This window comes from Euprymna scolopes, chromosome 34, assembly GCF_053919585.1.
Source record: "Euprymna scolopes isolate OS-2025 chromosome 34, ASM5391958v1, whole genome shotgun sequence".
Classification (NCBI taxonomy): Eukaryota; Metazoa; Mollusca; class Cephalopoda; order Sepiida; family Sepiolidae; genus Euprymna; species Euprymna scolopes.
This window is the reverse complement of record NC_136515.1, coordinates 25,273,021-25,417,199: the sequence shown is the minus strand read 5'-3', so window position 1 is coordinate 25,417,199 and position 144,179 is coordinate 25,273,021. Positions and strand designations below refer to the sequence as shown.

At 32.8% G+C, this 144,179-nt stretch overlaps 1 protein-coding gene across 3 annotated transcripts; it reads right to left on the bottom strand.

Moving 5' to 3' along the window:
* Positions 1 to 26,798: 26,798 nt before the first annotated feature.
* Positions 26,799 to 106,528, bottom strand: LOC145259142 (neuronal membrane glycoprotein M6-a-like). Of its 3 annotated transcripts, XM_080116842.1 has the most exons (9): positions 106,365 to 106,507; positions 81,630 to 81,786; positions 77,100 to 77,259; positions 66,157 to 66,319; positions 61,280 to 61,371; positions 53,804 to 53,869; positions 47,798 to 47,934; positions 32,729 to 32,786; positions 26,799 to 26,916 (listed from the first exon to the last, which is right to left on the bottom strand). In XM_080116842.1, exons 1-8 carry the CDS (start codon positions 106,366 to 106,368, stop codon positions 32,756 to 32,758), a joined length of 810 nt encoding a protein of 269 aa, XP_079972968.1. In that variant the 5' UTR covers positions 106,369 to 106,507; the 3' UTR covers positions 26,799 to 26,916; positions 32,729 to 32,755. The 3 variants fall into 3 exon arrangements, with proteins under 3 accessions (XP_079972968.1, XP_079972967.1, XP_079972966.1); XM_080116841.1 differs by lacking the exon at positions 26,799 to 26,916 and having other exon boundaries at positions 32,494 to 32,786; positions 106,365 to 106,517; XM_080116840.1 differs by lacking the exons at positions 26,799 to 26,916; positions 32,729 to 32,786 and adding an exon at positions 37,961 to 38,096 and having other exon boundaries at positions 106,365 to 106,528.
* Positions 106,529 to 144,179: the final 37,651 nt, after the last annotated feature.

The following is a 144,179-nucleotide window of genomic DNA, read 5'->3' as shown; positions in this document are numbered from 1 at the left end:
AAACATAAAATAAACTCATTCATGTAATTAAAAAAAAAGTAGCATTTATTGCCTTTGGTAACAATTTTTTTTACACCCCTAACACGAAACTGCGAATAAAATATAAAAAAAACTCGTAATTTCTCTTTTAAAAGTGGGTTGTTTATTTTCTTATTATACTTCCAAAATAAACTATTAAAGTTGTATAAAAGTAATAGGAATATTATTTTTTATAAAACAGTGATGAAATTAATTGAATTTTACGAGCTCAGTATTTTCTATTTTTAAACTTTAAAAATTTATTAAAATTTTTCTATCGATTCAATTTTTACGATATTTTTAGGGTCAATGTGAAATTTTATGCTCTTTCCACTAAACCGAATATAACATTTTAGACAAACGTTTTTTTTTTAATTCAAGCCCCCAAACTTTCAAATGTCTATTAAAAAGTAAATAATTAATTTATTCACCAAAGTTTATAAAATATATTATAAAATATATCACAAATTGAAGAGAAAAGATCAATAAATAATATATTCAAATTTAAAACAAAAAAAGTAGTGTTTTTTAGAAATTTACATGTAAAGTCCGAAGTTTAAAACCTTTTTTTTTAAACACGTTGTTTGTATGTTTTTTGTTTTGTTTTGTTTTGTTTTGTTTTGCTTTTTTAATGAAACCTTGGTCCTTGCTCCTTTAATTGAAAAAAAAATAGGGTTTGAATTATATTTTTCGAGTAGTTATAATCTTGGAAAGACAGGGGGCCGAATTAATTCACGCCTCCCATTTTGAAATGTCTATTAAAAAGGAAATAATAAATAGGTTTCATTAAAAAAAGAAAAAACAAACAACGTGGTTTTAAAAAAAATACAGATAAATTTCTAAAAAACACTACTCATCAGTGCTAAAAATATACATAAAAACCAAACAACTAAAACGTCACATGAAGCTGGAGATACTCTTTCTTTCAGGTATGCATTAATTATTTCGATATTTTTTCTCTTTGGATTTTTTGTTTATATTTGCTTGTTTTTTATAGTCTTTTACGGTTTCGCATCCGGTATATATATATATATATATATATATATATATATATATATATATATATATATATATATATATATATATATATATATATATATATACGTGTGTGTGTGTGTGTGTGTGTGTGTGTGTGTGTGTGTGTGTGTGTAAACAAATATATACACATTGATATTTATTACAAAGTGGAGGATATGATACTCTTTTGTCACCGTCTTTTTTCATTGATGTCCGCTGCATGTTCCAATTAACCTCACCTCCATCCCGAAAAATGCCCTATAAATTGGAAACTGGAAACTCCGAAGTTCATTTTTAAAATCATGGCAGATGTTCATCTGCGATTCCGTTGCAAAAAAATCCTTTGAACTTTTTTGCATGAGTGCATCATATTTACAAGCCAATTGCAGTCGACGCCATTTCTAGGTTTTGTTTTTTTGTTTTTTGCTTGTTTATTTGTTAATGGCTTTTTATCGGCTTTGCAAAAAAAATTATCGCTTTGAACTAATGAAAAACAACGCATGCACACAATTAGAGCATCTTCCATAAACAAGTCATATCTCTATCTCTCTCTATATATATAAAGTGAAGTGTTACATTTGTGTGTCTATACATGCTCTCACCCATGTACACACACACACACACACACACACACACACACACACACATATATATATATATATATATATATATATATATATATATATATATATATAGGCTCCTTATGGTTGACTATTTTAAAAAAACTGATTACATATAATGATAGATGTATCGAGGATCAGAACGATGGTTCATAAAAATTGTGGGGTCTGCGTTCGCGCCTGGTCCACAAAGTATGGAAATAAAAAATGAAAAAAAAACCGTTTAAAAGGGTTTTTGATATAGATGTACATAAGAATACTTTGATAAGTATGGTTCAACTTAAATAGGGATGGTATAATAACATTGTGGGGTCTGCGTTCGTGCCTGTACTCCATAGAATGGAAATAGGCACAAACTTTAATAAAGACTTTTCAGATCTATTTGCGTAAGAATACTTTGATAATTATGTTTCAGTTTGAGAAATATGGTATAATAAAATTATGGGGTGTTCGTTCGCGCTTGACCTTCATAGAATGTAAATATGTCACAAAGTTTAACAAGGTTTTTTAAAAGGGGGTGAGGGCCCACAATAACACCTTGACTTTAATCTTAATTCATGTTAGCTTTTATTTATTTTTTTTAGTTAAATCATATTGTGTCGAATAAATTCACCTCATAAATTCACGTTCTTATTAAAGTGAAAGCCAAAAAAAGTCGGAACTTTAGACAATTCTCGACACAAATTTTGCATAACTCTGTTTTTTCTTTCTCCACTTGCACGTGGCACTCTTTCGAAAATAGATAAATAGATAAATAATAAAAAAATAAGAACGTTATTTGTTATCGTGTCAAAAGAAGGAAAAATAATCCTGCTCACGTGATTACGTGTCTTTTTAAAAACATTTACATAACCTTTTTATTTTTATTTATATATCTATTTAAGCTTTTTTTGTCAGTGTACTAGAAGGAATTCAGTTGATTACAACCCTTTCTGCGTGTTTTTTACATTACAATAGTACGACCCTGAATCCGACGGTGCAATACTACACCGTTCAATACTGTAAAACTGAAACGAAGCTGTTCTGCTTGAAAAGGGCGCCATTTTCTTCTTATTCATATTTATATCGATTCTTTGCTTTAAAAAACTAAAGTAATTAAGTGTTTACTTTTTTAATATCCCATTTTGCTGTTTCAGGTTATTTTACTAAAGTAAGAAAAGCTTCATTATTTTTCAAAACGGTTTTTGTTTCTTTGTTTTTCGATATTTCGTCGATATTATAAGAGGGTTTAGCAGAAAAGCCAACAAACGACTACCCGAAAAAATAAATATACAAGAAATAAATGTTACCATAGTCAATAAAAGTTCAGTTCATGTTTTTTGTTTGTTTGTTTTGAAATAGTTTTTAATGCTCTTTACTTGAAATAATTTCAGCGAACCGAAATTAAAACGAAATTTGAGGCGATAACTACTTAAATGAATTTTTATATAAACTACACATGCCATAATCGAATATTCCTCAAGCACAAAATAACGAAAAACATAAAAATATGTTTATAAATATTCCTTACGTTGACGGAACTCTCTTAGATTGTTAACATAGAATGCTCAGGTGGCTCTCCTTCAAATTGAAAACGGGGCTCTCTATTTCAAAGTCGCTGCCATTTTGATTTTTTTTAAACCGGTTCGTGAATTAAAAAAAAATTTTTTTTTTTTGCAAACTACTTAAAAATACAAACCAATGAACTTTTCTACCATAAAAGTAACTTTTATTGACTATGGTAACATTTATTTCTTGTATATTTATATTATTATATATATAACATTTTCTCTTTGTAAGGAAACATCATTTTGTTGGTCACTCTTGGCTATGAATGAAAACAAAGTTGATATAAAAAATATATTTTCGCGAAAATTATCTTTACTTTCATCATATTTTGCTTAGGGTAAAATTTTTTAGTATCAAAACCTATCTCTTTACAACCCCCTCCTTTTCATATCCTATCATACTTTCATCAATCACAGTCCATTTTCTGTAGGCTGTTTTTGAATCAAGTCAACGACGGGTACTTCTGCTAGTATATGATATAAAGCTGAACGTCTTTGTGTGTGTCTGGTCACGAATAGGCTCCTATATGGTTGACTATTATAGAAAACTGGTCACATATAATGATAGAAGATGTATCGAGACACAGGAATGGGTATGTTTGATCTGGCATAATGATGATTCATTAAAATTTTGGGGTCTGCGTACGCGCCTGGTCCACAAAGTATGGAAATAAAAAATTTTAAATTTAAAAAACGTTTACAAGTGTTTTGATGTACATAATAATACTTTGATAAGTATGTTTTAACTTAAATATGGATGGTATAATAACATTGTGGGGTCTGCATTCGCGCCTGGCCTCCATAGAATGGAAATAGGCACAAACTTTAATAAAGACTTTTCAGATCTATCTGCGTAAGTATACTTTGATAATTATGTTTCAGTTTGAAGAAATATGGTATAATAAAATTATGGGGTGTTCGTTCGCGCCTGACCTCCATAGAATGGAAATATGTCACAAAGTTTAACAAGGTTTTTTATATAGATCCAGCGAATATTGTGATAAGTGTTTCAATGTGAACAGCTATGGTATAATAAATTATGGGGTTTATCTATTTTATTTTTACTTTCATTATATTTTGCTTTGGTTTTGATATCCCTAAATTCGAAGCTATCTCTTTACGACCTTTCCTTTTCATAACCTATCATACTTTCATAAATCAGAGTCCATTTTATGTAGGCTGTTTTTGAACCCAGTCAACGATGGGTACTTTTGCTAGTATATATATATATATATATATATATATATATATATATATATATATATATATATATATATATATATATATATATATACGCATGAGACAGCGGTGGTTTGAAATCAAAGTAACTTTCTCCTAGATAGTCTGTTTTGCCAGACTAACGAGCACCATCTGCACAGAGCTACTGGTTTTATGGCACCAGTCACTCGTCTGATGCACCCCCCTCCCTGTCAGTAGAACAGGTCTGCCAGGCTTAGTGACAAGCCACACGAGAAAGCCAGGTGTAGGAGTAGATTGTCAGAGGCTATAGATTTGAGCATGCATTAGGAGTATTTTATAGGAGAGAAGGAGCTCGTCTCCATTTCCACCCCCAGACATGTGACAACTAAGTTGGATGTTGTGGACACATTTTTATACTTAGGTAGCACAATCTCCGGGTGTAGAGATACGTCTTCACACCCAGAGGGCCACCACGGCATTTGGAACACTAGAAAAGCAGCTGTGGTGTGATCGTGACATCTCTGTCAAAACCAAGATCAGTGTTTACTCGACCTGTGTACATTCTGTTTTGCTTTATTCATCTGAAGGTTGGATAACACAACGTCGGCCCTTGAAGCGACTCGAGAGATTCCATCAGAAATGCCTCAGGCGAATTCAAAATGTAAAATGGCAGTCACTTACACCTGACATGGATATTCTCCGGAAGGCTGAGTGTTTGAGCATCGAAGCAATGGTGATGAGGAACTGGTCGCACTGGGTACGTCATGTTGTTCGCATGGAGGATGTAAGGCTACCTAAGCAGTTGTTTTATGCTTAAAACTGGGAAACGTCCTCAACAGCTCAAGTGCTTCAAGGATTGTATAAAGACGATATTAAAGCTTTCAAGATTTCTGTTCAGAACTGGGAGACCCTGACAAAATGCCGGCCAAAATAGAAGAGGCTAGTTAGAGGATGATCTGAAATTTTTGCAAGGGAAATCATCGATCATGCTGAACTCAAACGCAATGTGTGAACGGAAACGCAATGTGTCAGTTTTGCCCATTGAATTGAATAGTTGTAAATATAAGGTTTGTAATTGCGTGCTCCTCTCAAAAGCGGTTTACATTAACCACAAACAAAAACACATGCAGTAAAGGGAGCAAAAAACGGAGGCAGAAGTGAAACAAGTTTCAACACATAACTTTGTCTGCCATATATATGGCAGACTGTGCAAGTCAAATGCTGGCCTGAAAAGTCATCTTCATGCCCACTGATGTGGTTTAGATGTTGCTGACGATTAATAATTATGATGGGAGCATTGGGATGGATAACGTCTGTAAAGACGAAGCAATTGTCGTGTGTGTGTGTGCGTGCGTGCGTGCATGCATGTGTGTGCGTGCGTGTGTGTGTATGTGTGTGTGTGCGTGTGTGTGTGTGTGTGTGTGTGTGTATACGCCCTGGTGCCCACAAACCAGCCCCCAGCTCTGAGTTTACTAGCAAGGGTCGCTGGAACTCATCAGCCTTGGTCGGCCTTTTATCTAGAAGGAAAACTCTAACTTCAAGCCCATCAAAAATCTGCAGCTGAAATAACTACCAGTCATCTTGCTTCTGCTTGTCACTGAATCATTGTTTTTAAAGCCCAGAGAGTGGTGTAAGTTTGGTACAAGCTTACATCACTTAAATTCAATGATGTACAGAAGTCTCAACTCTGCAGCTGTTGGGGCTGTCCTTTCAAAGTCCTACAACGTTGGAAGAGTGGCGATGTGCACAGACTTAACAGGTTGAAAGTGCTTAGTTACAAATGTGGGTGGCAGGGGGCGTGGCAGGGGTCTTATCTTAACATCGCTATCTTGTCTTCATTGATAGGGACAAATTTCAGTGGAGACTTCTGTGGTTGAACAGCCCTGTTCAGGGGGAGCACTGCTCACCTATCTCTTGTAGTAAGATGTTTGAAAAGGTGCATTAAACATTGCTTGTCAACTTAAGCTGATCAGCACATGCAACTGACGGCACCTTAAGGTTCTAGTGTCTGAGAAGAATTTTGAATATCAAGTGGCAAATGCACATACAGAGATACGAGAAAAAGTATGGTGTCCGAGCCTTGAAATCATAGTTACTACTGCGCAGTTGTGCTGGGCAGGTCACATTGCACGTGTGGGTGATGATCATCTCCCAACATGACTCTTCTATGGAGAACTTGCGAGTGGTAAGCGTCCACAACATAAGCCCAAAAATCGCTACAAGGATGGCCTCAAAAGCATTCTGAGAGATACAGATATTGACATCGACACCTGCGAAGAAACTGCGGTTGATTGTGGCGCTTGGCAGAAATTGGTAAAATATGGATGTGGTTCTCTTCAGGTTCAGAAGATGGAGCATGAAAGATGAAACGGGCACTTCAGAGGAGAGATCTGGAATTTTTGCCAGGTAACTATGCAAATTGGATCTGTGAAACGTGTGGTCACATTCTCCTTTCAAAAGCAGGGTATGTGAGCCACCTGAAGTCTCACAATAATAGGCCATCATTATTCAATGTTCCACAGCGACCTCATAGCACAGTGTGCGTGTAATATGCAGTGTGTGTAATATGCGGTGTGTGTAATATACAGTGTGTGTAATATGCAGCGTGTGTAATATGCAGTGTGTGTAATATGCAGTGTGTATACATATATATATATATCAGGTTGACAAGAAAGTGTTTGTGGTTTTTAACTTTTAAATTTAGATATCTTGGCTCAAACAAAAAATTATTGATCGAAATAAGCACCATCAGAATCAACGCGTGTCATGGAGAAGAATTTCTATTGACTAAGATTGGGTATTGTTGCCAAAGTTTCTTGTGCATTTCATCCATTTGTTGACAGTACTTCGCCGCCATAATGGTTTCGTCTGTATTCAAAAACTGTAATGGATGAGACCGGTCGCTGACCACTAAGCAGTCAGCATGACCTTCTTTTGGTGAAACTCTGGCTTTGGAAGTGTCGTGGAGCATTGTCGGCCTCTAACCACTTAGCTGAGTGCCATTAGTTGTTAAAGAACCCACTTTTCATTGCAAGTCACAATCCGGTCGAGGAACAGGTCGTTCTTGCATAAAAGAAGTGAAGATGTCACTTCACAATGGCGTTTTTTTTGGTTGTCGTTCAATTCGTGAGGCACCCATTTATCAAGTTTTTTGTCGTTCTAATCTCTCTCAGGTAGTTGTAAATCGTTGTATACATTACGTCTAATTCAGAAGCAACTTTTCAAACAGTTGTGCATGGATTGGCTTCGACTAAGGCTTTAATTGATCATTGTCATCATCCAATGGCCGACCACTGCCCTCATAACTTTCAAGACTCTCGTCGCCGCCATGTAATTTTTCAAACCATCATTGTGCTTTGCGTTTAGTAGTGGTTCCTGTGCCAAACGCTTTGTTGATATCACGAGCTGTTTCAGCAGCTTATCGGCCTAGCTTGAATTGAAATAAAAAAATTGTGCAAATTTGCTTTTTTTTTTTTCATCTTGTATTCAACGTTCTGAAAAGAAGACATCATTGTTTTAAAACGATTGTAATTTAAACGATTAGATAGAGCGAAAAATGCTCTTAAAAATGATATATAAAGTAAAGGTATTATAACGAAAACTTTTTTTTAAATACATCATTTGAAATCAAAATTAAAAATTCTGCAAGGACTTTCTTCTCAACCTAATAAAAATACTGAGATGACCAGAAAATGCTTCTTTTTTTTCATCTTGTATTCAACGTTCTGAAAAGAAGACATCATTGTTTTAAAACGATTGTAATTTAAACGATTAGATAGAGCGAAAAATGCTCTTTAAAATGATATATAAAGTAAAGGTATTATAACGAAAACTTTTTTGAAAATATATCATTTGAAATCAAAATTTTAATTACGCAAGTACTATCTTCTCAACCTAATAAAAAAAAATATAAACACGAGTAATAAGACTATATATATATATATATATATATATATATATATATATATAATTTTATTTATTTATCTTTGTTCTCTTATTGCAGTCTTACTAAAAATTGAAACACCTTAACATTATTTATCATGTCTTATTACTCGTGTTTTAAACTTTTTTTGTTAAATACGCCTGGTATTACCTTAAACCCTCCTATAACAGACAACACGCTATGCAACATACAAATATCTGTGCGTGAGGCCAAGCTAATCAAGAACCTTGACTCCAGTAAAGCAACTGGTCCTGACGGTATTCCAATTATAGTGTTAAAAAAATTACAACCAGAACTTGCCCCCATACTTACAAAACTGTTTAAGCGTTGCCTGAAGGAGAAGTGCTTTCCAACACCCTGGAAACCTCATCAGTATGCCCTGTATTTAAGAATTCAGGTGATAAGTCATCTCCCTCTCAGTACAGACCAATAAGTCTCCTGTGGTCATGAGTAAGTTGCTGGAATCCACAATAAATAGAGAAGTAGTCAACCACCTCAGCAGAAATAACCTTCTTAACAACACGCAATATGGTTTCCGTTCTGCAAGATCTACAGCAGATGTGCTAACGGTTATATCTCACGGGATTAGCGAATCTCTCGACAAAGGCTTCATTTCTAGGGCAATTGCTCTCGAGATATCAAAGGCCTTCAATAAGGTTTGGCATAAATGCCTACTACACAAGATTTCCAGCTATGGTATAACTGGAAATGCTTTCTTAATCATTAAATTATTTCTCTCTGATAGGCTCATAAGAGTAGTGGTTGATGGGCAGAAATCAGAGGCCCACAGTATTAATGCTGATATCCCTCAGGGGTCCATCCTGGGCCCAACTCTCTTCCTGATCTACATCAATGATCTCCCAAAACACATACTTAAATCATTCATTGACATCTATGCTGATGACACGACCATCTATGGCAACACATCAAAGGCCGTAAATGATGATGTTCTCTCTGATTCTCTCTCCTCTAATCTGGAGCGCGTAGTACAGTGGGGAAAGAGGTGGCTGGTTACCTTTAATGCATCTAAAACCAAGCTCCTATCTCTACATCATAAACGCTCTGATCCCCAGCTGGCATCAATTGAAATGGATGGCTCTCGTCTAGGGGAGGCCCCATGTTTTGATAAGCTTCTGGGTTTGACCTTTACTCCTGATCTTAAATGGAACATATACATCAAGTCTGTTGCCAAGGTCGCTGGGAAAATGGTGGGATCCTTTTACCGCTTCAGAAGATATCTCACTATTGATGCAATTCTCTATCTATATAAGAGCCAAGTACGTCCAAAGATGGAGTACTGCTGCCACATCTGGGCAGGAGCTGCTAAAAAGATCCTATCCTGCCTTGACAGAGTACAAAATAGACTTCGTGGCTTGGTGGGGGATGCCCTTTTCTCTTCCCTGCAACCTCTTTCCCACAGAAGAGACGTAGCGAGCCTGTCTTTGTTCTATCGTTATTTCCATGGCAAGTGCTCGTCTGAGCTCCATTCTCTGGTCCCCCCCCCTCGCCAATCTTTTTCAAAAAACACCCGACTAGCTGAAACCACCGTCAATAATTTTCCCTACTCCTTATCTGTGCCTAAATCAAAACGTAGATTCCACGAACAAAGCTTCTTTCTTAGAACTGCACACCTGTGGAACTGTGTTCCGCTTGCCTAGTTGTAAGAAAATAGTGACAGTATAGTTGTAATAAAGAATAGTTGCAAAACACCCCCACTCTTCACATGTTAAATAATAATTTTGAAATAATAACGTTAATATTTCAGTGCGCAGGTCAAAATCTGCAAAAGAAGCGATTTGTGTTTATTTGTTTACGTTGTTATGGGTTAATGTTTATGCGCGCATACGCAACCGGATGTCATAAACCGGAAAGTGGGTTATATCACACGTTACAAGGTCATTTGAGTTTTACAATTATATATTTCTAAACACAGCTATCCGTTATATTAAAATCAAAATAACAATTAAAGTACAAAAACGATAATATATATATATATATATATATATATATATATATATATATATATATATATATATATATATATATTATTGGTGGGATAATTCTAATCTTATTCCTGATTCCAACATCAATTCTCTTCTAAATCCCTGACTGTCAAACCAATGCCTATAATGCATTTATGTTGTGGTAGATCGAGATGTGAATTGAACGAATACTAAAACGCAAATGATTGTAATTACCTACCCTCTTTCTTTCTCCAGTTCGTTTTGATATGCTCACTTCAATACTTCCTAAAGCTAACAAGCTGTAACAGCTTTTTAAAGCTTGGAAATATTTCCATTGGTTGAAAATTTAATTATTTAACACCTTTATGTTAAAACTTGTTAGGTTTAGGAAGTGACAAAGAAAGCGTATTGAAACAGACCAGAGAAAGAAAGAGAGTAAACAATGAGAACCATTTGTGATTTAGTATTCGTTTAAATCACATCTCGATGTTTAATCTACTACAGATTTAATCGCTTCTTGGTGCACATGCATTTGATTGGTTACATTGTGCATGCATACTTCATGCGTACTTTCCACCGTCTAGGAGCGACTAACTCAGCTCTCTTGATATATTGTTTAGAAAATAAGCTAATACCAACATCACAAGATTTGTATGCGTTCATCCAGATCTTCTCAAAAGCGATTAGTCACTAATGACTTCCTTGAAGATTTCGATGAAAGTCTGATTAATCAAAAGACTTCATTAAAACAACCAATTTTTCTTGTCTCATAAACAAATCCACTAATCTGGATTAAATTCATATTTTGACTTCACGATTTTAAGATTAACGGTTATTTATTTATTTATTTATTTATTTATTTATTTATTTATTTTTGATTCTTTGTTCATTTTGTTTGTGGCGTTGATTTTTTTCTCCATTTTTCATTTTGTTTCTTCTTTCTTTCTTGATTACTCACACTTATGAAGGTCAAAAATCACTTGAAGGTTAAACAAGTTTGACTGATTATCACATGAATGGTGAAAAATTATAAGAAATCATTTATTGTTTGTTAGAATTTTGAGATGAGGATTGCTAATTTCTATTATTCAGACTACTATTCTCATCTTGGTTGTTACTTTCTGTTGTGGTGTCCACCTTACGGATAACAATGAACTCTTCTGTTTATTATAAACCCGATAGAATATGCCTTCCGGTATATATATATATTATTCCTTAATTGGAATTTATTTTGAGATGAGCATTATATGTTAATTTTATTTATTTTTTTTATTTCGGACTATTAGTCTCATCTTTATTAGTTGTTGTTTTTTTAATCTTTTTTATTGGTTCACAACGTTTCGGCTAACTTCCTCTGGCCTTCGTCAGGTGGTAACCGCGACGGATAGGAACTTCGAATCTCCTATCCGTCGCGGTTACCACCTGACGAAGGCCAGAGGAAGTTGGCCGAAACGTTGTGAACCAATAAAAAGATTAAAAAAACAACAACTAATAAAGATGAGACTAATAGTCCGAAATAAAAAAATAAATAAATAAAAAATAAAATTAAATTAACATGCCTTTCGGTGTTAAGCACTTTTTTTTTATTGCATTGTATTTGTATTTCTTTTGGTTTCCACTAAACACCGAGTTGTGTCTTTCCTTCGAACCTTTACTGGTCCATTACACTTTCACAATGTTTCAGCCAATGGAATCTCCGAGTTTCTTCGGCGCATCTTTCCAAACGTGGAAAACTAATATTATTTGAATTGTTAAAACTACTGTTCTCATATTGGATGTTATTCTCACGTTTTGGCTGGTATAACCTCTGACCTTCTTTAGGTACATCTTGTCAAACTTTGAAATATTTAGACCGAACTCGAAAATCTATACCGAATCTCAAACTGAACCCTCCATTTTAATCCATGAGAGTGGATTGTTCTCGTTTCATCAGCCTTAATAAGATTTCAAATAAATACATTTTGGGTAAAAATACATCCCTACATGTCATGTCGAAATTAATAACAATTCCAAAAATTAGGAAAACTAATCGTATAGAATATCTGCTAGAACTATATTTTTACAAAAACAAAATAGTTATTAGTGATCTGCATTTTCTGTTTTTAAATGGCAGATTTTAATTGAAATCAAGAAAAACAAGGGAGGTAAGTCAGTTTGGACCTCCCCTGGATTTTATGAACTCTTTAACAGTAATAAATTTTATTTTTACTTGTAGTTTTCTATTCGATCGATCATTTTTCAGAATTTTTTACTAATTTCGACACGACACGTAAGTATGTGTTTTTACCTAATTTATTTGATATCCCATCATTCTGCACAGGCACCCAAGTTACTAGTCTTCTTATACTCTATTGTTCTTCCATGACAGGTAATCGACTGAGCTTCAATCTATGATTCCTCTGAACAAAACATTCACAGCAAGAACTCGTTTTACTAACAAAATTACAAAGAACTTTCCTTTTTCCTATTGTGCCATACATCAAACTGAATTATCATGCACAGTTTTTTTCCAGGAAATTTCCAACTGTGGAACACATTATCACGGGAATGCTTTCCTGCAAGCTACAACATAGTCTTCTTCAAATCCAATGTCAACAAAAGAGCTGTTTTGCTTAAACGGCTGAGCACAGCTGCCAAGACCAGCATCTCTGGTCGATCTTTGTAATACATTTACAGCAAGAACTCATTTTATTACCACAACTGAAATGAATGTGCTTTTCTTTCTCCATGAGCTTAACATTAGACAAAATTTTCATAAATGGAATTTCTTTTCACAAAGATCCAAAATTACCACAAACTTCTCTCCTGCATCACTTCAAATCCAACATCAACAAATATTTGTCCTCATAAAGTAATCAAATTTTGAGATCAATTTTACTGCAGCAGAAACATCATTATCATGAGAAATTTGAAAATCCGTTAAGAAACCTGAGAATACAATGCAGAATTTTTATTTATTTTTTATTTGCGGACTATAATCCTCATAGTTGATATTGTTTCACCATGTTTCGACCAGCTCATCCTCTGGCCTTCTTCAGGTGATTAACAACAACAATTATGAAGATGAGGATAACAGCCTGCAAACAAATAAATAAATAAACAAATTACTCATCTCAAAGGTTCTAATAAAATAAAATAATATATAATACCATTTGGTATGGACCCGATAATGGAAGACCAGATAAGAATGAAAACTTGGATTTATAAGACCAAAAATCCAACCTTCGGGGTTCATGGCGTTGAATATCTGCAGTTTCTAGGTAAGCATTGTCTGAAGATAGCGGTTTCAATCCTACCCAAAGCAAGGCAGAGGTTTAGTTGGCCAAAATGTGGTGAGACAACAATTATGGAGGCAGTAATTACTAGGGATACAGTCACGAGACAAAGTATTTCTATTCCATCATGGTTAATCACCGAAAGAAGGCCAAAGGATGAGTTGGCCAAAACATGGTGAAACAACAACTATGAAGATGAGGATAGCAGTTTACACACATTAATAAATAAATACACAAATTAATAAATAAATACACAAATTAATAAATAAATACGCAAATTAATAAATAAATACACAAATTAATAAATAAATACACAAATTAATAAATAAATACACAAATTAATAAATAAATACACAAATTAATAAATAAATACACAAATTAATAAATAAATGCACAAATTAATAAATAAATACACAAATTAATAAATAAATACACCAATTAATAAATAAATACGCAAATTAATAAATAAATACGCAAATTAATAAATAAATACACAAATTAATAAATAAATACACAAATTAATAAATAAATACACAAATTGATAAATAAATACACAAATTGATAAATAAATACACAAATTAATAAATAAATACACAAATTGATAAATAAATACACAAATTAATAAATAAATACACAAATTAATAAATAAATACACAAATTAATAAATAAATACGCAAATTAATAAATAAATACGCAAATTAATAAATAAATACACAAATTAATAAATAAATACACAAATTAATAAATAAATACACAAATTAATAAATAAATACACAAATTAATAAATAAATACACAAATTGATAAATAAATACACAAATTAATAAATAAATACACAAATTAATAAATAAATACACAAATTAATAAATAAATACACAAATTAATAAATAAATACACAAATTGATAAATAAATACACAAATTAATAAATAAATACACAAATTGATAAATAAATACACCAATTGATAAATAAATACACAAATTAATAAATAAATACACAAATTAATAAATAAATACACAAATTGATAAATAAATACACAAATTAATAAATAAATACACAAATTGATAAATAAATACACAAATAAATAAATAAATACACAAATTAATAAATAAATACACAAATTAATAAATAAATACACAAATTAATAAATAAATACGCAAATTAATAAATAAATACGCAAATTAATAAATAAATACACAAATAAATAAATAAATACACAAATTAATAAATAAATACACAAATTAATAAATAAATACACAAATTAATAAATAAATACGCAAATTAATAAATAAATACACAAATTAATAAATAAATACACAAATTGATAAATAGATACACAAATTAATAAATAAATACACAAATTAATAAATAAATACACAAATTAATAAATAAATACACAAATTAATAAATAAATACACAAATTAATAAATAAATACACAAATTGATAAATAAATACACAAATTAATAAATAAATACACAAATTAATAAATAAATACACAAATTAATAAATAAATACACAAATTAATAAATAAATACGCAAATTAATAAATAAATACGCAAATTAATAAATAAATACGCAAATTAATAAATAAATACACAAATTAATAAATAAATACACAAATTAATAAATAAATACACAAATTGATAAATAAATACACAAATTAATAAATAAATACACAAATTAATAAATAAATACACAAATTAATAAATAAATACACAAATTAATAAATAAATACACAAATTAATAAATAAATACACAAATTGATAAATAAATACGCAAATTAATAAATAAATACACAAATTAATAAATAAATACACAAATTAATAAATAAATACACAAATTAATAAATAAATACACAAATTAATAAATAAATACACAAATTAATAAATAAATACACAAATTAATAAATAAATACACAAATTAATAAATAAATACACAAATTGATAAATAAATACACAAATTAATAAATAAATACACAAATTAATAAATAAATACACAAATTAATAAATAAATACGCAAATTAATAAATAAATACGCAAATTAATAAATAAATACGCAAATTAATAAATAAATACACAAATTAATAAATAAATACACAAATTAATAAATAAATACACGAATTACTCATCTCAAAGGGTTCCAATAAAAAAAAATTATAATATAAAATTTTTTTGTTTTATTTTTCAAATAAATGAATTTTTTTTTTTTTTGCCTTAATTCAAATTTCTCATTGATGCTTCTGTTGAAGTAAAATAGATCTCAATATTTTGTACACGCATACAAGCACATCTCACTATGACTATCTGAAATTAATTACACCTTCTTCAAAAAAATCAAAAGAAATTGATGATCTTCGTCTATGCTGTAAGATCTCAACAACAACAAAATATTTTTGTATCACCCTGAGAAAAGTTCATAGAGTCGAAATTTTGGATTAAACCATAAATAAATAATTCATTTATTTGAAAAAAAATATCCTGCATTGTGTCATCTGTTTTTTTGTTTTTTTAACGGATTTTCAAATTGATCAAATTTTGTTCTTTTCTTCCACCCATTCATCATTTTCAATCCTCTCACAATATTCTTCATCGTTTAACTAAAACTGTAGGGTCTGCCAAACAATTGTGAAAAATGGACCGCATGTTTCCGTGACGTCAGATTTGTGTTAACTATGGAACTATGGAAAAAGCAGAAGCGACTTAATGATTTTTTAAAACCTTTGTTTATCTTCTTCAACCTGCAATTAATAATTAATCTTTGTTATAATTTTGTTAGGTTTTAAGATTTACACAGTTTAACGATTAATAATATTATAAACATTTATATATTAAATATGAAATACGGTTTTACTGTCTGTTCATTTGATTATCTATGAGGTTCTGTAGTGAACTACTACTATGATGCTGCTATGGTATGCTTCCCTTATTTCTCTCTTTCTCCCTACTCTTCTACTTTTCCCTCCAGAAGATGGTAATGGTCGCACATAGAATAGGGGCAAACGACGAGATAGTGCGCCATATATTCATACACTCAATTCCAAAGCAAATCGCCCTAGTAATAGCAGCCCACACTGAAATGCTGTTAACGGAGTTGGGTCGACTGTCCGACAACTTGATGCCGTTAATAGAAAATACATCAGTATTTCAGGCGGTTGAGAGTCGAGCTTGGACAAACGACCATATTACCACCAGACAGTCTAGTGAAACCATTCCAGCCGGTCTATGTCCATATAGAAGGAAACAACGGCCGAAGATATGTAGAGCCCATATATATTTCACAGAGGAGGCTTGTACATGTAAGCCATGGTGTAAGTGGCCAAAGAAAAAAGTAACTTACAAATTCTGCCTAACTCGTGCCCTTCCTCTCCCGTCCCTAGTGATTCGGAAAACTAGAAAGGCGGACTGCGTTTCCTCCAGTAGTGCTGCCGTTATTAGAAGTTTCTGCTAAAATAGGAGCATCTAAAGTCTCTTTTATCATAGATACAGGAACCAGTGTTTCCATTTTACCACATTTTTACCACCATAAATGGAATTACTCTGGAGCCAACTCCTGTTCATATCTCTACCGCTAACGGTGAAAGCATAAAATGCTATGGTCAGACAAACCTCGAAGTTAAGATACCCCGTTTGAGAAGATCTTTTCAATGGAGTTTCGTGTTAGGATTTGACTTCTTAAACAAATTTAACATTATAGTGGATTGTAAAAATAGATCCATCCATGATAACGTAACGGAGCGTGAAATTACAGTCAATGCAGTAACGAGAACCGATGCAGTAGTGATTAACAAAATAGACCTAGCAGATTATGTTGTCGAAGTAATAGGTAAATATAATAATGTGCTTTCACCACATAGCGACACAAACAAAGACTATGGTGGAGTGTATCACAGGATTGATACAGGCAGCCACATACCAGTCTTTGCTAAAGCCAGACAACTTTCCGGTCCTAAGTTAGACGCAGCACAGGTAGAATTTAAAGTTACTAAATACTGGAGTTATCCAGCCTTCCAGTAGCAAGTGGGCAACCCCCTTGCACTTGGTGAAGGAGCCAGATGGGTCATATCGAGCGTGCGGTGATTTCTGTGCGTTAAATAGCATTACCAAAACAGACTGCGACTCGATACCAAATATAAATTCATTCTGCACACAGTTAGCTAATAAACAATATTTTTCCAAAATAGATTTAACTGCAGCATATCATCAGATTAAGGTACACTCTGAAGATGTGCCTAAGACAGCAGTAGTGACACCTTTGGTTTGTTTGAGTTTAATTACATGCCATTTGGTTCAAAGAATGCTGCGGCTACATTTCAGCGTTTTATGGATAAAATATTTTTAAAATTAAATTGCATATTTATATATTTAGATGACATACTAGTTTTTAGCGAAAGTGAGCAACAGCACAAGGAAGATTTAGATAGAGTATTTAGGATCCTTAGTGATAACAATTTAAAAATTTCCTTAGAGAAGTGTGTATTCGGAGTACCAGAGTTAGATTTCTTAGGTTTTCATGTAAGCAAAGAAGGCTTGTTGCCTACTTTAATAAAGAAAATCAAAGAGTTCGAAAATTTTCCGATACCTAAGGACTCAAAAAGCTTACATAGATTTCTGGGGATGACAGATTTTTACTGCAAATTAGTCCCTAATTATCCATCCATAATTTTACCACTATCCGAATGGATGAGGTTGGATCCTGAAGCAAAGACCGAGCTTAATGAGGAAGAAACTAACGCTTTCAAAACAATAATAAGCAAATTATCGGAAATTACGGTGTTAACTCATCCAGTCTTCAGCTACAGAATACCACTTACTTATGGATGCTAGTGAATACGCCACTGGTGCTGCATTACACTAGTTGATAGATAAGAAACCAGTACCTATAGGTTTCTTTTCCAAGAAATTTTCTCAAGCCCAAGCCAAGTATTCCACATTTGACAGAGAGCTACTAGCAGCTTATTTTTCAGTGATACATTTCCGCCACCTCATAGAAGGTTGTCACGTGACATTATTCACTGATCATAAGCCATTATGCGGAGCCTTTTATAGTCAGACACCAGCAAAGTCAGATCGATAACAGCGACACTTATCAGTGCTTGCTGAATATATTGCTAACGTGGAGTACATTAAAGGAGCTGAGAATATAGTTGCAGACTGTATGTCTCGGTCTGCATTAGCTGTGCAGATAGATGCATGCGACTTGGCCGAAATAGCCCAGGCACAAAAAGGTGATGACGAAATAAATTTGAAAAAATATTGTGTGTCAAGTGAAGTCGGCTCAGTCCTATGCGATACTTCAACTAAGTACCCCAGACCGTTTATCCCAAAAGAGCTTCATCAAGCTATTTTCAACAGTTTACATAGCTTGGCGCATCCTGGTACGGGAGCATCTATAAAACTGGTCAAGTCCAGATATTTTTGGCCTGGTTTAGATAAAACGATTAAACAATTCTGCGCAGAATGTGTAGTGTGTCAACAATCAAATGTTCACAGACACACAAAGCCTGCAGTCCAAGAATCTGAGTTACCATCTGCACGTTTTCAGACGGTACATATCGATATCGTTGGCCCCTTGCCCTTAACGCACAATGAGTCCGACCCTTACTTGACCCCTTACAAATATTTGCTTACTTGCATCGATCGTGCAACTCACTGGATTGAAGTACAGCCTATGACTGAGATAACTGCACAGTCGGTAGCAGAAGCGTTTATCAATGCATGAATATCTCGATTTGGAGTCCCACTGCATATTGTAACTGACAGAGGTAGTCAGTTTGAGAGTGTTCCAGGAATTAGCCAAGGTAGTAGGTTTTTACTGATTGAGGACAACTTCGTATCACCCTCAAAGTAATGGGATGATTGAAAGAGCACACTGTACCCTTAAAGCGGCAATAATGGCTCGAAAAGAATCATGGATGAAAGCGATATCGGTGATTCTGCTGGGTATACGTAGCCCCAATGAATCAGACTTTTCCCCTTTTATATCTGTTACTGGAGCTCCGATATTGATTCCTCAGCAGTTGATACACAAGCAGAGAGTAGGAGAAACTCCAATTAATAACCAGTACATACATAATTTGTGTGAATAGATGTCCCAAATTGATGTACTCAACAACAGAAAAGGATATATCCATGACAGTCCCAAAACATTTATATTGAAAGGTTTATCTTCCTGTGAAAAAGTATGGCTCAGAGTTGATCGAGTTAGGAAACCATTAGAAACACCGTAGTCTTATAAAGTTTTGACTCGATCAGATAAGCATTATCAGATCGATATGAACAACGGTACTCATACACATGCATCAATAGATAGATTAAAGCTGTACATAGAACCAACTAGTACTAATAAAATTAGACCGACTGAGAAAGCACAGACAGATGACAGTACTACTAATGATAAACTTATTAAGACAGATGATACCGACAAAGTTGAAGATAAAATTGCTGACACATATAAGTCTAGATCTGGTAGGAAAGTAACACGGAAAAAGAAAAATGAGTACTTTTATTTTTAAACAAATTTAGGCAATATACATATTTAATAATTCTGTGGAGGGTACTTAACTCAGTTATTTGGAGGGGGACTCGTGTAGTGAACTACTACTATGATGCTGCTACGGTATGCTTCCCTTATTTCTCTCTTTCTCCCTACTCTTCTACTTTTTACTTCCTTTCTTCTCTCAACATCACCAGAGGTTTCAGCCAATCGGAATAGAGGACTGTCTTGGAGGGAGATACAAAGAAGAAATCTCTCAGACATGCGCGGACGATAGAAGCATCAACACGTGACTGACCAGTTTCCCTGGGTAAAGACTCTTATCAAAAAAAATGTACTATCCTCTTTGTACCCCTAAATCTTGGAAACCTTTATAAAACATCATCAATCCTAAAGTCTTGTCGCACTTAATTATAACCCAATGTTTTGTTTTCCCCAACCTTTCTTTTTCAGCACTCTTGTTCTCTCTCTAATCTTGGAGACGCCCCAAAAAGGGGACCGACCGAAATGGTGACCCTTTTTTTTTTTTCAAGCGTCATTAAAATCTATAGTAATCGCTATAGTTCCATATTTTGTTCGGTAAAAAGAGACAAACAAAATATGGGGGGGGGGCCTACAAAATGCTTAATATTTGTGCAATAATATTTTCCAATTGGTTTTAATCTGGCAATAAAATAGCTGACAAGAGTCATGTCTATATTAAAACTTAATATTTAAAAAAAATTTAAACACAATTAATTAAAAATCTATGTTGTAACGGAACATTTTGAAATCATGGAACTTTAATCATTTTAATCTTTTAAAAATTAATTAATATTTACAAAGTTTCTTTTTCTTGGCAATTCAACTAATTATAGTATATTCGAAAAAACGCTATTTAAAAAAAAAAAAAAAAAAAACAATAATATTAAGTTTATATCAATTTTTTAATTGCAACTTAAAGGTAAATTTTTGTTCAATATGTGTATTTAAATTTTAAAAAAATAAATATTTTTTACTTATTTGAAATCTTATGTTTCATAATAAATAGAAATTTCGATAGATTTAAATATATTTTGTTCAAATTTCGAAAAAATAAATAGGGGGGGGAACACGCACTAAAAAAATATTCACGAAAATCTGACGCTTAGTTGATTTTTGCTAGATTGTTTAAATACAGGTATGTTTTCACGTTCGGAATGTTTACTACATGGGAACGTTATTTTAAAGCGCCAATTATGTAAACATGATTTTCGTCTCACAATTTCATTATTTTCGTTCGATGAAAAAAATTTTTAAACATGTTTACTGGATTATTTTGCCCTTCTTTTAAAAACGGTACAAAAGTTATACTGATAATATTAATTTATAATAAAGTTACATCGTGTTACATATAGGATGGGGTAATCTGTGGTGAATATTGGCAGTCCCTACATCTCATTAACCTTCATCTTAAAGTGGCTCTTAGTAAAAAAAAAAATAAAAAAATTTTTTTAAATAAATAAAAAATGGAAGTTCGGTAATGGTATGATACCAAATTTCTAATATTTTGAAAGGTGAATATGGGACACTGAAAACTTACACACTCGAAAAATGGTCTAATTTTTCAGCACCTCAAATTTACGATTCAAAAGATCGGCAATTTAGTAGCGAGCTATCACAAGAGCACAAAAATTTATTAAATTTTTTAATGAAGGGAAGTCACTTGACCACTTTTTCTTTGCTAACTCAGACACATACAAATAAAATTAAATTTATGGTGTTAAACCAAAAATAGCATTTTTGTGAAACTTTAACAATTAGAGACGATTCCATGAAAAGAAAAGAAGGGAAAAAAAATATTTACTTTTTTTAACACCCTTTAAGACTTGACAGAAAGAAACCCAATTTATATATATATATATATATATATATATATATATATATATATAAATTAAAATTTATAATGCAGGATCAGTTTCACATATAAATTTGATATAAATGATCCCCCATTTCTGAGCCATTCTAACATATTAGGATAGTTAACCAATTTTTTTTTTTTTTTTTTTGCTATGGAAGATAAATTCTCTGTATTTTGTATTTGGTTTTACAACTTGCCGGTCAAGCTTAGGATTAATTGTAAGAAAATTTAGTTAAATGCTCTAAAATTCTAAAACAACTGTTTTTGTTGTTGTTATTGCTGCTACTGTTTTTATCTTATTTCTGACAAGCTTTTCAGGGTATTTACATATAATGGCCTAAAAAAGTAGAATTTCATTTTAGAGGAGGTGGTAGTGATTTAGCTGAGGATGCTAAATCTATAAATTTACCTACACATTATCTAATAAATCAGAGCCAATTCCATAAAAAGCAAAATGAATTACTTACTGTTTTAACAGGTTACTATTTTTATCTAATATCTATTAGATTGTACAAAATTTCCAGCCAATTTTTTAACTCACCTTTCAAAAGCTGATTTAGGTTGAGTTATTCTTTTTATGTATCAGGAGAAAAAAAAACAACATCAACATTTATTATTTGGTTACTACACCTGAATGTAAGTATGTAGTTAGAACAATATTAATATATTTGATTTTTGCCCATCAAAAAAATTATAGACCATTGACTTAAAATGAATTTATGCCAAATTGATGGTTGAATAGAGTTAAATTTGTACTCATTTTTTTTTTGCATTAAATACTAATCCCTTTTAATTCCTGGGTACCGTTTAAAAAATAAAAAAAAAAAAAAAAAAAAGGAAAGAAAAAAGTAGAACAGACATAATATCTCTTATGTAAAAGGAATTTTGTGTATGTGTGTGAGAGAGAGTTTCCTATGAATTCAAAAACGGCTGGGCCGAGTTTATGAAATCTCACACAAAGGTACTTTATGCATCTGCCAGTGTTCTTAGATAGGCTTTGTATCTGAATGTCTTTGATAAGTATCGATTATCAAAATAATCCGATTAAAGAAGCAACAGACGATTTTGACCAAAGTTAACACCTTACACAGTCTAACACTATAAGTGCATTTGAGAAGTTTTATAACCACACAAGACAAGCCGAAAGGCCCAACATATAAAATCAACAGTAGGTTCTTTGATATGACAGGGGCGCGTTCGAAATGAATGTTTCTGTTTAGAGCACAATTAAAGCATGATATTTGACTTTTTATATATAAAAAAATAATTTTATAAAATCGACAGTAGGTTCTCTATAATGCAATGTACACTACAATGGACTAAATAACTGCAAGAAGGTATGTGAAATTTGCTCCCAGTGCACCACGATGGGTCCCCAACTAGAGTAGTCAATCAATCAACTTGATTGAAAAATTGGCGATTTCACTAATTTCAGTGACAATAAAACTACAAGAGTGCAAAACATTTGTTGATCATCATTCAATCCCGAGCAACATTGGGTCTCCCTGCTAGTAGAGATATATTAGTATGTATTACAGAAAACTGGAATGATAAGAGGAGTAAAAAAATAGGTACGTGCAAAATGAATGCGATGCTCAAAATGTATAAACATTTTGACCCCTCCCTTTACATAAAAATTCACCAAAAATCAAGAAATTAACCAATTTTAATGAAATTTTCAGTATTTATCAAATAATGATCCTATGATCCTAGAATATAATGAACTAATTATTTTTATGTAAATCTTAGTGAAAATGTATTATTTTTTTTTAAACAAAAAATACCTTTACTAAAGTTATGGTTTTCAGTAGTAAATAAAAAAACGCAGGAATTTATTTTTACTTTTTTATATAAATAAAGCATCGTAATTTGTAACAATGAAAAAAAAAAAAAATTTTACAGGAACATTAAGAAAAAAGCCCCTACAGTCCGTATTAATGAATTAAATATAACGCGAAGACAAATGAATTTCCCGAACTACCGATATTACCATTGAATTAAGCATTGTTTATTTACTATTTTCACAAAAAAATTATAATAGCAAAAATATTTCTACTTTTATTTTAAATTACAGATATCGCATAATTTTTATATGCAAGATTTTAATAATTTCCTTGCTCGCAAGAATGTGAAACTTTTGGCATAACATAATTTTTATATAATATTGAACAATAATTAAAAAAAATTAATTTAAAAACAGGAACATAAAAAATGATAAAAACTGATACAAACATTCAGAATAAAAATGTACGGATGCACATCTGGGGGGAAAAAAAAAAAAGAAATCTGACACCCCTACCTCCTTTTACTATCATGAGTTCATTTTGAAACCACATTTCGATTGACTGTAATTTTGGGTCTTCATATAATCGTGTTTACAAACCTTTATTTGTTGCATTTTTGGCGAACGGCAGGATTAATTGATTTTTGAGGACTAATTGTTAGTTTTTGCACAAACGGGGTTTGTCTTTTTTTTTAATTTAATTCAATATCTTAGGACTTTACTAATTATCTTTGAAATATACCCAGAAAACTAACATTTATCTTTTAAAGGATTTTTACAATGAATTTGTTTAACTTCAAAATTTAGCTGAATTGGTTAGCTCACCATGAAAACATTTTTCATAACTATATTTTCACATGTACAAATATTTTTCCCCTTTAGGAAATTAATCTTTCAAATACAATCAAAAAGTAGTCGGAAACCTACAAAAAAATTATGATAAATCGGCTTTCAAAACTAGGTTCCTCTATCTTTATCCGTCCATTTTTGCCCATACCTAGTAAAAAAGCAAAGACAATATTTGTGGTTATTATCTTCACAATTATTTATTTTTCAATAAATCTTTCACATACAATATTAGTAAATATAAAACTTATTGTTAGTATTAATAAAATCACGGATGACAGAAAATCTTTGGATATTTTATGAGAAAATCTTTTTTCTAATAAAAGAAAAGGAAAAGTTTTATCTGTTTTAAAAGAAAAATCATCAAAGATGGCTGCCTTTCATAAAAATAAGGATCACAGCAAAAATATTAATTCTGCATAAAATTTTAAAATATTTTATTTCTTATGAATTATTTATATTATTTATAAATTTTTTTCTATTCATATAATATCACTTTTCTTTTTTTTTAGTAGACGTTTTCTGACATTAGACAATCATCAAGAAGAAGCCACCAAAACCGTGTGTATTCTCTCTTGATGACTCATAAAATTTTGTTGGATTTGTAAATATTTAGGAGAATTCGATTGTTGCAAGATGGTTGATTGATTTTTGAAAACAGATGGTCTGTGTTTAATTGGATGTGTATTTTGATTTGACAAATTCCCATTTGCATTTGTTATTATTAATTTGTTGTATTAGAGTAAACGAACATTATTATAACCTTCCTAAGAAATAAAATTGTTGTTTTAAACTATAGTGACCGTTTTGCTTGCCATTTGGAGAAATATGTAAAAAGGGAGGTAACTCAATAATTCATACTAAATTTATGTTGAAACGTTTAAAAACGATTTTCTTTATAAAAAAACTATTTAATTTACGTGATTTTTGGAATATTATATTTTCTTTTCGTCACAGATTCGTACATCATATAGATCGTTCATTTTTCTTTTTGTATTAATACAGATAAATTTTGGACAAGCACCCATTTTTTAAATATAAAAAACAAGAACAAATGCAAATTAAGAAAGTTTATAGCGTTTATTTACAACAATTAACAATACAAAATTAGAGATAAAAAAACAGCTATTGGAATATGAATGAAAAATATACAATGGAATTAAAATGAGGAAAAAAAGATATTTAATCATTTTCAGGGTGGCAGTGTTGTGCTACGGGGCTCAACAGTTTTGATTAAATTTTCAAAGTAGTCAAAATAAAAGACAATGATTTTGTAGAGTTTTTTCTTTTTTAATAAAATCATTGAGAATGAGAGAATGATGCGATACTTTATGAAATTGTTATACACACATTGACATAGTTTTGGTTGCAAGCAGATACCAAACCTCCATTATAATAGCATGTAACTCTGTTTTATGTAAAAACAAAAAAAAAAAATATGGAGTTTTGCAAGTAAATATAAATCTTATACCAAAAAAAAAAAAAACTACCAGATAATATTTTTTTTTTTGTATAAGATTTATCCCGATGAGTCAAGTGCAACAGAGATATAAACTTGCACTTAAAGAAACAGAATCTTTTAAAAAATCTTTCGATGATGTGTTGTTGCTATTATTGACAAATATTTCTCATAATGTAAAAAAATTACCGCAAACTGTTTTATTATTGAACCAAGATGGTTTACAAAGAGAACAGTAAACATAAAAATGTTTCTTATAAAATCATTTATTGTTTCCAATTGCGTTTTGGTGTCGAAATTTATTTTTTTATTGTAATAGTAATTTGTTTTATTCTTGCAGTAAATAAAGATTTATTTTATAAAACATGTTTGTCATTTTTTTCCTTTTGCTATATCTAGTAAAATAAACGATATTGTTTAAATATAACCATATTATAACTTAATGCTTGTTTTCTTCAAATGCACATTTAATAACACTGTTGTGCTCCATGACAATGTAGCCAAAACTGTTTGCCTCTCCTCCTATAATCAACATAGCTTTTAGCCCTCATCTAAATGGTTGTCAGTCCTGGACAAAATAAAGTATTCCCATTATTTATGTTTACATGTACATTTTGATGCCTCCTGAAATTGTTGGAGTTTAGGAGAGAGGGGAGTAGTATGTATATTCATTTTTCATGTATAAAATGTAAAAGTTGTGCAATCAGACAGTCTTGTGAAATTGCTGGAGATAATTGGCTTTTGTGATGCAATTGCAGAACAAAATCCATGTCAAAATTGTAGAGAAATGTCTATTTGAAGAATATAATCTTGATAACAAAGACGGACAAGCTGCACGTGCATGGTCCCCCTCTGATGCTGCATGTGAGATGACGCTACAAAAAATAGTAAAGAAATGATGAATGCGAAAAGTGTAAACGGCCAATGTTGCCTTCACATTTTCACCAAGTTTTAGAAAAATCTAATGGATGGGGCAAAAGTTATGGGGTAAAAAGTGTCATTTTTTGCAATTTGGGGGCATTTGTGGCCCCTTTTATGTTCCTGGGGATGCCGAATCTCAGTGAAAATGGACAAATGATGCAGTTTCACGCCTTAAGACATGTATATTTGAATTCAGTAACATGGAAAACCACTATATAGACATACATATCCAGTTTTTGAGTAATATGAAAAAAGAGCTCCAAAAAGGCATGTTTCTTTAGCCCTAAAAGTCCTAGAGGAATACGAACCAGAACTTTGCCAGGGTCACACATACTGAAATTATAATGAGAACAATGGCCTCCATATTTTGGCCAAGTTTCAGGAAAATCTAATGGATGGATCAAACGCTAATCGAGAATTTTCGCAAAAAAATTTTTTTACTGTGCACATCTATTTAATGAAATACAATTTGTGGCAAAATTTCAGGAAAAACTAATGGATGATTATCTAGCAATTGTCCGGACTAACAGACGCACGGATGCCACTGAAAACATAGGTCCCTCTCTGATAAATCGGAGGACTAAAAAGAAAAGTATACTTTTCTTTCAATAGTGAAAATAATGAAAACCTTAAAGACAAAGAAAGTGGAAGAATGCTTAAAAGTAATAAAGCATAACAGAAATTACAAATGCGGAAATCTCAGAAACAAGGTAAGTGCAAACGTGAAAATTAATTTTTCTGTTTTTTGTTTTCTAATTTTGTTTTAATATAAATCTTACTTGCCTTCAATATCACTTAATAATGAAGTCCATATTTCGACAAAAATCTTTTTATCTGATGTATATTCAATTCTGATCCTAAAACAAGCAAATGGTGGCCAATACATTCACGTATCGTAATCATCTTCTATAAATTATTTATCAGTATCTGGTTGAAATAAAGAATTTTGCTAATTTGTAGAAGGACTTTGAATGCTAAATTCTTGGGAACGGCTGCTATTGGCCATGATAATCGGTGGTGTGAACAGTTTCTTATAGTTATTAAAAGAAATGAGTTTTGTTTTGGTAATACTTAATGTGACCATCCATTTTTGGTCCCATTCTATCAAGTTGGAGCAAAAGTTTTTGCCGGTTTATAGAAGAGGCATCTTAAACCATAATAAGCATTATTAAACATATAAACACAATTAATTTATAACTTTTTCTTTCAGATTATTAAAACATATTTTTATGTAATATTCTCACCCATGTTCACATGAAAAAGATGTTCTTTAGTCAACAGAATGCAAGTCATCTTCCATCATGGTTATGCTTGTCCTCATACAGCAATACTGATCAAAGATATAAGAGAATTTGGTTGGGAAATTTTGTCCAATCCTGCATATTCTCCTGACCTAGCTCCCTTTGGATTATCACTTATTTCAAAGATTACAAAACTATTTAGATGCCTTGGATTAAGATCATTTGAGGGATTGAACATGAGTTAGATTTATATTTTGCATCTTGAAAAATGAATCCTGTACAGTGAATGTTTCTTTCTGAAATTGGTTATTTTTTGAACAACTTCATAAAATGGTATGAATTTTCAGCATTGTTCATATTCATCCATATATTCCAAGCCTGTTTCAGCTATGAGGAGAAAAAAAATCAAGATGAAATTAGTCATATTTTCCAAACATTCTAATAATTATAGACTGAAAAATTGACATTTATAGGTCAGATTATTTGATTGATAAGATAAATATTTGAACAAGTTTGACAAATTACAAGTAAATACAATTAATACATCTAAAATGTAATGAGATATTAAGATTAAAAAATGTTATGGCAGATATGTTTTTTTATAATGAAATTGAACAAACTGAAGCTTTTTACAATATCAGAATTCATTATATTAAGGTTTCTAGTATGTTCAGCAAGATAAGAAAAAAAAAAATAGACTACTGGCATGTCAAGTTTCTACCTTTCCTTCTCTTCACATTTTTCTTCGCTTTTTTACCTTTATTTTCCGTTCTTAAAACTATACTTACATAAAAGTGGAAAAGGAAATTACATAGAACCATTTTCTACAACTACGTTTGCAAAATCAGCTCACATGACCAATTCACAATTAAGAAAAAAAACTTCAAATACGTATATCTAATTTTAATGAAATTTGAACTACATGTATACATCATTAATTCAGAGAGTTTTCCAACATTTCAGCTTCTTTTAACTGGGGCATGAAATGGGAAGAAGTGGGCAGTAAAAACAAAGGAAGTAAAATGGTGGTATGAGCATAGTGAATAAGTACATCAGAATTGGGTTTTCCTGCTAGTCATCTATATATCTATAAAAGTGAACATGTCTGTGTCTGTGTACATTTCCCTATGCAATAACTGTCAATTTTAAGTCTACAGACTCGAAATTTAATATACAGGGTACTGATATTTGGGAAAATCTTTGTGATCGGTTTTCGGACAGAAATTTGGCTGTTAAGGGGTCAAAGTTCAACGATTTGACCTTTGAGAACTTTACCAAACTCCTCTGACAATTTTGGGTCTAAACACTTGAAATTTTAGATATAGATTCTTTGGACATGGACATGACTTAATAATTTGATTTGAGCCCAAAACAATGAATGTTAAGGGGTCATAATAGGGGTCAAAGTTTAAAAAAATTGACCTTTTTTTTTTTTGCTCAACATACACTTCCAAACACCGGGCAACGCGGGCTGAAATGCTAGTATATAATAATTTAGTATATATTACATTTACAAAATTATCTTGTCAGATTTTCAAGTCAGATCTAAATAACAATCTATTTAACATTGATATTTGATTCAGACTAGCCTATATTTCCATTTCTTCTTTTGGTAAACTTTAAATGCATTTAAATTTTATCAAATTTTTTATTTAATTACTTTTTTTGTTTACATAAAATTCTCATAAAATACAATAACATTCCCATGCAATGCCGAGTATGGACAGGTAGTAATTATAAAAATCAATTTATCAAATTTCTGTCCTTCAATTATTGATCCAATTTAAAAAAATGTTTCATATCATTTTTCATTTCTGTGAACATAGTGTCAACCACATGAAGCAAAACACACTAAACTTGAATTAAATTTGGCTTTATCAAATACTGTATTCTGATATAAAAGTTGGACAACACATTAATAAGATCATAGGTTACATCATCCGAATGTTGTGAGGATAATACTCAAGATAAGAACAGTAATACAAATAATGTTGTTTACAAATTTATTGCCATAATGATGCTGATTATATAGGATGAACTTCCTTGCATTTGAATACAAACATGTTTTATTCAAAATCCGACAGGAAAGGGTAGGATCCTTGTGTCACCTGTAGCAGTCACAAAGACCTCTTCTCTTGCAAATCAATGCTTCCTCTCTGAGCTGTTCGGCTACGCACTGGCTAATCAGCTAACAGGGAGCATTTAGAACTACTTTTTGAAACTACAGTGAATCATCAGTCAGGACCGGACCTCCAGCCAAGCCACACCTTTCTTCTCTCATCCCTGTCCACCGGACACCTCTACCTAGCATTGATGGTCTCCACACGAAGACAACTGCTATTAATTGGTGACAACACAGGAAATATATCGACTGACCGAAACAGACCTCAAAAAACTTTGTATTCCTTCTTCCTCTTTCACAGTTCCACCTTCAACTTCCTGCTGTGAAATAAATCCCCTTTTTTATTGTTATTGTTGAAAAGAAGTTTTGGTTGTTCCTTTCATGCTGCGTCCCTTAATTAAATATATTTTATTAGGGGTAAAACTTAACCCTCTAAATATATATAAGACAAACTTCTTTGCATTTGAACACCAACATGTTCTATTCAAGATCCGATAGTAGGATCTTTGTGTCACCCCTTCTTGCTTGACCTTGAACTCTGCTATTTGATAGCACTTGATAGAAATCTATGTGCAAAAAAACTATAAAATGGAATGTTTTAAGGTCTTGCAAATTCCAAAAACATTTGAAATTTTTGGAGTCTTTATCACTTCCTTTATATTGGCAGACAAAATTCATCAGGTCGGTAAATTTATTTGGGGAACTTCCCCTGCCCCAGTGTGTATGTATTATATATAGTCCGGTTAAGAAGATACAATCCTCAGAAGATCCACTGGGTTTATATAATAGTGCTCAATAGTAATTTATATTAATATTTATTTATACAGACATATACAGGCTTTGCTACATTGACATGACAATGTTTCAATCTGTAGTTATTAATAACTAAAATCTCATCAAGCAAAGTTATTAATAACTACAGCTTGGAACATTGTCATGCCAGTGTAGCGAAGCCCATACATGTCTATAAATAAATGATGTTTTATATCTATCTATATATATATATATATATATAAAACATAATATGCAAGAATGAAGACAGTCTGCAATTAAGCGAATAAGAGTTTAAATATTTGTTTAAATATAAAAATATTGAATGATTATATATGCTATACCTCGAGTTTCATAAATCAAATGCAACTAAAAGACAGTTAACGTAAAGTCTAGCATGTCCACACATTGAAAAATTTAAAAATTGTATTATAGTGAACACACACACACGAGAGAGAGAGACTATTGAAGATCACTAAGAGAAAAAAGTATATTAAAAAAAACATTTTAAAATAGCATACAAAGAACTTCAGACAATGAAATAAAACTTTTGGCTACACCCTTTTTTAATTCTTTGTACACGTCTCCTATCAAAGTATAAATAACAAATAACTTAGATTTATCATCAAGATTTTGTCAGAAATTAAAAAATTATAAATTTTATTTCTCCCCCACCTACCAATTTTTGTCTCGGTACTCTTCTAGATCGTTCTAGAAAGATAATTTCAAAATTATATCTCAGAATATAAACAGATAAGAAAATTCTTGAATGTTCCAGACTAAAAAAGGTTTTAAAATATGTAAAGTTTTCATTCTTATTCAGAACTCAACCTAATTAAAAAAAAAAAAAAAGAAAAAAATACAGAAAAAACTTTATCATGTACGTATTTGTCACAGAACGAAAATGTTTCAAAAAAATCACATAAATTGATCAAATAAGTTTTTTAATATAGAATGTTTCTTTCTTTTAATTTTTAGCAATTAATAGTATAATGTAGACGGATTTTAAAATCTTGGTAGTTCGAATTTAGTTATCTCCATTTGGCAGATTAAGACACACCATACTCACTTAACTATAAAATTTGATTTTCTTAAATAAAAAATACTTTATCAATTTCCATGATTTTTAAAGTATGACATTTTCATTCTGTGACAGGTATGTACATCAAAAATTGTTCTGTTTGTTTGTTTGTTTTTAATTAGGTTGAATTCTGGACTTGCAAAGATTTTGCTACGGATAACAAAAATGAAGAATGTTGTATCCAATGTTAAATCAAATTTTGTAATTACTTTTAAAACCAAATACTCTCAGAAAATCTAAAGATATTATTTTCAAATAAATTAAATTCAATCTTATTTGAGAAAAGATTTACAGATAAGTTTAGAAAGGTCAGGCATTTGTTTTTTTTTTTTTATACAAAAATTTAAGTTTTGAGCAAATATCGATAAAGAAAAAAAAATCACAAAATAGAATCTCACGAACATGACATGATAAATAAACGTTAACACAGGCGAAGGGAATTGAAGAAAAAAAAATCAACGTCCAATAGATACTACTGAACAATTAAAACATTCGTTTGATGAAAAGCTCTTTCAGTTGATCAAGCTTACGAAGAATACTGTTTTTATTACGTGCGAGTTATCTCCCTTGATATATCTTCATTCAGTTGGACGACTTGAAATTACTGACCTGAAAATGTTAAAAGATTGTTATTAAATTAAAAAATTCGAATACAAGACAAACATGGATGTTTTGTTTTTATATATTTTATATAATTTACAACAACAAAAAATGACAATGCAAATTTTCTGATAAAAAGGAAAAATTATTCCCTGATAAAAAAAATACAGATGAGATAAATTTTTCATTTCATTAAGATAGTTTTTAGAGAAACACTCTAAATTTTCAATTACTTGGAACTTCAGCAATTGAACTAAGCTAGCAGTTGAAAGGAACACATTTAGCTTGGCATCATATGTGATATCACTCAAGTATCACTCATTAATAAAAAAAACTTTTTTTTTAATTACTTCATCGCAGAATAACATTTTTAATTAAAATTCCAAAAGAATATTTATTTCTTATAAAAAATGTCCATCCAAAATGATAATAAAATTATGCTTTGCCAGTGTTCGTCCTCTTCTGTTAAGAATTAAGTGCATAATTTAATTTTTTTTATATTATTTCTGATGACAAAAAAACAGATTTGTGTTGAATAAATGACAACAAATGTTCATCAGAAGTTTGTCTGTTTGTATCACGTCGGGAGTCGCCAAATGATGTAGAAATGAAAAGAGTCTCATTCTAACATTTAATAACAATTTTATTGATTATCTTCGTTAGTTTGACTTGTATGAAAAAGGTTTTGCATTAGAAGAAGTTTATGTGTATGGACATAGATGAAAGATTAGACATACCTATTGCAAGAGAGAATTCACAGATGTGTGTTGAAGTATCGATGGAGACAAAAGATTAGACAATGGGAGAAGGAGAGTTCATATGTATAATGCATTAAAATCCATGTGCAGAGGTAGCCACGTTAGCGGGTTTGTTTTCTTGCTAGCCCAGGGCCAAAGGGCCCAAAGAAAGTTGTGTCCTAACAGAGGAGTGTGTTGTCAGCAAGAGCCGTGAAGAATGTGAGAGAACTGCTGTTGGTTTAACCTTTTATGCATTTCATTACCTGTTCAGCTCGCCAGAAAGATAGTGCAAGCCAGAAGTGAAGTTGACTGCTAGCATCAACCAATATTGAGTTTACAAGCTAAAGATATTCAAAATTTCATGCCATAAGTATTCGCTTTTGCTGCTACAGATTAATATAGTTTCCATTAAGCACTATTTAGTGCGTATATAAAGGTAATTTATAGAAGGCTGAAGTGTAACAGATAGATATGAACTGAAGCAAATGGTGGAATTAGTTTTGTTGTTTCCACCTTTTTATTAATATAATAGATACATAAATGACAAAAAGTCTACATTCCAAATTTCAAGATGTTGTCCATCTTAGTTTATTTCTTTTAGCTTGTTAAAATGTTCACTTCTTGACAACACCTGTTCTGTAGCGAAGAATCATTCATGCAATTATTATGTCATTTTTTTTTATTTATTCCACCATTAAACATCATAAGAATAGGAACTCATCAATTGTAAAAGAAAATAAAGGAACATGGACATGATTACAAAATACGAAAATTGGAAGAAAAGTTGCAATTTTAGTTACACCATCTTTGAATTTTGATGTAAAGTCACTAACACTAAATTTACATATTAATTAATTGCAGTTATATTGTTATAATATCAATAATATCTTATTTAATATTTTATTATTTATAATTAGTTTATATTTATTTTCTTAGATAATAGTGATAATGGTCAAATCCAAGATGTATTTAGGTTTATTTTATACAAAACTAATCATTGAATTTATTGAATTTCTATACAATAATTTTAGTTGTTTAGTTAGATTTAAACCTTGCTTAACTATAACCTTATTTATTACATGAATAAATATTTTTATTATGTATATTTCTGCGTTTAAACAGACTTCCATTATTGCCATTTAGTTAAGATTAATTAACCACTTATTTTCATTAATATGAGGGATTTCTGAAGTTTTTCCAACGCAAGTTTATATATATATTATAATATTACATCAACATGGTTTGATGGAAGTTCTATATAATGATATTTTAGAAAGAACATACTCTTATTCATATGTATGTTCAAGCTTAATTCAATTGTTGCATTAATATGTAATAATATAAAAAAGGTTCTTTTATATAGTTTACATTAATTCTTATGAGAACCAATTTCCAAAGTAAAAGTAAGTTTAATATTCAAACCTTTAAAATGTTATTTCATTTTTTTAATTGCAATAGAGCTATAAATGAATAAAATGAAAGTCATAAAACAGATGTTGTGTTACAACACCCTTTACAAGGTCATTTGAGTTTTATAATTATATAGATAGATTTAAGTGTATCTTAATACCCGGTGGCCTGCTAGTATGTATATATATATATATATATATATATATATATATATATATATAAGTTTTGTTGTTCTGACAATAAGGAACTTAAGGAGCTTAGGAACACTATCATGCTAAATCACTTCCTAAGGTATTAAGATAGTTAAATCCTTTTCATGCTTGCCTGCCTGGATTACATCTGCAAAACAATATTTAAGCGATTAAAAATTAAATCTTTCCAAAGTCGGCTACACTGAAGAGTGATGGATACCACAAAACGTGTACATTAATAACTTTTACCTTAATGGGGTGACGTAATCCAGAAAATGCATGTGAGGTAATGAATTCCCTTATCATTTACTTTACAGTTCATACGCTGTTACTATCACAAAAAATATATATAAGTTAATATTTAAGCGATAACAAATCATAGATATCTTAGGTAACATTCCAGACTACAGATACTGTGGTTATGGGTTCAAATCTTGCTAAAGTGAACCATCTTGAAGAGCGATACATACTGCAAAACATCTGTATGTGGACAGCTTTATAGCAACTATTACTGCTGCTACATCAAGTTTGTGTGTGGCGCAAACACACAGACACAAATTGTAAAAGAAACAATACCTTCGGCAGACGGGGGGAAGGGACACTAATTTCCCCTTTTACTTCTCTCTCTCTCTCGACTATTATAGAAAATTGATCACATATAATGATAGATGTATCGAGACACAGAAATGGGTATGTTTGATCTGGTAGAACAGTGGTTCATTAAAATTGTGGGGTCTGCGTTCACGCCTGGCCCCCAAAGTATGGAAATAAAAAATTTACAAATTAAAAAAATAAAAAACGTTTACAAGGGTTTTTGATATAGATGTACATCAGAATCCTTTCATAAGTATGTTTAAACTTAAATAGGGATGGTATAATAAAATTGTGGGGTCTGCGTTGGCACCTGGCCTCTATAGAATGGAAAGACTTTTCATATCTATCTCCGTAAGTATACTTTGATAATTATGTTTCAGTTTGAATAAATATGGTATAATAAAATTATTGGGTGTTCGTTCGCGCCTGACCTCCATAGAATGGAAATATGTCACAAAGTTTAACAAGGTTTTTTAATATAGATCCACAGAATATTGTGATAAGTGTTTCAATGTGAACAGGTATGGTATAATAAATTATGGGGTTTATCTATTTTATTTTTACTTTCATCATATTTTGCTTTGGTTTTGTTACCACCAAATTCGAAGCTATCTCATTACAACCCTTCCTTTTCATAACCTATCATACTTTCATAAATCAGAGTCCATTTTCTGTAGGCTGTTTTTGAACCCAGTCAACGATGGGTACTTTTGCTAGTATATATATATATATATATATATATATGAGCAAATAGTTAATAAAACATGTTAAAAACACTTTGAAAAAAAGAGTTAAAAACATATTTAATCTAAAAAGGAGACACTTAATAAGTGGATAGTCCTTAATCTGCGGAGTTTCAAAGAAATACTTTCCTTCTCATCAGAGGGTAGGAATTAGCAAAATGCAGGATTGGATTTTGCATACAAAAGTATTTGATGAAACTGCAAGTAAGTCAAAGATCTTACTTGATAACAAAAAGTGAAGAAAAAGGTTATTTCACATGAATGGATAGTCTGGTGAATCCAATGACGGTAAAATCCAAAAATGTAAATCCAAGATATATATATATATATATATATATATATATATATATATATAGGGGTCAATAACAAAATGCAAAAAATCGATTGAAATTTTTCTGTTGGTTTAAAATGTTTGCATTTGAGAATAATTGCATCTGTTTATAAATATACAGCCATTTTGTCATGAGTTGTTGATTGTTCTTTTAAGTTTCAAAATAAATTATGTTTTCTATGTAGGCTCTTCTAAAATAGAGAAATATGAAGGACAAAGATTGTTTGAAATATATATCACTCACCAAAAACAAAAAACTATTCATGATCTAAATTTTCAAAAATAAAATGACAGACGAAGTTTAAAATTTTATTAAGAATGCAGTAAGTTTTCAATGATTTTTTTCTCTCAAAAGTCAATATATATATATATATATATATATATATGTGTGTGTGTGTGTGTGTGTGTGTGTAATCAGCACCTGCCAGAAACATAATACAATGCTCTTTGTGTAAACAAATGGAGCTTTCAACATTTGATTAAATTTGGAATTGAAGAGTCAATTTTTTAAAAAAATAAAGAAATTATCTTGAAATTTTTTAATGGAAAAAAAATATTTTGAGTGAATTTGAAAATATGTTTTGTTTGTATCAAATATAGTGTTGTGTTAAATCTGTTCCTTTTTGCTGCTAGTATAATTCAGATGCTAAATGTACACTTTAATTAAAGCTAAATTTTCCAGTGTAAATTCCACCAAGTTTAGATATTATAATAAATAATGTAGATATGTCAGGATAATCATATTAATGTAAAGATGATATTTTTAAATGCAATCATTATGAACACAAAATCAAATGGATAGATTTTGTTTTTGTTTTTTGTTTTTTTTGTATATTTTCAGACATCAGAGTTAGTCCAGTGATATTAGCTTCCATCTCTTTTTGCATATTTTTACTTTTCAGAGTTCAGCAGTGCTAATCTAGTGGTATTAGCTTCCACTGTGTATATTTTAATGTTTCAGAGTTTAGTAGTGTTAATTTAGTGCATTAGTTTCCATTTCTATTTGTATATTTCCACTTTTCAGAGTTCAGCAGAGTTAATCTAGCGGTACCAGCTGGCATTCAGCAGTGTTAATCTAGTGGTACCAGCTGGTAGTCAGCAGTGTTAATCTAGTGGCACCAGCTAGCATTCAGCAGTGTTAATCTAGTGGTACTAGCTTCCATTTCTATATTTCCACTTTTCAAGGTTGAGCAGTGTTAATCTATTGGTATTAGCTTCCACTTCTCTTTGTATAATTTCACATTTCAGAGTTCATCAGTGTTAATCTAGTGGCATTATCTTCCAGATCTAGTGTCTCCGTCGCAGGTTTCAATCTCAAAAGAGAAAAAAAATGCAAACATTTATTTATTCATGTTTAGGAATTTTTTTAGATAAAGATTGATAATTTGTATTATTTGGACTACTATTCTCATGTTTTAACAAATAAAATAAAAATTTTCATGTCAATAATCCAAACAAATTTATTTCATAGTAACTAGCTGGGCCCTATGAAAATTCCATAGGGCTTTCTTTCTATATCAATATTTATAATTTACTGTTAATAAGATTCCTTTTAAAATGATAAATATTTTGGTCCTTGTTCAGAATTCTGCCTATATTAAAAAATAAAAATAAAGAAAAATATGTATATATCCCATATGAAATTAAAATATCATATTCCAAAAATCATGTAAATTGATGAAGTAGTATTTTTAACTAAGAAAATCAAATTTTATAAGAGAGGAAGAACGGTCTCGCACTTAAAAATAATCTAAAACACAAAGAAGTTAACTCAACAATAATTCAAACTTACAATATTTTTGCTGTATATGAATTCTCATTAATCACTTAAAACTGATTTTCTTTATAAATATAAAACTACTTGATCAATTTATGATTTTGGAATATATTTTCATTCAGTCACAGGTACATACACCATACAGATTTTTATTTAATTTTATTTTTTGATAGAGGGGAACTTCTGAACAAGAACCAGTGTTTCTTAAGGTCAATATGATTTTTTTTTAATTACTCTTTCTTCTGTAAAGATAATTGTCATTCTCAGCTAAATATTTGTTAAATAAATGAAATCTTTATTTAAAAATTGTAACAATTCTTTAAAACAAATATTTTTTTGTAATAAATAAAACGAATGTTGCTTTTTGAAAAGGTATTTACTTCAAATTGTACTGTTTTAGTTGATGGGATGACATAATTTGATTTTGGAACAATTCATTTTAAAATGGGTAAAGTTGGAAGTGTTTACCTTAACAAGAGTATTCTACTGTTCTAGAAAGTATTTCACTCACAACACAATTCTCTACCTATACAAGAGCCAAATATATCTTCAGATATTTTCAAATCTGATGAAGCGCTGCTAAGAGTATCATTTTCTCACTGGATAGCATACAAAACCATCGTCAAAATCTAGTGAGCAAGGATTTTTCACCTCCCTACTTCCACTTTCTCACAGAAGAGACATAAGTTTATCTATGTACGTAACAAATACTCACAAGCTAAAACTGTAATTTCCCTCACTCTCTGTCTAAAACTAAATGAAAATTCCACGAGTAATTTTTTTTTTCCTAGAACTGTCCTTCTATGGAACACAATACTGTGGGGCTGCTTCCCAGCATGGTTGTTTTCAAGTCTAATGTAAATCAGTTCTTGTTGAACCGTCTTCTTAAATAATTAAAACCTACCCAAGTTCCACCATTACTGATCATCACGTTATTTCACCAACTATATTTCATTAACCCTTATCCTAGAGTGGCCTCCAGAATTTAATAAGCAATGACCCTCAAGTAAAATAAAGTAAAACAAAATAAAACATTACTGATCTATTTTTTATGTGTGAAAAGTGATAATCATTTTTTAAATACATGTGAAAGGTGATAACTAGGGCTAGGACAACAGCATATTCTTTTCGTTGTTTTGACTCTCAAGTGTGTATCCATTGATATCTTATATGATTTTATGTAGAGTGATGTGGTTCTTAGTTGATTAACCGTGTCTAACTGTCAGATATATACTTGAGAGTCAAAACAATGATAAGAATATTCTGTTGTTATAGCCCTAGTGATAACGTACGTACGAACATAAACTGCTCTAACATATTGCATCTATTTTACAGTGGTATTTTGCAGCGGTAACTACAATAGTATATGCGCCAATGTAGTTCAAACTCCTTACAAGGGCAGAGTTAGACACAAGTTCGCTTTTAAATAGGGAAAATTCAGCTCCCAAAAAAGGGTCACTCTGAACCAAGACAAAAATACGAATTGCCTCACTCTAGAAGGATTTATTCTTCACTGACAGACAGAAAAAATGACTGCAGTATTAGAAAAAATACTACACTTGGAATTATTTATTTGCACAAAATATTTAAAAATACATTTGGAACAAATTTGGTACACAGTCATCAAAAGTGTGAGGAACATGGTCATGCTTGGTTAAAAATGATAAAAAATATTTATCCTACTCTTAACTAGAATCATCTCATTCACCACAATATCACATTTACTCTAGAGGCCGTCCTAATTAAGATATACCCAAATTACTTTTTTTTTTCATTTTGATGTTATGGCAGAGGCAATTCCTCAGAGTAGAAGAAAATAGAAATTTACGTCTTGTTTAGGTAGATTAATGTGTGTTATGCTCTGGCTTTTGAGTGGGAATTTAAATAAGATAATCACACACTTTTTGAAGACACTTATTTTTAAATAAAATTTAAATGAAAATTTTGAAAAACCTTTAAGTGTCGAATATAATGATAAAATGTTTTTTTATTTTTGTTTTTGGCCGATATTTCACTAATAAATAGTCTCATCAGGGTAGGAAGTCCGGAGCATAGCACACTTGAATCTTCCAAAACAAGACATACATTTCTATTCTCTTCTGCTCTGAGGCATTGTCTCCGCCATAACACCAAAATGAAGAAAAGAAAAAAAAAACTTACGGATCAGACTTCCTATCCTGATGAGGCTATTTATTAGCGAAATATCGGCCAAAAATAAAAAAGTAAATATAAAATGATTTTATCTTACATTTGACACTTAAAGGTATTTCAAATTTTATTTTAAAATAAGTGTCTTCAAAAATCGTGTGACCATCTTCTCATTTTTAATAAATGTTTATATAGAAATTCATTAAAGTGAAATGGAGAGTAGAGAAAGAAAAAAAATTCAGTAAGACTCTTTCTAAATAATAGACCATTTGCTGTGTTCCAGTTTATTCAGAACAAAACAAGCAGGTCGTTCTCTAAATGGAAGGGGGATTATTTTGATCCTAGTCAAATGTATATTTTTTTACTAACACTTATGAAAATTAGACTTTTATAGTTATGGATGGCCCAAATAATCTCTCAGTTCCCCCACTCTATCCTGAACATTTGTCCCAGTATAAAATACTACAGACCATAGAAGTATAAGCCTAGAATATAAAATATATATTTAAACTAAGACAAGCATCCAGAAATGAGACCAAGTCAATGTGAAAATCACAATTTGCAATCACATTCTTGTAAAACATTTGCACAGAATACTAATGTCATTCACATGTACAAGTATGCTAGGTGGATTGAACCGACATCCTCAGAAGGAAGAAGTGTCAAAGGAATATTAAATTCACAAGCAATCCCCAGTTGCATGTTTATCGTGGTTAAAGGAGATGACGTTAGGTTTTTGTCGTTCTTGCAGGAAAGTGTTGACGTTCTCCTACATACAGTACTGCACATTTCTAATTGGTCACCCACCTGGTACCGATCAATGATACTTAACTTTGGTGATCTAACAAGAACCTGTGTGTCAACACAATTATGCCATATACAGGTATGGTGCGACCACACTTAGAATTTGTTTGACTAATCTAAAACCATAATCAATTTGAAACGTTTTGTTCATATTTGGAAAGCTATGTGGTTTGAGTGACACCAATTACAGTTTCATGCTTAACCGGTACCTTTCAGCTGCTTGCATAATGAAGGTGTTTGGGCTGTACTTAAAAAAATATATTTTATAAAAAATCTTACACAACAAAAGAAAGTAGATGAATATTTTATTTATTTTAAAAATAATTAAATTTTACATTGAAAATTAATATTTATTAAAATCATTCAGTTTGTTATGTCTTTAAGAAATAAGGTTGTTTGGCAAATATTGAGAGATTTTTCAACTGGCTTTTAAAATGATTGACAAAATTTTCTATGTTTACTCCTTAATTGCAAAGGTTTTTTTTAGAAAATAATTTTTAAGCTTAAAGATGAAGCAAGAATAAATGCATGTATTTTTGTCATCTTTCAATCTATCATAATACTTCCCAAACAGCCACCAATATCAATACACTTTTAGCCTTTTGTATTCTGCAGAGTGAAAGCAACAAAAGGAAGAAAGAAAAATATACAGATTGAATTCATTTAATTTTTCTAGTACAGATTAATACTTTGATATTAATTACACAGTGTTACTTTTTACAGAGTTATTCGTTTTTTTAGATTCTTCATACTACTCTTCTCATCTTCAACGGTATTTTTATGTTTTGGTAGATCTACCCTCCACCTTCAGGCGTATCTTGTCAAACTGGGGAATCTGCACAGAATTTCAAAGAGAACCCTACAAAGGTAGCATGCTCTCGTTCTCTCAGTCATGACGGGGTAGAAGTCTCAAGTAATTTGCAATTGTATTTTAAGTGTCGCCCGCAATATAGATTGAACCTATAACTTCCAGAACAGTGTAACTAAATTTTACCAAGTATTTTATCCACTTAAAAGTACTTAATAAAATTCAAGTGTAAGTTACATGTTTTAGGAGTGCTGAAGGTTAAAGGTTCAATCCTCAGTGTGGGTGATACTCAAAATATAATTGCGAATTACTTAAGACTTCTATCTAGTTATCATTGATAGAATGAAGATTAAATAAAGGGTTCCATTTGAAATTTCTTGCAGATTCTCCCGACTTCGGTAGAGGGATTCCCCAGACTTCGGCAGAGGCATTCCCCAAGTTCAACAAAAATACACCTGAAAAGGTTGGAGGTTATATTGACCAAAACATTGTGAAAATAACTCTCAAGATGAGAACAGTAGTCTGAATAATCCTACTAATATCAATCTGAAAATGTTTTGTTCATAGTTGGAAAAGAATTGAATGTTTAAAAACACAAAAACATATATTGATCTATTTTTGATTTTTTGTAAATCTCAATAACATGGTTTATTGATATAAAAGAAACAATGGCAGCACATACATATATTTTTAAAACTTTTTTTAATATTCATTCCTTTTTACAGATTGTTAATTTTTTTATCTATTGTACAGCGATTCCAAGTGTTAAAAATTAGAAATCAAAAAAACATTTTTTTTTTGTAAGATGTTTGAATATAAACTTAAAATGTACATCTCTGGGTATAGCAAAGCATAAGTTCAACATTTATTAAGAAACTGAATGTTAGAAAACACAAAACAAATGGATTATTTGAACTACTGTTCTCATCTTGGAAATTATTCTCAATGTTTTGGCTGATGTCTGACTTTCTTCAGATGCATCTCATTAAACTCAAGAATTTGTGCAGAGTTACTTAAACTGAACCGATACAGATTCCAGAGTTCGAAAATATGCACCGGTTGGAGGTTATATCAGTTGAAACGTGAGAATAATGTCAAATTATGTTTCTATTTGGTTTTACATGGTTTAAATTTGTTTTATATTAATTTTCTATTAAAAGAAAAATCTAACTTGATCTCTAATGCACTATGAATTCTATTCAGATCCAATGTGTTAGCTGTTGAACATGAATCTTACATGAACAGTCAAAAATGAACTTCTATATCATTTTTGCATATCTTTATTTTCAAAGAGTAATGGGATTTTGGGTTGTTTTGATCTAATATTGTTTCCATTATGATTAATTTTCATTTACGACAAGATGATGTGATACATTCAAAAGGATTTTTTCACTTGTTTGAAGCCTGCATTTGTAAGTACATACACTGAAAATTGGCTTTTGGACCAACAATACACAAGAATGTTTGGTTTGGTTGCTTTGTTTGACTGCATATTAACCTTTTTTTAGGCTATTTCTTATCGAATCCAGTAATTTTTTTAAAAGTTTTTATGCTACAAGTTCTTTGGATTTTTATGGTGTTTGGTTTGCGTTTTTTTTTATTATTATTTCAATCGGAAAATTATTTGTTTGTTTTTTTTTTTTTTTAATTTAGAATATGATTTAGTTTTGCAAAGAAGAAAAAACAATAACATTAATATTTGGCGCATTTTAGGTCAAAAAGCCAGTATCTTGAGATAGTCTAATCTGGTAACACCACTTGTTTGAAGCCTGCATTTTTAAGTATATGCACTGTAAAAATTGACTTTTGGACCATACAAAAAGGTAAATTTTTAAACGATAGAAAATTCAATGCGTGATAAAATTCTAATTTTTTTTTCAAAGTTTGGTACATTTAGAAAAGCATCAGACATTTCAATGATATCAGATACAGTATTGTGCTAAAAAACATTCCTTTCAGTTACCAACATAATTGGGGTACCGAATCTAAACATAATCCATAGTTTTTTAACAGTTTCAAAGAATGTTATTCGTATTCTTTAAAATGATTTAGAATTATGAAATCAGTTGAATGACTTACTAAAAATTTGGTTTTTGTCAAGAATTCCCCCTATGTTAAAAGATAGATTTTCTTGTATGATGTGTGCAAACATGGTGGAAAGAAAATATTATATTTAAAAACTTATGTAAATTGATCAAGTAGTTTTATTTTTAAATAAGAAAATCAAATTTTATGAGTAACTGAGGAGCAACTGTCTTACCTATCATTTTGAAAACAATCTCAGGAAACAAAGAAAGTAAACAACAATAATTCAAACTTGCAAGATTTTTGTTGTACTGTTTTGTTGTATGGAATTTCCTATTAATTGCAGAGTTGGATGGTAAAAATCCAACTCCGATTTCTAGAATTCCTAGGATACCGACTCCGACTCCCACATGGAAATCTATTCTGCAGATCCATATACCAGCCTCCTCATACCTATTCAGCAAGCATTTTATAAATACTTTTCATATATATTATTTTTTATGCTTAACATTCATTTATATGATAAATATATTCACATATACACTCAACCAGCTTTATAGAATAAGTTAAGATAATAAAGGGATAAAAAATTTACAATTAAATTTTATTATGCTATCAGTTCAAAAGGGAATACAATATTTAGGGATACAGAAACTTCTTTAGGCCATGGCATTTCGAAGCCAAACGCTTCGAATCAGAAGAGGGGAGTAAAGACATTATTTGGAGAAGAAATTTTTTCAAAGATAATATTGCCTTTATGGAAAGAAAATCAAAGAAAAAACAGGAAAAAGCTATAAAGGGCTATAGTAGCATGGGTTGCTTTTTATTGATTTAGGCCCATTTTTTTTGGGGAGGGGGATAAGATTGTAATTCCGGATTGATCCCGGACTAATTCAATTGCCACATTTCATTTGATTCAGGAACTAGATAACTTTCAGATTACAATCCAATTGTTATCTGATGTAATCCACAGTGATCTCATTCAAAGACAGAATTTTCATTGATCCTGTGTGACATCACAATCAAAATGAAAACAGACAAGATTTGCAATGATTCAATGGACCGAAATATCTTGAAGTAGAAGCATTGCAGTATTGTACAAAATATGATATATCTCCAAAAATAAAAGCAAAACCATACAAAAACTGCTAAATTGTACAACTGGTAAAACCAAACAGGAAAACCATGTAAAAAATTAAATTTTTTAAGGAGTCGGAGTCAGATAAAAACTCTGATTCAGACTTCTAGTACTCTTAGAAATCCGACTCCAGCTAAAACCTCTGACTCCCTCCGACTCCACAACTTATTCAGAAATAAAACTACTTGATCAATTTCATGATTTTTGGAATATGCTATTTTCGTTTCATCATAGGCATGTATGGCATACAAATTTTTCTTTATTTTTATTTTTTTTAAGTGAGGGAATTCTGGACAAGAACCAAAAGATTTATTTTCCAATTTTTTAAAAATGAATATGTACATCACATCAAAGGGCAAGTTTTATCACAAAATCTATAACTATAAATAATTTTTTAAAAAAATTTTTTAATTTAAACAGAAAAGTTTGGTAAAAATACAAAATGATGAATGTTAAAAAACTTGGCACTTCTACACTATTAGGATGAAATTTTGTAGTCGATGAATGGAGTTTTCAGATAAAAAAAAAAAACAATGGTTTCTACTGATTTTTTTTTGTCAATTATAATAAATTATAATGATAGCTTCCAAATTATGCAGTCAAAATTACCTGAATATTACTGAATTGTTAACAAAACAACAACTTTAATCGTGTTAGCAAGTGAAAAATTGTGGCAATCTTGTTTTTATAACAAAGAGCAAACAAAACCATAAACAAGGGAAGTAACTCTGTTTAATGTGACGCAAAACAAAAAACAAAATAAACATAACATAGACAGTGAACCTGCCTAAAGTTCATGGACATGCAGGAAATCAAAATGAGTGAGCAAAAATAATAAATATTGCACTGATTCAATTTCCTAAGGTCTATTTGGAAAATTCCAAAATCTTTTTTTGAGTTTTCCAAGAATTATCAGGAGGAAATTACCTCCCTTGTGAATGCTCATGTGTCTTGCATAAGCAAACACAATCGTGTTCTTCAAATTCTGTTTTCTTTAATAAATAATTTTCTACCTTATCGATTTTCGTAATTTTTGGATATAATCAATTTAAAATACAAGGAATATGTAGATACCATAGTTTCCATCTAAAATTCAGTTTTACGGTTTTGGATATTTCGTCCTAATAGTGTGGAAGCACCAAAAACTCGTTAATAAACAAAAAGCACATCATTTATATCAAACACATTAGAATCAAATTCTGTATCAGACCTGTTCAGTTTTGACTTATTTGTAAGGTCTTTTTAAATGGTCCATTTAAAAGTACAGAATAAATAGTTAACATTCAAGAACTTGTGAACCAAAAATATGATAGAAATTACCTCATTTCAACATGTGAAATTGATTTGTAAGATTTTTTGTGTTTACATAATAAAAAAAATATTAATAATCATCTCTAACCCATTAAAGCTAAGCAGTTTCTGCCATGTTTTTTTTTTTTTTTGGTTTGTAAGTTCTGAAATGTTAAGGTTTCTGTACTTTGTAAAATTTTTTACACAATAAAATAATCTTACAAATTTCTATGCGTTAAAATTGGGCACACTCAGTTTTATTCTAATGCGTTTGATATAAATTGTGTGTGTGTGTTTGGGGGTGGGGGTACAAGTTCTCTATACTTTTACCAAGAATTAATGTAGAGCAAATATCAGCCTTAGGGTTGTCAATTTAATTGTTTTCTTGTTTTATTGTGTAAGGAGGGGATCTCAATTTTGTGAATATCCTGTTAGCAATATTTTAAAAAAATATTTAGTAGTTGTCCAGAATTCTTTATATTAAAAAAAAAAAAAAAATAAAGCTAAAAGAAAACTCTTTATGATGGACACACCAGTGACAAAACAAAAATATCATACTCCAAACATTATGTAAATTGATCAAGTAGTTTTATTTTTATAAAGAAAATCATTTTTAAACAATTTTAAATGATTAATGGGAAATCATACTCATTAACATAGCTGATCTACCAAGTTTGAATTATTGTAGAGTTATCTACCCTTGTTTCTTCAAGATGGTGACACAGGACATTTCCTCTTTGCTTACTCATAAAATTCAATTTTCTTAGTTAAAAATAAAACTACTTGACCAATTTACTTGATTTCGGAATATGACACTTTTGTCCCCCGTGGGTATATACATCGTATAGATATTTATTTTATTTTTGCTTTTTAATATGTCAGAATTCTGAACAAGAACCAAATATTTTTTAAATTTCTGAGTTACTTCCAAAATTAAAAGACCTCTAAATTGTCAACCCGAAATCAATGCATGAATGCAAATTGACACTGAAATCACTGAATGGTGTAAAGGATCTAAACTCACGTGCCAAGACTTGATTTGCTCTTTACAATACTGCAAAACTCGAGATCTCCCTGCTCTATTGTCTCTCTGTATTCAGTGAGTTCTTTGGAGATCTTAATACGCGTGTAATTCGATGACAAGATGATCATGAAGTGAATCTAAAAAATAAATTAAATGAATAATTTAATGATAAAATTTAAAAAAAAAAAAAAATCAATAAAATTAAATAACTTAAATGCATTTAAATGACATTACATAAACAACAAAATACAAGAAAAAATTTTAATGGCTACTAGATACTGTCCTCAAGTGGCGAAGGTCTCTCTGTACACGGGTTAGTTAGGACAACCTATCATGAGCATACTTCACCCTAGAAGTCATCATCATCGACAGCAGTTCGTCCTATTTTAAAGATGTTTAGTATACTTAACATCTGTGATGCAAATGTGAGGCCAACCCAATCACTCTCTTAAAAGTCCTACTACAACTGACACATATGTAAGCTGCCTAAGCAGGTAGACGTACTGGCTCCAGCTTGCACAATCTCATGTCCGTCCACAACTATACATTTTTTCCTAACAATGTCTGCTATGCCAGATACCACTTTCTCCAAGACACATGATCTTCGGACTTTTCTCTCCAGTTATCATACTCCTTGATACTCTTTAGATGCCTCTTAAATACTTCTTTGTAGTGTAGTTGTGGTGCTCTAGCTTTCCTTGAGCCCGCTTTTAGCTCTCCATAGAAAATAGCTTTTGACAGTCTGATGCTCTCTGTATGTCTTTCACGTCCTGTCTACCTTAGCTGATACACAGTGATCATTTCTTCAACATTGGGCATTCCTGCCCTTTCCAGGACTTGAAAAGTTGACACATGGTCTTTCCACGAGATATTCACTAGTTTGTATCTTGTTGTATCTTTTCAAGTCTCTTTATGTGGTGTCTGTAGAAGGGTCCATCTTTTTGAGCTGTAGAGAAGCGTTGGAATTACAATTGCTCTGTAAACTTTTATCTTGGTTTTCGGATGGATTCCTCTCTGGTCCCACAGATGACTTCTCAGTTCCCTGAATGCTTTAAATATTTTGCACCTCTAAGAAGGAATTAGATTTTATTGCAAGTCAGCTGCGTTGGGAATATTCACATAGTGATTAAATTTTAAAAGATAGCTAATTAAAACAATACCAGTTGATGTTCTTTTTTCAAACATATATCAATCCCAACACCAAGGAATGTCTTTGTATTTGTTTTGTATTAACAAAATGGTGGTAACTTCAAAATTTGGACATTTATAAAAAAGTAAAAGTCAAGAAATAAGAAAAAGTAATAAAACTCATAAAATTGGTCATTTCTCATATTTGTTATTCATCGTATTGGTCATTTTTTGTGGTCTGCCCACACTTCACACTATGCCACTGATTATGTGCAATTAAATTAAAAAAATATGACAGTCACATTTTATATATATATTAGCGAGGGGTACCCGGCGTTGCCCGGGTGTTTGGGGGGGGGGGGGTTAAAAAAAAAAGTAAGTATGAGGATCGAACCGTTGAGGCAAAGTTGTAAATTAAAGTGTGAAAAAAAAAAAAAAGTGCGATGTTAACCATTGCCCCACTGCGAGATGCTAACAGAAACACGTTTGAATTTATTTAAGTAGTTGGATTTAGCAGGTGCCCGTTTTAATGACTTAATGAGGTCAAGTTTGACTGCGGGATAGTATTCATTTACTGCTGAACGCTTTTTTTCCCCCCAAGATGTTATAGGAAAAAGACTAACCCACATGCGGCGAGTGACAAATATTGAATATTTATCTTCCCGAAATCGACCAAATTAAATAGACAGGCGAGCTTCGTTGTTAACTGTGAGATATTACGATTTATATGTGATATAAAAAGTTTTAAAAAGTTGAAAGAAGCCTTTTGTAGACACACAGAAAAAGCGAACACACATACATACATTTTCGCTTTTATATTATATATATATATATATATATATATATATATATATACACACACACAGATATATGTGTGTGTGGACATTTATGCACAATTTTCATATTTGAGAGAACATAAAGACCTGTTATTTTGTGTTGGAAAGTGTGTGTGTATGTGTGTGTGTTGGGAAAGTGTTAAAATTGAATTATAACTCAATCCTTAAATTAAGAAATATTTTAACATTTTGTGTGACTAAGATATAGAGAAAAAAAGTTTTATGGAAACAAATGTTAACTTTAGCAATAATGAATAAACAAATCTACACTTAGTCTGCATTAGAGTTTAGGTTACTCTCATAAATGAGTAATCCTATTTTTATTTTTAAATTTAATCTTGCTCACCTCAAACAAGGATATTGCCACTTAAACATAAGGGGCAACTAATTGGGATGATATCGACAGGGACATCATGTAGGGAGTTGAGCTGCGAGGCGTCTATTTACATCATATTTAAATTTTGGCGAGTCAGTAGAGCCAGGAAGATAGGAGGAAATTCCAAAGTCTAGCAATCCAAGGGAAGAAAATATTAAAGTAGAACTTTTCCAGCATTCAGGGATTTCTACAATGACGGGGTGAAATTTTGTTGTTATCAAGTTGGAAATATTTGCATCAAGGTGAAACAAATGCTACATGTTTTTCAGAGCACATTCGATTTCTTGTAAATTAGACACAGCAATGCAACATTGTGGCAATGGGACAGAGGTTGGAGCTTGTTTAATAGTGCGGACCGTGTCTAAGAGAGATAGAAGCATTAGCCCAGATGTGGAAACAATACTCTTTGTAGAGATACAGGATACGCTCAGGTATGAGTAATTTTTTAATACTGTAGAGGGAATCCACCAAATATTACTCAATGTTTTATTTATTAGGGGTCTTTTATCTTTACAGTCTGCTTAAAGAATCACAAATTTATATTGTGTTACACGATTGATTCAGTCTGTTATGAACTTTGAAATTTTTTTTTTTTTCTTTCCATTTGCAAATTTTGTTTATATAAGTCACAATCGTAGATTTCAGAGTTGAATGACAGATGAGGGCAAGCTGTACTCACCTATATGACATCACATGTTCAATGGGTAATGAATATTTTTTAACCAGTAGGGTTACTCAGTGCTAAGTTTTTGAGGGTTAACGTAAATATTCTTTAGGGATGTAAGTGACAAAAAAAAAAAACTGCAATTGTGTTTGTGTGCGTAGATTGGTTTGATTATCTTGTTTTACAGAATATCAATCTTGCTAGTCATAAATAATAGATTCGTCAAAAAAAAAAAAAAAAAAAAAAAAAAAAGTAATATATATATATATATATATATATATATATATATATATATACACACAGAGAAAGAGGATTAAGTTAAGTTTGTGCTGTATTTTTTCTTTTATCCTGTATGCATGTTCTAGCTCGCATTGAGCACACTAAGGATTTTCTACAGAAACTGCTTTATTCTTTTGGATTAACACACACACACACACACACACACACACACACACTAGCAGGCCATCTAGCATCACTCAGTGATAAAATCTACTTAATATGATGTTTTAATTCATGCAGATTTGCATTTGTTATTATAGAGCCAATTCTCTATTGATTATTATATTGTACCCAATATATAGAAGTGATTTTAAAAGTTGAAAATAATATGACTTGGATGCCATCAGCTAGAACTGAAGAAAAACATTTGGTGCTCCAACATTATTCGTCATTCACTATCATCTGAGTTAAGTCCATATGTATATCAAAATTTCACAAATTTATCAATTTAGGCATATAAATGTACATTTGCAGATACATAGAGAAGCACTTTAAAATCGACTCACACCTGTCAAGTTCCAATTTTTCAATTTTGACCACTTTGCAGATATTTTTTCAGAAAAAAAAAATTTGTTCCACAGGTTCGAATCCGAATCCATCAAATTTCAAGTTTATAGACCAAAAATTAATAGCAGTTTGGTAGAGACGATTCCACACACATACAGACAAGGTTACTTTATACATATATATATATATATAGAGAGAGAGAGAGAGAGATAGATAGATAGATAGATAGATAGATAGATAGATAGATAGATAGAGGAAATTCTTGGAGAGAAATTCTGTTGATGGGAATTCTGTTTGATGTTCGGCGCAAAAAGCAAGAAAAAGTCATTTGCAATTGTGATAGGAAGATGAGCTCTTTATATGAATGTTTTACAAGAAGGAATCTGAGATTAGTGCTCAGTCAAGAAAATACTAACAATGCCACTTCTGTGATAAAGGGGCTGTGTAGAGAACAGAAGAGATCATCTCCCACTAGATTACAAAGTCAATTTTGTATTTTGTCAAGGTAAGAAAGAGTGTCAGAGTGACACCTTTCCAGATGTGGTAGCAGTACTCCATCTTAAAATGTAACTGACTCTTATATTTGTAGAGAATTGCCTCAGGAGTCAGGTAGTTTACTAGTTTATAATCCATGGATTGAACAAAAACATATAGCAGACCAGATTTGGTCTTTGGCCAGGATTTGTCGACTATTCTAAAGTATTAATATAAATTTTAAAACATGTTAATGGTAATCATTTACTAAAAAATCTGGAACATTTAAAAAAAAAAAAGAAAAGAAAAAAAATGGACAGATTTGTATTATTTGGACTACTATTTTTATCTTGGATGTTATTCTTGCAATGTTTCAGCTGATGTAACCTCCAACCCATGTGAGACTAAGTTAACAATTACAGACAAAGAAGAGTAGCGAAGAGTAAGATGACTCAAAGAAGCAGCACCTATTCTGGCTGATGATCACATACTAAGTAAACCTAGTATAAAATTTAATACAACTTGGGAACAATCTATAACATAAATCTCACTGTCTGTTTAAATATATGTATGTATATATGTATGTACGTACATCTGCCTAAAACTTTCGACAGAGGCGACAGATTTTCACGAGATCAGTATCGTTTTGAAGCTCGATCCTTCAGACGACAAATATAAAAAAATTGGTCAAAAACATTAATTCCTTCACCCTCAACTGGACACTTTTCTACAGGGAGGGGTCGATTTTTTCGCCAATATTTTCGAAACTCATCCCTTCTTTTCGATTGACTAGCCTTAATTTAAACCTTCATTACTTCTGGTTTGGTGATGGGCGCAACAGGAAAGACGTCACATTTTTTTTTTGCTCAACACACACTTCCAAACACCCAGGCAATGCCGGGCAACCAGGCTAGTTAATTATAAATAATAGATTAGAACACAATTAAAATATATATATATATATTGGAAATTACTGGGTTGACCTGGCTGAAATTTTATATGGACTTTTGTTATAAGGTGCAGCAAACTTAGGTATCCATTCGATGTTCAGTTAAGGATTAGTCACCAAAATACCACATTTACTCTCACTTTTTCTCAAAAACTATTAGGTCAATCTGGCTGAAATTTTGTATGGTCCTTTGTTATAAGGTGGAATGAACTAAGTATTATGGTATTCATTTGATACACAGCTAGGGATGAGTATTTAATGCAAAAATGAGCACAAATTTAACCATATTTAACCATCAATTTGGTATAAAGCACTGATTTTCAATTAAGGGGTTATAACTTTTTCTTGTTTTCAACGGCATAAAAAGTCTAGTTTATACTTATTACTAAGTAGTAACATTACACATCTAAAACAATAATAGGTTAAAGGCTCCCAAAATTCATACTATGGCACAATAGATAAAGTGCTAAGTAATAATTAGTTCTAAGTGATAGTCTTCTGGAAGTTGAAGGTTCAATCCTTAGTACAGATGATGCTAAGAATATAATTAAGAACTTTTTAAGACTTACACCTGGTCATGGCTGATGGGACAAAAACAATCTAACTCTATGGGTAAAATCATGGGTTCGGTTTGAAATTCCATACAGTTCCCAAGATGCATCTGAACAACATCAGCTGAAGCAACGTGATGATGACATCCAAGATGAGAATAGTAGTCCAAATAATAAAATTATTAATTCGAAAAAGAAATTTGAAAGCAAAGGATAGAGGAATTGAAAATGTATCTACTTACCATGGCCAAAGATATGAGGAATGAACCAGCGTAGGACACACAAAATAACTGACCAGATTCTTCAACCTTTTCAAAACATGAAAATTAATTAAAATATATTAAGTGTTGCATTGGATGAAGGTTCGTTAAAGAATATGTCAACTAATGAATCAAAAAAAGAAAGAGAAAGCATGAGAAGAAGAAAAAAATATTACGGTTAACTACTTGTATCTATACAGTATTGTTTAGGTATTATTTGTATATTTTGGCAGCAAGTCATTATTCAAGCATGATGGAGTTATTCTTTTTTCCAATCTTTCTGGATATCTTTTCCATTCATCGAGCGATCTTTTTTGTTTCAGCTGGCCTGTTGTATAAAATGGCGCCCCCAAAAAAATTATAAATACACCAAGCCTCAAAGGAAAAAAAAAAAAAGAAAACGACAGCAACGACAATTGCTCCTGATGATAATCGGACGCATCGATAGAAAGCGCTTGAGAAGAATATGGCCGAACAAATTTTGAGTACCATTTTATACAACATGCCAGCTAAAATAAAAAAAGACCACTCGGCAAATGGAAAAGATATCCAGAAAAATCGGAAAAAAGAATAACTCTGTTGTGTTCAATCAGACGTGCTTAAATTATAATTATTGTCTATGTACGAGGGATATTCCAAAAATAATGCCTCCTATTTTTTTTTATTCTGTCCAAATGGATCGGAGGAAAAGACAAATTGCATTATTATTATGATAACTGAACTTGTGCATTCATGACTCAAAGTTTCATCTCTCTGTTGCATATATTGATGGTGTAAAACTATAAGAAAACAAACCATCATGGAGGTGCATCAGAAGCAGAGATGCATCATTGAATTCCTGGCAAAAAATTCTGCAGCACAAAAGGTCACTCATTATAATGGTTCCACTCTCATCGTCATAGCTCTTCTACGTTTTGAGTTTAAAAAAAAATTTTTTAAATAAAGGAACATTACTTTTGGAACTACCCTTGTATTATCTTTATTTGTGCCTAGGTATTCATTTTTTTTTATTATTATTTATGCCTAGATATTCATTTTTATTATTAACTAGGGGGGGGGGGTACCCGGCGTTGCCCGGGTGTTTGGAGGTATGTGTGGTTTTGGGTAAATCAAAACTCCGGGGGAGGGGGGGGTAAAATAAAAAAAAAGTTTTGGTAGGTGAGTATGAGGATCGAACCTGAACCCTTGAGGCGAAGTTGGAAATTAAAGTGTGAAAAAAAAGTGTACGACTTTAACCATTGACCCACCGCGAGATACTAACGGAAACACGTTTGAATTTATTTAATTACTTAGATTTGGCAGGTGCATGTTTTAATGACTTAATGAGGTCAACTTTGACTGCGGGATAGTATTTCATTTACTGCAGAAAGCTTTTTTTTATTTTTGTTTCACCAAGATGTTGGGGGGGGGGACCAGCTCCCCTTGTCCAATTTGAATAGCAATTGTTTGATATAAGGAAAATATTTCCACATTGATCAAATCTGATTGCTTTTGGACATTTCCACCGATAGACGGAAAATACCGCCAGAATGAGTGTCGCTTTTATTATAGGAAAAAGACTAATCCACATGCGGCGAGCGACAAATGTTGAATATTTATCTTCCCGAAGCCGAGCAAATTAAATAGACAGGCAAGCTCCGTTGTTAACTCAGAGATATTACGATTTCTATGTGATATAAAAAGTTTTAAGAAGTTGCGACCACTTCTCTGAAAAAAGCCTTTCTTGGACATACACAAAAAGCGAACATACATACACACATTTTCGCTTTTATATATATAGACTAGCATTTCAGCCCGGCGTTGCCCGGGTGTTTGGATGTGTATGTTGAGCAAAAGAAAAAAAAAAAAAAAAAAAAAAAGCGGTAGTAGGAAGGCAGGATTGAACCCGTACCGCAGAGGCGGAAAAGAACGGGGAAAAAAACATGACGTCTATGCTGTTACGATAACCGCCAAACTGAAAGTGACAGTTTTTTAAATTTAGGCTAGACAATCGAAAGGAGAGGATAACTTTAAAAAATATCAGCGAAAAAGCGACCCCCCCCCTCCCTGTAGAAAACTTCCAAGTTTAAGGTGAAGGTGTTTTTAACCAGTTTTTCGATATTTGTCGTCTGAAAGGTCGAACTCCAAAACGATACTGATTTTGAGAAAATACGTTAACTCTGTCGAAAGTGTTGGGCAAACATACATACATATATACATTTATATATTGGTAACTAAAAATTTTCGACCCAAACCGATTAAAAAGCTTGCCCTATCTCTGAATACCCTTTATGTAAAATTTCAAATGTTTAGACCAGAAATTGTCTGAGTAATTTGGTAGAGACCACAGAGGTCAAAATTTTTTTAACTTTGACCCCTATTATGACCCCTTAACATTTATTGTTTTGGGCTCAAATCAAGTTATTATGTTAGAGCCATGTCCAATAAACCTATATCTAAAATTTCGAGTGTTTAGACACCAAATTGTGGGAGGAGTTTGGTAGAGTTCTCAAAGGTCAAATTGTTGAACTTTGACCCCTTAATAGCCAAATTTCCGTCCGAAAACCGATCACATCGATTTTCCCAAATCTCAATACCCTGTACTTCAAATTTTGAGTCTGTAGACTTAAAATTGACAGAGTTATTGCGTAGCGAAATGTACACAGACAGACAGACACACAGACACTTTCACTTTTATAGATATACTAGCGAGGGGTACCCGGCGTTGCCCAGGTGTTTGAAAGTGTGTTGGGGGGTTAAAAAAAAAAAAAGTAAGTATGAGAATTGAACCCGAACCGTTAAGGCAAAGTTGTAAATTAAAGTGTGAAAAAAAAAAAAGTGCGACGTTAACCATTGCCCCACTGCGAGATGCTAACGGAAACACGTTTGAATTTATTTAATTACTTGGATTTGGCAGGTGCTCGTTTTAATGAGTTAATGAGGTCAAGTTTGACTGCGGGATAGTATTTACTGCTGAACGCTCCCCCCTCCCCAAGATGTTATAGGAAAAAGACTAAACCACATGCGGCGAGCGAAAAATATTGAATAATTATCTTCCCGAAATCGACCAAATTAAATAGACAGGCGAGCTTCGTTGTTAACTGTGAGATATTACGATTTATATATGATATAAAAAGTTGTGAAGCGAACGACCGCTTCTCTGAAAGAAGCCTTTTGTAGACACACAGAAAAAGCGAACACACATACATACATACATTTTCACTTTTATATTTATAGACTAGCGAGGGGTACCCGGCGTTGCCCAGGTGTTTGGAGGTGTGTGGGGGATTAAAAAAAAAAAAAAAGTAAGTATGAGGATCGAACCCGAACCATTGAGGCAAAGTTGTGAAAAAAAAAAAGTGCGATGTTAACCATTGACCCACCGCGACATGCTTACGGAAACACGTTTGAATTTATTTAAGTAGTTGGATTTAGCAGGTGCTCGTTTTAATGAGTTCAAGTTTGACTGCGGGATTTCATTTACTGCTGAACGCTTTTTTTTTCCCCCGAAGATGTTATAGGAAAAAGACTAACCCACATGCAGCGAGCGAAAAATATTGAATATTTATCTTCCCGAAATCGACCAAATTAAATAGACAGGCGAGCTTCGTTGTTAACTGTGAGATATTACGATTTATGTGATATAAAAAGTTTTAAAAAGTTGTGAAGCGAGCGACCACTTCTCTGAAAGAAGCCTTTTGTAAACACACAGAAAAAGCGAACATACATACATTTTCACTTTTATATTTATAGATTATGCCTAGGTATTAATTTCTTTTTATTATTCATGACTAGGTATTCATTTTTTTTTTTTTTTTATTATTCATGGCTAGGTATTCATTTTTTTTTTATTTATGTCTAATTATGATTATTAATTATGCCTAGGTATTCATTTTTTATTATTTATGTCTAGGTATTCATTTTTTTTTTTTTTATTCATGGCTAGATATTCATTTTTTTTTTTTATTATTCATGGCTAGGTATTCATTTATTTTTTATTATTCACTAGCGGGGGTTACCCGGCGTTGCCCGGGTGTTTGGAGGTAAATCAAAACTCCGGGGGGGGGGGGGGGGGTAAAATAAAAAAACAAGTTTTGGTAGGTGAGTAGGAGGATCCAACCCAAACCCTTGAGGCGAAGCTGGAAATTAAAGTGTGAAGAAAAACGTGCAATGACCACTGACCCACCGCGACATACTAACGGAAACAAGTTTGAATTTATTTAATTACTTAGATTTGGCAGGTGCACGTTTTAATGACTTGATGAGGTCAACTTTGACTGCGGGATAGTATTTCATTTACTGCGGGAACGCTTTTTTTTTTATTTTATTTTCCCAAGATGTTGGGGGTGGGGAGACCAGCTCCCCTTGTCCAAATTGAATAGCAATTGTTTGATATAAGGAAAATATTTCCACATTGATCAAATCTGATTGCTTTCGGACATTTCCGCTGATAGCCGGAAAATACCGCCAGAATGAGTGTCACTTTTATTATAGGAAAAAGCCTAATCCACACCCGGCGAGCAACAAATATTGAATATTTATCTTCTCGAAGTCGAGCAAATTAAATAGACAAGTGAGCTCCGTTGTTAACTCAGAGATATTATGATTTATATGTGATATAAAAAGTTTTAAGAAGTTGGGAACCGACTGACCGCTTCTCTGAAAAAAGCCTTTCTTGGACATACACAAAAAGCGAACATACATACACACATTTTCGCTTTTATATATATAGACTAGCGGGGGTACCTGGCGTTGCACGGGTGTTTGTAGGTGTATTTGGTGTTAAATAAAAAAGAACCGGGGGGGGGGGGGGGATCGAACCCGAAACCCTGAAGCAAAGTTTGAAAATAAAATCAGCCAGCCACAATGAGTTAGTGAAAGATGTTAGAATTTATTTAAGAACCAAATTGACAGGTGCGCGGCCGGAAGTCGTCAAACATTACGACGACGACGTAGGTTTGTTTGTTATAAGCGAAGTAAAAAAAGAAAAGAACGTTAACACTAAGCAGGAAAAAAAACACAAAAAAAACTAACGTATGGCAAACGAACGATGAAAACAGAAAAACGAACACGTGAAAAATGGCTTAAATAAGCCTGTTTCGATATTAAAATTTAAAAAAATCGAAAAAAAACCATTTCACACCACAATTCAAACCCAAAACGTCTAGATAATGAACCAAGGCCTTAACCAACTGAGCTAAGGCGACGTTCACAAAATTTGTTCAGTTTTTCAACTATTTAAAGTAAATCAGGTCACAACATCATCTGACGCATGCGTAGAATCGGTCAATGTCACGAGAGTACCGTTTTTGTTGACCCCTCCCCTGTCGAAAATTGTCGATTTCGTGGTGAAAAAGTTAATGTTTTTGACCAATTTTCGATATTTTTCGAGCAAAGGATGGAGCTTCGATGTGATACCGAGTTTGTGAATTTTCGTTGTGTCTGTCAAAAGTTTTTAGCAGACATCCAAACAAACATACATACATACATTTTTGCTTTTATATATATAGATGGCTAGGTATTCATTTTTTTTTTTATTATTCATGGCTAGGTATTCATTTTTTTATTATTATTCATGGCTAGGTATTCATTTTTTTTATTATTATTCATGGCTAGGTATTCATTTTTTTTATTATTATTCATGGCTAGGTATTCATTTTTTTATTATTATTCATGGCTAGGTATTCATTTTTTTTATTATTATTCATGGCTAGGTATTCATTTTTTTATTATTATTCATGGCTAGGTATTCATTTTTTTTTATTATTATTCATGGCTAGGTATTCATTTTTTTATTATTCATGGCTAGGTATTCATTTTTTTTATTATTATTCATGGCTAGGTATTCATTTTTTTTATTATTATTCATGGCTAGGTATTCATTTTTTTTATTATTATTCATGGCTAGGTATTCATTTTTTTATTATTATTCATGGCTAGGTATTCATTTTTTTATTATTATTCATGGCTAGGTATTCATGGCTAGGTATTCATTTTTTTATTATTCATGGCTAGGTATTCATTTTTTTTATTATTATTCATGGCTAGGTATTCATTTTTTTTATTATTATTCATGGCTAGGTATTCATTTTTTTATTATTATTCATGGCTAGGTATTCATTTTTTTTATTATTATTCATGGCTAGGTATTCATTTTTTTATTATTCATGGCTAGGTATTCATTTTTTTTATTATTATTCATGGCTAGGTATTCATTTTTTTATTATTCATGGCTAGGTATTCATTTTTTTTATTATTATTCATGGCTAGGTATTCATTTTTTTATTATTCATGGCTAGGTATTCATTTTTTTTATTATTATTCATGGCTAGGTATTCATTTTTTTATTATTCATGGCTAGGTATTCATTTTTTTTATTATTATTCATGGCTAGGTATTCATTTTTTTATTATTCATGGCTAGGTATTCATTTTTTTTATTATTATTCATGGCTAGGTATTCATTTTTTTATTATTCATGGCTAGGTATTCATTTTTTTTATTATTATTCATGGCTAGGTATTCATTTTTTTATTATTATTCATGGCTAGGTATTCATTTTTTTTATTATTATTCATGGCTAGGTATTCATTTTTTTATTATTCATGGCTAGGTATTCATTTTTTTATTATTATTCATGGCTAGGTATTCATTTTTTTATTATTTATGTCTACTATTCATTTCTTTTTTATTCATGCCTCGGTATTCATTTTTTTATGCATAGACACAGGATGGAAGACTTACTCATACAACAAGATACTCAAATACTACAAAAACCATTCTGTTAACATTTGTCCCCTTTCTCTAAATCTGCTGAACTATTGTTTGGAGAAGCCCTACCATTATAGCAATCATCACTTGGAACAACTTTTTAAGGAAGAATGAGCCAAATTGCATCAATATGTTATTATAAAGAACTGTGTTGCTTTTAGATGCAATGTCCAATCGTCTGAAACATAAAATAACTAGATGAACCACTAACATTATTATACTTTTAGTCTCTTTGAAAATATTCACTGACCTATCTGAATAAAATACTAAGGTCTTATGTATGACATTAAAAGAAACCTGAATCTTAGAAAGATCTCTATCATTCCAGTAATTATAGAAGCAACTGGATCTATGAAAAAGAATTTCAAAAACTGGCAAATATATCCAGTGAAGCAAATGTAAAAGCGATTTAAACAATTGCACTTGAAGAGATCGTTAGAATCTTAAAAAGATCTTTTGGTTGGAATATGTGAGACAGTGGGTGAATGTTTTGCATCAAGTAGGATGTCTCATCCGTAGTTTGAACAAATTGATCAGAAAATTGAAAAAGAAATTGAAAAAAAAATGTAAAACAGGTTTCTTGCATAAAGAATAAGTCTATTATTATATGGAAATATTATTACTCTTTATTATTTTTATATAGAAGTATAGATTTATTTTATTGTTCATCCTTAATATCTTTTGTTATAAAAACAAATATCATACATACGCGTTGACAGAATCTGGGTAAATTTGTGGGTGGACAAACTTTAGACACAATATTGGATGAACCTGAGGAATGACTGCCTTTCACAAACAAACCTGAAAGATATGAAAATATAATACAATTCAATAGTGGGAGTAGTAACAAAAAGAAACAAGTTTAGTCTATTGTAATAGTTATTACTATTGTAATCTGTGAAAATTCCGCAGTGCTTTTTTCTACATCAATCCGATTTAAAATTATATTCTTTGGAAATAATAAATATCTGTTAGGGTCAATACCATTAAGCAAAATTACTCTTCTTTCAAAAACGAATTGTTATTGTCAACTAAACTTTTTTTTGAATAAATAAAACAAATATGTCTTTTCTTTATTTAAAAATTTTTTATGATAAATATTCTTTCTTTTTAAAAAAAATAAATTGTCAGCTAAATATTCTTAAGATCAATAAAAAAAAAAAAAAGAATGTCACTTTTTGAATTTTATCTATTTAGAATTGTACTGTTTGATGGGAAAATATAATTTGATTTCGGAATAATTTATTATAAAATGGATAAAATCTGAATATTTTACTTTAACGACATCAGATTAATCATCAATCAACATCAGAAGATCTTAATTTGTGTGAAAACTGATGACGTACGTATGAAAAATGCCTTAGCATATCATTATATAGATTAAATGAACTAACAACAAATACATGCTCCTTCCCGTTGTATATTTTTGTTAGCCTGGGAAGATGATAAATTAACCTATATTAAACTACCTCTCCACAAACGAGAGTGATAACACCTGGAAAGATGGTTTCATGATACACTATCCTCCCCCATAAAAGAGAAGGTAATACCTGGAAAAATGGTATAATGATGAATGAACATACCCTACCTTCCAAAAAAGATATATTTGTCTGGGAGATAGTTTGAAATTGTATAGTAAACTGAATTGAACATTAAAAGATAGTAATAGTATATTTCCAGTTACAGACAAACTCTCCATTATAAATAGAAATGATAGTATAGTTTTGCCTTCAGACAAATACCAAGTCTCCATTGCATTCAAAAGTATAGATATAACTTTTCCTTTATTAAATACTAACCGGTTTTAAAAAAAAAAACGTTGGCCGGGTGTTTGGAGGTGTAAAAGAAAAAAAAAGTTTTAGTAGGAAAGTAGGCTTGAACCCCGAACCTTTGATATGGAGATGGAAATGAAATGGAAAAAACCCTGGGATCTAGCCATCTCAGCCACGAGAAAAGAGGAATGAAAAACCTCTTAATTTAACGTTTATAAAATGAAATTAACAGGTGCGAGAACCTTAAGTCGCGTGATGTTTGACCTTGAAACATGACGCAGCTGCAAGCCAGTTTTCGCTTGTTTTATACTGAAAAGTGAAAGATACACGGGACGCTCTAAAAATCTGGAAAAAATAGCGTGTGAAAGTCGGGCAACTTAAATAGACAGGCATCCCCCATTCGTAACTCATAAATATTATCATTTAGACGTGATATAAAAAGTTTTAAGAAGGAATGAGCCAATTGAAAAGTCCAGTGAAAAAAGTCTTTTACAGACATACACAAAAAGCGAACATAAATACATACATTTTTGCTTTTATATATATATATATATAATATATATATATATATATATATATATATATATATATATATATATATATATATATATATATGAGCAAACAGTTAATAAAATATGTTAAAAAAATACTTTGAAATGAGTTAAAAACATATTTAATCTGAAAAGGAAACACTAGATAAATGGATAGTCCTTAATCCGCGGAGTTTCGAAGAAATACTTTCCTTCTCATCAGAGGGTAGGAATTAGCAAAATGCGGGATCGGATTTTGCATGCAGAAGTATTTGATGAAAAAACAAGTAAGTCAAAGATCTTACTTGAAAACAAAAAAAGTGAAGCGGAGGGAATATGGTAAAGAAAAAGGTGATTACACACGAATGGATAGTCTGGTGGAAGATAAAAAATCCAGTGATGGTAAAATCCAAATGTAAAACTTCAAGAAAGTTAAAAGAATTTCCATTTGTACAAGTAAAATCCAAGGAGATAATTTTATAAATATTAATTCTTTAATATTTATAATTTACTTTAATTTTACCATCTTGGATCATTTTGGTAAATTCAATTGTAATTTTCATTATATATATATATATATATATATATATATATATATAGATTAGTGTAAGTACTTGTTGCAGGAAACAAATTTGAAGCCTTCAATAAGAGATTAAACCCTAAATGTAGCAATATTAGAAATGGGGATTGTAAGTGTCCTAGTCTATCTCATTATTGATTTCAAAATGTGAAATGCATGCAGTAAAAATGAACAATTGAAGAAAGTTTTTGTTTTTTCTATTTATATGTAAACTTGTTTGTTCACTCCCATTATTGTGCTAATCCTTTAGTAACTTCTGAATAAGTTATCTCTGCCAATATTTTTCTTACTAAACGCAATTGCAATTCTAGTAAAATTAGCAAAATTGTTATCTTGTATATCAGACCATTTTAAATTATTTCTCTTCTTTCTTTTCCAACTCATCTACTTCTTAAAGATTGACTAAATAGAAAGGATAAATAATGTGAAATAAATGATTGTAAAATAAGAATTAAAACTGATTTGGTCAACACAACTGCTATGTCAGCTTTTGAACCTCATACAATATCCATTTCATGACTAACATTATTTTATGAAAATGTGAAATTAAGTCACTTCTTGGATTGCTACTGCTTTTTTCTTATCTCTAATATTTTATTTGAAATAATATCCAATATATTTTACCATTATTTATTACTTTTGTTGTCAATGATATCATTATTACTACTACTATTAATTTTATTTCTGTAATTATCATTTCAATACTTCTGCATTGAACAACCTGTTTTTCCATGAATGTTGCCTTGGCATATCCCAGTAGCTTATGTAAACCACCAGAATATGGTGAAATGCTCAGGCAATGAAAAATCATCCAACCAGACAACATTGCCAGAAATATTTCCTTGTAAATCCATGTCAGATGTGCAGCCCAAGGCATATTGTTGAAATTGACAAATTCTTCAACAGAAGAAGACACAATATTGGGAGGCTCCTCAAACTGCTCTGGGTCTTTGGCGGATATGACCCCACTAAGGAGGGTTTCCTGGTGACAGTACCAAACTGCAATGTCAGAACCCTTTTTCTCATAATAAAGAAGTACAATCTGCCGGGGACTATACTGTCATATCCAACTGTTGTAAAGCCTACAACAAATTAGGATTAGAAGTTAGGTTCCAACACCTAACCATGAACCAGTCTACATCTGTCTACAGTCCGACAAAGGCTACTACAAATCATATGAAGAGGATATGAAAGAAGGCAAAGTAACAAAAATAATGTTGAACCAGCCAAGAGCTAATCAATAGCTACTTATTAGAATTTATGTGCAGACAAAATTTTGGAAAAACAAACCTTTGTCTACATTAAAAATCCTCCTTTCTAAAAAAAAAAAAAAAAAAATTTACATAAAAAAATCCTTACAAAGAAAAAAAAATTTTCAAAAACTTTTACAAAAAAAAATTCTTACAAAAAAAGTATTTTCTTTTATTGCTGCACATTATTAAAAAAAATATTCATGAAACTTATGGTGAGTTGATGCTATATTTTTATTTATTGTATTTCCATTTTTCTCCACTAAAATTACTATACAATAAATGTTTTTTTTTCTAACATTTTAAAATTGAATCCACACTCAGCATATTCCAGTGGTTTACATAAGCTGTCAGGATATGCCGAGGCAACATCACAGAAAAACAAATTGTTAAATGCAGAAGTACCATTATTAACATTTTCATTATTATTATTATTACCATTAGTACTTTTATTATTATACTAGTAGGCCATCCGGCATTGCCCAATCGTAAGATACGCTTAAATATGATAGTTCCTATTTACAATGTCTCTCCACGGGACAGAGTTAGACACCAGGGTCGTTTTTTAATGTGGAGAAAAGGAACAAAAATAAAAATTGTCTCAGATGTGAAGGATTTCTCCTCCACTGACAGAGAACAAGAAATTGAAGTGCAGCATCTGAAGAACAGTTTAATTTGTGCATATTACATATTCATTATTATAGAGACGATTCTTTATCAATTATTATATTGAATTTAATATATGGTAGTGATATCAGAACTAAAAAAACATACATATGATTTGGGATGCAACTCTCCACTCTTATTCATTAGCCTTATATATATATATAACTATTTCATTTATTCACATAAATTTACTATACGAAAGCATAGATTTATGCGTAAACTTTAAGTATTTACTTCAAAAGTGCTCAATACGTAGGTAGAGCTAGTTAGTAATTTATAAAATATATATGGCGATTAAGCTACACTGAATATTCTGCGTTTCATCCAACTAAAGGATTCGTCAGGCTTATGCGCGAATTCTGTCGTTGCTTCTTGTTTATATAAAAACAAGAAGCAAGGACAGAATTCGCGCATAAGCCTGACGAATCCTTTAGTTGGATGAAACGCAGAATATTCAGTGTAGCTTAATCGCCATATATATTTTATAAATTACTATATATATATATATATATATATATATATATATATATAAAATTCACCTGGCATCCCTTTTTGATCGCCCGATTAGTGAAGACAAAATTCAAGCAATCATATATATATATATATATATATATATGAGAGAGAGAGAGAGAGAGAGAATAAATGACAAAAAAATATATTCCATAATACATGATGTTGACCATCTTATAATTTATTCCTTTAATTCAGTTGACTTATACAATTCTTGACAGTATCTGTTTTACAGAATATTTTCTAAGCAAAACCGTAGGTGTAAAAGATTTACTTACCGTAATTGACAAGATCAAAGCAATAAGTGATGTTGTTGGCTTCTTTTCCATAGACATAATGATTACAAATGGATGAAACGCTGACATACATGATGATCGGAATTACACCAAAGGATATAATTCCCATCCAGAAGATATTCAGGAGATAAGATAGACACAAAAACTGAAATAAAAATTAGGAGTTTTAATAAATCTGAAAAGGAGAAACTATGACTGAAATATTACAGTAGAGCACTCCTAGGTTGTTGATATTGTTTATATAAACAGTAAACTTTCCCTCCCTCATGTCTTATGAGGATAGTGCAGCAGATAGTAAAAAAGAAAAATGCACTTGTTTGTTTAGCCACATTGAAGAACTGTGATACAGTGAAACAGTCTCAGTAGATAACTATATATACATATATATATATGTTATCGACATACATTGTTTCACTGTATGACAGTTCTGGACATTTGAAATACCTTTAAAGGTAGAATTTGAATATTATACATTAAAGAATCTAAAATCAAAAAATGCATTTTTTTTTTAAAGTTTTTATTTAAATTTAAAAATATCCTTTTCAAACTTTTTCAATTATTATTTTTTTTTTTTTTTATAGTTTTGAAAGAATCTTTATTATATCACAAGATACTTTCCCTCTGGCAAGAAAAATATTGCTTTTAAGTCCAGATTTAATAGATTATGACTTAGACTAATATAAAATTAATATATTCATTTCGAATAATATTTTTCTATGTCTCATATACATTTTTTAATATATTCCCAACTTTATTAACGCTCTATTTACAATATTGAACATTTTTTATATTATCCTTGGAAACTATACTTTGGAAATCTTTGAAAATATAATTGTCAACTTTTGTTTTGAATAATATATATCACTCCAAAAAATAACACATCTTACATTTAAAAGCAATAAAAATCATGTATGAAATCTAACAAGGTGTCATGGCTCATTGGTAAAACACCAGACTGCTGATAGTGTAGGCATTACTTGTTAATGGGTGATCCATGCTAATAACTGGTTATACCCAGAAACGCATGTCCATGCACATAAAAATATTTTTAAAATATTTAAATATTAAATAAATAATGATAAAAATAAATAAAAATATGTCCCATCAAAAAGAGGGCGGAGGCTGATGCAAAAAACAAAAAGGGAAGTTAATCTCTTTTTTCACCGTTTAGAAAGTGAAAATTAAATACAAAAATATTTGCTTTATACAGTGCGTGGTATATATGTTCAGAGATTACAGTTAGGATATCTGCAGTAGAATGGGCTTGCCTAAATCCATACTGTCGGTTGGACAAAAGTTTAGCAGCTGTAACGTGGTAGACTAGAGCTTGATTAGTTATGGACTCAAATATTTTGGTGAAAAGAGGGAGAAGGCTAATGAGGTGATAATTTAATGGGTCAGTTCTTTCACCAGAATTTTTATTTACTGGTACCACAGAAGCAGTTTTCCAGCAGCCAGGAAAGCAAGATTTATTAAGACATTTGCTGAAAAGTTTGGAGAGAACTGGAGCAACCTCAGCAAGGCATTTCGGCATTTTTTTAGTAGTACAGCCAGGATGAGATCAGGTCCACATGATTTTGAAGTGTCTAGATTTTTTATGATATCATGAATTTGAGAAGAGTGATTTTCAGATCATTAATGTGGTTTCTATCTGCAAAAAAAAAAAACTGGGAGGGAGTGGTTTGCTGTGTCCAAAGTAGAGTTTGAGGCAGACCAATGGGCAAGCATGTTAGTCTTCTCGGTTGCCATGCAAACAACCTCGTGATTGTTGGGTAGTGGGGGAATTGTTGATTGCCCATTGTTTACTACACTGTTGGAGATTTTCCAGAAATCATGAGTTCCTAATTTCTGCGCTTCAATGCATTTTCTGGTGGTTTTGATATATTCTCTCTTAGCTGTCACTATTTCTTTTTTTACAATTACTTCTAGCTTCTATAAACTTTTGTCTGTTTGTACTGGACTTATGACGGATAAATCTCTGGTATGCATTCTGCATTTGAGGAATGGCAGTAGCACAAGTAGAAGTAAACCATTGGGGGAAATGGGGTTTGCTATAAAACTTCTGTGTAGGAACATGTGCTTCAATTACCGCTTTGAACCATTCAGTGGTCTCATTTGCACACTGTTCTGCTGGAAGAGAAAAGATATTTCCCCATGGAGCATCTCTGATGTGATCCCTGATGGCATCCCAGTCAGCTTTATTGTAGTACCTTGTTTTGAGCAATGGCTTTTCAACTTGGGATTGAGTTTAGGATGATGTTTATCATGATCAGCATTCTCGAGTGGGCAATGCACAAATTAGATACGAGTCTTTCATCAGTTGTAAACATGTTGTATTATTGATCTTAATAACAGTAAGACTCTTTTGATAGTAACAGAAAAGTAACAAATGAAAAACTTTCGCACTTATTTAGATAAAGTATACATAGAAATTGGTATCAGAGCTCTATGGAGAAATTTATCTTTAGTTAACCTTTGACAAGCAAATATTTTCATTTACTAGCCAAATAGAAAAGTTACTAGCCAAACCCATATGATTTTTAGAATATGACATCTTCGTTCTGTGATAAGTATGTACATCATAAAGATTTTTCTGTGTGTTTTTTTTTTAAATAAGTATAATTCTAAGTATACAACAAATTTTATGTTGATACTTGAAGTTATAAACGTACTAATTTCTTCAGATATTTTTATAAACAGTTTTGTTTAAAAAAATTTTTTTTAAAAAAGAGCATATTGTTCTATTAAAATTTTATTGTTTAAATAATTTAACATTGTTCATGTTATTTTAAAAAAAAGTTGAAAAGATATTTTTCATTCAGTGGTGAGCTTTGAAAGATTGTCAGTGAGAGAAACACAATCGCCAAAAGATAAGCGTTTCATTATTTTTAGTCGCCACTTTGAATATGCGACTGCTTCACTCACAATGTAGAGATCATTATGAATTTTGGAACAAAGTAGTTTGGCATAAGCTACCGTAATGTGGGCTATATTTAGTTTAACTTTGTTTTATGTTAATGAGATAAAAAGAGGGTAGATGATCTATCAGAAGATTCAGATACCTTCATTTTTTACGAGAAAATGTAGCAATAAGTATAAGACATTAATAGATATTTCCCAAATTTCAGTTTCTTTGGAATAATTTAGAGGGGGGGGGGTATAATATGGTTATAATTTCTTATTTGAAAATTCAAATATATCACATTTGCGCATTCCAAAATTTATAATAGTTGGTTAATCAGTTTAGAAGTGAATCTTAAACAAATATACATGTCTAACTTTTCTATAGTGATAACAAAAAATATGTGTTAAAAGGGAACTTAGCTTTGGGATTGAGTTATGTTTGAACAAAAATCTGTTTTCATTGTTCTTTATCAGCTTTAATTTATAATTAACTGCACAAGTCATCTATCTTTCTCTTAGCCATTTATGTATTTCTTTTGCCTCCTCCTTTTCCATGTTGGTTTAACCACTCTTTAACATTTTGTTATGTCTTTGTGAGCCTTTACAGAAAGAGCGACTTTTTTCAGTGTCATTATGTGTGTAGGTCTGTACACACCACAAACATGTAAATTAGATGGCAAAATAATATCTTTATTCTATGTAATAATGATAATAATAATAAATAATAATAATAATAATAGTGATAATAATAATAATAATAATAATAATAATAATAATACACTCCTTGAAACTAAACTATATAGTAGAAACCTAATTAAAAGGTATAAAGATATGGGTAATGTCACTAGTAAGATACTTTGGACCGTTTATAGGTTGGATCAAAGAACTGAGATATCTCGACCAGACAACTAGGAAACTCATAACTATGCACAATGCACTTCATCCAAAGAATGATACTGACAGAGTTTATATGAAAAGGAAAGATGGAGGAAGAAGTTTGGTTTGTGTGTAAATAACACACAAAAAAGAATTAGAAAAATACATAATGCAGAACACAGAAAGAATAATTACTGCAGCAAATGACACTGAAACAACAAACAAGACGACAGAAGAAACGAGGGATAAGACAAGAAAAGAAAAATGGGAAGACAAACAACTATATGGACAATTCATATGGATGACAAAAAAAAATGAGACTAATGAAAACATTTGAAAATTACTACAAAACGGAAATCTAAATGGGGAAACTGAATCCCTAATAACAACTGCACAAAATAACACAATTAGAACCAACAACATCAAAGCAAGGATTGACAAGACAAGAAAACAGCAAATGCAGACTCTGTGGACAAAGAGACAAAACAATAAACCCTATCAGTGAATGCAGCAAACTAGCCCAAAAAGAATATAAAAATAGACACAATCAAGTGAGGAAGGCAGTATACTGAGAATTATGCAAATAACTGCACCTTGAACACACTGACAAATGGTACAAGCACAAACCAGTAGCAGTACTTGAAAATGAAAATTACAAAATCCTATGTTTAAAAAGTAGTTGTGCAAATTAAACCCATCTCAGCAAGAAGACCAGATGTCATAATAGTTAACAAGAAAGAAAAAGTCCTGTCAGATTGGAGATTTTTCAGTTCCAGCAAACTACAGCGTGAAGATCAAGGAGACAGAGAAATGGAGCAAATACATGGAACTGGCCAGATAGATCAAAGGGATATGGAAGATGAAGAAAGTCAAGATAACACCACTAATAGTAGGTGAAAAAAGAATGGGAAAGATGGCTGAGAAAATAGAAGATACAATGTACAACAATAATGAAAATGGATGAAACAGTAAAGAAAACTCTTGAATACAAAGACTAACACACAAGTTACAGGCACAAGCCGGACATACAGAAACTACTACAGATGTAAAACACAAAGGAGCATCATATGGAATCATAAAAACTGAAACGGTTAAATTGTAAGTTAAACCCTCCGCTCCTTGCCTTTTTATATTTTTGTGTATGTCACCATAAACTGGCGCTATACCAAATAAGTGAGGAGAGTCAAGAAGGATAGAAAGATTAAGGAGAGAATGCACTATCCAGATCTTCGCTGGATGAGTACAAAGAGGACTGGGATCTAAGGGAGGCTTATTGCCACCCAAATCAGTCACAACCAATGTCGCTGCCAATGAGAAATCAATGGTAAGTAGCTATTGTGATTACGCAAATTCATCTGCAATTGAAAGAGGTGGAGAGTACTGGAAATCTGGGGAGACTTGTCACTCAGACTCCAGAGAACACTACAAGTTGTTCTCAAAGAGAAATCTTTGCTGATGGTCTGTGTGACTATTCCTAGTGTGTAAATAATAAATAAGTAAAATGATGATGATGACAATAAAGATAAGAAGTAAAGAGATTTACAGTAAAGTTGAGAAAAGTAGAAAGTGGATCTTTCAGCAATCTCTAAACTCTTCCTTTATTTTATTCTTTACTCCTCATATTGTGTGTTTCTGACAAAGGGAAAATTGCTTTTTTCTGGGTTAAATCGATCTATCTAACACATTGTTGGCTAGTTGTTTTTATCTTAAAGTAGTAGGTTTTTTTTTGTCATTACATTAAATGGCTTCATGCCTTGTAATGAGTGGTTTTCAAAAAAAAAAAGCTTACATGCAATTGGGCACTACTGCAAAAATAATATTTTAAAAGATATTTCACAGTTTATGGATTTTCAAATCAAATCAAAGTGGTAGTGGTCATGACACAATGGATGACAGGTACATCTATAATCATAATAAAAACAATATAATGAAAATAATCCTGATACTTAGTAATAGTACTATTTATCTTCATTGAGAAAATGTCATTCATTAAAGTGACAAAGTGGAAAATTAGCATCTGTCTGCACTAAATTTTCAAGCAGCAGCATAAGCTATCTGCTTGACTTTCAAGGTCATTGTCAAGGACAAAGTGAAGTGAGGAGAAAGAAGGAAAATTCACAGCCTTTATTTTCTAAAGTACCAACCACTAATTATTTTCCCGCCCATTTGCCAGCAAATATTTACTTCCCAATTGGAGGAAAGTGGTTTTAACCCACTTCCTGTTCTTATGATCCGCCCATCAAACATTTTCTTTGCTATCCTTTGTCATGTGCGTTTTCAGTACTGATTGGTCTACGTTTAGACAAAGGCGGTATAATTAAGCAGTTGACTGAACAATCAAATAAATCTACGATACTTAACATCTAATTTCCTTTGAAATTTTTTTTTTTTTTTTTTAACTCTTATTCACTTCAAACAAGGTGCATTGCCACTAAGACATAAAAGATTACTATAGGGACATGATGTAGGAAATTGAGCAGTGAGATATTTGTTCACTTTACATTTAAATTTCTATATGTCAGTATAGTCAGGGAAAAGTTTGAGTCACACAACGATGTTCACTCTACACAGACCTGAATGCTTCTTAGAACTGCCCGCCTATGGAACACTGTTCTGCTGGCTTGCTTCTTCACTGACTACAATATCGCTGCCTTCAAGTCCAATGTAAACAAGTTCAGAAAAGTCTGACAATGTTCACTTTACACCGGTCTGAACACTTCTTCCCACTCCCCCCAGCAACCTGCTTTTATGGTGCTCGGGCACACCTCAAAATCGCGTGTTAAATGTGATTTTTCAAGAACTGTTAAGACCGTGAACATTAAAAGACCACAGTCACCATCTCAAATCTTTTCATTTTTCCTTCTTAGCCCGCACAATAGACAGACATCAGTATGTTTTTGCAGTAAGCCGTCTCTATTTTCCCCACAAGGAGAGAATTTCAAAATCTAGCAGTTTAAGAGAAGTTGTAGAGAAGAAACCATTAAAGTAGAAGGCTTTTTTGACATGTTGTGTTTCTGTTGCGTTTAAAAGAATGACGACACATTTATATATAAAAATATAACAATATATCCTTATTATCAGTGACATTTATGGATGGTTGGATGTTAGGAGGAAGATGTACGCACAGGAATTCAACAGGTTGATTCTTCTCAGGCCCAAATTATCAACCAACAACAATATCCTTTTCGGTTGTTATTGTAGAAACATTTGTGACTACTTGAAACACTCCTTTGGGGAATCACTACAAACACATCGCAAGGGCATTTTATTCGGTGATTGTCATTTCACTGGATTGACCAGACTTTGATTACACCTGTGTAACCTTTTGCTAAAAATGACTTTTCAAACGTCTTACTTTTAACGTTTCTTTCTGACAATTTCAAGTTTGTTGCTTGCACAGGTGCCAGTCAGATTTATAATTTTCAATCAAATGACCTTTTGGTACATTTGATAATCATTTATTGTTCAGGCACAGAAATGTAACTTCAGATTCTTTAAGTACAGAGTAAATTAAACCAAGATCTAAAATCTCTAACCCATTATATGATCAAACAGGTGGATCAAGTAGAAATAGAAATCACCAGCAGTTACTTGGTGTTGCTCAGATGTGAAATATGCCAAAAAATTTAACCATCTATTAGTATAGTAAATTAGAAGAATACCCGTTCCAGGATACGTAAAATTAACTCTACAAACATTTTTTTACAAACAAGTTGCCACTTATCAAGGCTCTAGTGTTACCTGAAGATAAAGGTTAATTGAGTTTGTCAGGTGAATAATGGCTGTAGCAAGACAGGTTTTTGTTGTGCATGCTTTATAGCATAAATTGAAACTCAGTTGAGAACCTGCTTTGAAAATAACAATAGTTTCCAATACTTTTATATCCCTTTAGGATTAAATTCAAGATAATATACTAAACCTTGTGTATAGAATGCTCCTTTTGATTTTAATCAAAATCTAACATATGATTTTGATTCTAGAAAATATCTAAAACTTGAGAAGAAAATGAAATTCAGGGAATTTTGCATAATTGGTATTTAATGAAGATGGATCGAATTTAATGCTAAGGTTCCCAAAATTCATACTAGAATCATTTGTAAGGACCTGTGATGTCAGGGATAAAGTACTAAGTAAAATTCAGTTCTAAGTGACACTCTTCTAGAGGCTGAAGTTCCAATCCTTAATACTAGGAATACAACTGTAAATTACTGGAGACTTCCATCCAATCAGGGCTGATGGAATAAAAGCATTCCACTCCATTGATTAAATGAAGGATTCCATTTGAAATTCCATACAGAGTCCGAAGTTTGACAGCACAAGTTTCTCAGAGTTTGACAAGATACACCTGAAGACGGTTACATCAACTGAAATGTTAGAATACACTCGAAATGAGAACAGTAGTCCAAAATATTTAAATCATCAATCCTCATCTCAAAAATTAAGAAATATGAAATATTTGAATTTTCAAGTTGGATGTTATACCAATGCCACTTAAGACATTTCAAGCAAATTGAAATTTAGAAATATTAATGTTTAAAATTTCACAAAAATTGAAGGGATAAAATTAAACTAAACTACATATAGCCAACATTTAAACCTCTTACACCTAGTAATTCTGTTTAAAAATTCATAATGATTGGTTAATCAGTTTTAGAGTAGATTTCGTACATAGAAATATTTAAAGAGATACACATACCTAACTATATAATTCAAATAGAGATGTAGGTCTGAAATAAATAGTAAAGACGAATTTCCCCTATTTTATTGACAGTAATAGCTTTATTAATAAAGGGTAGACAAAAAATTCTTTGTCGGTCATATAATGCAAATATATGACTTGTTTAAAAGAAAAAACAATTTTCCAATCAATTTCATCAATTTTAATATTTCGTCCTAAGCAATGTTTTAGTTTTTATTAATCATAAATAAAGAAAGGCAGAGGAGCTTTCTTCCTCCTAGTCCAGAAACTGCTACCCAATCACTGTGTACTATATTAATAATAGAGAACTACTTTGATATTCACTGGTGAAAAAGAGGAGTTTTATTTCTTTCTGCTTAAGAGAGGAAGAAGAAAAAAAAGACAGCTCGGTTTATGCATTTAATAACACAATAAACAAATGTTTTCCTTCATGGATTAATTTGTTAGTTTGCTGCATTGAATATATATGAATGCATAAAACAATGAGATAATAAAATTCAAATCAAGAAAAACATTCATTGCAAGGTAAGTTTCATAAATAGATATTTATTTTTTGAATAACAAACAATTGATAATCAAAAATATTTTTGTTTGCTTTTTATATAAGACTGGCAAGCTGCCCAGCACTGCCCAATTGTCAAATACGCTTACATATATTTAGATTAATGCAGATTTCATATTTATTATTATTTTATTGGACCCAATATATAATAATGATCTAAAAAGTTAAAAGAAAAATGACCACCACCGAAAATCAAAACCAAAACGTTTAGCTTACAATTTACTTTTTCCTGCGATGTTATTGCCTGAGCTATGAAGATATGTTTGCTACAAGGCTAAAAATTAAAACATAAACCAATAACTATTACATTATGTATGCATATTTATAATGTATGTTCGACCTTCACCTGGCAAATTCCATTTTTTTTTTTTTTTTTAATTTTCACACTTCTGTACAGAGTTTCCCTGGCTAAAACCCAAATATAAAGTTTTACATGGGTTTGAATACCCTATATATTAAGTTTCATGTCTGTAAACCAAAAACTGACAGGAGTTTGGTAGGCAAAATTTTTTAAACAAATATATATACGCAAACATAAATATATATAGAAAAAGGTTTATATTCACTATAACCTTTTTATGCAAATATTATGCAAGTATAAATCATGTAGAATATCTGCATGAATGTAATTACATGTAATAATTAACTAATGATGATCATCCCATGAGAAAACTGAAAGCACTAATAGGGAATTAATTAAAATGAATGTTTAAAAGAATATGCAAATTAGCTGGATCTTTTGCAGATGAATGCCATTCCATGATCCATATATAACAAATGCGTATTTTGTTTTTAAACAGAAAAAAGGGTTTTTAATATGAATATTAATACACAAAAAAAAAACAAATTTATAAGAGTATAGATTTTATTTTATTTTATAATTTTTTTGTTCAAATCAAGATAAATATTTAAATATTTTAATAATAAACCAATGATAGCGAACAAATGTTTTCTTTATGATGTATTTTGCATTGGAGTTAAGATGCTAAGTGTTTCAAAACCTTGTGGCATTTTTCATAAACAGTCCAGACAATTCTGATGATAGCACGGTCCTTATACTGCATAAGTACCAAAGACCAAGTTTGTGAGTTCAAACCTCATCTGAGGTATAATTATTTATGCTCTAACTTTGACCCAAAATGAACTTTGACATTTCAACTTACAATATTAAACAGATTGCTTCATTTTAGTTTCATAATCTACATAATTTATGGAAACAGCCATGCTAGTGTCTGTTGTGTTTGTGTTTGTGTGTGTAAAAGTTAACTGATTCTCTATTTGTGTGATATGTAGGCATAACAGATTAAGGAACAGCAAATGGTTCTTGCCATTTTTAAAACATCTTTGTAAAAAGATAAACAAGTTGGCAGAGGTGGGGGATATTTAAATAAACAAGACTTGGGGAAAAAATATGAGTCAAACATAAAAAAATTATTTTAAAAATTAAAAGTGAAAAGGAAACCAAAATATTTACATTTTTTAAATTGTATCTTTTTATAGCGTGTTTTTGTAATAGTAAATGTTTACAAATAAAAAAAAAGACAATGAAAAATAAATATATGAACAAATTTTAAAAAATTGTTTATTTTTTACAGAGATTTTTAGCAAAGGAAAAAACAGCATGCCAGTTCATCTCAATTAAAATATGCTGCTTTTTGTTGTTTTTGAGATAGGAATCCCTGGTTGCTCGAATGACTGCCTAAATATTACACGATTTGTTATAGGTAAATAGTAAAACCATAATTTTCACTTTGATTTTTACATAAAACGAACTTTAACATTTAAAATTATAATATTAAACAGATTGCTTACTTTTATTTTTATAATGTAAATCTTTTATGAAAATAGCCATCCTTGTGTGTGTAAACTGTATCTAATACTTACAAATGCAGCCATTATACGTCCTCCCATGATGCACTTGGCTCCTGAATATACATTCTTTCGGGTATCCCCTGTAGCCAGGATGCCAAACACCAGCAATATGATAGACAATACTCCCATTGCAACAGCAATAACAATGAACACAACTTGAAGAACTTCCAGCCTAAAAATATTTAAAATAATTAAAAAAAAAAAAAAAAAAAATATAATGAAAACAAATATATCTGATTTAATATTATTAGCTTATACCAAATGATTATTTTATTTTCATTATGCATAACATTTCAATGCAAGTAAATAGATCTTTGCAAAATGAACAAGCTAAGGGCCCTCTCCACAAGTGAAAAATTTACTAATGTTTGTGCAAAACTTTTTTAAAAATCAAGGAGAAATGTGCGAACAAATGAACAAACGAACAAATTTAGGGCAATTTTACCCCTATAATGGCCCCTAGGGAGGCAACCAGAGTTATCCCAGAAAATCTGTTCTGCCAAAATTTACTTTCACCATGACTAATGTTTGTGCAAAATTTCAAAAAAATCCAAGACGTAGTTATTGAGAAAAGTGCAAACAAACAAACATGAGTGAATTACTAGGTCCAATCCCTCTTTTGTCAAGGACCAAAACAATAGCATCAAATTTATTTTGGTGGCAAAATTAGTTACCAAATTATGACCAAAATTAGAAAATTTATTGTTTTGTCATAAAACAAATTTTATTTTAACTAAAAATGCAGGATTCAAACAAAAAAGTGGAAAATCTTTACAAATATTGGTTATTTGGTTGTTTTGCAGAATATCAACCATTTTTCGGGTTATTTAATGCCAAATCTAATAATTTTGGAAAAAGTTTTTATACTTCAAATATTTATTCATGGTGTTTAGTTTTTTTTTTTTTATGGTATATAAACCCTTTTCAGGTTTTTTTAATGCCAAACTGAGTAATTTTGGAATTTCAAGTTTTTTTTATAATATATTGGTGTTTGGTTGCATTGTTTTGTTTATTTTCAATAATAATCTGGGAAAATCTATAAATGATACAATGATACAGGCAATCAATTGATTTGATTGAAAATTGTTTATAATATATTGGTGTTTGGTTGGATTGTTTTGTAACTGTTACAGACATGGAACTGGAAGTGTAACTTTGTTCATGTATGATTCATTTCAACAGCTAACACACTGAGTCTTCTTAATATGATACATAGCACATTAGGTGATTAAGCTAGATTTATTTTAACTCATAAACTATATGTTAGAAAACTACTGGGCTTCTAGTGTAAATATAAATTTGGCATTTTAATCCCACTGTTAGTGTGATAACTGTCTAAATTTCATAAATACACAAATAATATTTATAAAAAAATACAAAAATGACATGGATATGCAACTTTAACTGTTCATATGAGATTCATTTCAACAGCTAACACATTGCATTTTTGTAATAGGATTCATAGCACAGAAGATGGATTTACTAACAGAAGAAAAATCTTTTTTTTTTTTAAATCTCATTTTTTTTCAATTTTTTTTTTTAAATAGTTTAATTTGAGAGGTAAGCACTCCGTCCAATAGTGAATGACTCTTAAAATCAATGTGTATTTTAAGAAGGAAAATGGTTTGGAGTGATTTCTTTTAAGTTGACTTCATATATGATTGTATTATGGATGCCAATCATGTTGATTGCTGCTGTATTAAACTACAGCAAGATACAACACTTAATATTTTTCATATTTGGATGATTCGTGGACTTATTCTTCACTACTTTGAGAACATCAATTTTACCTCTAATTTAGAAAATTACGAATATAGGAAATGATAAAAATAAAATTATCAAAACGAAATTAGTTTAACATAATTTATTAAAAAAAAACAAAAAAACAATGAGACTTGTTAAAATCCATTGTGGAAAATCTCAGATTTGGACCATGTAAAAACAGACAGAAACAAAATTTCGACTTTGATTTTTTTTTTTTTGTGAAAGATAAATTAAAATTCCATAATAAGTCCACCTTTGTGATGAGTAGCATTTTTTAATTAAAGATGAAATTGTTTTAATATGCATAGACATACATAATATTGTGTGCATTAGCATTAAATAAAAATCATGAGTCACAGATAATAATCTGGGAAAATCTATAAATGATACAGGCAATCAATTGATTTGATTGAAAAATGCCGATTTCACTGATTTTGATGACAAAAATATGGGAGTATGAAACATTTGTTGATCATCATTCAATGGGCAACGTTGGTCTTACTAGCACATTTATAAAGAGAAAAGAATAAATTTTGTTTTAATCTAGATGTTATCAAAATATCCAACACTCCAAAAAAAAAAATGAGTTATTACAAAAATGAGTTATCACAAGTTGAAATTGAAGGGAATATCCCCATATTTACTCATTTCATACATGCAACTTGTTTTGATATCTAATATTACTCTGGAGTATTTAACTTGATATTGTTTCAAACAAACTTAATTTCTTTGAATTCTCTTAAACAAAATGTACAAAATCCAAAATATCTCCGACATTTCTATTCAACACTTCATACATGAGCATAAAAGTGTTAAGTGAAATAAAGAGATAGCTTTCATCAGATGTGTATCAGATTTGGAGCAGACATCCAAAAGATACATCTTAGAAGAATGTAAAAATATTAAAATCCTCAGGAATTTTTTAAAGAAATCAAAATTCCAAATGTAGGTCAAAATGAATGTAAGAATAATGAATAAACAAAAAATTTCAGGGTCGGCTGCAAATGAAAATTAAGATTAAAATGACTTTTTCAATTTTTAAAAAATATTTTTATATATTACATAAGTTTTTTTTTAGTTTTTTGTTTTTTTTTACAAAGGAGTCACCGCTTATCAAGGTCCAGAGGCCACTCAAGGATAATGGTTAATGATCATACAGTAGTCAACGGGACAATATTGTAGCAATTGTTAGTAGTAGAAATTTGGTAAATTGGATTATTTAAGGGGAACGGCTCATCAAGAACTTGTTTACGTTGAACTTGAAGACAACCATATTGTAGTCAGTTGGAAAACAGGCAAACGGAAGACAGTTCCACGGGCGTGCAGTTCTAAGAAAAAAGCTTTGTTCATGGAATCTACGTTTAGGCACAGATAAAGAGTGGGGGAAATTATTGATAGTGATTTCAGCTACACAAGTGTTTCTCATGAATGTTAAATCAGATAACTGTGTAATCCTCAGCGTTCAAGAGAGAAAAAGTTAAGTTTTTTGAGTCGGCTAATATAGGGTAGATCTGATAGACCCTGCACCAAACATTGTTAAAAATCACAAATCTTCTGCTTAATTCAACTCTCTCCAGATGCTGGATATCACACATTAGATATGGGGAAGAGACTTGGATAATATACTCTAACAGTGGTTTGACGATATATAAAAAATATATATATATATAATGAATACTTAACATATCAAAGGCCTTTAATAGGGTATAGCATAAAGGTCTACTCCACAAGATCTCCAGTATAGCTGTAAATGTTCTTTCAATTATTAAATAATTTCTCTGATAGGTTCATAAGAGTAGTAGTTGATGGACAGAAATCAGAAGCTCACAATATTAATGTTATAGTTTCTCAGGGGTCCATCCTGGGCCCAACTCTCTTCCTGATCTACATCAATGATCTTCCAAATCACATCCTAAGATCATTTGTAGACACTTCTGCTGACAACACTACAAAGGCCATAAATGATCAAGTTCTCTGATTCTCTCTCCTCTGATCTTGAGCACATGGTAGAATGGGGAAAAGGTGGTTGGTTAATTTAAATGCAGTTTAAGTTTCTAATCTTTTAATCATCAACACTCTGATCTCCATCTGGCATCAGTTGAAATGAATGGTTCTCTTCTTGAGGAGATTTCATGTTTTGACAAGCTTCTGGGTCTGACCTTTACCCCTTATCTGAAATGGAACACATACATCAAATCCATTGCCAAGGTCGCTGGAAAAATGGTGGGATTCTTCTACCGCTCCATTTCAGGAAGTTTAGGACCTTGCAATATGACTGATGTTGGAGTATCATTTAGTTTGATCTATAATCAAATTTTCATTGCTTTTTTTTGTGAATATATGTATTTCAAAAACCGATTTATTCATAAAAGGAAATGTCCATTAGCAGAGATATTCCCACACTTTACTTTTCATATATATTACTATTAAATTATTGTATTTAAGCAGCACCTTTTCATTTAAGCAAACATTGTTAAAAAATAACAGAAATTTATTGCTTAATTATACCTTTTTTTATTTCCTTATTTTTCTAATGATCTTTTTATGTTAAAATCCAAAAAAATTAATGTTTGTTTTATATGTATCATGAACGTTTTTGATTCTTCATCAGGTGATTAAAACACATGAACAAGAAAAGAAGAGAATTTAAAAAGTTATGAAACAGGTACATAAAGTCAAACATCAAGAGAACGTTTTCACACTGTTTCAATAAAGACTACTGAACTAAAAAAAAAAAAAAAAAAAAAAAAAAAAAAAAAAGATTAGAAAACTACTTACCATCCAACTTTGAAATGAAATAATTCATCAACAATCTGCACCAGAAATATGTGAAGGGCTTGGTATAATGTGCCACAAAAGACTCCAATCCCAACTAAGCAGATAACGGTGGCGAGCAATGATGCAAATGGAACGCTTCCAATTTTTTCTGTACAACCTGGAAGTAAACCACAGTTTTTAGTCGATACACGGCCATGATTTGCAGGATATGAATAAGCAGTTGTGGGGATCATCGTTACTAGTGATGGGATGATTCCAATATTTTTCCCACTCCTGATTCCAATACAACTACAAATTTTGTTCTAAATCTTGATGCAATTACAAATTCGGATTCTTTTCAAAACTCTAAATATTTAGTTATAAAGTTGTTGCTTTTTAGTTTTTAGTTTTATATGACTGTAAAAAACCTATGTAATATGTGCAGATATTTTTGCAAAGGTGAAGATTACATTTGTGGAGGGAGGGGGGAATCTATGTTTTACTTTCACTGGTAGTTTCAAATAAAAAAATAGTTATTTTATAATTAGTAGTAGTAGCACTGTAAAATTAAGTAAAAGAATTAGTTTGGGCACAAAAAATAGGCACAATGTTTTTTCAATTCCGATACTCCAAAAAGTTCTGATTTTTCAGATTAATGATTCTGATTCCCAACACTATTACAGACATCATTTTTTCACAAGAAAAGGCTAAACAAATACGAGGATGCAATTTTGAATGTTCACTTGTTTCTTTCTCAGGATAAAAAGAGAGTCTGCAGTGAAAATAGGACAACTTATTCACTGCGATTTAATGTTCTGCACTCAAAACAGGGCAGTTATTATGCTGATGGTTAATGATCAACTTGAGCCATTAAAATTATGACCCTGATAACAATAAACTCTGCAATTTGGGCTTTCCAGAACAAGAAGGAAGGCATTTACTCATAAGGATTGGGCGGTGGGGGAGGGGGGTATATGCCTTCCCTTTTTATAACATGAAAATAAATAACATTAAAAATGGATTTTATTTGTAAAATTTTTTTCTTGTAATATATAAAAAAATTTTGCGAGATTTTAATGTTGGACTTAATGCTAATTCTGACTGGCAAATTTTTATTTGTTATTGTTGTAACATGTTATTTTTTTTTTTTTTTTTTACTTTTATTCATCCCTAAACAAGAGTGGTTATTCAAGCCAATAGCTTTTTGGTATTTGTTTGAATAGAATTTCCCTTCATTACATCTTTTGTAAAATTTTTACCCTAGAAATATTTGATCTTCAGATAGGACTTTGTTTTAAATTGCATCATCAAACAGAAAAACACATCAACAAACACCACATTTGTATTATAGATCACGTCATACCATAAGTTCTGTCTGAAATCTAGTGATAAATGTCTAATAGAAATAAATTATTTCATATTATATTAAATGTAAGTTAACCAACGTTTGTTTCTCCTAAATCTTTTTCCCTATGTTTTAACACAAAATACATGCTAAAATGTACTTTAGTTCTTGGATGGAATAAATGTTTGAAAAAACCTGTTTTAAGTGTTCTAAAAAAATCCCCCCACACACACACTATTGGTGTCTAAATCTAAATGCAAATTCCATGAACAAAACTTATTTCCTTTATTTTCACATTTACCTCCATGGATTAAATAAAGGGTTCGGTTCAAAATTCCATACAGATTCCAAATTTGACAAAAAGAGTCCCAAGTTCAACAAGATACACCTAAAGAAGGTCAGAGAATAGATGATCTGAAACATTTTGAGAATAACTCAAGATGAGAACAGTATTGCCAATAATCCAAATAATACAAACTAATCAAAATTTAATGAAGAAATCTCAAAATAAAACTAATGTTATATTTTTCCTAGACAGTTCAGCCAGGAGACAATTTCCCTGAGCACCAAAATCAATAGAGTCTATGTAATTTCTGAAATAAAATTTTCCCTGTTAACTGCAATATATTGCTAGTCCTGTGCAGATCTAGCAGCTTTGCCTTCTCTCTTTGAGAAAGAATTACTTTATTGTTAATCGCCTGAACTGCCCCTACCAGAGAATACCAACTGGGCTATCAAGGCATTTTTTACAGGCCGAAGTATTCCTCTCGGCCGCTGGTTCTTCAATCCCATTTTCTGACCACAGTAGGAGGAAGATAAATACTTCTAATCATCTTCAGATGCATTTTGTCGAACTCAGGAATCTATACAGAATTTCAAACTGAACCCTTACAGGGCAAATTGCTTTCATTCTTTCAGTAATGGAATAAATAAAAAGTGGTCGTTCATAGTCGAGGACAATTGAAAGGTTCTTTTCATTAGCTATTACACCAAGATGTAGGAAAGGGTGCAACTCTTTTGCCTAAACTGCTCCACTTATCCTTGATCTTCTCCTTAGAAATCTGAGTATTTAGCAAGGATAATCAAGTAACATTTTGTGAGTCTTTGGTATTACTCAAAGATTAAACCTCAGTTTCCCAACCACTAGCATTACCATAGTGTTTCATCTCTGTATTCATTTCACAAGTCCGTCCAATGAATGTGCTCCCATTGTTACGTTCTCATCATGAATAAGCAAATATAGTCTTTTTATACATGGGTCATTTCTCAGCATCATCGTCATTTCACAAGTGGCCACATAGTCCAGTGGTTGTCCATCACCTCATCTGTTTAACTAGATGAATAAATTTCTTATGCAGGAAAGATACAACGAAGAGACTAGAGTTCTTTAAGGTTTTATTGAAGAGAATGAACTTAGGAGAGAGAGACTAATGACTAATTCTTTATTTCTTAAACTTACTTTCTATCTAACAAAATGAACGACATCGGTTACATTCAGATTAGATTATTTCTACATTATTAGAATGTCCCATTCGCATACTCCCAACAGAAAGGCCGATTTGAAAACCGTTTTTCTCTCATTCAAAAACATGACCTATTCATCATATCCTGATATCATTCGATTATGTATTCTCTATGGAGTTTAACCTCTTGCCCCCCCCCTTCAACTCATGTCACCCATCTTCTGTGTACAATTCTGTTTGCAGATAGGTTATCATAACATGCACTAAAGTGACCCTCATTAAAATTCACACTAGCTAACTTAATCACTACTTACTAGTATAGAGTCCCTACTATGTAACATTGAGAATGTATCCTCTCAATGAAAATAACCAACTAGTAGCAAAATTCCACCTTTTCACTGCTTGGGTCGTTTGCCTTTAAAATACTTGATTTGTTTCTCCAACTGTATAAACATGCAGAAATCTGGAAAAAAAAAAACATTATGCTGTTCTACTCTTTGCCCAGGTAACTCTTCCATAAATCTGTCGCTTATCATAGTAGCCATTTAGATTTCAGTGAAGATAAAATAATAAGGGGCATCTTATGTTTGCTATAAAAAGGGTATAATGATTTATAATTTTTTTTTTTTTTTTTTACTTCTACCCGCAACAAGGCACATTATTACTGGGATGTAAGGGGATACTGGGAATTAGGACCCATACACACAGGGGCATTCTAAGTGGAGAGTTGTGCAGGGAGATGTTTGTTCACATTATATTTAAATTTCTGCATGTTTGTACAGTCAGAGAAACAGAGCAAAAAAAGAGTTCTTCCAGCACTAGGGGACTTCTACAGTGAAGGGGTGATATTTTGTTGATTGTTGGGTTGGTTAAAGATATTTAGGTTAAGGGAGCTCCAGTGCAGCAAGTTCATCAGAATACACTTCATTAAAGTACTTGTAAATCACAGATATGCAACATTGCAGCAATGGGATAGGGGTTGGAGGTAGATAGTGCAGGATATGTTAAATTGGTATCGATTTTAGGCATGCATTGAATATCAACCGAAAAACTGAAGCTGACATAATTTTCATCTTAGATTGTGGCAAAGGTCAAAATTCAAAGGTCAATGCCCAAAATATGCATATTACAATTACATCATGTATCCCACTTGATAACATCACCGTTGACTCGAACATTGCGCACCACAGATTTCTTTTCTTTCATCTTCTTTGCTGGCAATGTGTCATCGTCTCTCACATTGGCAGCTGTCAAGGGAGTGCACACAAGTCACAACTATAAAAAATAAAATGACTCAAAACACAAATGAAAACACAGTCTCTGACACTTTCTGTAAATATTAACTGCACTCTGGATGCGTGTGTGACACCATTATGGAAAACTATCCTCTAAGCCAGTGTTTACCAAAGTGGGCCACATGGATCCCTGGGGCTCAGTGAGTAAGGCTGAGGGGCTCCAGAATCCCTTTCTTAAAGAAGACCAAATGCTTTATATGGAAAACTTAAATGGCTGGTGTAAATAGTTTCAGGATGGTTCATGGAAAAGAAAAAAGAAAAATAAATTAACAAAAATTGCAACAGTTTTTGATTAATCAAAAACAAAAAATGATTAGTGTTAAAGTTTTTTATATTTATTTTAGAAGTTATCTTGTTAGTGCTCCATGAAAATCCTTTGCCCTGCTCAGGGGCTCCATGGTGTCCTAAAGTTTGGGAAACCCTGCTCTAAGCGCTAACGTCCATATCTTAGTTTTTCTGTAGAGGCCAAGTTCATTAGTTGGTATCAACTCATCTTGATCTCCCAAAACTCTCCGGTCCAAGCCATGATCTGCCTTCAACTGTGTCAAACTCGCAATTGTCCTCTGGCAACTGTCCTCAACTGGGCTGTTGTAAAACGTTACAAGCACTAGACTCCGAAAAAGCAAACTGCTCCCAACTGTCATCATGGCCACATCTCCAACTGCCTATAAAACTGTAAAAATATATCTGGTCCTTTTGTTGCTGTTAACTGCCATTTTAGTTTTTCTTTTTCTACCAAGGTGAACAACTTCCGTTCTGCTGATAAACCCATTTTCTCTTTTTTGTTATATTTTTTATCTTTTTCTCCCAGTTCCCAATATTGAGGGGGGGGGCACGTCAGTAGTATCAAAACATAACACTGAATACCAACTTCTTGGTCTCTCACAGCAGTATGCTTTCATTCTAATTAAGGCATCATCAATTAATTAACATGAATTTTTTCCTAGCATTTTTTCTTCAAAAGATGACCCCTGTCAAGGGTTAACTATGAATGCTAAGTAAAACCATACCATTAAACATGATCTACTATTTCACTAATTCTTTATCGAAATTGGCAATTCTAATATGTTCTTACAAATTAGTGAAATAAGAGACCATGATTAATTGTAAAGTTTTACTCTGCACTCATAAAATATTCAAACAGCAGAGAAATCGAAATCAAACAAAATACATACCAAATAATTTTTATCAAACAATAAATTTAATCTTCTACCAACCTGTATAGTTTTAAAGTGTGAAAACTGATTGTAAGATTTATTATCTCTAAATATATTAGCGTTACTTTCACATAAACACAATTAAATAAAAAAAAAATGGTAGTCTATTTTATTTGGAGATAGTCACTAATTTCTGGTTTAAAAACAATTTCTTTAATATATATATATATATATATATATATATATATAAGGCTTACCTTACCACAAACACCAAGTCCATTAGCCCAAGTGAAACTTAATGGTAAAGTCAGTTTTTTTTTTTTTTTTATTTAAATTATTATTTAAGGGATGAAACACCAACAACATGAATCAGTCATACCGGATTTTTATTGGATCCAAATAGCAAATATCAATGAAATCTTATATTAAAATAAAAAAATAAAAAATTTTAAACTTGAAAATAGTTTCAGAACTTTAAAACTATGCAGATCGGTAAAAATATTTTCTTGTGTTTAGTAAAAATTACTTTTTGTATTTTTAATTTTTTTTTTTTCATTTCTTAGCTGTTAATTATACTTCATTTTTGCTTATTACTCATTAACCACATGCAGTCAATGTAAAAATGACTTCTTCAATTATGCATTAAATATTCACAAAAAAAATTTTTTTTATTATGTTTTTGAATTTTTGACATAATTATTCGTATTATTTTTCAGACTACTGTTCTCATCTTGAGAATTATTTTCCTAAGGACCCATAGCATAGTGGATAAAATACTTGGTATAATTCACTTGTAAGTTACTTCTCTGGAGGATGAAAGTTCAATCCCCAGTGCAGGCAATACTGAAAATACAATTGTGAATTACTTACGACAATCATGGCTGACAGAATAAGAGCATGCTACAAAGGCTCCATTCAAAATTCCAAAGTTTGACAATAACGTTTCTGAGTTTAACGAGGTTGAATGTTACATCAACCGAAATGTTAAAAAACCACTCGAGAAGAAAACACTAGTTTGAAGAATCCAAATAATACTAAAAGAAAAAAATGTTTTTCAAATATTCTAGACTTTAAAGTATGGTTTCACTTTAATATATAAATTTAACATAAAGTGATTACCCAGTTCTTGACTACATGGAATAAAACAGAACGAGTAACCATTTTTTTTTTTTTTGCATTTTCAAGCAATTTTATAATTTCTAGTAGAGAAAAAAATGAAAAAATTCAGGTGGTAGTATGAGAAAAGAAGAAATCCAAAAATTCTGAAAACAAAAAAAATGATTTGGAAACTATTTTAAAATAGTTACCCGTTTTGTGATATGTTATGTAGTAAAAACTAAGTCATTTTTTCTGGTCAGGAAGTGAACGTTTATTTGACATTATATTTATATAGCAGATTGAACCGCCAAAGTTGTAGCCATGCAATTGTACACAAAAATTAGAATCTCTTTTATTTTTTTCGTTGGTCAAATTATTGATTAATTAAACACAAAATTAGACACTGAAAAGACTTTCACTGTCAATGAAGAAACAAATGCTTGTGTCACAGGTGTGTGATGCGTGTAGCAAAAAGTTATGAGTGCCATCAGTTTTGTTTACATTTTATAAACAATTATTAATAAATTTGTAAATTAACACCCTCAGTTACCCCCCACCCCACCCCACACACACACACTAATAAATGAGATTCTACTTGTTCTTAGGCATGTAAACACACTAAATATTTGGGGGGGAAAAAAGCGAAATTTAGAGTGTTTTGGTGGTTTAAAGTATAAATTTAACAATTTCAGAGCTATTCTAAGCTTTTAGACCAATTAACCCAATTTTTTACAACTGAGTGGCAAGGTCATAAAATCACACCTCTAAAACTTAGACATATAAAAAAAAAAAATTGGTTAAATGTCCTAAGATGCAAGAAGTAACATATATATTAGTGGCTTGGCAAGGCCACAGAGGAGACAAACAAGCAAAGAAAACAAACCCTAAAGCAGCAAAACTAAAGCGGGCTTGCCCGGACACTATATATATACAAATATATGCAAGGTGAGAATTGTCTGAAGATAACGGTTTCGATCCTATTTAAAGCTGGCCAGAGGCTTACTTGGCCAAAATGTGGTGAGACAACAACAACTATGGATGGCAGTAATTGCTGAGAATGTAGTTAGGAGATTTAGAGTTCCTATCCCGTTGCGGTTACTACCTGACTAAGGCCAGAGGAATAGTTGGCTGAAACGCTGTGAAACAACAACTAAGAAAGATGAGGATAATAGTCCGCAATAAATAAATAATACTCATCTCAATAATGAATTCCAATTAAATAATATATATCAGATATTTTGTAATTCATATGCAAAACTAGGAAAACAAATGAATATGATTGAAACATTTTATGGCTGTAAAAAAGTGCCAAAAATAAGCTCTGGATGGTAGATGATCCCCTTCTTAATGTGGGACCTTAAGGGCAAATGTCACATAGCAACAAGCAGGCCAGCTTTAGTTTTGCCACTTTATGATAAATTTTGCTTAGAATTTGTTTTTTTTTTTTGCTTGATTGTCTTCCTTGTGGCCTTGCCATGCCACTAATATATATGGATATATCTATACTGGTAGTCAAATTGAATATTGAAATGCTCATATCTTTGGTTCTATGGGACGAAACTACATGAAAATTTGCTCGTTTTTTGAAGATTATAATACTATTCTAGGGTTAGTTTTATGACAGTAAAAAAAAGAATCTATATTTTCAAAATCAATAAAATATGCCCAAATTTGCCTGCATTTGTAGATATAGTGTTTTGGCAGGCCAGCTTCAGTTTTGCGACTTAAGATATATTTTGCTTCAGGGTTTGTTTTTTTTTACTTGATTGTCTCCTCTGTGGTCTTGCCAAGTCACTAATATCTATACTAGTAGCCAAATTGTATACAGAAATGCTCATATCTTTGGTTCTATGGGACAAAACTACATGAAAATTTGCAGGCTTTTTGGAGATTATAATAATATTCTATGTTTAAATTTTATGACAATTGGTAAAAAAGAACCTAAAGCAATAAAATATACCCAAATTTGCCTACATTTGTATATATAGTGTCCTGCAAGTCAGTTTCAGTTTTGTTGCTGTGGTTGTCTCCCCTGTAGTCTTGCTAGGCTACTGATACATGATAAATAGAGAGAGATTGATTTATTGATGCCAGAATAAAAAAAATCATTCTTTGGTTATGTTTCCTTTGATTTTGTCCCCAGATTGTTTTACAAATAACATTCTGGATTTCAGTATGACTTCCATTGTCTTCCCTGGAAATATTATACATGATATACGTTTTACCATAACATCTTAAAGGGGTTAAGTACTCATAGTTAGTGATGCACTTGAGAACACTTCTATTACCTTCTCAAGTATATCTTAGGCTTTTAGATTTTATAACTTTTCTTTCTACAAAGAAACAAACATCACATATATAGGTATTTTATATATAGAAAATAAAATACATTTTTATAAAGAAAAGAAGAAATAAATGTTTGAAGAGTTTCTAATTGTTTTTTAAAGGAAAATGGGTGAAAGTCAAAATTAGCATAAACAAAAATAAAAAAGCTTTAGCATGTACGCACCTCTCATGGAATGTTGTAGATCGAAACACAGTGAAATGTTATTTGGTGCTAGTGCACTTATTGATCAATGCTATTTTAAATAGTACTTTCAAGTTTAATTAAAGTTTTATGATACCTGTTCTTATTAAATTGTTAAGTGAAAGTACAGAATAGGTACACAACACCCTCTCGTGCCCATGTTAAGAATGGCTTTCTAAATAATGTCATAATTTCAACACGGCTCAAGTACATGAGTTTCTTTTATTTTCTTGAATAAAATAAAAACTACTCAAGAACACTACTTTTTTTGTTTTAATAATTATTTTTTTCTTAAAAAATAAAAATTTCAATTGTTCAAAACATGTTTTTTTCCCCAAAGCTTATTGGGATTTTTTTTTTTTTTTTCATTACCATATTTTTCATGAACATGCTCTAAAAATGTTTCAAATTTTCATGTTATAAGCCTCTCTATACATCGACACGAGACCATTTCATTTCTGCTACTGATCCCGATATGAATTTCAGTCTTCTTTTAATATGAGAATGTATTTCAGTCTTTTAATACGAGACTAGTAGGCTTCGATATTGTTGGTTCAAACATCAGTAAGCGAATCCACAAAATTTTGTGAATGGTTTATAGTCCCATGAACATAATTAAACTTGAAAATAATATTTAAAAATAGTGCAGATTTTAACAAATTTTCCTGTTAATAATTATATAAACGCTGGCAAAAAAAAAAAAATGACAGATTTTGTACATAATTATACTGTCAATACTTTGGTGGTTAAAAATAGAACACAAGCTTAGATTTTGTACATAATTATACTGTCAATACTTTGGTGGTTAAATTCTTGCCTGAGCAACATTTGGTACACTTCCGTCTTCAGCAAACATTTGCAATGTCAAGGTAAATCCTGTCAAATGTATTTTTAATACTACAACGCCTTTTTGGGATGTTTCACCCTTTCTTGAAAAAGTTAAAACTTTACAGGATTTCTCTTCACCAACAGCAACATTTTTGGAGTCTATTGAATGATTATAGACTCTTCATCCGACACTGCAGATATTCTTGCTCTTTTAACTAAACTTTAAAAAAAACATAAAAAAAAAAACATAGAAAAAAAAATGAAGCTATTATATTAAATGACTGTTACTTGAAAGTACATATCACAATAATCTAAATCTTTAAAACAAAATCATTCCCAGGTCAAACAAAATAAAAGGTCAGATCGGTTAGACAAAACAGAGATACGAATCAAGGTGACAAACGGCAGGTCACATTTTTTGAGCCAAGAAAAAACAAGAATTTTCAAATCAGTCTTTCTGTGGAAGCAGGAAGCAGATAAAAGACACTGCAGATAATGCTGTAAGAAACTCTGATAATCCCTAATTGCGAAATATTACCCAGGTATTTCTGTCTACATGTCACTCATTTCAGTTAAAAGTTAACTAAATAATTAGCTAAGAGAATGTTAGTCTCTCTCTCTCTCTTTGGTGTGAGTCAATTCTCTCCAAAAATAAAATGTCAAAAAAGTGTCACTAACATGGAAAGAAAAGAAAGAAGGCATAGAATTAAAGTATGTCCCATGCAGATGAGTCCCATAGAAAAGACATGATAAAAGCCTCATGTCTACATTACCATGTATAAGACTTTCTTATTGAAAACGTAACTGAAACGGAGTAGGAAGGAAATTCCAAAGGCTGTTAGTTTGAAGAAAAGAAACTATTAGAGTAGAAAACGTTTCAGCATCTAGGGATCTCTATAGTAAAGGGATAGAATTCTGCTGACAGATTGGTTATTTGAGGAGTATTTACATCAAGAGGGTTACAGAGCAACAAGTTCATTGAATCACATTTCATTGAAATACTTGTACAGGGGTTCAACATTGTGACGATAGGACAGGGTTTTGAGCTTGGTGGTTGAGCTTCGTGGTTTAATAAATGACTTTTATTTAACAATAAAAATAAACGATTACCAAAAATTTACTTTTTTATATAGAAATAAAGAGGTAAATTAAGACATTAAATAAGAATAAACATTAAAGGACAATAAGTATATGCAGTAAATATAGCGATACGCTACAACAGAACACCAACCACTCTAATTTAGTTTTTTTAAGGGTAATCAAGGTCACTGACAACAAATCTGATAATAAAACCCGTCACAAATTTACCGTTTACATGGTATTAACCCCTGAACCCAGGGACTATTTTCCGCCATTTTACAGATTCCGTTTACGCTATGCGCGAGGGCGCGGTAACATAAACGACGGCTGTTGAATGTGCTTTCACATAGCAAACTGCCTTTTCACATGGCATACGAATCTTTTGTGGAACATTTAAAATTATATGAGAAAGAAGAAAAGCACTCCAAGTGGGGGAATGGGGGTAATGTCAGAAAGATATTTTTTTTTTCCAGAACATAGAATTTTCAAACATTTTTTTTTCATTGGTGGACAATTTAAAATTCCAAGAAAAAGTTGTCTAAAACAAAATTTTTTAGAAATACATTATAGTACTTTTTAAGAGAATTTTTTTTTTTTTGTCTTACGTAGTTTTTAATGCATTTTAAACAAAGTTTTTATGAGCGGTTTCCAAAAACATAAGCACCAAACATTTTTATGTTTTTCGTATATAACTTTTCTTTCTACAGAGAAACAAACATCACATATATAGATATTTTATATATAGAAAATAAAATACATTTTTATAAAGAAAAGAAGAAATAAATGTTTGAAGAGTTTCTAATTGTTTTTTAAAGGAAAATGGGTGAAAGTCAAAATTAGCATAAACAAAAATAAAAAAGCTTTAGCATGTACGCACCTCTCATGGAATGTTGTAGATCGAAACACAGTGAAATGTTATTTGGTGCTAGTGCACTTATTGATCAATGCTATTTTAAATAGTACTTTCAAGTTTAATTAAAGTTTTATGATACCTGTTCTTATTAAATTGTTAAGTGAAAGTACAGAATAGGTACACAACACCCTCTCGTGCCCATGTTAAGAATGGCTTTCTAAATAATGTCATAATTTCAACACGGCTCAAGTACATGAGTTTCTTTTATTTTCTTGAATAAAATAAAAACTACTCAAGAACACTACTTTTTTTGTTTTAATAATTATGTTTTTATTAAAAAATAAAAATTTCAATTGTTCAAAACATGTTTTTTTCCCCAAAGCTTATTGGGATTTTTTTTTTTTTTCATTACCATATTTTTCATGAACATGCTCTAAAAATGTTTCAAATTTTCATGTTATAAGCCTCTCTATACATCGACACGAGACCATTTCATTTCTGCTACTGATCCCGATATGAATTTCAGTCTTCTTTTAATATGAGAATGTATTTCAGTCTTTTAATACGAGACCAGTAGGCTTCGATATTGTTGGTTCAAACATCAGTAAGCGGATCCACAAAATTTTGTGAATGGTTTATAGTCCCATGAACATAATTAAACTTGAAAATAATATTTAAAAATAGTGCAGATTTTAACAAATTTTCCTGTTAATAATTATATAAACGCCGGCAAAAAAAAAAAAAAATGACAGATTTTGTACATAATTATACTGTCAATACTTTGGTGGTTAAAAATAGAACACAAGCTTAGATTTTGTACATAATTATACTGTCAATACTTTGGTGGTTAAATTCTTGCCTGAGCAACATTTGGTATACTTCCGTCTCCAGCAAACATTTGCAATGTCAAGGTAAATCCTGTCAAATGTATTTTTAATACTACAACTCTTGCCTTTTTGGGATGTTTCACCCTTTCTTGAAAAAGTTAAAACTTTACAGGATTTCTCTTCACCAACAGCCACATTTTTGGAGTCTATTGAATGATTATAGACTCTTCATCCCACACTGTAGATATTCTTGCTCTTTTAACTAAACTTTAAAAAAAACATAAAAAAAATGAAGCTATTATATTAAATGACTGTTACTTGAAAGTACATATCACAATAATCTAAATCTTTAAAACAAAATCATTCCCAGGTCAAACAAAATAAAAGGTCAGATCGGTTAGACAAAACAGAGATACGAATCAAGGTGACAAACGGCAGGTCACATTTTTTGAGCCAAGAAAAAACAAGAATTTTCAAATCAGTCTTTCTGTGGAAGCAGGAAGCAGATAAAAGACACTGCAGATAATGCTGTAAGAAACTCTGATAATCCCTAATTGCGAAATATTACCCAGGTATTTCTGTCTACATGTCACTCATTTCAGTTAAAAGTTAACTAAATAATTAGCTAAGAGAATGTTAGTCTCTCTCTCTCTCTTTGGTGTGAGTCAATTCTCTCCAAAAATAAAATGTCAAAAAAGTGTCACTAACATGGAAAGAAAAGAAAGAAGGCATAGAATTAAAGTATGTCCCATGCAGATGAGTCCCATAGAAAAGACATGATAAAAGCCTCATGTCTACATTACCATGTATAAGACTTTCTTATTGAAAACGTAACTGAAACGGAGTAGGAAGGGAATTCCAAAGGCTGTTAGTTTGAAGAAAAGAAGCCATTAGAGTAGAAAACGTTTCAGCATCTAGGGACCTCTATAGTAAAGGGGTAGAATTCTGCTGACAGATTGGTTATTTGAGGAGTATTTACATCAAGAGGGTTACAGAGCAACAAGTTCATTGAATCACATTTCATTGAAATACTTGTACAGGGGTTCAACATTGTGACGATGGGACAGGGTTTTGAGCTTGGTGGTTGAGCTTCGTGGTTTAATAAATGACTTTTATTTAACAATAAAAATAAACGATTACCAAAAATTTACTTTTTTATATAGAAATAAAGAGGTAAATTAAGACATTAAATAAGAATAAACATTAAAGGACAATAAGTATATGCAGTAAATATAGCGATACGCTACAACAGAACACCAACCACTCTAATTTAGTTTTTTTAAGGGTAATCAAGGTCACTGACAACAAATCTGATAATAAAACCCGTCACAAATTTACCGTTTACATGGTATTAACCCCTGAACCCAGGGACTATTTTCCGCCATTTTACAGATTCCGTTTACGCTATGCGCGAGGGCGCGGTAACATAAACGACGGCTGTTGAATGTGCTTTCACATAGCAAACTGCCTTTTCACATGGCATACGAATCTTTTGTGGAACATTTAAAATTATATGAGAAAGAAGAAAAGCACTCCAAGTGGGGGAATGGGGGTAATGTCAGAAAGATATTTTTTTTTTCCAGAACATAGAATTTTCAAACATTTTTTTTTCATTGGTGGACAATTTAAAATTCCAAGAAAAAGTTGTCTAAAACAAAATCTTTTAGAAATACATTATAGTACTTTTTAAGGGAATTTTTTTTTTTTTTTTTTTGTCTTACGTAGTTTTTAATGCATTTTAAACAAAGTTTTTATGAGCGGTTTCCAAAAACATAAGCACCAAACATTTTTATGTTTTTCGTTCTTTTTTTTGGTGGGGGGGGGGGGTCAATTAACAGGTGCTTCTGCAGTTTAATTAACCTTTTTTGATAAGTACCGTACCGACATTTACCGATTAGAATACCATTTAACATTTTTAGGAGATTTGACTGTTTTCTGTCAACGGGGTGTTGGCGTCCCAACACCTCCCCTGTTATGAAAAAAAATAAAAGAAAAAAATATCTTTCCGACATTACCCCCATTCCCCCACTTGGAGTACTTTTCTTCTTTTTCATATAATTTTAAATGTTCCACAAAAGATTCGTACGCCATGTGAAAAGGCAGTTTGCTACGTGAAGGCACATTCAACAGTCGTCGTTTATGTTACTGCATGCTCGCGCATAGCGTAAGATGGTGGAAAATAGTCCCTGGGTTCAGGGGTTAATACCATGCAAACGGTAAATTTGCGACGGGTTTTATTATCAGATTCGTTGTCAGCGACCTCGATTGCCTCTAAAAAAACAAATTAAAGTGATCAACGTTCTGTTGTAGCGTATTGCTATATTTACCGCATATAATTATATAATAAAAATAAATATAGAAATAAACCAATTTATTTAGATTTAAAAAATAACATTATTATTGTTAAAAATATTTTTTAAAAAGTCAAATAAATAAATAGGAATAATTTGAGACGATTGAATATAAAAGGCTAAAAATTTAATCAAAGATTTAGTTATTTTTAATTTCATTTAGAAATATGTGGAAAAAAATCAGTTAGCGATTGAAGCTGCAAAAAAAAATGTTAAATTTTAAAGAGTTATCGAAGATAAAGAGAAAATAAAACAAAAAAATGAATATCAAAAGATAAAACATGTTATTCCCCTTGAAATTTGATGTTATTGTATTTTTGTTGAATTAATCATGACTTACTTTTTCTTTACATTTTTTAATATATAAAATAACTCATGAAATTGATTGTTATTAATTTCATGGTGCATGTTTAATTCATGGTTAAAATATTTGTTTTGACTTTTATCTTCAATGAAAGAAATTTTACGAAAAAAAAAAAATCAAATCGTTTTTGAAATTCCCTTAATTGTATTTCCACTTTTTCGCTGTACCAAATTTTTTTGCTACACAAAAACTTTCGATTATATAATGGTATATTTCAAAACAACAATTCCATGGGAATCGGAATCGTACTTGGTATCAGAATTGTTAATCAACATTTTCCTGGAATCGGAAAAAATTTAGGAATCGTCCCAACACTAGTGATTACCATAAAAAAAAAAAAAAAATGATTTTAAAAGTTAATGTTAGAATTCACAACTAGAATCTCACTGCAGCATCATGGGAAACATAAAATCCTTTTTTATTCAGATGAAATAACGTGTGGATGTTCGAACATCATTTTAATAAAGGGTGTGAACTTGAATTGTGTTTTTTCTTAGTTCCAGTAAAATTTGCATCAGATTAAAATCCGATTTAGGGAAAATTGTTCTTGCATAGTATTTAAACAGAAGGCATAAAAGGAACTCGAAACCTCTGCTATTATGAATTTATATTGTTAGTACTTCTCCTCTCGTAGAAAAATTTAAAGTACGGTTGTTGTTGTTGTTGCGAAGAACGGCTTTCGGAATGGTCACCGGCAACATTCCCATGTTAAGAACAGCTTTCAGAATAAACACACCATTTTTTAGTGTGGGTGACTGTCAAAATATTTGCCACAAATTTAACCTTGATAGTCGCTGTCAAGATCCCCACGCTACAAAGAAGTTAAGGGGGTGGCAGTGGCAGTCAGATATTATTAGATTTGATCCTTGCCCGTGCATACTCATCTGGTGGCCAGTGATATAAAGTGGATAATACAGGCTTTGTATTGGGAAAATACTTGTATCCAACAAACATAAATCAGATTTTCTTAATCAGCATAGTGGAAAACCTATAAAAGTCGTCATTTTAAAGGAAGTGTGTAGGTGGATCTAAGGTAAAAAATTTCTCAAAAAAAGCTCCAACCTCCCCTCGTAAAAATAGTAAAGTACTGTCGTTGTTGCCGCCGCCGCCGCCGTCAACCCCCAAGCTCTTCATGGTAAGAACTGCTTTCGGAACGGACACCTCCAAACTCTTCATATTAAGAACGGCTTTCGGAACAAACCCTCCCTAACCTCCTACATCCCCATATTAAAAACAGCTCTTGCAATAGACACCCCATCCTGTGAGTGGGGAGAGATTTGTTCAAATTTTCATGTCATAATGTAGGACGCTGAAACCAAAAATTCAAAAAAAAAAAAATATGTCTTGTTTACTAAGATTCCTTCATATTGTCATCTCATAGTTTAGGACGCTGAAACCATACATTAAAAAAAAAAGAAAGTTATTCTTGCTTACTAATATTCGTTTATGTAGTCATAGTTTAGGATGCTGAAACCAGATATTAAAAAAAGTTTGTTTTGCTTACTAAGAATCGTTCATTATGTCATCTCATAATTTAGAATGCGGAGACCAAACATTGAAAAAAAAAAAAAAAAAAAAAAAAAAAAAAAAGCTTGTCTCATATATTAAGATTCATTCTTATAATCTAGGATGCTTACGAGGCTAAAACCAACAAACTACCAGTATTTTTAATAGATGAAAACATTTAAGAAAGAAGATTTGGCAACTTATTTTGAAAGTGTTATTACAAATACTTTTTGGTAAGGAAAAAGTAACTGATACGGTAAGGTAATATAAACATTTATCGTAAACCTCTTGAAAATGCGATGATAATGTGTGTAGTTAAATGTGAGGGTGTAATTAAGACAAATTATGATTATAAGAGTTCTAGAATATTTTTATTTGGTTTAATATTCAGAAAAATATTGATTTGTTTAGAGGTAGAGGCCATGTTAATGAAGATGTGAAGAGTTCGTTTTTAGTATGAATGTGTGCAATCCGAAATAACAGATTTTTACGTTTTCAGACAATGAGAATACCTGGAATGTAAGTGGGGAGAAATCATTTTTTCGAATAGGGAGTGCAAAGATCGTTGTATGTCTATCAGTGATTGATGCAGTTAATAAGGGTGTCAGGGCAATATATTTATATCGTGTATATTTTTATCCAGTCTTCACTGGGGGCGGTGGGAGTACTTTGGGGTAGTGGGAAAAATACGAACTACTTCATCTAAATATGTTGTTGGTCATGATGATGGTGCTTGTAAGATGTAATGTAAGATTCTATTATAACGAATGAATGTGGCTGTAACGGCGTGCAAAAATTACATAAAATGTTGGGTAATAGTTTAAACATAATAAATTTGTATGTGGCATCTGTTAGTGCAAACCTACTGTAAATTGGTCCAGAGGGGAATTTCTGAAATCAAAATATTATATATATAAGAAAATCATTTTATGGATAAGTAAAATGAGTCTGTTTCATCTGCCATTTTGAAAAAAAAAAAAAAGGGTGCATGTTAAGAGAGACCTGAAAAATCGATTTTTTAAATATGCAGTTTTAAGCAAAAACAACACTACTTACTTGTCATGTCAAAAATAGTAAGATATCGAAAAATTGCAAAACTTCATTAAGTAGAACACTATGCAAGAACAAGTTTGAGTTTTTAGTAAAAAAAAAAAAAAAAAAAAGTCTATCGCTAATAAAACAAAAACCTGAGCCATTAAAGTGGCAAAAGGGGAGATAAGTATGTTCCCTGTATTTGCAATCTTCAAGGCGTTCACATTTAGGAAAAATATCATTTCCTCCAATTCAATGAATTTTCGTAATCTTTGCATATATTACTATTTTCGACATGACAATTAAGTTGTTTTTGCTTAAAACAACTTTATTTTTTTTCAAATCGATCTGTCGACTATCTTCCAAGCACCAAAAAAATTTAATTTTCCGCAAATAAGTAGTTTTCTGGATATTAAGCAATGTCATTTCTTATGTTATTGCTGGTGACTACCTTGATACGTGCGAGTTGGTAATAAAAATAAATTTTGTTTTCGAGTTCCAGTTCGGTATTTCAGTCTGATGAACGCAGACGACTTTTTTAGTGATGATTTGGCCAGGGTATTCCGATAGTAACATTTACCCAGATTTTTATTTTTGTTGAGGAATTCCAGACAAACGAGTAATTTTATAGAATCATTTCCTGTTAGAATTCGCCTGGTCTCCAATCATGTAATTTTAAAAAAAAATGTTATGGTTAGAAATCACAGTGGCGATGGTCCCGGGCGTTCAATCATATCCAAACTCTCCCTTTCTGGTAATTAGGACTTAGCGCTCGTGTTTTGGGGCATGTACAATCAAGAAGCTGGCCAGAGATCACTAGACCTCCTGCACGCCACTTGTTCTTAGGCCATTCAAAACCCCATAAAACCACCAGATTTGGAGACGGGAGTGGTTCTATAAAAGTTATTCATTTAATTATTAAAAAACTGAAATTAAACTTATATTGTTTTAAATGACCATTAGTTTCAATTTAGCACAGAACAACTGGCTGGAAGACGAGGTCTCACATCAATATAACTAAGAAAAGATTATCTTGAACTTTTCAGCTTTAAGATTACTGCTATTAAAACATTATCTTAATCGAATTAGTTCTGGTTTTTGTTTTTTTTAACATTTTGATTTAATTAATAGAAATTAAACAAATATACTGGCATTTACACACCCAATAAATGTCACGGTAACATTTATTGGGTTGGTTTAGTATTTTTTTTAATTTTCTATTTTTGAGCTATTATCCAGGATCCAAAGATGTCGCCTGGCTCTCTCATGCCCTCTCATTCTACTTCTCACGTAACACTCGACACTATTCATTTTTTGAACTGAATAAACGCTTTAAAATAAGTTAAAACACTAAAAAATAAAAACTTTGTAGTACTTACCAACACAACAAACGCCCTCGTGTTTGTGCCTTGTATAGGCATGCGCGACAACAAAACTTGGGTTTTTATAAGCGGAAGTCTCGAGGTTGTCAGGAATCTACAGGCGCATGCGCAAGAGAAGGGATTGAGATAGTGGTATAAAGGCAGGTCGAGTGAGAAGGTTCTTGTTGTTGTCGTCATTGGACGTTACAGTGACGCGGGCGTTAGCAGGTGATTAAGAGGCGGTTTATTTTTGTGTGTCAAGTCGCGCACCTCGGTGAAGGTCATATAAATCGTTCACCCCGGTGAAGGTGAAGGTCATAAGCTATTTCGTCGATTTCATTTTGTCTCTTTTCCTGGACAACTATGGCTGGAGCAAAGTTTGATTTAAAACTGATACCCGAATTCGACGGATCCACTTCTGTTGTCGACTGGGTCCAAAGGCTTGAGCTGACCTGCAACCTCTGTGAAGTAAAGGGGGTGCATACCGTGATTCCCCTGAGATTGGCTGGAGGCGCCCTAAGTGTATATCAGCAACTGAGTGCTGTGGAGAAGGCTGATATTACCTGTATAAAAAATGCTTTATACAAGGCATTTGCCATGGATCCCTGTACGGCCTACGAAACATTTGCCACTAGGAAGCTCATGCCAGGAGAAACCGTGGACGTCTTCTTCGCGGAGCTGAAGAAACTTGCAGTTCTATTTGGCAATGGAGTGTCAGAGCAAACACTGGCGTATGCGTTTGTGGCCGGCCTTCCCACCCATGTTAAGCAACTGTTGAGGGCTTCCACCAGCATATCTGTAACGCCCATGGAACATTTGTTAGAACGCGCTCGAGCCATTATCAGAGATGAGGAGGACCTGAAGGAACCGGTTGTAATGATGGCGCAGGCAGCCAAGACTAATGCTGAAAAGAGTCCCAGTTTGAGACCCACGACCAATGGGAGATGTTTCTGCTGTGGCCAGCGAGGCCATATCGCAAGAAATTGTACTAACAAGGGGCGGGGGCGCCCGCGCTGTTTCCAATGTGGTAGCTATGGAAATTTATCCCAAAATTGTGCGGGAAATGCATCAGGGGGCAGGACGTCAGCGCCGCCCTGTTCCCCGGACAAGATTTAATTGAGGCGCAACCGACAATAAATGTGTACGTGGACCAAGTGCTTTGTTCAGCTCTTCTCGACTCCGGGTGCTCACACACCATCATGAGTGCCAAGTTGTGTCGAAACTGGACAAAGCAGAACATCAAAGTAACCACAATAGGTGGCAATACGCAAGCTTGCTGTGGAGCTGGAACTGTCAAAGTCCACACAGACTCTGGTGTGGCCGCAAACATTAATGTGCTGGTGATGCGAGGGGATTTGCTGGGATTCGATGTACTGTTGGGATATGATGCTATTAAGGCACTGGGAGGAGTGGTTATCGGAAGAGATGGGACTGTGCGATTTTTGGAAACCCCAGTGTGTGCTGCAGTTCACATTGATCGGCCTGATTTTAAGGTGGACTACAACCCTCACCAAAAAGCATGGACTGCATCGTGGAAGTGGACAGAAGGAAGGGCGCTAACCGAACTCAAGAATAGCATTGCAGAGTACTCGATACCCGACGAGGCCCGTAATGAATACGAGAAGGAACTTAAGGCATGGATCCAGGATGGATGGCTGATCCCCTACCCCAACAAGCTGGGACCACCCAAGGGTCTGATTCCCTTAATGGCGGTAGTCCAGCATAACAAATCAAAAGTTCGTCCGGTGCTGGACTATCGTGAACTCAATAGATACATTGAGACGTACACTGCCAATGCTGACGTGTGCGCCAGCAAGCTGAGAGAATGGCGCCAGAAGGGCTCCAATGTGTCTATAGTAGACTTGCGGAAGGCTTATTTGCAGGTGCGAGTGGATGAGACATTGTGGCCGTTGCAGACAGTGTGGTTCCGGGGTCAGAGATACTGCCTTACTCGGCTTGGCTTTGGGCTGAATGTGGCACCGCAAATCATGAAGACCATCGTAAATGCAGTGTTGTCCCAGGAAAAGACCACTGAGGACGCAACATCGGCCTATATTGATGATGTTTATGTCAATGAAGACGTACAATCTGCGTCGCACGTCAGAGAAAAGTTAGCTCAATTCGGGTTGGAGTGCAAAGATCCCGAACGTCTGAGGGATGGAGCACGGGTATTAGGATTGGACGTTTGCGGGAAAGATGGTACCTTACGATGGAGGCGTGGCAGTGAGATTCCAACCATCCCTGATGTTATTACGCGGCGGACTATCTTTTCCTTGTGTGGGAAACTTATTGGTCACTTACCAGCGTGTGGCTGGCTCCGAGCAGCTGTAGGCGTCATCAAACGCAGGGCAAGTTTAGTAACTACAGGTTGGGATGATGTATCTGATGATGCTCTTCTAACTCTGATGACGACAGAAACCCTAGAGAGAGTTAATAAGGGGGATCCTGCCCGTGGAGAATGGTGTGTCGATGGGGACACTGTGAATGTGTGGGTTGATGCTAGTTCTTTGGCATTGGGAGTGTTATTGGAGCAACGTGGAAATGTAATTGAAGACGCATGCTGGCTGCGACCCGTGAATGATGCTCAACACATCAACCTGGCGGAAATGGATGCTGTTGTGAAGGGTTTAAATCTGGCACTGCAATGGCAGTCGAAGAAGTTACACTTGTACACGGATTCTCTCTGCGTCTACCACTGGGTGTCCGACACTCTCTCGGGACGAACAAGAGTCCGTACTAAGGCAGCCAGTGAGATGTTAATTCGGCGGAGGCTAAACACCCTGAAGAGTCTGGTATCAGAATATGACCTGTCGGTGAGTGTAACCCTCGTGGCATCATACTGTAATCGTGCAGACCCGTGTGCCTCACAAATGGTATGAAGCTGTGAAGACAGGCGTGGAGTTCACTGCTCGATCTTGCGCAGTTGGCGCGATTAGCTCATGCCAAATATAAAGAATTCATGTGCAGAGTGGACATCCAGGTATCAAAAGAACTTTGTATTTTGCGAGGCGTGTGGACCCGGCAGTGACAAGGGCGGATGTCAGGCAGATCATCAAGCACTGTGAGGCATGCCAGTCTATCGATCCTGCACCTGAGCAATGGCAGAAGGGGCGATTGGAAGTTGAGCATGTGTGGCAACGATTAGCGATGGATATTACCCATTACAGTGGTAAGCCCTTTCTAACCCTTATCGACTGTGGACCCACTCGTTTTGCGGTGTGGCGGCAAATGACCAGGCAGGACTCAGCGAATGTTGTCCGCCAACTGTCATCTATCTTTTCTGAGCGAGGTGCGCCGGAAGAGATATTGACGGACAACGATGCTGCTTTTTGTAGCCACCAAGTTCGGCAGTTGTTGAATGAGTGGGGTGTCCGACTACGACTGCGATGTGCCATCAGGGAATGGCATTGCTGAGAGGAGCCATCGCAGCATCAAGAGAATTGCTGCCAGAAAGCAATGCACCATTACGGAGGCCACGTATTGATATAACATCACACCAAAGGATGGGAAGACACTAACAACAGCACCGGCCAATGCCATACACAAATACCGTGTTAGGATAAAGGGCATTGACACTGTCCAACCAATCGACGAGGAGAGTCATAACAAATACAAGGTAGGGGATCCAGTTTGGGTTAGACCCCCTGGAAACCGGTGCACCACCAAGTTCAAGCGAGGACGAATATCTGGAGTGGTCAGCCAGCAGTCGGTCCTTGTTGATGGAACCCCACGCCATGTGCGCGATCTTCGCCCGGCAACTACAGAGAGCGATGAATCATCAGATGATGAGCTGCTAATGAGTGAGGTCACCGAGCAAGAGAGTGGTAGTTGTAGTTCGTCTGATCAGGCAGGATCAGAACCAGAACCAGAACCTGAATCCAAGAGTGTAAATACCACCCTTCACAGAAGCCAACGAACTAAGAGGCCACCCCCGGAGTGCACTCTATGTGATCATCAGATCAGGGGGGAGTGTAGTACTTACCAACACAACTAACGCCGTCATGTTTGTGCCTTGTATAGGCATGCGCGACAACAAAACTTGGGTTTTTATAAGCGGAAGTCTCGAGGTTGTCAGGAATCTACAGGCGCATGCGCAAGAGAAGGGATTGAGATAGTGGTATAAAGGCAGGTCGAGTGAGAAGGTTCTTGTTGTTGTTGTTGTCGTCATTGGACGTTACAGTGACGCGTGCGTTAGCAGGTGATTAAGAGGCGGTTTATTTTTGTGTGTCAAGTCGCGCACCTCGGTGAAGGTCATATAAATCGTTCACCCCGGTGAAGGTGAAGGTCATAAACTTATCCAGCTAGGTAGAAGAGTAACGTAGCTTGCCTTTGATAACATTTATTTGTTCTATATATATTCTTTTTTGGTACTTTTACAGTTTAGTCAAGACATTAAAAAATGAAAATATCGAAAAAAGTTTAAACTGTATGTACCCGTTATAGAACGAAGTTCTCCGAAAAAAAATTTAACTTAATTTCATCAAGTTTGTTTTTGTTTTTTTTTTTACAGCGAAAAACACGTTCTTGTGAGAGCGCGTTGAAGGCAGCCATCTTGGATTTTAAAAAAAAATTGCTTGCATTTTAGAAATGCCAAAGGGAGATAATTCCAGTTAAAGCGCTGACACACCTCCATCTTTAATACTAGCTTTTCTTCCTAAAAATCGAACATTTTGCTCGGTATCATAACAAATTGTTTTTTTGCTGTAAAAAATAAATAAATAAACTACTTGATGAAATTAAGTGAAATTTTTTTTCTTCGTTCCATAACGGATACATACAATTTAAACTTTTTTCGATATTTTGATATTTAATGTCTTGACTAAACTGTACAAGTACCCATTTTTGTTTTTTACTTTTTCGTTTTGTTGTCCATAGTAAAAAAAAAATGCTCAATAATGTATATTGTATGTAATAGTATAGCTAAGTATTACGGTTTTGTTTGTCATTGTCTTGATTGAACAAAACTGAAAATACGGACCGTGCTGAAATAATAATCCATTATTAACATCAGGAAGGGATGACGTTTAGAACCATTCTGTACTTTCACCTAACAATTTAATAAACAAAACATCTCGTAAACATTAAATTTTACTTGAAAATCTTGTCTAAAAATACCATGGTCCGTATTCTGCATAAGTACGCCAAATTATTATAAAACTAGAACTAAATTGACTAGGATAATGTTGCTCCATTGGCAGCCATCGTTAAGTTGAAAAGTTCAAGATAAACCCACAAAAAATACGTGGATAATTTAATGAGTTTTCTGGGAATATATAAACACTTTTAAATTATTTCAGTTCAAATCAAGAATTAAAAAGGTGGAAGTCGTTAATAAACAAACTATCAGATAGTTTCGCCTTCCGTTTTCTTGTTTTATTTTAGCTTTTTTTGATCCTCAAAAAAGAATTCTCATGATTAAATAAAACTTGGATCTTTTTTTTGTAATAACTAAATATATATATAATACATTTAAATTATTAAAAAGATAACATTTTTGAGTGTCCATAGACAAAACCGTTACACACTGTGATACGCACGTAGGTACATCCGAGTTTAATTATATCAAGTCTTAAGGTTTACCTGCTTGACAGGTCGACACGATTTTTAACAAAAAAAAAAAAAACTATTAGAAAGGCTAGGAAAATTGATAACAGACCGATCGTACTCACCCATGTTTATGATGATAAGAATAAAAATAATAAAATTGTATTTTTCTGTCCAGTGTTATCAAAGGTCCAGCATGAAATTAAAGGGGCACTAGGCAGGGGGAGTTGAATTGTTGTTACACCTGAAATTAGTGGTGGCGACACCTGTTGTCAAGTGGTGAGAAAAGGCGAGAAGGGGACGGGGTGGCTAAGAAATAAACGGAGTTGGAGGAGTAGGAGAAACGGGGTGGAGTGACTAAAATAAATAATATACGAGGCCATAATCACTACATAAAGTTTGAAATGAAAAATATCCTTTTAAAAAAAGAGTAAACGTTTTGATTAACGTTCATAGCTAAATCACCACCACCCAAAAATATTCCACATTTTAGGCGGTTAAGTGTGATCACCCGGTGAAAAAAAAAAAAGAAAAAAATATATTTTAGAATTTAGAATGAGAGATCAGTTTCGTATATAAATTGTTTCTTATGTAGAATTCATCCTAATTTAAAAAGCAACGTCACGGAACGACTTATATTCCAAAAATCCGAAATAAACGATACAGGACCATAAAGAGTAGGAATACCAAATAGCCGATACAGGACCATAAATACCAAATAGCCGACAGGACCATAAATACCAAATAGCCGATACAGGACCATAAAGAGTAGGAATATAAAATTGAATGAAAACTGATTAAATAAAAATATTAATTTAAGTCAAATATGTATATGTTTGGATTTTTCATACTTTCCTGATCTTGTGTATTTTGGCCGATGTAACTTCCGACCTTCTCGAGATTCTGTACAAAATTTTTGCTATTCTTGGTGATTTTCCAAAATGGTCAACATTGCAAAAAAGGGTGAAAAAATATATATACATAACAAATAAATGTTACCAAAGGCAAGCTAAGTTACTCTTCTACCTACCTGGATAAGTTTTTTTTTTTATTATTTTAACTTATTTTAAAGTATTTCTTTTTAGTTAAAAATAGATAGTATAAATCCGGTCGAATTAGAATAAAAAAAACGATGGTCTCACTTGAGCCATAGGCGAGTGATTGGTAAGACTCGAGTAAGGTCGCTATATGCTTTTTCATTTTAACTCAACAAGTTTTACACTACCTTTACTTTTAACTAAAACAAAAACACTTTAAAATAGATAAAAACACTATAAACTTATCCAGATAGGTAGAAGAGTAATTTAGCTTGCCTTTGGTAACATTTATTTGTTGTGGGTTTATCTTTTCACTCTTTTTGTGCTTTGTAAGCTATTCTGGAAAATTAACAAACTCTTTATTTTATCCATGGAAGTAGCATGCTCTCAGTCCATCAGCCATGATTGGGTAGAAATAATTCGCAATTTTGTTCTTAGTATCGCCCGTACTGAAGATTGAACTTTCAACTTCCAAAATAGTGTCATTTAGAACTAAATTTTACTTTGTATTTATCTTTATTTTATTTCAGTGGTGGAAAAAGACACAGAAGACCTTACCACTGCTGAATAAACAGGCTTAAAAATATTTAAGCACACCACCTTTGTTCGAACATGTTTCCCCACACATATACACACCCACACGTATGCACGCACATACGCACACACACACACGCATATACACATCCTCATACACACACTCACATTCATGCGCATACACACACACGCTAACGTGCACACACACACACACACACACACACACCCGAGCTGTGAAGTCACTTCCTTTAAAGTGAAAACCAGACATGCGCACCCAGAACACTAACTCCAGTATAAAAGTCAACAAAACCTGTTAACTTCCCTTTTTCGTCTGGACCAGCGTTCGAGCTGCTTAATCGACGAACCAACCGCGTGTTTTAACGTCACTTTCCCTGCTACTGTAATGTGGGGCAAGCGCAAGCGCAAGCACACTTTATACGCTTTCTCTCTCCATGAACTGGATTGACTTTTCTCACTCTATCTCCCCTTCGCTTTTGGCCCATCGACACAGACATGTGCGCGACGCTCTACTGAGTTTAACCCTTTCTTTCTACAGACGGCTTGCCACTTCGCGTTTCTCTATTGCATTCCCCCTTTCTTTCCACATGCGTAATCGTCAACGGCTGAATGAACACGTGTACACCGAAGACTTTCATTTCTCAACAGAAAATAAACAACGTGTTTATTTTATTCCAGCATTTGAGTTCTTTGTTTTCTTCATTCAATTTGTTTCATTATTTTTTCTTGTAGCGAGTTAGGGTATTTTATATCCTGGTCCGCAACACCTTTGTCTGTGGAGAGTGAGAGGCTCTTTAGTACAGGTGGTAATATGTGTAGCAGTTACATAGAACTATTTTCTCTCATGAATCAATGTCCCCCTCTGAGTTCTTCGGCCACAGGCTGACCTATCAGCTAACAGGGCGCATTGATTCATCTGTTCCCTAAAGTCTTGAGGGCACGTCAGTCAGTCAGCACCGGGCCTTCAGCCAAGCAACACCTCTTCTCTCGTCTTCTGCCAGTTCCTGCTACCAATAAATATTTCACATTGTTACTGTTAAAAAGAAGTTTGTTGATCTTTTGTGCTGTGCTCTTTAAATATATTTTATTAGGTAAGTAAAACAATTACCTTTCCTAAATATGTCTGAACTTATGCAAAACAGGCTGTGTCTTGAGAATAGAGAAACTTATATGTTTCTACATTACAACTTAAAATTATTCAACTTTAAATATTGATGAAAGCAGAGCGCCAGGCAGCAAGAACAGAACAGGAAGTAGAGCAGCAGCAGGTGCAGAGCAGAAGTAACCACCACAGCATGCTCCAGTGGAAGCAGAACTTTAGTTTATAGTTATTCACTTAAAAATGGGAATTTGTACTTTGTAGTTTAGTAGTTTGTTTGCAATTTCTTTTCTCTTAACTAGTTATTTAATTATATTCTTTTAAGAATTGGAAAGAATACTTTGTATTCTGTAATTTAAAGCAAAAAAAGCTATAACAGCAACCAGACTCTTAACAAATGTAAATTTCAATTAGCAGTTACTGTGTAAATGTGTCAAAGCAATCTGATGAGTCACTTGGCATTGATAAAATAGTTAAAAAATAATAGGAAAGAGAAAAGTAATTAATTGATCGATTATCAATTAATCAACCAATTACCAATTAATCAGCAAAGTGACCAATAAAGCTGATTACCAATTACCTGCTAATTCATCAGTGCACCCCTACTTGTGACTACTATTCACCTAACTTTTTTACACAAACACATGTTTGTGCTTTTGGTCCCGCGGCCCTTCGACCCGGGTGACAAGATCAAAGTGTATTGACTGTATTTTTAACATGAATAAAAGATTTAATATCTCAAAGTGTAGTATCTGTTCTGGCAGATACTGTAAGCAAAGACCATATGTGGGGGAAACCCCACATATAAGACCTTGGTCAATGTAGGGGCAACCCTTCATACCAATTGTCACTATCCAGCTCCCCTACTCCCCGGAGAGTTAGTCCCCATTTCCCCTTCACTCCTCACATTAAAAATCGGCCTTGTGCCTAATTTGCTCGGTGGGGGAGCAAATAAATACCAACCCCACATATCAGACCTTGGTCAATGTAAGGGCAATCCTTCATACCAGTTGTCACTATCCAGCTCCCATTTCCCACCCATCAGGAGCTGGTCCCCTTTTTCCCTCCCCCCTCCCTCTCTCTCCACATTAAAAAACGGCCTTGTGCCTAATTTGCTCAGTGGGGAAACAAATAAATGCACACATGTTTGTGCTTTAAACATTTTCATTATTGAAAGTGGATTTTATATCTTTATCTCTTGTATAAAAATGTTTTGTTATAAAATTTCGTTTTTCTTGATTTTTTGCATATACAAAACTTTTTTTATATTTTAGGTAGCACTTCCTACCTGGCGACCCTTTTATTCTCTATGTATTCCTAGCATGCCTATATATATTCTTCATTTTATTTATCTTCTTTTATACTCCAATTTATATAAATTGTTGGTGCAGTTCTTGGCATTCTACCAAGAGCAGGGATCACACCACATATCTATGCATAACATGTCTCTTCTTTATAAATAAATCTTAGTTCCATGTTTTTGTTATTTTTTGACATGTATGGTGGTATTGTCAACCAACACACATCGATTCTTAGCAACTTCAACATATATTGAAAATTAATTAGCTTAATTAAAAAAAAAATACAAGAAAATCTTCAGGAAGAAAATCAGGTTTTATGAGTAAGTAAAAAAGGACTGTCTTATGTCACCATCTTGAAAATAAATAAGATCAGATAATTCCATAATAACTCAAACTTGAGAGGTCAGCCTTGTAATGCTATCGATTCACATAAATTATGTTAAATCATTTAAAGATGATTTTCTTTATAAAAATAAAACTATTTGATCAATTTATGTGATTGTTGGAATTTGACATTTCCGTTCCAAGATGGGTACATACTTCATAAATATTTTTCTTTAGCTTTGTTTTTTTTTTTTTAAATTAGGTTAAATTAAAACAAAAATTTATTAATTTACTTCCTTCCATTATACCGTACACAAAGTAAATAACTGATTTTTTGGTCCTTATTTAGAACGGGGAGGGGGGGGGGCTTTGCCCGGTTATAAAATACGCTTGTAAATATATTTTAATTTGTCTAGATTTTGTATATATTACTAGCGGAGGGACGCTCGGCTTTGTCCGATCGTAAAATATGCTTAAATATGATATTTTAATTTGTCCAGATTTCATATATATTATTATAGTTGTGATTTTAACAGTAAAAAAAAAGTATTTGGGTGCCATCAGCTAGAATCGAAACCGAAAGCAAAACTGTAGCATTCAAAGCTGGTGTTGCTTGTTACTACTGTACCAACATGACATGCATATGAACTAATTAAAAATAAACTGAGATGAACATACAAAATGTATAACGATTTTTTGTTCAATTTTAACCCATTTTTGACCCCTACAGAAAAATCTTTATGGTGTACGAATTCGTTACAGAATGAAGATGTAATATTCCAAAAATCATGAAAATTAATTAAAAGTATGTTTTTTTAAAGAAAATCATGTTTTACGGTTTTAAATGATTTTTAGAGTAAATTAGTAAATTGTATCCATAACGAAACTGATTTCACTTTCGATAGTTCGGACTGAGTTGTCTCCCTTTTTTATAAACTATGATGGTACTTGTACAGTTTAATCAAGACATTAAAAAATGAAAATATCGAGAAAAAAAAAAAAAAGGTTATATTGTACGTATACGTTATGGAACAAAGTTCTCCAAAAAAAAATGTCACTTAATTTCATCAAGTATTTTTTTTTATAGTGAAAAAACAATTTGTTATGATACTGAGCAAAAGGTTCGATTTTTAGGAAGAAAAGCTAGTATTAAAAGATGGAGAGGGAGTGTCGGCGCTTTAAATTGAGTTATCTCCCCATAGTGCGTTCAAAAAATTCCAAGATGGCTGACTTCAACGTGCTTTCATAAAAATGTGTTTTTCCGCTGTAAAAAAAAACTAGTTGATCAAATTAAGTGAAAAAAAATTTTTTTCAGAGATCTTCAGTCCAAAACAGATACGTACAATATAACCTTTTTTCGATATTTTCATTTTTTAATGCCTTGATTAAACTGTACAAGTGCCAATATGATGAATCAAAACACTATGTTTTGCTTAATCATAAAATTTTATCAATTTACTTAATTTTTGGAACATGACATGTTTGTTCCGTTATGAGTATGTACATCATAATAATTTGTCTGTATTTTATGTATTTTTGTTTTTTAATATATCAAATTCTAAATAAGAACTGTTTGTTTAAATATTTGTTTTGTTTTTTTTTTCTTCTTCTTGACAAATGGACACCTTTTTTTGCTTTCAAAAAGTTGGTAAATTTTCTTTCTGTAATGATTCCTTCTTTTTTGTGAGCTCAGCAAAAGAACATAAATATTTCTTTTCCTTTTTACAATATTTGTAGCGTAAAGAGATTTTTCTAATATACTTTGACCATTCGTTTTATTTGAATTCTTCAGGCTATTTTTCTCATCTTTTATTCACACTATGCCACTTCCAACCTTCTTCAGATGTACTGAGTCAAACTCGGGGATCTTCACAGAATTTCAAACAGAGCCCTTTATATAATCTATGGGAATAGCATGCTCTTGTTCCATAAGCCATGACTGGGTAGAAGTTCTATGTAATTTGCAATTGTATTTTGAGTGTCACCCGCACTGAGGATTGAAACTTCAACCTCCAGAAGAGTGTAACTTACGACTGAATTTTATCAAATATTAAATATATAAAATAAATAAAGCGTTCTGTTAAAAATTCCATGCAGATTCTCGAGTTCAAAATACAACGGAAGAAAATCAGAGATTATATCGACTGAAACGTTGCACAAATAACACTCAAGATGAGAACAGTAGTTCGAATAATCTAAATAATACGAATTATCAATCCTCATCTCAAAAATTTAGAAACCTAATGTCTTTACCATATTTGGATTATTTGGACTTCTTTTATTATCTTGCATGTTATTCGCACAACATTTCCGACCATGTAATCTCTGACCTTCTTCAAGTGCCTCCCGTCAAACTCATGAATTTTTATGTCAAACTCAGGAATTGATATAGAATTTTGAATAGAATTCGTTATTTATCAAACAATGGTAGAGTGCTCTCGTTTTGGTAGCCATGACAGGGTAGAAGTCTTAAGTAATTATTTAATTATATTCTTAGTATTGCCTTTACTGAAAATTGAACCTTCAACCTCGAGAAGACTGTCACCTAGAATGTGACTCTTTTATTCGTTGTACCACAGATCCATGTGTTACTTTTACTCAGTCATACTAATGGAACAAGAACAATCTACCCTCATGAGAAAAGTTTTCATTTAGAATTCAGAAAAATATTCAACCATATTTATTTTAATGTCTTCCATGATAAAATTTTCGGTGCTTATACTGTATAAGGACCATGCTATTATCGAAATTGTCCAGGTGATTCATGGAAAACGTTGGAGGTGAGGAAACACTGAACGCTTTAATCTTAATAAAAGAAAAATTGGTGCTTCTACACTATTAGAACGAAATTTCAGAAATCGTAAAACTGAATTTCACATGAAAACAATGGTATCTACGTATTCCTCGTTTTTTAAGATGATTACAGGGTGACCCAAAAAAAAACAAAAGCTAAATGGAGGCCATCTAGAACATATGCTGTAGAATGGAGAAAAAAAAGGCGAAAGACCCTAGTGTTTTGATGTGATGTTTTGAATATAATAAACTAGTTATGACAAAGTTTCATTTAATTTGGACAAAACACTAAGAAACGGGGCCTAATTAGAGTTGGGGCCCGTTTTTTTTGAGGGGGGGGTCATCCTATATATCCAAAAATGACAAAAATCGATAAGGTAGAAAATTATTTATTAAAGAAATAGAATTTGAAGAATACAATCGTATTTGCTTATGTGAGACACAGGAGAGTTCAAAAAGGAAGTAATTTCCTCCAGATAATTCTTGGAAAACTCAGGAAAAGTTTCCAAACGGACCTGAGGAAATTGAATTAGTGCAATATTTATTATTTTTGCTGAAATAAAATCTGTATTTTTTATTTTCTGCATGCCCATGGACTTTTAGCAGATTTGCAAATGTATTCCTGTCAGAGGGAGATGTTAATGAAACACAAACCCGATTTACAAGATGGATTTAACTGGAAGTTAGTTACTTCCCTTGTTTATGTTTTCGTTTCAATTTATTTTATAAAAACAAGATGGCCGCAATTTTTCACCTGCTAACATGATTAAAGTTTTTTTGTTTTTTTTTAAATAATTCAGTAATATTCAGGTAATTTCAACTGCATAATTTGGAAGCTAACATTGTAATTTATTACAACTGACAAAAAAAAATCCAGAGAAACCATTGTTTTTTATCTGAAAACTTCAAATTTCGTTCTGATAGTGTACCTATTTACTATGCCTCCCCACGGGACAGAGTTAGACACCAGGGTCGTTTTTTAACGTGGAGAAAAGGTACAAAAATAAAAATTGTCTCAGTCGTGAAGGATTTCTCCTCCACCGAAAGAGAACAAGAAATAGAAGTGCAGCATCTGAAGAACAGATACTACACTTTGATCTTGTCCCGTTCTGATAGTGTAGAAGCGCCGAAAAATCATAAAAAACATTTGCTTGCTATCATTGGTTTATCATATAAAAAAATCTAAATATTTATCTTGCTTATAAAAAATCATAGAAAATTATAAGAAAAGAAATTATATAAAAATCAAAAATAAATCTTTGCTTGTTATCAGTTGTTTGTTATTCAAAAAATAAATATTTATTCATGAAACTTACCTTATAATGAATGGGTTTTTTTTTGATTTGTATTTTAATTTTCTAAAAGTTTCGTAAAAATTATCCAATAATCATTGACGAATATTGTTTTCATTTTTCAATTCATTTTCCATTGAATTAGCTTCATACTGAGAGAAATAATATATTTTTCATTAAAAAAAAAATTGTCCAGTTTTTCTGCAAAAACCAAATCACAAAACTTTCATTTGGCCCCTTCCAGCATTTTCTGTAAACAATCTGGACGATTCCGATGATAGCACAGTCCTTATGCTGCATAAATACCAAGTTTTCTTTTCTAAGCATTTCACACTGTTTCTTCTTCAGTGGAAATGATTAGCTTCAATTTAACACGACTGGCGTTGACTGTCAACCTTCTCTGTTTGCTTTCTGCTGTCTAACGGTTATACACCAAAAATAATATTTATATGGAAGTAAGCTTAACATCTAATTTCAAGTAAACAGTACAGCTAAGCTACTATCTCCCACTGGTTATTATTAACAAACCATTAATTAAAGTGACACAGTGGATAGTTAGCGCATATTTGCGCTAACAATGGTTTGGTAGCTAGAAAGTGTCAACTAAAATTATCAAACCGCAAGGATAATCAACCCAAAGTAGGAAGTATTTTATATCCGGAACCTACTTCGGCCTAATACCGCTTTTTGCAAACTCATAATCTATATATTAATATCGTTGGACTTTTAACGTACATACATACGTATGTGTGTCACGGTTTCCAGATTATAAATTATTCCATTGGGATATCTTATTTATTAAAAAGGAGGATAGAAGTTGGTAACATACTATGAACATTAAATTAGTAAATAGATATACTAATTTAATGTTCATAGTATCTTATCACCTTCTGTCTTCCTTTTTAATAAGTAGGATCTCCCGATCATCAAAGATACAATGTAAACAAACAATTTTTTTTTAAATAATGTCATTTTCAGGCCATATATAAAACTAAAGTATATCTTCTTGGTTTTCTGGTTAGGATCCAAGAGTAGTATCTGTTCTGTCTAAAGATGGTATAATGATATCCTGGGTTTTTTATTCGCGTCAGGCGTCCATACAATGGAAATGTCACAGACTCCTACAATGATATTGGAGATAAACTGTAATAACCAGATATATTCTGACACTACATTAACCAGATTATTTAGATAAATACTTTCATAGTTTTAATAAAACGGCTACTATATCACGGGGGTCTCTATTCACGCTGACCGTCTACAGAATGCCCAACAGCAATATATTATATATGAAAGATGCCGATGTGGAATTTCCACAGGTCCTACTAGTCAGGAATTATTCTGTTAAGCGGCAGCATTACTACTACTACCACTAATACTATTATTACTACTACTACTACTACTACTACTACTACAGCTATTTACTAGCAAGCAGTTTTTACACAGATTATCAGAAATTACTCACTAAAAACAAGCAGTAGTTGTCCCTGGAGTTTGAATGATAACAAGTATTCCCAGTTTCTAGTACTCTCTACCTCTTTTGATAACCTTTGCAAATGAATTTGCGTTGTTGCAACCGCCACTTGCCAGTGATTTCTCACTAGCAATGTCCATTGGCTTTCTCTGGAATTTGAGTGGTAATAAGGTCACAGTTCACTTCGCACTCATCCAGTGAAGGTCTGGTTAGTACTTTCTCACCTCAGTCTTTCCATCTTTCTGGATTCTTCTCAACTACTTATTATTGTTGTTGGTGGTGGTGGTGGTAATGATGATTTTAGTTTTGTCCTTATTACTGATATTTTTACTCATAGAACTATTTTAGTTTTAAAATATTTTTCTTTGATGACACTGTTGCAAATGAATTTTATGAAGAATAGAAAGGAAACTTTGTCTTTCCTTTCAGCAGCCTCATAACTCTCGTTTCTTTTATTTTATCCTTTAGTGTTTATATTCAATATAGTTTTTTTGTTTTTATATGGTGAAAAATGTTTATTTATAGTTATTACTTTTTTTTCAATATTTACGAAATGAAAACTCCAGAGTTTTGTAATGAAGATCTTAGTTTATGGTTGGAAAAAATAAGGTGTATAACGTATAAAACTCCACCAGATCATCCTCAATCAAAAGGGTTAGCAGAAAGAATCAAGATGGTCATGTGTGCCACTATCTCTGTTAGAAATTTTAATTTTTGTAGTTGCGGCTTTTGCAGTTGTGGCTTATGCAGTATCTCTGATCTATAAAATAATAGGTACTTATGCAGAATAAAGACTGTGCTATCATTAGAATTTTCCAAGCAGTTTACATAAAAACGCTGGAAAGTGCCAAACAAAAGTTGTGTGATTTTGTTTTTTGCACAAGCGCTGGATATTTTTTTCAAAGAAAAATATATTATTTCTGTTATTACAAAGTCAATAAAAAATTAATTGAGAAATAAAACAATATTCTTTTTGTTGTTATGAGCAAAATACAATGAATAATTATTGGATGATTTTTACAAAACTTCAAGAAAATTAAAAATTCAATTTCAAATCAAGAAACAAACTCTCATTGTAAAGTGAGTTTCATGAATATTTCCTATTTTGGATAACAAGCAACTGATAGCAAACAAAAAAGTTTTAATATTTTTATGATTTTTTTTTTTTTTTTTGTTCAAATCAAGATAAATATTTATTTTTTATATAATAAAACAAGAATAAAAAATAAATGTTTTCTTATATTGTTGCTGCGATTTCATTGGTTCAGTATTTTGGCACTTTTCAGTGTTTTATATAAACTGCTAAGAAAATTTCAATGACAGCACAGTCCTTATTCTGTATAAGTACTAAATAATACTTTGACAATTATAATTTAATACTAGAACAGGTTTTCTTTTAATAGTGTTTTCTTTTACTAGTCAGCACATGATTCATTAATAATTTAATTGAAAGAGAGAGTTCATCACTAGAAAAATTGATGAGGTGTCTATGCTGTAAGCAATAAAAGAGATTATGTGACACAATGATAAGAGCCCTTTTTAGGGGAGCCCTCAAGCTCCCCATATTTAAAAGCTTCCTACTCATATTTCCCTGTCCTCGGGAGCCACAAATAAAATCAAGCCAGTGCTGTTGTCGTTCCAAAATGTCAGTGCACATCAGTGCATGTCAGGGCCATGTTGTTTATGCAATCAAGGTTAACAGGTGAAAAGGTCAGATCAATGTGACTAACGTTAACTTCACTAAAGGTGTCAACTCTCAGAACAATTTGTTGAAATTTAATAACAATACACACATAGTACGTTCTCTGACCACATAAAAATTCTAGTCAAATTAAAGACACGTTTATAACTGAATAACCCTGATTAAACCTGAAATCCCTTTTAGCATAGATATATCAAATTCACATTCCCCCACTAATGGAACTTATGCACACTAGTATGTTTAAGATTTGAGGCAGACATCACACACGTAGAATACTATTTTTTAACCTCCCCATCCTTTCCCATATCTCAATAGAGACTTAAATCCACACCCCTATTGAGTCTTATTCACATGCAACCAAATCCTATTTTTCACAACATCTGATGGAACCTCTGTTTTAATTCTCTGTGGTGAAGAGGACCTGATATTCTCATTGTAAACTTTGCTTTCATAGTATAAGCTGTATCACGTGAAGAGATCGGTCTCTAGTTATTGGTAGCTAACTGATCGAAACATGCTCATGAATGTGTAGCAACATATTACTGCTTATGCAAAAATAAATAAAGAGTATACCCTGCTCTACTTCGGTATTGAGCACTCTTGTATTAACCTTGTTACATTATATTGATTACTTAACCTCTGGAAAACAATAATCTCAGATTATATATATATATATATATATATATATATATATATATACCTCCCTCTCTCTCTCTCTCTCTCTCTCTCTCTCTCTCTCTCTCTCTCTCTCTCGTTTTTTCATCACAAGGGAAGATTTATAATTCAGTTAGAATCCGATTGCAGTCAGCAATGGTTGTAAGAGTTGAAATCGAGACCCTGAAGGCAACAAGTCACATTCCTCAACTCTCAAGTTTTTGAAAATCCTTCTTTTAAATGTTAAAATAAAAGAATATATTTTTATAAAATGTTGTTTGTTCATGATTACAATGTCTACAAGCATTCAATTCCAGCGCAAAGTCTAAGCCCAAATAATTCTCTGACGAAAATTAATTTTATAGAGAAAATTATAGAATAATAATGCCAAGAACTTAAAGAGAACTTGTAGAGGGTGGACCGATAAAATTGTTGCCCTAGACAAGACGACATGATTCCATTTTTGTTTGATGAAAACTCGTTTTGTTTTGTTTTTTGTTGCAGACTATCTACTAGTTAACCAGTTTTGTACAAGTTCCAAGAGCGATAGGAGCCTTTTATCATGCCTGAAAGTGATACAATGTTCAATGAGCAAGATCGGAAATGTGCCACTGTAAAACTCATGGTCTCTACCGACCCATGTCCAAAGAGACTCAGGCTTGGCTTCAGAAGGAGTGCTATGACTTTGTACCCTTCTCTCACTGGCCCGTCCCTCCTCCCCCAACCTAAATCCGCTGGACTACTTCATTTGGTCATACGTCAAGAACATCACCAACATGACCTCCACAACACCAAAGCCAGCCTGATCGCCACCACCCACCAAGTATTCGCTGAGCTCCCACTGGTGCTTGTGAATAAAGCATGCTCCCAGTTCTGAACTCGTATCAAGGTGGTGTTTGAGGCTGAAGGCGGCTACATTGAATAGATGTTAGCTCTACTACATAATCAAGTTACCTGAATTGATTTTTTCAATAAAAGTTTTAAAATAAAACTGTAGTGTTGTTTTCTTTCGGACGATACTTGTATCATTCCACCCTGTAGCAGACAGCATATCAACTCCTTGATCTATTGTTTAATATCCAGGAAGCTGGTTGCAGAGCTAGAATGTACGAACCCTTCCAGAGATGTCCCCATGGTGCGGACAAACCAAGTTATCTCTCCAGTAAATGACTAGGTTAATATCAGTATTTTGTTGCCATTAGTAAGGGTTACCATATAAGGACAATATTTTAAATTGATTTTATTTAATCATCACTTCACCCACGTTTTATTAAGTTTATTGGTGATCAGATCTATAACTATGCAGAGATTTCACATAGATTCTTTATGGTCGCAAATATAGCCGACTCTAACTTATGCCAAGATGCAAATTATTAATGAAACATTTTCCATAACAAAATAAGAAAAAGTTCTTCATAGATATGTCATTGATTGTCTTGTCTGTTTAACTAAGATGAATAAAACTTTTTCATGAAGAAAGCCACAAAGAGACGTTTGCTGAGTTTTCTTCAAGGTTTTTTTTGAGTGAATGGACTTAGGAGAAAGAAAGACACTAATGTTCTCTAAGTAATTATTTACTCCTTAACTTTTCTAACTTACGCAATGAGTGACACACATGAACAGATATCAAAGTATAGTTTCCTACTTTATTGGCAGTGTCTCACGTCTTCCCATAAAAACTAAAAAAATTATTTTAATTCAATAAATATTCAAATAATTAACGTTTTATTTTATGTTATTGTGTTAATGTTTATTTTGTTTTCACCAATAAGTTAACGCAAAACTTTAACAACTTTTTGAATTGTCTCCCCCTTGTTCTGAGTAGAATTCATCGAAAATGAAAACAAAGATATTCTCCTCCAAACCTAGAATTCACAAGTGCATTTGATAGTCCAAAACAATTTCTTTTCCCTTAACTATGTATTTGCATTAAAAATAATTTAATATTTAATAAATACTAGAATTTGGGTTCATTCTAGTTGACAAAATATGAAAATTGAATTTAAATGCAAAAGTTCATGAAAGCATTTTGCCTAAGTCCACAATTCAACCTAATTAGAAAACAAAATACAGAAAAATTTTTATGATGTACGTCCTTGCACAGAAAAAATAATTCGGCATTCCAAAATTGACATAAATTTATGAAGTAGTTTTTTGTTTTGTTTTGTTTTTTTAACTAAGACAAATTTGTATGAATAAGCGAGAACAGTGTGTTCTGATCCGCCGTATTTAATAACTGGGACAACTCAATTCGAACTACCGAGATTTTAAAATCAGCCTTGTAGTTGCTACAATATACCATTAATCGCTAAAAATCATAAGAAAAATAATTTTGTACATAAAAAAAAATGTACTTGGTCAATTTACGTGATTTTGGGAATAATGATATTTTCGTTCTGTGACAGTACATACATCATAAATAATTTCCTGTATTTTGGGAAGGAGGGTTTCTTGAAAGTCCGACAAATCTCATTTTATGATTATCTTCCTTTGATTGTAAATATCTCACAATCCCTTTTTTTTGTTCTCAATAAAGTTTTCTTCTCTCCACCGTCCACACGTGCTATTTTTTCCTTTTTAGAATTTCTGCTTACTTTTTAATCTCTTCCACTCATGATGTAACTCACAACAGGTTATGCACCCAGTAGAGACAGTAGAAACTGCTAGAGCAGATTATTATTCGATGTAGATGAAGCAAAATATAAAATTTGGGAAGTTAAATTTTTAGGCCATCTTCGTACGCTTGGTCTAAAAGACGCCATTTTAGGCGTAAACCCGGTTAAAAACAGACACAAAAATGAGAGAAATGAGGAAGTTTATGCTGAACTCATACAGTTCCTGGACAACAAAAGCCTATCCCTGATAATGAGAGAAGCTGCAGATAATAGAAGAAAAGCCCTCGGAATATTATGCAAATACTACGCAGGAAAAGGAAAGCCAAGAATTATTTCTTTATATACCCAACTGACATCTCTCAAAAAGAATAAGGATGAAAGCATCACAGACTATATAATAAGAACAGAAACCATTTTAACAGTTCTCAGAAATGCTGGACAAACAGTGGATAATGCCTTAATAATCGCAATGATACTGGAAGGATTACCTGGCCAGTTCGACCTTTATTCCATTTATGTAACCCACAGCAATGAAGAACTATTGTTCTCGGGATTTAAAACCGAACTTCACAGTTTCAAAGAGACATCGAAACACAAAGCCCAGTCGAGTAGTGATGACATCATGAAATTGACTTCTTTTTTGAGAACTACAATAAGAAACGATAACCGTAACGAGCGAGATATCTTGTGTTTCACATGTGGTGGGAAGGGGCATATATCCAATGACTGTCCCAACAACAACAACAAACAACAAACAAAAACTTGGTGTAACTATTGTAAAAGCACCACTCACAAGAGAGAGTCTTGCCAATATAAACGAATGAATACCATGAAAAAGGTGACAGATAACAAAGAAACTATATTCACATTCAAAATGAAGGACTACTACACATGAAAGGCAATATCACCCATGGGCTTACTAGTCGATGCAGGAGCAACCTCCCACATCATTAAAGATGAAAAGAAAGTAAACATTTCGACCCCACATTCCAGTCAGAAAACCACTATATGCAGTTAGCTGATGGAACAAAAACTAGTGATATGGCACTAAAAAGAGGAGACACTGAAGTACGCCTACTAGACATGAATGGAAACTGCGTCACAGTTACCCTAAAAATGGTGTTACCACTTGATATATTTTCTATTAAAATCACTACTCAAAATGGAGCAACGATTATTTTGAAAGAAAATGAAAATGTACTCAAGCATAAAAAGGGTACAAAGGTTAAAATATATGTACATAAAAGACTATACTATTTAATGACTGCAGAGGATGAAAGTACCGAAGATAGCTGCCATCAATGCTATGATGTCCGCACGTGGCATAAAATACTCAGTCACTGTAACTACGACAATGTAGCAAAACCACCTGCTGTAGTTTATAGGATGAAAATAAAAAATAACAAAGCTAAAATTGAGTCGGCAACCCCGAAAAGCAAAAGTTGTTTACCACCTTCTAAGAATTCATCAATTTCTAAATCTTCAACATGATGTAAGTCCTAATCGACCATGATAAATGGTGATAAGGCTTTAAAACATTTGAATTCTCCTAATTCCAAAAATTCTGATGCCATGAAGACTCCACCAACTTCTCGACTTAGATTGCCATCGCCAGGTGCCTTACTGCAAAAATCTCAATCAGATTCACTAAAGAAGATCGATTTGTAGTGGACTGGTGGATATATTATACATCCACCAGTCGTACAAAATATGAAAAAGGAATTGAATTGAGAAAGAGACGAACTACGTGTTAAATTGAATTAAAACGAACTATTATTTATTTCATGAAGAAACACATGAAAGAAAAGGGTACAGCACGTGTTTAGTTTCGCTCGCATCTCTCAATTATTGATGAGAAGGAAAGTCTATTGTCGTAGAAAGAGAAAGAGAGAAAGTCAATCCAGTTTGGTGTGCATCTCTTGCTGTTAGCTGGTGAGAAGGAAAGTCTATTGTAGTATAGAGAGAGAGAGAAAATGAGAAAAAGTCAATCCAGGCCATGGAGATAGAAAACGTGTAATGTGTATGTACTGTCTGTTAACTCTTGCCCCCATACATACAGTAGCAAGGGATGTGATGTGTGCGGGCACGCGTGCCCCAAATGGGGCGAATGGTTCGTCGAACCTCTCAGCTCGGAAGCCGAATTGAAAAGGAGGAAGCAGCTTATTGCTCTTGCTTTTATAGTTGTTTCCGGTGGTCTTTTGAGCATGTGTGGATTTCCTTTGAAAGAGAAGTGACGTTGTCCATGTGTGCGTACATGTGCGCGTATGTGTGTGTACATGTGTCTACATTAGCGTGTGTATGTTTACACGTGAATGTGAGTGTATGTATGCGAACGTGAATATATCTACTTGTGTGTACATGTGCGTGTATGTTTGTGTGCGCATATGTATATGACAAGAAATATGGCTTGAGATGTGAACGCGTGTTTTTGTGTGAGACTAGGAAAGGCTCCCACAATACTCCCCTTCCTAGGAAAAAAAAAATATGCAGTATATATATATATATATATATTTGTAAGTAATGTTTTTGGCAGTTGACTTTTCGCCCTGTTTTTTTTTTTTTTTTGCTGTTGGTGTGGTTGTTTAAAAAAACATCAAAAAACGGAGTGTGTTTGTAAAAAAAAGTATTTACTTATGCGTGGAAAAGGCGCTTACACTTTTTTTTTTAGTCTGACATTTGTTTTGTTTGTTTTTTTGTTGTGTACTGGCATGTGCAACGAGTTGCTTGGACAGTGAAGTGAATTGTTCGTTTGGAAGGAAAATTTTTTGTTTCGTGTTGACGTCGTGTGTCAAGTTGACGGTATCTTCGCAAATGAGTTTGCGGTAGTGTGTGTACATTGTCTGTACGGGCGTTTGTTGTGCAGTCGTTTGTGTTGAATGAGTTTCCAGTTGCTGGTGTTAACGAAACTTCCAGTTGTGAGTTTATCCGTGTGCGTGGTGCATCTCAACTCATTGTTAATTCAGCTTCTTCCTACGTGTTGATAGTGTTGTCCTGTAATTGTTTCTTTGTTGTTCCGTCTGCTGTGCAGGAGAGAATTGCATAGGCCTATGTGATTTTGCTCCTCGCATTTGTTGCAGGGTAATGTCAGGAAACCGTGAAAAATGTTTGTCAAGCTCGAATTTTTTTTTTAAATTCGGTATGAAGTCGACAACTTTGTGTTTATTTTTCTGCCGAGTCTGACTAGGGGTTTCGTCATTGTAATTCGTTGAGGTTCTTGTCAGTAGAAGTCCACTTGTTTTTCTTTGTTGAAATGTTCGTTTTTTTCTTTATCAAATAAAACGCGCGTCTCACTCAAAACAATTCCTTTCAAAAAAAGTAGGGTCACCATGCGTGTTCATTTCACATCAGACGGTCGCCAGTTTGTTGCGGGACTTGTGGTTTAGAAGGAAATGCGTGTTCATTTCACGTTCGGGTGTCACCAATTTGTGGTGGACTGGTGTAGGGTATAGAAGGAAATGTGTGTTCATCTCACGTCAAGTCACCAATTTGTAGTGGACTGGTGGATATGTTAAAACTCTAACTGATTGTATTGAAGAAAAGCAAAGAATCTCTTAAGAAAACTGATGAGAACTAAAAGAAAATACAAATAAAACATCTTCCAATTTGTCACTTTCTTTAGCAAAATAAAATAAAATCCCAGATTCTGTCCATGACCCGTCTGTTAAAAGGAGTCCACGATTTAAAAGTCCAAAAGGTACCAAACTCATTGGCAGAGCCTTGTCACCTATGCTTAATGGTAGAAGTTTTACAGCCAAGCAAGTTAATGGAGAAGCTGAAGACATATTGATGGAACCCGTTACAAACAACTCGTCTCCATGACAGAAAAGTTTGTCCAGTGAATACACACCTTTAAGTAAATTAAGGTCATTAGACAGTGGAAAAAATATAAAGTCTCCAGTCAAAACTTCACTCACAAAAGAATGTCAGAGTCGATCAACTACTCCCAGTTCAGCAAAGTTAAATCAAAACAAGCTCGTTGAAAATAACCACAGCCCTTCAAATCAAAAAGACGACCCACAGTAGCCATTATGCACATGCAAAGCTAAATATGTGACATTAGCAAGGACCACGCAAGAAAGTATTGTAGGGGATTTGGTTGACATTCACTGATGCCTGGTTTCACAGCCGTGGCGTGAGCATAGATAAATTTCTCCCAAACCCTAACAAAAAATAAAAATAAATGGTGCTAAAATCAGCATCAAGACGAAGTCTAATTTTAACATTCATAATATGATTTTTATTTAACAATAGAAAGAAAAATAAATAATTTTTGTGTTGTATTTTAATATGCGGGTGTCGATTGAACACATGAGAAAAAGAAGATTAAATCATTCATGTTTTGTAAGAATGTGAAAATGATCTTGTAAAGAGTATCCTAGAAATAAATGCTATGTTTGTAACTTGATATATAGTCGCTAGGACTTTATATATATTTTTAAAAGAGTCTAATAGGATTTAAATTAAAACATGTAATGAAAAGCAGGGGAGAGAAATCTTTCTCTGACTGAGGTAGAATGTTTTTCTTAGGAGATGGAGTAAGGAAAGTTAAAATTCTAGGTAGTATAAACCAGTTCTTTTCAGAAATAATTAAAAACATAAAATTTAACAAAAAAGCCATTCTGGCTGATGAAGTAATGTTCTTTTAAATGAAATTAAAACGATCAGAAAAACATCAAAAAATGATAAAAGTCCATTTCCACATAGAGAATTAAACGACGGGTGCGTATGAGTTTAACATCACAAGGATGGAGTCAATGTTGTTTGTTTACTGGGCTGGGCTTGACTGATTGGGTTTCGCGTGCAGTGCCCTTATTATATGTTTCAACACATTTCCAGCAAAAGCTGCCTGAAAAATATTTTAGAAATTCATTTTCTTTGAACACCAATTGGATAAAAAGTAGACACCCTGTCACATGGTACAGCTGTGTATTACATTCGTGTGAAAAGGCAAGGTTTTAGTTTTTATGCCCACAAAATTTGTGTGGGTGTATATAACGGATGTATGCGCAACTGGAACACTCCTTGTCCAGCCACTTTAATGTCTCTGGCGTGTTGCTAATGCTACAATATGTACCTACCTCACCCAGCAACTCACAAAAATGGACCCATTTCAAAAATACGTCCCCATTAAGATATTTAAGGACAATCAGAGTGCTCTAACACTTTCCAAGGACCTTGTACATCAACGAAGATGTAAGCATATAGATATAAAATACCATTTTATTAGGGACGCCCTAAATGACAAGAGTATAGAGATAATTTATTGTCCGACACTAAATATGCTAGCTGACATCATGATAAAACCTCCAACTGTAGCAAAACTAGAAAAATTTTAAGGACTTTTATTCGGACTTTAAATTCGTTTACCGATATGATGCTCTTACATATTTAAAAATAAGAATAAAATAGATAGATAAATAAATAAATAAATACAAGATAATATTCTAAAAGCAAGCGGGGGGGGGGGGGTGAAAGTCCGACAACTCTTATCTTATGATTATCTCCCTTGATTGTAAATATCCCACAATCTCTTTTTCTTTGTTCTCAATAAACTTTTCTTCTCTCCACGGTCCACACGTGCTATTTTTCCTCCTTAAAATTTCTGCTTGTTTTTAATCTCTTCCACTCACGATGCAATTCGCAACAGGGTTAGGTTGAATTCTGGATAAGAACCCATTTGTCAACAATCAAATTTACCGCTAATATAATATGATGGGAATAATAATTGGAATTTTACCACGTCGAAGGTCGTGATGTTACCGGATTTTTTTTTTTTTTTCTTTTTAGCAAAAGGCGAAAGAAACCGTGAATACGAGTAGCGAATAGAAATAAAAACTTGAGATTGGTGAGGTAAATAGGGGAAGAGGGGTGTAAAATATGTTTGCAATAATGCGGCAAGGGAAGGTAAATAAGAATTCATTTACACGAATCAGGAAGAAGAGAGGATTGACAAATGAGATATTAAAAAAGAAAGAAACGTATCCTTCGTCGGTCTCCTTGAATAGTGAACACGCGTTCACAAAAAGGTCTCTAGTTTTGAATGGTAGGCGAAGATTTTGACCGACAGTTTTACCCAGATTTCGGTTCAAACTCTTTAACCTTTAACTCAACTATTTAGGGCGATGGGGAGAGGGATTTTTCGGATTCTCATGGTTTGGTTTATTCGTCTCCTCTGCAGGAGGTTAGACTCGGTTAGTTGAGGTTTGAAAAGCCAACATATCAAATTTTACACGCTGCGCCCGCTGCGGCCTAGAACCGAATGGTCGGCGGTAAAATCCATTGAAAGCGGTCGGTGGTTCTATGAGAAAATAAAGCTGTGTACGCATTATAAATGTTTCTTTTCTGTGTCTTACGTTATACATTAGTACATTAGGGTCATTTCGAGTTAAAAGTTTATTTACTGCACTCATTTGGACTAGAGAAAATCATGATTTAAATGTGTATGTCTCGTCTAAATAACTAACGATAATTCTCTGATATGGCCGCCCAGACGGGTGATCAAAAAGTCAGATCGAGCGTACCGCGTACCGGAAAACGAAATGAGACTAACGAAATGAGACCTAATTTGATCTCATTTCGTTTTCCGGTACGCTCGATCTGCCTTTTTGATCACCCGTCTGGTCGGCCATATCAGAGAATTATCGTTAGTTATTTAGACGAGACATACACATTTAAATCATGATTTTCTCTAGTCCAAATGAGTGCAGTAAATAAACTTTTAACTCGAAATGACCCTAATGTACTAATGTATAACGTTAACATAAGACACAGAAAAGAAACATTTATAATGCGTACACAGCTTTATTTTCTCATAGAACCACCGACCGCTTTCAATGGATTTTACCTGGTCGGCTGAGTTCGAGTTTTATGTAAAAACGGAAACTGGGTGAACTTGAAACTAAATACGAAACCAGCACAAAAAAAAAAATTGGGTAAATTATTTAAAAGACTTACATTTGGAATAATGATTACACAAAACTATTTTTTTAATAAAATAAAAAAAAACATTTTGAAAAATATTTTGCAACAAAGTGTATTGTAAAGTATATTCAAATTTTGGTCTACAGACTTTAAACTTGATGTATAGAGGATTTGGTCCTGTGAAACAAAAGCGATTTGTTTTGTAGCTAGTAAAATAGCTGCTAAAGGGTCAAAATTGACAAAAGTTGAAACTTGGCATGGCATAAATGGACTAAACATGTTACTTTTATGCATGTGCAAATATGTATTTATACGTTAAAGTCAGTTAATTTTTAAAGTTTTCTTATTCATCTGCTGTTAGCTCAGACGGTAACGAATAAAGCTGGAGCACTAAATGCTTTCGTTTTGATTCTAGCTGATCGCACCTGAGTTATATTTTTCTTACTTTTGAAATCACTACTATATATTGGGTACAATATAATAATAAATAAAGAATTGGCTCACTAATAATAAATACAAAATCTGCATGAATTAAAATATCATATTTAAGCATATTTTATGACCAGGCAATGCCAGCAACCTGCTAGTATATATATAAAAGTGACCTTGTGTTTGTGTGTATACGTGCAGAACAGTTTCTACCAAACTACTCTGTCAGTTTTGGGTTTATAGACTTGTAAACTTGACATATGGGGTATTCGGACATTTGGAACAAATTCAATTTGGTTTTAAGCTGGAAAAATAAAAGCTGCTAATGCGACAAAATTGCAAATTTAATTTAGCAGGTGTACGTTGAACGAATGTATATTTTTTACACATGCACAAATATACAATCATACATTTAAGGCAATTAATTTGTAAAGCTTTGATATGCATGTGGCCTTAGGTTAGATTGTAGGAATAATGTTGGAGCGATACATGTTTTGGTTTCGATTCTAACTGATGATACTTTCTTTTACTTTTAAAATCACTACGAAATATTGGATACAATATAATAATCAATACAGAATTAGCTCTATAATTATAAATACGAAATCTGTATAAATTAAAATATCATATTTAAGTGTATTTTATGCCTGAACAACGCTGGGTGGCCTGTTAGTAATTAATAATTAACGTGCACAAAGAAAGTTCATGCAAACAATGGATTTGAGACTATTTTTTGATTGTTGATTGTATACGTTTTGGCGTCCCAAACTTGTCTTTCACGTTGATACCACTCTAATACATTAGCATTATACTTTTGAATATATTTTTTTTTTAATATTTTTATTAGTGATGGCATGATTAACAATATTTTTCCAGATTCCAATACAATTACTGATTCCATACTAAATTCCCAATTCTGATACCATTACCGATTCCGATTCCTTAACTATTTAACTATCGAGTTGCCATTTTTTCACAATTACCGTAAAAACACATGTTGAAACAAACGTGTGGAGGTGGGGGGGGGGGAGATCTGTAGATTTTAGTTTTACTGGTGATTTATAATCAATAAATATTTATTATTTTATTATTCCTACTTTTTGCTTTATTTTACTTCACTCAAAGTTCCCAGAAATCAAGGGGCACACTACCTGGGGCTAACACTTGAACTCTATATGAGATACATAAATATTTGAATGTATGTGCCATTAAAGTTCTTTATTTCTCAAACACTGGGTTAGTAAAGAAATTGAGAATATAATTTTCTTCTTCCTAATCAACCCTTTTTCATATGTTTGGAAATATATATATATATATATATATCTTTCGTTTTTGGTTTCTTGGTCTTACTGGATTCTAGGGCAAGAATTTATCTTGTCTGGTGGAGTATCCAGCTTCACAGCTTCGTTCTATTACTTGAGGTAATATCACTTGGAGAAGGTGCATCATTCCTCGTTAAAGCTAATGTGAGTTAGCCGTAGAAAGGAGATCTTATTTGGGCTGCAAATACTACATGATTTTGAATATTTGGTTAGGGTTTACTTCTAGGGAAAGTAGCCTCATTCCAGGTTGTTCTGAAAAACCCCTGTACAGAGAGACCTTAGACACTCGAGGATAGTGTCTAGTAGGCATTCAACTTCTCTTCAGTAGGCATTCAAGTTCTCTTACTACCAGCAATGGAAGATTTTGTTTTAAACAAAATCAAATAAAAAAGATAATTAAAGGAATCGTTTTTGGCATCGGAAAATAGATGTAAATTTTTCCGATTCCAATTAATTGTCACAACACTAATTTTTATACTTCAATTGAAGATTTAAATTTTATATGATAATTGCATAAAACTTTTTTAATAAGATAAAAATTTATTTTTTGAGGCAAATAGTTTTTTAAATAAATACACAACACCTTTATTTTTTATTTCGTTTCAGTTCACTCAGATTTTTATGTGTTAACTTTGGCTTAAAAAATATGCTTAGATAGCCGTGTCAACATTCCCCGATGGGGGTACCTCAGGCAATTAGCAATGCATTAACCTTTCCCCAAAGAGAGATGGTAAAGCCTGGGAGAAGGGACCCTAGAGCTGAGCAGAACCATACCTCAACCCATATGTAAAAATGGTACAATTAAAATTGGCACAGGTAAAAATAAAGCAAGTGGATAAATAGAGAAAAAGGGATTAAAATTAAGACTGTTTCTGCTGTCCATATCAATATGGCCAATCCGACAAGAAAGCCATTCTTAACATGAGGAAAGAAGAAGCTTTCACATTATCTGAGCGGAAGATAATCATTAATCAGAAAGGACCATATCTCGCTTGTCACTGTCATTCAGTCTGCAGAACAGGAACCAAAAGTAAAAAAGAGTAGGCAATTTTGACTTTAACCAAAGAATGGCATATGGAAACATATCAATAAAAATCTCACAATGCGTTTGTAGCAGTTAAGATGCAACCAATGTTAACAGATGTCTACGTTTTTGCTGAGTCATTGTTTTTGTATTTCTGACTATGTAACTCTTTTCCTGATCCCTGTGATGTAAAAGAAGAGTTTGCCCGCCGTTTGTACAGAATCCCCCCCCCCTGAAAAATCATAAATAAAGAAAAATATGTATGCTGTATGTACCCGTGACAGAAAGAAAATATCGTACACCAAAAATCACATAAATTGATTTTAAATAAGAAAACCAAATTTTATGGATAAAGTATGAGCAACGATTTCTGCAACACCATCTGGAAAATATTCTGAGGGAACAAGGGAGACAACTCAAAATTAAGACTTTTGAAAGCCATTCTTAACATGGAGAGGAGGGGCATTGGAAAAGCAGCAATAACCTTTAAAAAAAATTTTTGGTACTTATTTAGAATTACTCTTGATCAAAAAAAATAAAAATACAGAAAAATCTTTATGGTGTACGTATTTGTCATGAAACGAAGATGTCATATTCCAAAAATTATGTAAATCATATAAATTGATCAAATAGTTTTTGTTTTTTTTTAATTAAGAAAATCAAATTTTACGAGTTTTTGTGATTAAAAAGGTTTGATTATTTGGAATACAAACAAAATCTTTGTAGTCGAATTGAATTGTCATCCTTAAATTTTGGCAAAGTTTAAAACAATATGTCTGCTCCCAGCCTCCGCCTCGTTTCTTCATAACTAAGTATAATTCTAAATCAGCACCAAATTTTTCTTGATCAGTTTACATGATTTTTGGTGTACAATGTTTTCTTCCTGTCACGGGTACGTACATTATACAGATTTTCTTTAGTTTTGTTTTTTCATAGAGGTCAGAATCCTGGACAAGTGTCGTTTGTAGGTTAAGAAGAAAGTTCTTGTGGAATTTTAATTTTTATTTCAAATTATGTATTTTCAAATAAGTTTTTGTTATAATACTTTTTCTTTATATATCACTTTAAAGAGCGTTTTTCACTTTATTTAATCATTTAAATTACAATCATTTAAAACAATTATGTCTTCTTTTCAGGACGTTGATTACAAGATGGTCAAAAGCAAATTCACACAATTTTCTTATTTCAATTCAAGTTAGGCTGAAAGCTGCTAAAACAGCTCATGATATCAACAAAGTGTTTGGCCTAGGAACCATGACGGAACACACAACACAATAGTGGTTTAAGAAATTTCATAGCGACAACAAGTGTCTTGAAGATGATTAGCGTAGTGGTCGGTCATCAGATATTGATAACAATCTATTAAGAGCCTTAGTCAAATCTAATCCATACATAACTGTTCAAGAACTTCTGAATCAGACACAACACATATGACGATTTCCAACCACTTGAGACAAAAAACTTGATAAATGGGTGCCTCATGAATTGAACGACAACCAAAAGAAACGCCATTATGAAGTGTCATCTTCCCTTCTTTTAAACAACAGGAATGACCCGTTTCTCGATCGGGTTGTGACTTGTGATGAAAAGTGAGTTCTTTACAACAACCAGCAATGCACAGCTTAATGCTTAGGTGGCAAAGCTCCACGATACTTCCTGAAGCTAGAGTTACACTAAAAGAAGGTCATGCTGACTGTTTGGTGGCCTGCAAACGGTCCTACCCATTACAGTTTTTTGAATGCATGTGAAACCATTACGGCGGTGAAGTACTGCCAATGAATGGTAAAATATATCAGAAACTTCGACAATAACATCCAACATTAGTACACAGAAAAGGCTTAATTCTCCTCCACAACAATGCCCAACCACATGTTGCTAAACTGACCCTTCAGAAATTGAATGAATTGGCCTACAAAACCCTGCCTTATCCGACATACTCTCCAGACTTTTCACCTACCGACTATTACTTTTTCAAACATCTCAACAAATTTCTGCATGAGAAATGCTTTAAAAACCTAAATGATATCACAAACGCCACCAAAACGTCACTTCATCGCCACCAAAACGCAAGATTTTTACATTACTGGCATAAATACACTTGTTTTGCATTCATGAAAGTGTGTTGATTCTGATGGTGCTTATTTCGATCAATAAATTTTTGTTTGAGCTGAGATATGTTCATCTGAATTTAAATGTTACAAATCGCAAAAACTTTCTCGTCAAGCTAACGGTGACCCTTTTTTCTTCTTACCAAATGAGGCCTATTCCATCAACTCTCAGCATTACAAATTTATCAAAATCTAGGATACAATGCATTAAGGGAAAGCATTTAAAAGTGTACTGAATTAAAAGGAAAATTATGTCAACATTTCAAAATAAAATATTTAAATGCTAACCCTGTTGCAATATTGATTTACCATTTGTTTATGTTAAAATGTTACAGATCAAACAAACCAGTCAAATACTAATATATAAATGCTGATCAAAAACTATCTAAATACTATTAATCAATATCCCAAATACTTTTCACTACAACAAATTGATTGTGACCCTGGCCCACCTCTGACCTCTGTAGTAAGCCTCTCCTTCATGAATTCAGCAGGTTTTCGAACAACCAGGGTTTTTTTTTATATCAGCACCAAAATCAACAGTTTACATCATTCTTATAACAACCTTTTCCTGTTGGTTGCAGAATAATGCAATCCTGAGCAATTCTAGGAGGTCTATCCTCCCAGTCTTTGCCTTCTCTCTTTGAGAAGGGGTTACTTTATTGTTAATCACCTGTGACGTCTCTACCAGAAAATGCTGACGGGGCTTCCCAGACACCCTTTGCAGGTCAAAATACCCCTCCTTGGGAGTGCTGGCTTTTCAATCCCATTTTCTGATCTTTGTATCCCATTTTTCACCATGGAAAATAAATAAATAAATACCTCAGCTCAGCCAAGAGATTGAGAGGCCTCCACCTCCGATTGCCTGACTAGTCAGTGAGCTCAGAAGTGGAAGAAGACACCAGCAGCAGCAGTAAATTAAGTTGTCCTTTTCAGGGCAACTCTGAAACTACTAAAAACGATTTAATCTTTCACACCTTGCTGCCTGCTTAATCTACCAGATTACAACTCTCCTTTCCAGTTCCGGCTCCGACTCCTGAAGTTTCTAGCTCACTCTTGCAGCTTTCAGCTCTCTCTTTCTGACTCCTGCAATTTCCACCTCACTTCTGCAGCTTCCAGTTCACTCTTGCAGCTCCAGTTCACTTCCAGCTTACTCCTGCTGCTCCAGCACCTTCCTATTACTTCGCCTTCAGTGCCTCATGCTCCAGCAACATCCAGCAGCTCTTGCTCCAGCTTCTTCCTGCAGAAACAGTTCTTGTCTGTAGCCTCTGGCTCCATGTACCAGTCCCTCTTGAAACCCATCTCTCTGTTTCAATAACTACCCACATTCAGTACTTTGTTCCAATGACTGCCGAGGCATGACTCTAGAAATAAGCATTTCTTGCAACCTCTCTTCCTGTCAATCCATCCTTGGCCACTTCTACGTGGACCAGACTTATCTGAGACATCTCGTCACACCTCAGGTACATCCATGTCAATCTCCATGTAACGTCATTCCACGCTCTCCAGAATCCAGGTTCCTCACTTCCATTCCTGTAACTTTGGTTTCTGTCGATCTAATCCTTGGTCACGTCCTTGCAAACTGGACCTACCTAAGAATCTTATCACACCTCAACAACGTTCACATTAATCTAATTATGACATCATCCCCTGTTTTCCATATCTCCAACCTTGTCTAGGTATAGCGTTTCCTGTTCTCCAACTGCTCTGGTTCCATAATCTTCATCAATCTACAGTTTCCTTTACGTTTTCCTTGTGTATTTGTGGCCAAATAAATATGTTTCTTTTTACTCTCCACCTGTGTTTGTCCTCTATTCTTTGTCATCTGTCATTTTTACTTGTGTCTATTTTCTTAGATGTACAACAAATCAGCACGCAACCTATCGGCAGGCTGACTGAAGATTCGTGCATGTGCAGTCGTGAAATAGTTGACAAATAGATAAAAATCCAATGACCCTCCTAAGTACTAATTTTTCTTGATATATAGATAGACAAGTAAAAGTTGATGTCAAATGACAAATGAATTAGCTCCCTTGTATCAATATACAGGAAGTGGGGACTATCTAAGGAAGAAAAACTGTATGTTCAGGGTGAATGGAATGTACCTGTGAATGTTTTTGGAAAGTACAGGGTGGAACTATAAAGTTGTCACTTTAAAGAAAACAACACTACAGCTTTATTTTAAAGCTTTTATTGAAAAAATCAATTCAGATAACTTGATTATGTAATAGAGCGGACATCTATTCAATGTAGCCACCTTCAGCCTCAATCACCGCCTCAATATGTATCCGGAACTGGGAGCATGCTTTTTCCACAAGCGCCAGTGGGAGCTCAATGAATACTTGACGGATGGTGGCAATCAGGCTGGCTTTGGTGTTGTGAGAAGTCATGTTGGTGTTGTTCTCAACATATGACCATTTAGTGCTATTTATTCCCTTTAATTTTGGAAAAAAATTCTTGACAAAAGAAATAATTTTTTCTTGCATAGTTCAGAAGATAAAGAGGATATATTACAGAAAATCTAATCATGGATGAAGCGCCTTTTCAGTGACTTTATCCTGTGTTGGGTAGCCACCATGTCTCATTTCAAACATCACTAAACACCGTGGTGGCCATTCTTGTCTGACAAAATGTTGATCATCAGCCCAACTATCCCACAAACACAAAAGGCATGGAAAGTTTGTGTACCCACTCTGTAGTCCCAAAGCCACAGATCAACCAACCATGGTCATTGTAGTTCAGAGCAGACAGTAGCTGATCTATGTTGTCACGAGTTTCTTTCATTTGCACTGAATGACGGATTGGAATTGAAGAGTATTTATTTCTGTTGTAAAGGAGGACTGTCTTTAGACTTTTGCTTGAAGAGTCGGTGAACAGTTTCAATTCAGTAGCAACATAGTTCAGCCCCATTGATTGAATCAAACCAGCAATAACGAGTCCTTCTGGGTTGTGAAGAACTATCTAAATTCTCTTTCACGCTCTCAGTACCAAAAGAATGTAGTCCCAGTTGCTCACGAAGACAAGAATCTAGGTGTGCTGCTTCCTTTGATAGGTTTAGATCCCGTGTCAGGTCATTGAGATCTGCTTGTGTTAGAGGCATTGGCCGGTCATTGTCTTCTGGCATATATTCTCCACCCTCCGATTCAGAGCTAGATTCTCTTGTAACATCTGGCTTGGGAATGGGCTGGCTTGGACCATGAGGAACTGGTCGTATGGTAGATGGATACTGAATACAATGCTCGTTCTTGCAGTTGACTCCTTTAAGATTAGTCATACAGAAATAGCAGTCTGACACATGATCTTTACTCTCTCTCTCCAAACCATTGGAACAGCGAATGGTATACTCTTCCTTTTTGTATTTCCAATCACACAAGTTCTCGACACATGTTTTGCAGCTAACATGGAGTGCAAATGGCTTGTCCTGGTTCCTAAGTTAAACTCCAAAGGAAGTATGATATGCATTCTTCACAAAATCAGATATACTTGCTAGTCGACAAGGAAGAATCACATTACCACAGAACCTATTAGGATGATTTGTGCATTTGTATTTGATTTTCTGTCAATCTAAAATATGTGTTCTAAATAGAAACATAAAAAGCACAGATTCTTATAAAATCAGTCAAATTAATCTAGTCTGGAAACAAGGTCAAACACTGAGTGTCTCTACTGAATCCCTGTGATCCCACCTCTGTGCCTGGCTATTAAAACATTAGGGTCACTGGACAAAACAGGGGAGGGTAGAGCAGTAGCCCTTGATATATCTAAGGCTTTAGACAGGGTATGACACGATGGTCTTCTAAGGAAAATTAGATAATATGGTATCACTGGAAGAATATATAATGTAATTAAATCCTTCTTAAGTAAGAGAAAAATCCAGGTTGTCCTCGATGGTCATACATCTAAACAATATGATATAAATGCGGAAGCACCTCAGGGGTCTATCCTTGAACCTTTATTATTCTTGATATTCATAAATGACCTCCCTGATAAAATTGTTTCTGAGATGGGTATATTTGCTCATGACACCACTCTCTATAAGAGGCACAAGGGGAAAACAGATGAACACATTTATAAGGAAATGGCACAAACATTAGAGGATGAATGCCAATCTGTAGTGGAGTGGGGACAAAAATGGATGGCCACATTCAATGCTGCCAAGATTACGCTTGTTTCCTTCGATAATTACAAGAAACCTTCTCTACCACCAATAGCAATGGTCAATAACACATTACCCGAAAGTACTTCCTTTAAACACCTCGGCCTAACGTTTACAGGGAACATGAACTGGAATAGATACATTGAGAGCATTGCCAAGGCTGCTGTGAAGAAAGTGGGCTTTCTCTTGGATCATGAGGGACTGGTTGTATGACAGACAGAACATTAGGATACTGAATACAATGCTTGTTCTTGCGGTTGACTCCTTTAAGATTGGTCATGCAGAAATAGCAGTCGGACACATGATCTTTACTCTCTCTCTCCAAACCATTGGAACAGTGAATGGTATACTCTTCCTTTTTGTATTTCTCCAATCACACAAGTTCTCGACACATGTTTTGCAGCTAACATGGAGTGCAAATGGCTTGTCCTGGTTCCCAAGTTAAACTCCAAAGTAAGCATGATATGCATTCTTTATTTGCTAGTCGATGAGGAAGAATCACATTTCCACATATGTAGCAGAAACTATCAGGATGATTTGTGCATTTGTGTTCCATTTTCTGTCAATCTAAAATATGTGTCCAAAATAGAAATAGCACAGATTCTTGTAAAATCAGTCACGTTGATTGGAAATCACACTTTTCTAAAGCATTTTCAGTTTCAGTGTTGTTAATGCAGTTTCGGTTTCGGTTTCGTTTTCAGCTTCCTGAAAGTAAATAAAAACATCATTAGGTTTCAGTATCAGTTTCAGGCTGCTACAGTATAGTTTTTATGCAAAAAAAATAAGAATAGCCTCGTTTTCCTTATTCAAGTGGTCGTTGATGGGCAGAAATCAGGAACTCATAATATTAATGCTGGCATCCCTCAAGATTCCATCCTTGGCCCAACTCTCTTCCTGATCTTCATCAATGATCTCCCAAATCACATTCTTAGATCAGTTGTAGACATTTATGCAGATGACACCACAATCTATGGCAACACTTCAAAGGCTAGCAATGACCAAGATCTTTCTGATTCTCTCTTTTCTGATCTTGAGAAGGTGTTATAATGGGGAAAAGGATGGCTGATTAATTTTAATGCATTGAAAATCAAACTTCTCTCCTTTCTTCATAATGAATGGCTCTCGTCTTGAGAGAGGTTCATGTCCTTACAAGCTGCTGGGAATGGCCTCGAATCCTGATCTGAAATGAAACACATCAAATCTGTTGCCAAGATCATTGGAAAAATGGTTGGATCACTCTATTGCCGATGTAATCTTCTATCTTTATAAGAGCCATGTACGCCCTAAAATGGAGTACTGTTGCCACATCTAGGCAGGAGCTGCTAAATCTAAATGCAGATTCCATAAACAAAGCTTCTTTCCCAGAACTGCCCGCCTGTGGAACACTGTTCTGCTGGTTTGCTTCCCTGTTAAACACAACATGGTAACCTTCAAATCCAATGTAAATAAGTTCTTGTTGGGCCGTCCCAATGAATAATCAAATCCTACTCAATTTATGCCATTAACAATTACTACACTACTAGCTTACATTCATTAACCCTTATCCTCGAGTGGCTTTCAAGCCTTGATTTCACAAGGATCAAAATTAGAACTTGCTAAACAAACATACGGATCTGACCAATATAATGAAGAAAACACAAAAAGAATGATTCGGGAGATTGGAGACAGTTAAAAAGAAAATAGTCAAACAAAAAATTCTGTGCTTTTCAATAATATATATATATATATATAAAGAGACGAATATTGGCTGAAGAGAGCTTGATAAGGATACCTTAAACGGGCCTTATTATCGGGCTTGAAACCGACGGTAACAATGATCTGTCTCAACTAACAACTTTTTGTACACAAAATATATATATATATATATATATATATTATTTGGGGGTAAACAGTTACATATGGTCGCTACAAATAGCCATCTGTTTCAGTCAAAGAGACTTCATTAGGCAACCTGAAACCTCTCGACACCAAAAAGAAAAAGGGCCTTTGGATTATTATGGACCATCTTCTTCCAATTACGGGATTTCCTTGGATTTTACTTGTACAAATGGAAATTCTTTTAACTTTCACAGTAGAGATCCCTAGGTGTTAAAAAGCCTTCTACTCCAATAGTTTCTTCCCCAGAATTGCTAGACTTTGGAACTCCCTTCCGGGATTCTGCTTTCCCAACTGTACTGACATGCAGAAGTTTACGTGTAATGTGAGCAGACATCTTGCTACTCATCTCCCTTCATAATATTCCTGCAACTTATGTCCCCGATAGTAGCCCCCTACTTCAAAGTGGCACTGTGCCTTGTTTGGGGTGAAAATTGAATAAAAAAAATATATATATATATATATATATATATATATATATATATATATATATATATATGTACACACACACACACACAAAGAGAGAGAGAGAGAGAGAGAGAGAGAGAGAGAGAGAGAGATCAACTGCTTTTGTTTCCATATAAACAATTTAGGTCAAATTTTGTAAGGTGATAAAATTTTGGGTCAGAATCTCCAGCAGCCTAAACCTTTTAGATTCGTTTGAACTGGTGTTACTAAATTTAAAAGGCAGTCTTTTAGTGTATGAGTAATACTATTGAGTTTGACAGAAAACATGTTTGGAGACGATCATGCATGAGTAACTAACTGTTCATATTGAAGTGGGAAAACTATTAGATCAGAGTTACTGGATATTCAGATATATTGAATACTTGTATTGTTGTAAACAATCACATGGGGAAAGTTACCCAGAGGTCTTTGTTGTTTATTTTTTGCTGTGTTAGATTGTTTCCAGATAAATCCAGTAGTTATTTAAGTTCATAGAGGAAACATTAGCATATAAACATGAAATAAAGGTCAGCCAGTGGTTCAGGTAGTTGACCTTTTTAGGTCATTGTCTCCTATGAGAACGCTTGTTGCAATAGTACTACAAGCAACAATAACAGCAGAGCAGTGGTTAAAGACACACACAGACACACACATACACACATACACAAACATAAGAACTGAAAATCTGGGTATGCCAAGTTAAAATCCAGGTCATTTCACAAAAACACTTTCACTTAGGCAGCCCTCATCCTGTTCCTCCAGTAAGTACTCAATATCCTTCTAGGAAGAACTAGCTAGCCACCCGGCGTTGCCTGGTCATACAATAGACTTAAACATGATATTTTAATTTATGCAGATTGCCTATGTATTATACAATCAATCCTCAATTGATTAATATATATTACGAGGAATAATTTGCCCAGTGGACTAATTCACAAAAAAGAATTTACAGGGAAACATTTTACGCTACACCAGCCAGTGTAACATAAAATATTCCCCTGTAAAAATTGTTCTTTTTATAAGAGAAGAAAAACGATTTTAACATCAGATTTTTCGATTTTCAATACAATTTCTGTACAAAACAAATCTAAGAACACTGTCAGACATATAAATTAGCTTTGTGTGAAATTTGCAAAAGATAGACTCAGCCGATTTAGAACCTATGAGAAAAGAAACTCTCTGTCTGTCTGTCTGTCTGTCTGTCTGTCTGTCTGTCTGTCTGTCTCTCTCTCTCTCTCTCTCTCTCTCTCTCTCTCTCTCTCTCTCTCTCTCTCTCTCACACACACACACACACAAAGTTAATTTTATATAATAGTAGAGATTTTTAATGGAAAGATACAAGAGAAACGAATGTCAAGAAAATCATCATCAACAACAACAACAACAGCAGCAGCAAGTTACAAAATTAATTGTAACTTGCTGCTGCTGTTGTTGTTTGAATCTCCACTTAATTTCTAAGCTGGGCTCTGGTTGGTGCAATAATTTAACTTCCTTTCTGGCATGCCCAATCAGAAGCTATTTTTCATGTGAACTGAACATGTTACAGGAGATTATAAAAGGGATCGCCCCAAATTTTTTCCCCCCCATTTTCACTGCAAACAAGGTACAGTGCCACTTTTATGTAGAGGGCTACTATCGAGGACATATGTTGCAGAGATTCTATGTAGGGAGTTGAGCAACAAGATGTCTGTTCACATTACACTTGAATTTCTGCATGTTAATACAGTTGGGAAAGCAGGAACTCGGGAGGGAATTCCAAATTCTAGCAGTTTTGGAGAAGAAACTATTAGAGTAGAAGGCCTTCTTATATCTAGGGATCTCTTCTGTGAAGGGAGGGGCTTTTCTGTTTGTCAGGGGTATTTGTGTCGAGCGGGTACAAAGGCTTGTAGTTCGTCAGAGCATTCACAATTAAAATACTTGTAGAACAGGCAGAGGGATGCAACATTTCGTCGATGGGACAGTTCCAGTCATGGGACTGTACTACCAACAACTCATCTCTTTGCTCAGATCAATCCCCGAGCCTCTCTTGAGATGCAACCAAAACACCTTGGGCCATCTGGCTCTGTACAGATGGACTATCTCATATAACCATTCTCATATAACCATTCTCATAATGTGAACTCTTAGCTGTTCTTTACATACATTTTAGATTTATCCCACTGATGTCTTCATTCACTCATGGATTTATTCAATTACTAACACTTTTCTTCTCTTTCATTCTCATTTATTTAGATTGTAGCAGACATGAGTGCAAGGAGCATCAGCAGGAGTGAATTCTCATGGCTCGAGATTTTGAATATACTTTCTATCTGGCTTCTCCAATCAGAAGCTAGCTCTCAGTCACATGACCGAGTTTATAAAAGTTAAACCACAGCAACTCTCTCTCTCTCTCTCTCTCTCTCTCTCTCTCTCTCTCTCTCTCTCTCTCTCTCTCTCTTTCAGTTGATCGAGTTTGCAACATCTTCACATGGGATGCCACACAACCCACCCAGGCCTTCAGGCCAGGGATTCAACTAAGACAGAATATAAATAATCCAGCACAGCAATCAAACTTCAATAAGGTGCATAAATGAACTCTTTTCTTCCTACAGCGCTGTCTCTAATCTTTTGTGCCCATTCATACACATGGACGCATATTTCTATTACTAACTTAGACACACACATACATGAATTCTTTCTCAACAGGTCTGTATTATCATTTGTCAACATCTCTACACAAGAACTCTTCCCAATACTAACCCTTTCTCTATACAAACCTACTAATGAAAACAATAAAGCTATTATTAAATGTTAGAATGAAATTTTTGTCATCATTTCTAAATTTTGGCAACCCCGATGTGATGGCATACAGACAACATTCGTCAACTTCATTTCTACAAGATATTAACGAAGGTGACTCAATAAAGTTGTTTTAAATGTTAAAATGAGATTTTGTCTTTTTATTCGACACACGAACTTGATGTAATACTTTTCCTCTTGCTTAGACAACATTGCCAACTATTTATCCACGTTGCTCAGACCGACCACAAAACTTCTCTTTTGGGATTAGACAAACAGACCCAAGAATCCAACATGGCTACTGCAACACACGTGAACTCAGCAATGTAACACACACACACACACACACACACACACACACACACACACACACACACATACCTACATCTACACATGAAGACGGTCTTTCTCATATGTAAATTTTACTCTCTTCCTTTATCCTACTCATGAACTTTTTTTTCATCCATACTTTTATTCATTTACTCACATCCTTCTCTTCCATTGCTTTTTACTTCCACGTCATTGAAATTGTTTTAAATGTTAGAATGAGATTTTATCCTCCTATTTTATACACTAATGTAATAGACAAGCGTAAGGTTGCAAGAAAAATACAGACAACTGAATAAAATTAAATGTATATATTTTATTCTCACCAAATTAGAGATAAATAACGGTAGAGACGTAGTAGCAATGAGTCTGGCTGATGTCGGCGAGTTACTTGCGATAAGTTAATGACACTGTTGATGACGATGGCGAGGTATACACAGTAAATTGGTGTTGGCAACGACGGTGATCTATTCACAGTAGGTTTGTGTCAGTGATGACAGCGATGTATTTGCAGTATGTTGGTGTTGGTGATGACGGCGGTGTCAGTGTAGTAAGTTGGTGTCAGTAACGACAGTGAGATATTCACAGTAAGTTGGTGTTGGCAACTACGATGCCGAGACAATTCCCAAGGATGGTAAGACTGCCTCATGGTCCTTTTATAATCGGTCTTTGGCTCGAATCGGATCAAAAAAATGTTTCATTTTTTGTGTCTTTGATTGGTCAGTAAGTTGCGTTTTCTGATCACGTGGTATGTTGCCTGCTACATTCACGTCGAGAATGCAGTTTTGTTTTTGTGTAATCGAAATTATGTACGTGACTGAAATTTTAATGTGCGTTGAAATGCGTGCGCAATTGCACTTTTTTTTAACAGAGTGGATGATACAGTAATTGAATGAGATCTGTTATATAACACTAGCTAGACAAAATGACGTTTGCCCAATATTATCATATTAGGAATTATTTCTAGAAGGATATTGGGTACTTATAGGAGAAACCTTGTGAAGGTTGCAAGAGATAGTAGGTCAGAAAAGTTTCAGCATATATTTTTAACATGAACAGATAATCAATTCAACATATATATATATATATATATATATATATATATTACTTGTTTTTCTTTTTTGTTTTATTTTTAATGAACAGAATCAAAGAACGAATATACAAATTTCAAGAGATGATAATATATATTTAAGTTCATAAGTCTTTCTTGTCTTTTTCCCTTTTTTTCTTTGTCTTATCTCTTTTTTTTATATATGTATATGTCTCGCATACCAAACTATCAACCAAGAAAAGAGGAAAAAAACGGGTTTATAACAAAGCTAACTTACAAAGTTGAGTCCCTTTTATCATTATTTTTCTTTTATATCTCTTAAAGGAAGGTTACTCTGGTTGATTTGCTATTTGTTTATTTTGCTCGTTTTTCTTCCTTTCGGGCGATATACTTTATTTCTATCAAGCACTAGCGAAATCTCTGAGTTTTCGTATTTAATAGTTCTCTTAAAGTGATCCAATATGTCCTTATAATTGACAAATGGAAAGAGTGAAAGATAAACCAACCTTTAGTTTTACGCTGGTTGACAACAAATATGTTTTTCCTTTTTTATACTTCTTGTGGCTTTGTCTTCTTTTTACCAGCAGAGTCGCATAGATGCCTATCTTTCTCAAGAGCTTGACTGCAACTGAATAGGGTTTCAAATTCTTCTTAATTTT

What these genes read in the sequence shown, in the direction of transcription:
- LOC145259142 (XM_080116840.1), bottom strand. An exon ending in TTTCATTTCAAAGTTGGATG is followed by an intron (nt 77,260 to 81,629) that starts GTAAGTAGTTTT and finishes AAATATTTTTAG; the next exon opens with GCTGGAAGTTCTTCAAGTTG. An exon ending in TCCTCATATCTTTGGCCATG is followed by an intron (nt 47,935 to 53,803) that starts GTAAGTAGATAC and finishes TTTATTTTTTAG; the next exon opens with ATTCACTTCATGATCATCTT.